The sequence below is a fragment of the Streptopelia decaocto genome (assembly GCF_964273445.1).
Source record: "Streptopelia decaocto genome assembly, chromosome: 2".
Lineage (NCBI taxonomy): Eukaryota > Metazoa > Chordata > Aves > Columbiformes > Columbidae > Streptopelia > Streptopelia decaocto.
In genome coordinates, this window is record NC_138655.1 from 132,521,467 (window position 1) to 132,643,362 (window position 121,896).

Genomic DNA, 121,896 nt, shown 5'->3' on the forward strand with positions numbered 1-121,896 from the left:
AGCCAGCACTCAATGGTTGGCTCTAATGAACCCGCATAATACTATTTGTGGTTCTTTTTGAGGGCAGACCAGTTTGTCTTAGCCCGCAAGCCTTATTTTAAATAATCAGAAGCCCCATTTTTAAGTGCAAATGTGATTTTAAAAGTAGTTATTCTTGCCCGTGAACATGATGGGAACTTAACGCTGAGCCTTTGCTTGCCAGAGGAAGCACGTTACAATTACCAGGCAGTTTACTAGTGCCACAGTAAGGGCGTGTTTGAGAGTGACGGGTTTTGTTCTTTTCCATGTGCTGTTCAGACAAACCCAGCAAGGCTGAATTATCACGTGCCCAATGTCTGTCACCACTCCAGGGCTGAACCTGCTGGTTCAAAAAGTTCACCTTTGGAGCAAACAGAAACCAGAGTTCAGCAGCCCCACAGCAACCCCCTTACATCGCTCAGAGTAAGGGATGGGGCCACATTTTCTTGCTGTCTTTGCTCCTCTCAAAGTGCTGCTCTGTCACTGCTCAAGTGCACAAGCTGTCCTGAAATAAAATTGTGCTGCTCAAATACAAGAAGCTAATACACTTGCTTCATGCTGTGCACACACACACATTTGAGATCTTGTTTAATGCTGCCTCATGCCTTTAAATGGATTGGTGCGGGGAAGTTTTTAAAAACTTGAGGAAATGTCACTTGAACCCTTGATGGGGGAACCAGCTGATGATGCAAGAAGCAAAAGGATTTTGGTGTTTTCAGACAAAATATTTTATAATTGTATGGTATTTAAGAAAAACAAATACATAGGTTTTGTGAAAATGACAAAAACCATGGGAGCTAGCTAATATGAATCCAGGGGAGTGGGAAAAGCTGAACTTCTGTATTGTCAAGGACTGTATGTGGCTTAGAGATGCTATAGTGAGTGCTGCCTGTGTAGTACTGAGAGGCTGGAGAGGTTCTGTTGTAGCACTGTTTAGCATAGTTCATGCTTTTTGTATTTTACCACTTCCCTGTATTTGTACTGAAGCCTGTTAACCCCTTCGGCCTGCTCTCAGGAGTTGGAAAATGATGAGGCAAGTTCCTTACCTGTTGCTGTTCATGTGCCCAACTCTCCATTTTGTGCCAAACAACAGGTATGAAGTGTTTGGTACCTGAAAGTCCTACCCAAGAGTGTGGCAAGGTGGGTCACAGGAGAACCCACTACCTTGTATCTCATAAGGAAGACTAGGAGCCCTTCTGGAGGGTGCTTCTCATGCCCCAAAAAGAAGTGGTAAAAGTAGAAGCTTCTCCTGTACACATGTGCATCCATATGGCAGGGTTTGCCCTGGGCCATGACTGGCTTTCCAAGGCATTCCCACCTTATAAAGTTGTTAAGAAAATGGATGTCTTGAGTTAGGCTTGAGATTAGATTTGACCTTTTCAGAGATTTTTTTTAAGAGACTTTGCATCTCTTAGTGCAAAAAGCTGCAGAAGTAAAGCAATGCATAGCTTAGAGGTATTAAAGGAATCTACAATCAGTTTTAATAGGTAGATGATTGTGTGTGTTTTCTTAAAGCAGTTGCCCAGACATTACGTACAGCACAGGAAGGAGAAGGCTGAATCACTGGTTTGTCTGTTTGTCGCCTCAGGTACGAGGTACCGAGTAGGGTAAATTCCAGGTAAGTGATTGCATTTCAGGCTAAAAGCATCTATAAAAAAATTCTTCAGAATCCCAGTGTTTCATATTTTCTGAATATTTTTATTAAAAATAAACTTATTGTGTAAAGCAACTAATACTTGCAATGAAACTAAAATATATTCCAAAAGTTTTGAAGTTAGAAATTAGATTATTCACTTAGAAAGAACTCTTGTGGACTGAAACTGAGTTGTAGTCAAAATATTCTGTGTCTAATTGTGTTCCCTTTAGTATTGCTTGAATCGCATCCCTAGAGGTGTTTAAAAGACACGTAGATGAGGTTCTTAGGGACATGGTTTAGTGCCAGTGTTCTTGGCTGGACTTGATCTTGAGGATCTCTTCCAACCAAAATGATTCTATGATTCTATTACACACATCTTGTAGTAGTGCAGTAACTTTCTCACATGTGAACATTTTAAACAGCTTTATTCAAGAATAATTTTACATTTAATAGAATTTTATTTATGTATTTAAATATATTTAAATGTCACATGATTCTAAATGTTTTGCAATATTATGTTATTTATATTAAGTATACTATAGTAAGCATCTTAATATATTATTTAGAATTAAAACTAATGTTCAAAAATAGTTTTTCATTTTTAAATCTGTTTTGACATCAGCATGAATGGACAGGGCCCTAATTAGAAAGAAGTCATTACTAGAGCTCAGGGTTCTTTGTTGAGTGAACACATCCATCGGTTCACCCATATCTCCTGTGTTCTGAAATTTTTAAATGTTAAGAGTAACTAGCCCCCCTTTCCATGAGGCCCTACAGGCTTAGACACACCGGCAATGCAGTTATCCAGTAGATGCAGCAAGAAATGGGGACTGTAGCAACAGCTTTCAGATTTCTAACCAGTGCTTTAACTGAGGGGCCTGGAAATCCAAACTCACTGCTGCATGCCAAGAATCATGCGATCCCTCTCATAGAGAGCACCTACATGCCAGAAGAATGTTTTATAGCAATATAAATGGGGGTCAGTTAATACCTCTGCTTCATTTCAGGAGGGAAGAGTCACCTTCGAATTCAGTAATTCCCATTTTAAAGTGCATTCTATTGCAATTTATTGTTCAGTAAGAGATACATGTACAGTTCTGACATTTAGATTCCACTGATGGAATATATTATGTGAAGCATATTTTCTATGAAGTATTTTTTTATAACACAATTGACTCCAGATTTGAAGAATATATTTAGCATTGACTGTAACTTTCATTTCTCTGGCAGAGAAACACTATTTCAAGGGTTGTGTTAAAGAAATGCTTTGGGCTGGGGATGTTTTTAACTGAAATGAAGATGGTATGAAGGCTTCCAGGGAAGGGTACTTCACCTGAAGAGACTCACATCAAAAGCACTGCCCAGCTTTTAAACCACAGGCTTATTGCAAAGCTTGAGCATTACATGCATTTGTACTGAAATTCAGTCTGATGCAGACCAGGTCTCTGTGTATTCATACTGCTACCTAGTTCAGTTTCTGGCATATATTCAGAATACCAGATGAAAATACACAGGTGCATGAGAAGTCTCCATCTGAATGGATCTCAAAGGAAAATTCCTGAAAACCAGAATCAGAAACACTTACTGCCTCAGAAAAATACCAGGTTCTTTTGCTGGGTAAGGGCAAGCAGAGGGGGGTTTCCAGGAGCTAAACATGAGACATGATACAAACACAGAAGATGTTGGGCTTTGGGAGTTGCCTGACTGAAAACTGGACAACTCCTGTCAGTCCAGAATGCGACTCCTCACCCTGCTCCGAATCACAGGTCTCAGCGTCACCAGGAGCGCCATCCTAAAAACACCTGTTTCTCTTGAACACAACAAGTATAAAGAGAGCCTGGGACAACTGCATGAGCGATGGGCACCTGGCCTGTAGGTACCTGAGCTTCAGTGAAGTGGTCCCCAAGAGAGCACTTTGCTCGTACCCACTGCATGCCAAGGGCATAGCTGCAGCCGGCATCCCGGACTCGCTGCCTTTTGCCACCACGTGCCAGCTGCTGCCAGTGGTGGCAGCCAGCTCCAGCAGTCTCACCACAGGTACATCTCGTGGTGTCCTCTGCACGTTATTCTAGATTGGCACCTTTGAAATCAGTCCAAGTTTTAGATTATATGGAAAAGTAGTTTTACATGCATCCAACTGAATATTCATTAGTACCTTAGAAAAGCATGATTTTGAATTTTAAATGTTTCTAGTGATAGTGGCTCCGTATCAGTAACGACTCACTGATGCAGAGTTTGCGATCAGAGGGCCCCAGATCAGTAGTGCCTGAAAAGATGTGTTTTCTGTAGTAAGAAACACTGAAATGGAAAGCATGCAGTTAATGCACCAATTGTGCTTTTTAATATGACTGTCTTACTGTCTCCAAGTTACTGGAAATATCCACATTACATATTTCCCCTTTCAAGGATCAATACCTGTTACAAAAATAAATGCTGTTATGGATGGAGAGCTAGAAATCAACAGCACTTGATTTTCACTTGTTCTTTGCTGTTGTCAGTAAAGCTAGATACTGAGACGAGACTTGTATAACCATATGATGTGTGGTTTGCATGAAGTGTTGACTTTTCCATAGAAAAATCTATAATATCCGTTAGCTTATTGGTTCTTAGTGACAAAATACACCATTAGTTAATTATGCTCTTTCATGCTTTTTCTCCTGTAAGGATACAAGCCTCTCTTTTCTAAACCTTACTAATCCAACTACTCAGTTATCATGTGGCTTTAACTCTGTTTAAAGGGAAGGATGCAGAGCATTAAGTAACACATTCTTAAAGAGAAGATTGTTAAAAAGAAGACTCTGGGCTTGGGTTTGAGCCTTGTGTACATGTACAAACCTTTGCATCGTGTCCGTGCAACATCCTGACCAGGTCCCAGGCGATGGAATTGTAAGTGGCACCAATCAAGGCACAAGGTGAATTTTAAATTACGTAGGATGGGTCTTGAAAAGTTTGTATATTAATTTACGTATTTCAGTCAAATATCTGTTTGTAACATCACGCCAATGTAAATAAATTTCAGATTTCACATGTAATGACTTCTAGTCATGTATGTTTTGAAGCCAGTATTTCTAAAATGAGATGCTCCTTCTTGCAATATTTAGCCATCACCAATAACTGAGTGGCCTGAACTGAGAACAGTGTATTACTCTACTTCTCATTTGCATAAATTTTGTACCTGCAAAATTAGGACTGTGCAGAGTTTTCTTTGAATTAATTAATGGAATGAATCAATATTTGCTATGGAATCTGTCCAAAGTTATGTGAAAATACAGGAATAAAGATTAGACAGTGATCCCAATTAGCTGTGGATGCTGAGTTTGTGACAAGTATGAAAACAGACTCTTGACATTCTTGTAGATTTTAACTTGAAGAATCATAAAAACTTTGGCAAGCCCAATTTAGAAAACATACTCACTAACACCAGAAAACTAAGATATAAAAGCCATTTATTCAAAAAAATGTGGTGGTGTCAAATCACATACACAAGCCAATATTGAGCTACAAACACAGACCAAACAGTTCTAAAAACAGAAACTGGAGTGTTCATATACCATAGTACCTGAAAAAGACCGTTAATAAAAAGGAGTCCATAAGTATTTCATTTCACTTTTTCTATATGGCTCCTTGCTGAATGTCTTTGCCTAAGTTAGTGTACAATGAGCCAGAGGTAGAGTCCCAAGTAAAGTATCTAATGCCTCAGGGCTCCATTAAAAACCTTTATTCTTCTAAACAAAAGGAAAGCCTAGCCTATAGTTTTCTGTATGACACTGAAGTAAAGCCTCTTTGCTTGAACAGTACGGCATTCCCAAGCGCATTTGGCATTAACCTAGATTGAGACTGTGCTTTGTTGAACCGTCTCAGTTCTCCTCCCCTTCAGACTCCGACTCTAGAAGAGAACAAAGTAAAACACTTCACGTAGGTTGCACAAGGACAGTGATGTAATTCAATACAAATGAGAAGATATCCTTCCAAAATTCAAATGAAAATTCTCTTCACACCTAGTACTTCCTAGGAAAGGTTGACAGATTAAACAGATTAAGCCAGAAAGAAACGCGCAGCTGCAGAAGACGCACATCTGCTCTGGGCCCTCCGCGGTGGAGATCTTCGTTTACAGATCTGTCACTAGAGTTTTAACCAGACCACTGTGAATTATTCTGGTCCTCATCTGCAGAGCCATGCAATGCCTATCTGACCCGAGTTTAATAAAGGATCAGCGTTATTTGCTCGCTTTTCTAATCTCTATGAGTAGGCGATGCTATCATCCAGGAAGCACCCTGTAAACTCTTTGCTCTGCAAATATCGATCAGCATCACCATCCAGCCTATCTAGGATGGTATATGTGGTGTTACCTTACAGCAGGTATTAAATATCTATAAACAACATTTTTTTATCATTTGTATAGAATAAGACAGAAGTAATTAAGAAGTAGAAACACGAGAAGTACAAGAAATTTAGAAGTAGGAACATACACAGTGCCTTTTATCATGTAAAGCTACTTTGCATCATGCTGTATTTGTGTGTGTTCACCTGACAGGAAAGGGCTTGCTGCCAACAAATATTACACATTAGGTCAGCTTTCTCAGAGCAAACATGGTCTGTGTGTTCTTACAGCAACATTTGGTCTCCATTTGTACTGGACTTTGTAATCAAGGACATCTGGCAGAGGGGAGATGTGGGAAAAGGATAAAAGTACAGAGCAGCAGAAAGGCATACAAGCAGAAGATTAAAAGGTGAAAAAATGCTTAATTAGACCAAGATTGCTAGTCTGAAGTCTTACGTGTGAAAGGATCTACCACTTTATACTGCCACATGCACATGTGAATTGCTGGAAAGTCTTATCTTGTAATTACTACTAGGTATTCCCTCCAAGTTTCTAAAACTAATTCCATTAAATGTATGCAAATGAGCACTAATAATTATATTCCTTTCTATTACACATGGATTGATCTTCTCAATTGATGTGGAATTCCTTTTCCATGCAAAAAATGTAACTTAATGATTCAGGACAAACTGATGTGTTTTTCTATGCAGAATAGGAAACCAGTACTCCTCCACAATAACCATTTTAAAGCAGCAAACACAGAGCACGTATCTCAGCCTGCCCATTCAGTTCACAGCGATTTCAGCTGCAGTGGCACAGGCAGGTTTACGCTGTGTTCACGTCGCCAGTGCAGATGGTATAAGCAGAAAAGGCAGCAATACAGAAAATGTTGGGCTGCCATGCTAATACCAAGGTACATCATGTCATCATCGGTGCTGCGTTCCTCCTACAGAAGCTTAAAGAATTTACCTCCAAAGAAGTGGTACCTGATGACTTCAGGACTTCACAAGGACATCATAAACATTAAAAAGCAGCAAGTGTTTTTTGCTCAGGCATGACTAGAAACAATATGGAGCAGTCACGCCTGCTGTCTTCTAAGCCTGTGTACTTCATATGCTGTGCAACTAAAATCTGAAAAAAGAAATTCTCTTTGCCAAGAGACTACCATATTTCTTTAAATGAATCCGTACCTTCTTCAGCGTTTTGCAGCCACTCCACAAATTTCTTCATCTGGTCAAGAAAAACACTTTTGCCTTTAGCAACGTGTGCTTCTTTATACCACTTGAGGATAGCTTCTTCACTCAGAACATCAGCTGAAATACAGATCAGAGGTTAGAAGATTTTGAACATCTGTGTAGAGAGATTTTTTTTTCTTCAAAAAGGCAGCCTAAAATAAGTTAATATAATCATTGTGGAACAAGCTTTGCATGAACTATTTTAGGTTACGACTACAGAATATCTGATGCATATAAGGGATTCCAGATGCAACAAAGCGTGTAATGTATTAGGGCTTAAAATGAAGTACCAAATATTGCGCTTCTGTAAAGGACAGTTCTCTATTCATCTGCTTTAAATACACTATGTAAGAGAGTTGGATTAAAAAAAAATTTAGTCTGCACATCTTAGAAGAAATACCATGCCTTTTCTTGCTGTTGAATCACAGAACTGTGCATGGTTCTAGAAATCTGAAGTGACAGACACCTCCTGACTGAACAGTGAAAAGACAGCCAGGAGGGATTTTTTGCAATCATCGCCCCCTAAAGGCTTTATATTGTTTTAGCTGATAAGTTTTAAGGCCACTATTCAGACCACCCATTCTAAGGGACCAAATCAGATAGCCCAGCTGACATTTTTCTGTCAAGCATTGAGAACAAAATAGCTGTCGGTGAGGGAATGCGAGGCTGAGTGAGATTCAGAATACAGAAATCCTAATAAGCAGCAACAACACTTATTGTTTCCAACAGATGCAAAGGTAGGGCTAGCAACAGACCTCTAGGCCCAGGAAAAAAGCTCCCACAATCCAGCCAAGCCAAATATCTCAGTAACTGATGGCTGCGGAAGCAAAATCTGGGATCCAGAATGGCATTTTGGCAGTTATGTAATGCAAGAGGCAAGAACAAACAAACAAAAAAATACCAAACTGTACTCGTTCTATAAAAAGACCCAAGACAGCTTTCTACATCTCATTAAAATTTCCGTTCTTTTTTTCTTTGAACAAACAACCCTCCCGTGCTCTACAAAACCAACACATTTCAGTGAAGTTCTTCATGGCTTCCTTGAGCTCCTTGGTGCCATCCCACCCACTGGATATTTGGCTGCCAAAGCACCGACCCCAACCATCACCTTCTGCCTAAAGGTTTTATTATAGTAGATGTGGCAGGCAGGAAGAAGGCAAATTCAGATAAATGACACCCAAACCGCAAAGCATCTGATAAAATGAGACAGAGAAGACATATTTCACATATGCTGTTGAATAATAAACCGATGGAAGCAACCAGAGATACATTTGAACTTAACCAAGACTATCCCAAGACATCCAATAGTAAATGATTATAAAGTCTCCCTGAAAATTTGGAATTTCGTGAGTGCATGTGACTAGAAGTTACCTTGTCTCAGACACTCTCCAAAACAAAACCTCTTCTGCAGTTTGCTGCAGCTGACAGTAAGCCAAAAACGGGGAAAACGGGAGGATGCTGGCTCTGGGCTTTTCCCAGTACATACAAATTTGTGTTTAGTGAATCCTACAAGTGGCATATAAAGCTGCATCTTCCTGAAATCACAGCCCACCACAATGGACTTTTTCTCCAATGCAAGAGAAACACTGGAGCTAAGAAAAAGGTTTCAAGCATGTTGCATTGAATACTTGCCAGTAGTCTTTAGCAGCAGCTCAAAGACATTACAGCATTTAACAAATCAGGATTTTAATTTAGCAAACCTGAAAATATTTCACATGGACTCCCATGAAACTGCACGTAAAAGCTTATGTATACCACAGAGTCCTACAGTTCACACAACCACATCTGCAGAATTACTGAAGGTGTGACACCTATTATGATCCTTAGGGAGAAGCAAAGAAAATCAGGAGAGATTTCAGGAAAGGAAAAATAGAACAACCCCCTCCCAGGGCTCAAGCTAGAGCTCTTGGGTGTTGTGGACATTTAAAAACATGAAGTTGCTGTATAGAATAAGCTGCAGAAGCCCATTGCTGCATTACAGTCCATATTACAATACTGTACAAGGACACGCCTCCAAGTAGGCACATATCTCAGTCCAGGAGTAATAGGATTTAAGTTCATTTATTTTATTGGCAGACTGTCGGCTTGATGCTTTTGTTGCCAAAGAGGAAGGGGAGAATCTCTCCCCTCCCTCCCCAAAACCTGAAACCTGATAACAGCAGCATGTAATCTCACTGTGTGCCTAGAAGATTAAAACATTCTCGAGTCAGGTGGATGGAAAATTTGCCTGTATATAACTCCATAGCAATAAGCCTCCTACACTAATAGGAAGAACAAGATGCATTGAACTACAAAAAAGACAACTGCAACTCTCCTTTCATTTCTGAGAAATATTATCTGTAATACATTCATGCCTCCAGTGCTCCTAAGAGATGATACTCTTCTGTCAGCACAGAGATGCTCAATTAAACAATCATGCAGAACAGGCTGTAGTTAATCATACCTCGAGGTTGCTTTGAAGCAATGGGAACACTCGGGGATATGGGAGGAGGAAGAGAATGATTCATTTTATATATATATATAGTTATTCGTTATTAAAGTTGATTTTATATATATATATATATTTTTTAATGGCTGAGGCTGAACATCGTGGTTTGTGGGGGTGTGCACATCATTTTCACTGCAGTCCCAGGTTCTGTCAGCCCCAGAGAGCTGGTTTTCCTACAGGTACAACCCAAACTACCCACAGCCAGAGCCTCCAGGGACAACCCTCATGGAAGGAAGGAGCTGCAGAGCAGAGGCTGAGGAACCCAGTGCCTTTACTGCAGGGTTAACTGGAAAGTTGCTTGAAGTTCAGGTCTCAGCTTTGTATTGAATCACCCAGTTCAAATGAATTTCTGCTTTCAACTCAAACTGCAAAGCCGTTGGCGATAAAGGGAAAAGCAAACCCTGTCAGCTGCCAACACGGTCAATCAATCTCCTAAATTCAACTCTATTGCAGCTAACTCAGCTGCGAGGACAAAGCCTTAAGGCAAGGGTTCTTTCAATGCCAGGAATGTCTCTCACAGTACAGTCAGGGTCTTTATGGTATATTTCTTTTGCTGGGAAAATTTTGCATCCAGTACCAAAAGGAAATACTTGAATAATGATGATATTTAAAGATAATCATGTCCCACTGAATAACAAAACCTGTGAATTGAGTGGAATTTGAAGATTCAGTTCTTGTAAGCAGAGGATTCCTGCAGCATTTGAGAAGCCAGTCTGCATCTTTTGGTTACAAGATCTCTGTGCTGCAGAAGAGTATCTCTGAGGCCTAACGACAACGATAAGTGCTACTACACATGTACTTGTGTTCTGTTCCCCCTCCATATTTTGTAAATGTTGTCTTGAATTCTAATGCAAGAGTACACAGACACTTTGTGCCTGCTAAGGGTGTTTGCTGTTCAAAGGTTGAAATTCCTCATGAAAGGAATGGTTATTAATTTCAATTGCATCAGTATTTCACATTTGAAATTTCCAGGTTGGACACAAACTAAAGGAGATTCTGCAACTGAATACAATTTATAGAGTGTAATTCAGTGCTTATTTTACCCACAATTAAGGGACACACCGAAACACGGAATGGACTAAAAAACAATATACATAACTAGCAAGAAGGCTGGCAAACTTAGCAGATGTCACTCAGGAGAATTCAGTCATTCTTATTCTGCAACTGGCTTTTAAATTATTGGTCAAAATGCAGTAGGCATGTTTATAATTGCACTGGCTTTAAGTAATAACCAGAGAAGCAACATCATAGCCAAGGATCAGTACAGAACTGGACAGCTTGTTTTCCTCTATAGTATACCAGGAACCTAAAGATATCATAATAACAATAATGTCAACAAGCTTCAACTGACTATAGAACTGCTTTTGCAGATTATACCTACAAGCTGGTAAGAAGCTGCTACCACATAAGGAAAAACAGGGATTGGACTTTCACTGGGGGAAAAGTGGATATTCCTCCTTGTTAGAGACAGAATTAAAAAACAAACAAACAAATACCACAGGCTTTCAGGCCTTCTAGATGCTAATGAACCCAACCATTCCCATCATGTTTGGTGTTTCCATGTAACTCCCAGGAAAGTAATCCAAGGGCTATTTTATGATGGAAACATGGGAAAGATTTAAATGCAAGATGTTGGACATGCTGATGAGAGTAGTCATGCAACTAAATTTGTCAAAGTCATCAGTGATGACAGGCACCAAATGCCACCCAGGCTATCTTCATGCCCAGGAAGCACTCCCTCATAATGAGTAACAAGCAAATAAGCTGTCCACATTCATCCTGGTAGACAGCTGAATTTCTCGCTGCACATCCACAGATACTTCAGATGTCTATATTTGTCACCAGAAAAAGTTCATTAGGTCCCCTGAAACCTCTCCAGTTCCTGTGCAGGTTCCAATTGAAGCACAACAGAAAGGGGCTGCTCCCATCTGCTGCTCCCTCACCACCAGCATAACCAGTAATCACTTTTGGGGACTGTTCTCCTTGACTAGGAAAGAGAAGATATGCTGTTTTCAGCAACTTATCTACAATAAAGTGTATGTCTCTAAATAAAGACCTTATGGCTTGTTTTCAGTGGATATGTATGAGCTGGGGAGAGGAAGAGAGTGAGATCCACCAGCATGGAAATGAAGCAGAGGCAGGCAGCACTCGGTCCCGGCTTTAGGCCATCAACTTCCTCACGGCTCTGGACAAGCCAGAGCCATGGGTGGTTAAAGCACAATAACATCACATGGGAGAAACAGGAACGGGAGGACTAGCACTCCCGGAACTTTCCCTGGTTAACGCCATAGCATGTCCTCACCTAATGGACACTGTTTGATTCCAAAGCTGCTTTAAATAGACTTCCTTACTGTGCCCAGCGCTCAGAAGGGCCCTACGGCTTGTGGCCATACAGTCAGGCCAGCATTTGCCAGCAGGCAGCAGTCAGTCTGCCAAACGGGGCAGATCAAACTTCAGCCTGCCCGGGGCTGGGAAGGGCCGGCAGCCGTGCCGTGGCACGGCCACAGACAGCAGAGAGGCCAGGGCTCTGGCGTGCTTACCCCAGGTATGCCCGGTATGAATACAGTATCGCGTGTGCTGGACATGCTGAACTTATGGCTTCCACTGACAGGCCATGCGGTTGCTCTTGCAGGCTAATACAGTCATGAATTTACAAAAATTCTGAAGGAAGTCCTACACAGAACTGTTTCTGCTTTAACCATCACTTGTTGTCTGAGCGCACAGCAGTTAGAGCAATCACTGAATGTGTCTGGAGTGAATTTTCTTTTTCCAAGAAAACTGAAAAAAGTGTTTGCTGCAGGTTGCAGTTTGAAGTTTGTCCTCAGTCACTAGCAGTCTTTACAAGTTGCATAATTTGCAGGCAGAAGAACAAGGTGTATCATTTTTTCATTTGATCACTGAAGCCATGCTATACTGACACAAGTAGAAAATAAATCCATCTGATTCACTTCTGCCTTCTGTAGCCATTATTTTAACAGTCTGAACTTGTTTGCCTTGAATATGTACCTGGACACAACAGGGTGACCAAAGATCAATATTGGGTTTCTACTCCTGCTGATTTTTCTCCTTAAACCATTTATAGCAAAAAGTCAGAACAAACTGGCACCCACCTATCACACGCTGTGCAAGACCATTAGTCTCTATGACAACTCGATCTGAGTTAACTTGCAAAGAAGTCAACTTCACAATAAAAATTAAATCCCTCAAACTATGGCACCTGCAAGAAACCAGTGGGGAAAGTAAAAGGGAAAGAATAATCAGGAAAGCTCCTCTGGCAGGGAAGAAGTAACAAAATCTTCCTGCCAAAAAGGTTTGCACTTTCAAGGTTTCTTAAAACCAAGCTCTAATTTACCTTTTTAAACCTGCCAGGAATTTACAGAAATGTCTTCCTAGAACTGGTTTTATACAAGGATTAAACTGCACTTGACCAGACTGTGGATGGTGCTTGGATCCTGCACATGCTTCTGGACTACAGGATAAATGCAACAAAGACACAAAAGCTTGTTTCAGCTTTTCCTGTTGCCACACGCTCCTTTGAACTATCAAAGCGTAAGTTATTCCAGAGTTCAACCTCCTCATATGCAACACCTGGAGAACATCCGACTCCTATGGCATCATAGGTGAGTGACTGGCACAGAGAATCCATGCACAGTATACAAGAGTAGATATAGACTTTTACCTTTATAAAAGAGTACCACTATCTTCTGAAAGGCTTTCATGAAGTGGATGTTGTCATAACAATATTCCTGCACCTTCTGGAGAAGAATCAGCTCTGACTGGCCTTGAGTGCTGAACACAGCAAGCAGGGGGGCATATTGCTGAAAGGAAGACAGGGTAGGAAACAAAATGCATGTCAGTATACTGAGAATAAAAATAAATAAAAACTTTTAATGTCTGTATCATGAATTTCATCCTTGGAAATCTGTTCCACTGAAACTTTAGATTTACTTGCCAATTGCATTTGCTTAAACACATATACATAAATATCAATGAGCTTTTGTAAGATTTGCTGCATGCTGCGAGTTAAAATTCAGTACCAGTTTTAGATACTGAATTTTGTAAAATCAATTTATAAAGTCCACATCTCAGAGCACTGCTGTTCGTACACTTCACAAGGCAGGATGATGCCGATTCAGGAGTGATGATGCTTTATTGATGTTCATAACGTAAGGCATCCAAGGATGAAGGCTGTGAAAATACAAAACTCTAGTTTCACAGGGGTTTCAGAAGTCCCAGGAAATTGAACTAATTTAAGTTATTTGAGATAACTGTGATCAAGTGTCATTATTTTTTCTTATTATCACCACCAGAGTATCATGATAACCTTTGCCTTGGTAAACAGCAATGTTTTCAAAGCACAGAATTAACTGCTAATGTTATTCGGACAAGAGAGTAGCAGTAAAAACTTTTCTGTTATGCATTTTTTCCTCTTATTTCAGATTTTAAAATTAGAAATTATGTTAAAGGACCATATCCTGTTCACTCTTTCCTTAAAACCTGCAGTGTTTATATCCATCTCTCCAGTCTCCCCTCCTCTTTGCCTGTGACAAGTCCAGGTAAGACTGCAATCTTAAATGAAAGGTAATATTAAAAGCATTTTTCAGAGCTGAAGGGAAGACCTTGATCTTCAGAGCCCCCAGCCAAATATATGTTAAGTTTACCATTTAAATTGTTTTTGTACTGCTCAGTTCAGCCTTTCTTCATCATTTTCAGTAACACTGTCAGTTTGGCATTTTTCAGATGGATTTGCAATGGCCTAATGCAGCAGAGTTCTGGTCTGTGCGACCGGGGCTGTCGATGGACACGGTCAGGTACCAAACCACCCGTCACCAGCAGCACTGATGGGCACTTTCAGAAGAACATACATTTCAGGACTTCTTTACAAGAGGGTAAATTCTGAGCGTTTTACTCAACATGATCCATGAAAAAAAAATATTAAAATGCATGAAAATCGACTAAAGTTTGAAAGTCTTTTGCAAAATGATTATCAGCTATTAATTTAAAGAAAGAGAGAGCAAAAGATCACAGTGCAGCTGTAACAAGAGCAGCTAGGCAGGCAGACAGTACTATTACTTGTGGAAGAAAACCCCTTACAAAGTAACTAGGAGAAATTACTAAATGTAGCCAACACCAGAGGCTGAGTCTTCCACTTCTGGCAGGTATAGCCACATCTCTAGAAAAAACGACTCTGTTTTATAAAAGCATTGCAAAACTTGTGCAGGCTTTAGGTAGCAGACTCGCTCTTTTCCCCCTTTTGGCCCTGGAAGCATCCAGCTGGTATCTAGGTAAGCTGCAGGGAGGCAGGGCAATATATACAGCTATTAAATAAATAAAATGCACCAGCAGAACCCACTCCCATCCACAGGTTTCTGAAGTGCTGCTGTCTCTAAGTGTTAAGCAATTTATAATAAAAATCCTACCTTTAGGATTTGCCACATCTGACCGATTCCCTTTGCTTTCCTCTCGCTCCTCAACTGGCACAGACTTACAATTACAAGTTTCACAAGTGTCTAACTGACTAAGAAACCATAAAATTAGTGTTCTCTCATTGCTGGCTGAGTTAAGTGGCGTTATTTTCCATTTGCCTCAGGTTAGGTAGCAGCAGGCCAGCAGCTGCAGCGTCACGAATCTCACACCACAGGCTTGCCGGCAGCGCAAATTGTCTGGAGGATTTTCCCCACCCATGGGGAACGTCTCTCTCCTGCACTGGAGGTGGCCTAGGGGCTAACCCCCAGTGTCATGGCGAGGTTACTGGGGCGATGAAGAGCTTATCCTGTAAGATTCTGGGTTTAACAGCTTGCCCCGTCTCCCCCTGAGTTCAGCTCCTGCCGTGTGCATGGCACATGTGGCGTTTACTGCTTCATGGCTGCCCACCACCTCCATTAGGAAGCCACCCATCCAAGAACAGCTTGTTAAGAACTGTAAACTAGGTTAATGTTCTGTGCCTTGATATGTCTTTTCAGGGGCCCCTTGCATATAGTTTACTAAAAGAAATCTAATAAATTCAAGAGACTGGTACCCACATGTCCAAGCTTTGGGAGCTGTGCTTTGTGAAAGTTACATGTCAGGTACAGCCATACAAGAATAAATCCCACCACCTGGCATGTCCCATGTCAAGTACGTATTTAAACACATCCTGACTTGCACCACCAGGGCAAAACAACTCTATGATTGTTTCAGGGCACGTTGACACACAGGAGGGCACAGAACCAGGCTGTGTGTCACACTAACAGTGTTAATCTGATTTCTGGAGGAGGCTGACACATTGCGTCAGCCGAGAGTCCAAAGAGAGGAATCCGAGATCTGTCTCTACCTATCTATAGACGGAGGATGTGAAACAAATGCTGTTCATTTTTGAAAAATTGAATGTAAAGAAGCAGCTAGCAAAGTCTAAATCTCTATTACTACTGTTTCTGTTAAAATCCTACCTGTAGCTGCAAATAGTAAATACCTCATACAAAGTTGTCCTGTGTTTTCAGACAGTGCTAACTAGAAAGACGCCTGTCTCATATAGGCAAAATGCCTTACCTAATTTAGTGGGGTTACATACATAGCTGATGGCTTGGGACAGTGAGATTCATATGACTAAGCATCCAGTCAACAATATTTGCACAAAGCCAGCTATGTTTCTATTTTTCCCATGTTCAAATACTCAAAAAAATATTTGTTAATTTGCCCTGCAGTACCAGACAGTAAATCACAATGAATACTGTTACAACTCAAAGAGATATGATCAATTTTTACATCAAAAGAACAAGAAAAACAATGTCTCTCCTCCTTCTGGAAACTATCTCATCCCTCTAATGCTGTTTGGGTCACTTGAGAAGACTTCAAGGCATTCAATTTTACCATCAAAGACTACAAAAGATCGCAAGCCACTGCATTTCTAGGATGGCTGATGTTGCTCTTGGGAAACCAAATTCAGATGAAAGGACAGCAGTAGTAGGAGCTAAACCAATGTGGGAACTCCAATAGAGGCATCCAATATGAAGAAGAAAGGAATTCAGATCAAGCTTAAGATCCATTTTACCATAAAGAATGAAGTACAGATTGCTTCTAGCCTAGGGCAAATCTTTGCAGCCCTGGCTGTGAGGGAGTATTCTCTTGCTCATGGTTTACTAGCTTAAAAGGACTAATTCTGCTGAAAAGCCTTTTTGCCTCTGTTCTCAGTTCAAGTGTCTTGCACCACACAGTTCCTTCAGACTTAGATGAGGAACACCAACCACTGCAATGGCTCCAATGCCTCTGCATTGTTTTCAGGTTTTGGGTTTTTCTTCCGCTTCAGGGTCATAAGAGTTTTTCTATCACCATAAAACAGTGACACTGCGATCTGTCATCACTTAGCAAGCTACAGCCCGTCTCTCTATGCATTCAGTTCTCTTAGCCATAAGGACAGTACCTGGATCAGAGAGTAACCACCCTACACAGTGCACACACTCTCAAGCCAGCTCCTGGCTTACTAGTTGACAAGTCGCCGAGTATCCAGCTCCCACAGTCAACATCAGTGAGACTGTTTCACAGATTCTGAGCTCAGCAGCCTTGCCTGGATCTAACCAAGCTCTGTGCAAAGCCAGCACAGGTGCCACCTCACCAAGCTCCCAAAACTTCTTTGCTTCTGGCAAAGACATTGCAAAGGCAGTTCCTGCAGGCTTCCTAGTCAGGTCGCAGCACAGCTGAGCCTCAGCACTTGCTCAGTGCTGTCCCCAAGGCAAGGAGTCTCTTGGGATCCGGCATGCCGAGAAAGTGCAGTTGCAGAGGTGCTCAGGCTGTGACCACCTCAGTTTGCCCTGGTTCTCTGCACTGTGTCTCAGGGCATTCGATAATCTGAACTACCTCAGTTTTGCATTAATTTGACTACAGGACTAGACACAAGACACTCCAATGCTTAGTGTGCTCAGCGTCAGCCCTCAAGACTCTCAGTCTCCTGGATTTAAGCAGGCAAAAACTTGACAGATGTACAAAGTATTCTCTTAGTTCACTGCAGCCCTTCCCCTCTTCACCCACACATGCACCTTTAGGTGTTTGAGGGCTTGCTCTGCAACCAGCTCTTCCTTCTTGTTCCATTCCACAGCATTCATGACACAGGTCCACAGGAGACCGATCACTGCTGGCTCTGGCAGCTCATTTCTCTTCATTTCCTCTTTTACGTAAAGCACTACCTGCAGCAGGAAATAAACCAGGAATGGTGCTGCCTTACCAAATACTTGCAGTCATTTACAAATAACACCACAGCACAGAAGAAGAAACAGAACAAGAATAACAAAAAGGAAGCATTTAGCATTAGCAACATTACTACTACTTGACTACAAGTTTTGTCCTTCCCCTCCAACCTAACAGTTAATACAGTTAAATGAGACAGATTCTCATCAAGCATAACTGAAAAAAGCAAACAAAACAAGAACAACCAAAAAACATCACAGTAAGTTGCACTTGTAAATCCAGAGGATGTTTTGTTGCTTTATTCTTAAGGACAGGGTGAACTGATGAATAAATTAAAATAATTTTAAGAAAAGCAGGAAAACTATGAGGTGCTCATATCTGTTCCTCTGTACCTACTGTTGATTCAAGTCTTTCACTATATTCATATAAACAGAAGTTGTAAAAAAACCCACTCTTTACCTCTTTAATTGGGCATTCCTGAGAGAGACGTTCTTGTAGCTCTTTCTGAAGTTCTTTACGAGTCCCCAGTGACTGCTGAACTCTAAGGAAATCTGAGAGCTCTTTTAGACCTGCTTCAGTAAAATACTTGGCAAAATGGTCCACATTCTGCCGGTTGGCTGGAAATAGTTCCTAAAAAGACAGAAATGCTCACTGTTAAATAAATAACCAACTGTGACTCTTGACAGAATGGAAGGAACATTTTTTAAGAATGAACAATGGGAATCACCTGGTACTGCACTTAAACAATTCAATGCTTCTGTTAACACTGGAAAAGTCAACACTTTGTTCATAATGTTGTTTCATTAAAGTGGAAGGCAAAACGATGGTCAGTTATGAAAAAAGCCTAACACCCTCTCCACATGAAATGCATGTACTTATGAAGACCTGTGACCCTAAGATGTCGCTCAAAACAGAGAAAATACACCTTTTCCAGATTCCAAGAGTTTTGCAGGGAAAGTACAAAAGAATAGATCGTAAAGCCATTATACGCAAAGCACACTTACCAAGCCCTCCCAGTGTGTCCTTAAGAAAAATACGCTTAGCAATACACATATGGCACCCTGGCCTGATGTCGCTACTCTGCTGAGCAACCATTACCACTAATGCATCATTCAACAAACATCTCAAAAGCCACTATGTACTGTTAACATTAACTCCTGTAGGCATTTCTGACTCAAAGACACCATCAACCTATGATTTATGAAAGTCCAGCTACTTAGAAAAGTTATAATGATTCTTAAAAATTGCTACAGCAAATGCCCCATCTTGGTAATGAATCCACAGCACTTGCCTACCATCCAGTTCTTGCTGTCTAACAATGACTTGTGGGATAGATAACACTTTTTTTACAAAGAAGCCAGAGATCCTCAATCTGTTTCCTTACTGAAAATGAGATTAAGAAGAAACTTTCACGAAGACAGCTATGCTAGGCAACATTATCTGATACATTATAGTTGTTTAATATAGCAGCATAATGAAAGCCAACAGCTGAAAGTTTAAGTCAGTCAAGTTTGAAACAGAAATAAGACGCAGTTTGCTTTTCTTCCCCCTCTCTAATAAACAGTGTAATTAGCCCATTTCACAGCTTTATCGCAAATTACTTATGACTTGGACTCTTCGAATCAAATACAAATTGAAGAGATGAAGGGGTGGCGAGGTTGCTTCACTTCTGAAAGATTCTTGCCGAATCATAAATTATAGAGGTAGAAACAGGAAATGCTGCTGAAATTCTCCAGGCAGCGCTACACAGGATGTAGCACACTTGACTGGATTATCACAGCAGCAATCTTTTTGAGGATTAAAAAAAAAAAGCCCTATTGATCTTCAGAAAGACACTGTGAGAGAACGGCACACAACACTGCTGCATATTCATATATCCTCTAAACAGCTCAGGCCACTGCTACAAACCCAGAACACAGGTTTCGAGTCCAAAGGCTGACAGCCTTCCTGCATTGCTGCTACCAGGTCTGCTGGCACCACTGCAGGACCAGTTATGCTGCCCAGATGGCTATTGCTGCAGAAAATGAGCTTACTGTGCTTTTGCTATACTATTTAAACACTGTCGCTTTGGAACGTATATTATAATCACAACCCTTTATACTTTATTATTTACAAAAGTAAAACATGTCTCAAAAGAACCACAAGTCCTCATAGACAGTTGCAAGTGGTGTGTGTTTTGTTAGCAGTGGTTAGAAAAAATCCTATTTAATTAACTCCCAATCCCTATATATGTAGTCTCTCAGAAGGCATTTAGCTATAGAAAAAATAGAGACAGAATGTAAAAACATGTGGTATTTAATATTCCTGAACCTGTATCAATGCTACAGCCATAACAATACTGCTGTGATTCAAAATATTTTAAAAATTTAAGTCAGTCTGATGGGGAGTTAACAGGCTTACAGCAGACTACCATCTGCATTTTATTTCCTTCTTGTTGAAAATACGTTGTACTTACTAGCAATCTCTTATCGAGGTTGGCTTTTCTTAAAGCAGAGGTAACAGAATTGGCATCTTTCTCTGCCATCCATGCTTTAAAAAGCTTTACAGCAAAAGAGGCTGCAATCCCTGTTTGAGAAAAAACACAAAACCATGCTTCAGCACTTTTCAACATGAATTAGAGATGGTTATAAGAAGTATAAGGTTACAAAATGGTTACAAGAACAAGGAATGGAAATACATTTATGACAACAGGACCAAACACGGAGAGATGAAATGCTATTTTTTTTTCTTTAATCCAGTATTATTTTTCTGAAGTATGCTAGATTGTTTGAAAAATCTTTTCATCCTGGATTGCCCACCACTATTCAACTGCTCAAAGATTTTCTTTGCAGTTGTTTTTCCTACCCTCCCCAATTTACAGACTAAGTCCAATGCAAAAGGAAAAATTGTGTTAAATCAGGAAATGAAGGCACAAAATAACAAAGAATAATCAGAAATAAGAACTGAAAAAAAAACCCCATATATTCAAACAGCATTTAGGAAGCCCTGGAATAGGGTTAAATAACTTTGCAGCTTCAAGGTAACTGATTGTACCCTGTCCTCCTAGTAGCTGGTAGAACCAGGCGCAAATGCTATTTTAAATTAAAAATTCCTTCCTCAAGGCACAACTTAATATTTTCTGCATTGGATCGAAAGAACTCTTCTTCCCCTAGCTGTAGCTTTCCCGGGGGAGCTAACACGCCATTAGCCCCACACCTCCTGTTTCCCCCCGGCTCATGTTCCTGGAGCAGCAATGGTTCCTGGAGCTCTGCTCCGGCATCTCAGCTGCAAGTGGCGACTGTGGAGAGCTGGAGGAACCTGCAAGGTCTGGGAGACCCAGCTCACCCTTGAGGAAGGTCCCCTCTAGGCCAGCTACACTTCTCCATACTACACTCATCTCAAGATTTACAGTGACACTGAGGGTGAGGATAATGATACCGGTATACCATACTACACTACAGCCGGTCATCATAATTTTCTGCTTCACTCCCAAACAGTCCTGAAGCTGCAAGAGCTAGATGAGACCTACTGGTAGGAAGCAGCTTTGTCATTCTTAGCCACTTTATAGATAGAGATCCATTCTTCTTATTTCTAGGATACACTGGCTAAATGAGTCATCAAACAAGAACAGAAAAGACTGTTCACAGAGCAGCGTTAAGCTTCATTAACATTCATTACAGATCTTGACTGTTACGACAGTTTTGGCAACCTTATTGCAAGAGCTTAGTCATAAGGCACAGCTCTTACAGAAGCACCATATGGAACTATAGGTGCACAATGCCATGCAAGAGAGGTCTACAAATATTACTTTGGGCTTTTTTCACATGTTGTACAGCAGGTTCCAAGTGCAACCAGCAGGATGCAGCCATCAGAAGTAGTGTTGGCTGACTAGTCAAGACTGACAAAGACTGGTCTACCAACAGCAGACCTAGGTGTAATGCCCACCTGTAACTGCTAAACCTGCAAGAACAGGTCAGCATATCCGACATGCTCATAAATTCAATACCAAAACTGAGTGGAACACTCTGGTCTCTGTCACCAAGCACTGTCCCCAATAGCCATATCCTAAACCCTTTTTCAAGTTTTAGCTTAAAACAAAACAAATTTTATGCCTGTACAAAGAGGGAGGTTGTTCTACAGCTTCCCTACCCACACGTTTTCAAACTTCTAATTTACAGTCCAAATTTATCGTCAGCCACTTCTTACGCTCTACTCATGTGCTGCCACTGCCTTTTCCTTTAAGCAGCTCTTATATTTTTCCGTTTTTTTTTTTTTTTTCTTTTCCCCCTATTTGCAGAAAGCTGCTTCAGCCATTCATTTTATTGATTAACCCCATTAACCGTTCTTTGCATTTGCACTAGTTTTTCAGCATGGGTGACAATAAGGGCACACATAACCCTGCTGAGGTTTCACCGCTGCCTAGACCTTTCTGTGTCTCTGGTAGAAATACGTCAGCTATCCCCAAAAGACATTTTTTTCCCATCTATACATCACAATAAAAGTAATGGCAACACTGAAAAAAGGGTAATCCTAAAATAAATTAGGTATTTGTCCCCAAACTTGATGGATCTCCTATTAGCACTATCTGTCCTCTCTCTCTTTCAACCAGTTCTTTGCCAACGTTACAATTGCCATGCTGATCAACTGTTCCTTCAGATAATTTTTTCCTTGTGTATTTTAACCTCACTTGCCTGCAGTATTGATTTTTGTAAATCAAAGTATAAAGCTTATTTTTATATGATCTACCTGTTTTAAGCCTTAATCTTTTTTCCGTTTTTCATTTATCTTTGCATCTTTAATTATTCTTCCATAAAAGATCTATTCCAGAACACTGATTGAACAATCTTTTCCTGAAATGTGACACAGGTACATTTTAGTATAGATAAACCCAGAATCAACAGTATATGTAAGCTCCTGACAAAGGTTTAGAGCGCCTAGAAACATAAGTGTATAATGCAAATACAATTTGTTCTAGGATCTGTATATAACAATTGTGTTCTTTTAATGTTAAACTTAAAATATAACAAATTACGTGCGTTTTAAAATTTTGAGGTAACAGATGCCTCTTGTCTTCCCATAACCAGACCCATAATAGACTCTGATTTAAAAACACTGCAGGCCATCACCCTAAGACATGGATTAGTGCTTTTGTTTGAATTTTCTCCCAGTTAAATTCTGATTCCGAAAGCTGTGGGTGATGACAGAGCAAAGCTGCAGCTGTGGCTTTTCTTTCTGCAGCATTTAGAAAACAAATGTAATGGTTAGCATGCTGCAAATGACAATATGAAGTTAGAACACTTCTTTTCTTAAATGAAAGTTAGAATACATTTTAGCTAATATATAGCTCTTTAACAAAATCAAAAAGATTTCATGAAAACCTGTTCGACAGTGACGGTGCATTTGCAATTATCCCAGGTAGTCAGTAACTAGTGGAGAAAGACACTGGAAAAATCAGGACTCCAAGGTAGCTATAACTAACTAACTAAAGAAAAACCCTCAAAAAAAAAAATCATCTCAAAAAAGCATTATACCGTAAGACTGAAAGAACAGTTACTCATTATGTGGTAAATACAAATCCATGGGAAAGTGTATCAAACACTGATCACTACTGGTATGAAGGCAAAATGGGGGCTTGAATCCTTTTTTACCTTCTGCAATACCCAGCTGGCCTGCATGTGCTCTCTGTCCCTCTTCACACTCAAATGCACAAGATATTTGCAACACTTGAAAAAACGCTAGTAGGCATATATCAGGAACAGATGTTACAGTTCACACTTTTGTAGTACCACTATAATGCATATATTTTACAATTCTGCACACATGCGTATAACTTCCAGAAAACACAAATCCTTTAGGATTTACTTTTGGTTTTGTTGCTTTTTTTCCTATGTTTGACTGCCCTCTTATTAGAGTTCACAAAGTATGTTGGTTGTTGCTGTCTGTATAGGCTTCTGCTTTAAAATACTGATTTCTGTTGCACAGTTGAAGGCTTCCAATGTACAAAATATGTTGCAATAAAATACAAGATAAAGTAAGAAAAAAAAAGATTGTATAGAACATTACCTTCTTTGACTATGTTGTCAGTGAAGAGGCTTGTTAAAATTGTAGCAGGAAGAGTCCCGTTGGCTAACAGGATGCCAGAAAGCATTGCCAGCTTTGTCTGTTCTGTCTCAGTGAAGGCTTTAAGAAACAGCAGAAGCTGTGGATCAGACAAGAAAGAAAAAAAAAAAAAGATATATTTGAGCCATAGGCAATAATAACAGGTAGAGATGAATATTAGCAGACAGTTTAATTTCTTATTTCTCAACAAGTCCCACTATAATTAATAGCAATCACGTCAAAATCTGTCCTGAAGCATGGCAGTGCCATTTCACTGATCACTTAAAATTTCACTTTGCATAAGGATGCAAGCATGTGCAATACAGCCTTACTCAGGGAGACGAGGCCTGTCTTCTCCAAATATACAGATATATGTCTAAAAATAAAAGTGCTCGCTAAAGGCTTGAGACCCACAGAAATTACAGGATCACAGACCTGCTGATTTCAACAGGCCGACAGGCGCCTGCACATCTTCAGACCAGACTAAGCCCCACACAGTCACAGTTCCTTTTCTAGCGTGCAAAAACTATTACTCATGTGAACAATAAAAGGATGAGAAAGTTTCCTGTTTTCCTTTTGGGGAAGGGAACAGAGTGCAATTACAACAGATTTTCTATTGGCTAAAATAAGAAATATATTTCAAGTTCAGACATTCTTGATGCAGCTGGCAAAGGACAGACAGGAACAAAAGCTGCTCTAAGACCTTTGCCATTGCCACTACTAATTACAAGAGGAAACAACCAGCCTGAGAAAAAATTACAAACCTCTCCATCTTAAGCACTAGAAAATCTGAACTACGCATTTACCTCTTCAAGTCTGAAACCAGCAACTGAGTCTATTTATATATCTTAATTTCATGTTAAAATAAAACAAATGACTTGAAAGTGTATTGATGCAGCACAATACATCTCTTTTCCTTTACATCGGGAAAGAAGTTCCGCGAAAACAAGATTTTGTTGATAGCATTACTGTTAACAGTAACATTTTCTTAACGTGTTGTTAGCAATCACAGTATGGCTGATGGGAAAAAGGAGGTTAGAGAGCAAAGGGCGGCTTCATTCATTGCAAAAAGCTGCTGACTCCATCAGAAGCTGGCTTACAAACTGACCATCAGGGAAAAAAAAAAATCTGCAGACATCCATGTCTGAGTTGAAAAGGAATTCTCATTTCCTTCAGCTACCAGAGCGTTATTCAGCTACCTTCTGCTGTCATGACACCCTTTTTCCTTCTCCAAATGAGCAATAGATGCAATCAAAGCAGAGCAGCCCATTCTGATGGAAAATTCCCACCCAGTCTCCAAATTAAGGGTATTTTTTAATTACCAAAACCTACTTGTAGAAAGGGACAGAATATCAGACATGTCCCTGTGCTTGTTCATTACCAAAGACAGTGAGAGCTCCTCTCCAAGACATCTAAGCAGCTTACCACTAACTGTAAATCGCTCTGAATGCAGTGACATTTTTAAAATCCGGATAACTAATGAAGTAAATTATTAAAACTCATGCAGTGTTTTATGAATAGCTCTGCTCTGTATCAGTGAACAGAACTGAAAAAACCCCTCATTCATATGGTAGTACTTACATAATAACATCAGCTTTAAATTACAGCTTACACAGGCCTGAATGATTCAACCACAGTCAAATCATTTAGTGATTTTTAAGTGAGCTTCAGCCAAATGATTGCAACATGCAGTTTTAGCTTAAAATAAAAAAATGTAAGATCTCCAGGTGCAATTTTATTTCAACAAACTGTGACTCACAACCAAAAATGTAAGGAAATTTGGGATGCAGATTAATGGAGTTATTATTTCTAAACATATGGCTGAGAAACAAGTGGTGTACTGTACTTCCAAATGCAGCAATTAGCTGGTATATATAATGGTGCAAGTAAAGGAACTCCAGGGCCACATTTAATAGGAAGACTGAAAACATTTTTACAGTATTTCGGTATAAGCCTAGCATAAAATGGAGGCCTGGGGAATTAAAGCTTTCTCTATACAAGCCTTATCAACAACACTGTATCAAAATGAGATCTGCACAAGAAAAGAGAAAACAGCTTTAGGTTTCTGTGTAGCCTCCTTGACTCTTTTTCCTTCTGCTCCCATATAAGCAACAGATGAGCATTTTGATTAGAAAGTGGTCCCACTGACTACCGTAACGTGACAAACCAGGTTTTTGGCATACTTCTGAGCTGCAACCTCCCTAGGGTTTTGTCAGTAATTAATAAATCATGAACAGTTATACCCATTTATGTCAGACTTGAGTCATGAAAGCAACAACAGCAGTAAATGCAGCTGCAAGACCAGGGTAATGCAGTTCAAGGTAGAGAAGGATCCTAAGACAACATCCAAACATTTATTGACTCTTGTTTCAAGAAATCTGTTTTTGTCCAAATGTTTTGCAAGGTTTGAGACGATGTGTCTGTGAAGTTCACAGTCTCGTCCTCTTCCCTTTCCTTTGAAATGTGCTTCTTGCAGGTCTCTTGGAATGAATCTGAACTAGGGTGTTCTTGAACAGTACACCACTGCAGTATGTTTTGAGCAAGAACCTGGTCTTCTACCCATCTCCTACTGCTTAAAGTGCTGATAGTGTTACTGCATAATTTTACTAATATTTTTAAAAAAAACTCTCCAATAAACTTAAATATATCATTTTATGCTCTTCAAGGGTATTATTCTATATTTCAAGCAACTGTGAAACATAGGCTAATTTAGGGGGAGACTGAATGATAGGAAAAAGACAAAACCTCTAATAAACCCATTTAGAAACCATCAAAAAGAACAAAATGTTCAGTTCGAAGCTGTCGCTTCAGATTTTTATTGGCGATTACTTTAAGAGCTCTTCTTTTACCGTCACAATTACAAACCTCAGCAGGGAAGTAACAAAATGTTCAAGTCACTTCAGAATAGTACCAAACCACCCACAGAAAGTTCTCCCAGCCGATGCTTCCCTGCTGTGAGCCAAGCGCTGCCATTACTGCTTTTGTTACAGATACAAGCTGATTCCAGGCATAAAATGCGCAGTTCTGGCTCACAATTTTGTATTTCTATCATAGCTATAAGAGCCCCCAAGTATTTAAGTGGGAGTTCAGAATGCCTAATAAGCACAAGACCAGACTTAATGTGCTGTTCCATGCTATTTTTGTCTTTAAAAGAAAAGTCTTTTAGGCACAAATTCTGGGCATAAAAGATAGGCCCAAGTAAAGACATGCATGCAACATTAAAAAGCATACTAGAAAAACAAGTGCTTCTGCTCTCCCTCTTGCAATCTGGAAGCCTTAAGAGTGAATATTAAGGAATTTCATCTACACAGGGAGTGTGGTGCCTTTTTATATCTTGATTATCTGAAGTGGTCTGTTGCTTTAGCATCTGACAGTCTGTCACATCTGTAGACAGCACTGAACTGTCAGCACTGGAGAAAGCAGTAGAAATAACAGATACCCACTGACTGATTCTTGCCTTTCATTTAGCTGACTTAAAGCATCGCTGTTTACTCCCCATTTGATCTCAGAATGTTAGGCTCCTCTTATTTCATAATTTTCAGCTTTAGAGTTCTTCCATTAGGAAAACAGGAATATGAACAAAGGATCTCATGACATCTCCCAGTACTTCACATGCCCTCATATGACTCAGTAATATTTACTACTGTTAAGACCAAAAACATACTTATCTGCACTTTATCCCAATTTTTTAAATAAAAAACCTATACAGAATGCTCCTTAGGCTCACAAAAATACTACACAGACAAATAATGCTGCATGGTTCACCCACTGACCTGGGCAGAAATAGGCATGTAAGAAAGATGAACAAAAATTTGGAACTGAGAATTTTACTCAAATGATTGCAAAATGTTGTCATCGGTCTATGCAGGCACGCTGCTGTGCTGGTTTCACTGAAAATGAGTTAATTTTCTTCATGCAGTTAGAAACCTTTCTTTTTCATAGCTAGCACACTCATTATTTGGACTTAGTTTGAGAACAAGAGATAACACCCCAGTACAGAGTTAATGTTTTTATTGTTCTGGTCTGAGAGCCAGGGACACTCTGAGTGCTCTGCGCACAGGTGTGAGGCATTGAGGAAGAGGGACATGGATCATGGATGGGGCAGAGCTTGACTGACATCCTGACTGATCAATAAGAGGATTCCATCCCATTAGCGTCTTGCTTCCTATTTAAGGAGAGTTGGGATCTTTGAGTCGCTCTCTTGTTTCTTCACCTTCTTCAGTCTCTTTTGTCAGAGCCAGGACGTTTTGGGAGGGTTCTGTTCAAGGCGTTTAGTTTGGCCTTTCCTGCCTTTTTTCCTCTTTCCTCTCTCCGGGATCAGTTGTTGAGACCAGGTGCTGCTTCCTGGAACTGGCTGCTCAGTGTGGATGGAGTTTGTGACGAGATACATTGAGTATCTTTTATTTTATAGTCTATTTCTATTTTATATATACATATATATTTACTAGTAGTGTATTAGTATTTCGTTATTTTATTAAACTGTGTTTATCTAAACCCAAATTTCTCCCTTCCCTTTCAATTCGCTCCCCTGTCTGGGGCATAGGGGGGTGAGTAGCAGCTATCATGGTTGTATTGCTAGCTCGGGTTAAACCATGACAACTGGGCAGCACTCATGCAAACGTAAACTGCCTATATTAAAAAACAGTAGGTGAGTAATGCACTTAAAAATCCTTGTCTTCTATCAAAATTGCGTGCATGAAACAATTTAGATGTAAAAATGTAGATGTAAGGTTTGCGTATGTCACTAGAAGAATAATTTGCAATCTTGTGGGGAGAGAATTAAGAAATAAAACATTTGAAAGCTGGAAGCACACACGAAAGGGAAAGATTCTGGGAAATAATAACAACAAAATATAATCATGACAAAATGACAAAATTATGAGCTAGAAGATATAAAGCAAATACTTGTACAAATACTGCCATCTAAGACAGTCTTTCTTTAAAGAGAAGTCCCACTGGTTCCCATCTGGTTCTTTAGAATGAAAAGGCTGGTATGGCCTTGTTTTTTTTAGTGTGACACTCCAGAAGATGAGTTAATTTTCCCCCAAGTGCTCTAGCTGCCTAATGAATCTACCAGAAAAACCACGATTGCTGGGACAATGACCCATGAAACAACATCGAGGAGTTGTTCTCTGGCTTTTCTAACCATCACCTAACTGCAGTAGTCTTTGAACGATTAAATCGTGCAGAAACACCTTCTAGAAACATTAATGTATCTATGTTGTGACCCTTTTCATGGGCAGCTGCTCTCACACGCATTACTGCACACAGTGATTAAAGTATTAAATAGTTAAAAACCCAGCAGCCTCATCAGTGAGAAGACAGCCACCTGAAGTACAGGCCCACACACAGAGAGGGAAGCAGAATCACAGAATGTCAGGGATTGGAAGGGACCTCGAAAGTTCATCTAGTTCAACCCCCCTGCTGGAGCAGGAACACCCAGATGAGGTTACACAGGAATGTGTCTAGGTGGGTTTTGGATGTCTCCAGTGTAGGAGACTCCATACCCACCCTGGGCAGCCTGTTCCAGGGCTCTGTCACCCTCACTGTGAAGAAGTTTCTTCTCCTATTTAAGTGGAACCTCCTGTGTTCCAGTTTGCACCCATTGCCCCTTGTCTTATCATTGTTTGTCACCGAGAAGAGCCTGGCTCCATCCTTGTGACACTCACCCTTTATATATTTATAAACATTAATGAGGTCACCCCTCAGTCTCCTCCAAGGTAAAGAAACCCAGCTCCCTCAGCCTCAAGCACAAGGCAACTACGACCAGTCCTCAAGGGTTTTTGAGGCAATGACAGCACAGGTGCAACACACAGGCCCAAACTTTCACAACCACCTTCCTAACTTCTAAATTTTCAAATAAACTGCATTAGCCAAGGAATAGAGTGCACCTGGCACCCACACCGCAAGTCCAGGCCAAGACTGGCACCGGCACTAAGGGTGACGATGGAAGAGCAGATGGAAAAGTTACCCCCCAGCCTAGGACCACGATGCAAACCTCATCTTGTGATTTCTCATACCAGATGTTATCTGACACTGAAAACTATACAAAAAGCCTCTACATAAAATTGAGATTTGCAGTCTGCAGGGTGAACAAGCCCTCTCTGGCCCCATGCTACCAGGGCTAGGATGCTTCCAATGGCTTTACATGAGCAGCATGACTCCAGTCACGCTGTACCTCAAACTATTGCTTCTTCTGAAGCTACCATATAGTTAATCTTCACATCAGAGGCACTTGTTCCTCAGCTGAAGAGTCAAATTATTATATATTAATCATAGTCTCATCTTGTCACTGAGTGTGCCAAGAGAATTCTTAGAAACTTAGAGGATTCAAACCAAGCAAGTCAGAGAAGAGAGAAGAGGCGGCTTGAACTGACACGGTATTTGCTTAATATGCTGAACACTCTCTGCAACTTGAATGCTATGAGTCAGTGCTTCTCATGTCAATGATTATAGTAATTAACAGCAAGAACACTAGATTTGGGGGAGCGACAGAGGTAAATTTAGGTCTTTAGAATGATGTACTGAGCAATCAGCACCAGTTAATAGGCATGCTGGCCACAAGCACAAAAATAATTTCCTATATGAGCAAGAATGTATAAATCAGAGCCAAATTTACTCAGCCACTAGAGGTGGTGGTGAGGCATCACACTCCAGACTTATCCTCACTTGACCCTCGCAGCAATCTTTCAAACATTTAAATAATATAGAAATACACATTTATTCTTTTAACAAAAATGGCATTTTAGTCACAGGACAGGTTTTGCCATTATCAGCATGCCTGTTAACTTAGAGTGCAGCAGTGTTTATTATGTACTCAGACCATTAGAAAAATATATTTACATCTGTTACTAGGAGCTCAAAATAGACAAAATAAATCTGTGTTTTGTTTTTCAAAAACTTCTACCCATGTTTCTCCTGTCTCCTTAGAAGTCAGCATCACAAAACAAAACAGTATCCACAAATATCCACTACAGTCTAACGGGCAAATCCTGAGCACTCTGCCAGTGGTGATGACTTTTTCTTGCACATATCTATGGCCTCAAATACAAAAACTTGTGGCTAGGACTCATTCCACAATGCAGGAGCAGTTTAATACTAATACATTGAGTTACACTCTGCAGAGCAGATTTGCATTTATTCTGTGGGAAAAACCCACAGTGAGCGGTTCTATACCAGGACAGTAATATCTTCCCTCATTAAGAACTATATCCCTCCAAAGCACATTGAAGTTCTGCACAGAAAAGCGTGGGATAGGAAGGTGAGTTTGGTCAAAGCCATCAAAGGAAGCATTAATTCAGAAGTACTTTACATCAAGTGCTGCCAGCAGTATTTCCACAGAGCTAAATTTGCAGACTACAGCTGCCACCTGTAGATTCCATCATCTTTTCCAGCAGAGCTAAATAAAATACACGAAAGTGCAGCATTTGTACATATGCAATTATATTAGACACAGGATTAAAACTATTAATGTTTAAAAGGAGACTGCCACCAACTTTACCTTTTTGATTTCATCTTCAAATGCTTTCTCCAGATATTTGTATCTCCTGATGAGTTTATTGAAGACCTAAAGATAAACACAGATTAACAGAAAAGGCAAAGGGAAACATGACTGCCACTACTGAATCTGTAAATAACATCTTTGATTAATCCATAAGACAACTTATCCTTTTTATTATCTCCACAGCAGGAAAGAAAAAAGAAATAGGAAGCACTGATGGCTTCTCACACTGTAGTTTTAGACAATGTTTCTAGGAAATAAGCGGCCAGCAGTATGATATTTCTGCAGTCATCTGCTGCGTTGTCTCTCTCAGGACAGACCATGAAACATCCCTCTATTAGTTTATTTACAAGTGTAGCAATTCTTGCTTTATAAAGCAATGTTTGAAACAGAGAATTGACTGCAGTTTGAGAGTTTTCCATACTTCTCAAAATGTTATTCCTACTCTACTTTTCACCCTGTCCATGGACCAAAAGCAGGGGAAAGGAGGAAGAGATTAACTCTGCACCCTTTCCCCTGGCAACGCAGCTCTCAGGTGTAACTCAACAGAGTGAGGCCATCAGATAACACTGCTGGGCATCTTCAGGAGATGGAGGATCTTCGTCAAATCCACCAACACGAACACTTATAACAAAACACGCTACCACCAGGGAAAGAGGAAAAACATTTGATAAAGCTTTTTACAACAAGTATGTTCTTGGAAACACTTGTTCTCCAGTTTTCACCATTTGTTTCCCATCATGCGGCTACAGATTGTGAAAGCAGAAGCAGCGCAGGTGCAGGCTGCGTTCAGATGGAAGAAGAAATTACACAGACAAAAATCACTGCTCTCGCTACTGTACAAAGGGCACAAAACATATAACTCACTGTTACAGGTAAAAAGGCTTATACAGGGAACAAACGACACTATTGTCAGGCTGGATGGGGCGGGAGGAGGAAGAAATTAAGTTTAGAAAGTTTCAACTTGCTTTCAGAGAATGTAGAATACATCCAGACATCCTAAATGGTATTATTTTGGCTCACAACAGGAGAAAAATTGACTTGTGCCCATGCTGAGAGGCACAGCAACACAGAATTTTAATAAAATAAGGCATAAAATAGAAGGAAGATGAAAATGTAAGCTAGCACCTTGTTCATATTTCCAAAGAAAATTTTGCATATTTTTAAGTCCCTGTAAATGACAGAAGTACAGTTTATAGGCAAATCATTTGCCAAAATATCAACGGTAGCTTTAGTCTTTTTTCTTGAAGACTTTTCACTCTTTGAATTGTTTCCATGATTAAAACCACAAAAAGTAGCCACATTACCAGTTCATTTGGGACTCAAAGTAATAAACTACCTAGAAGATAAAGAAGCTCTAAATGTTATTTTAGCTTAACTCCACTTTTTCATAATACAATATGCATTAAAAACCTAGCGAAGTCAATAAAAGGATACATCTCTTCATTCAGGCATTAACTACAAAATGTTCACTTATTTGGTGGCTTTTGGTTTGAAATGCAGCTAATACATTGAAAATTCCACTGCTTCAAATCCTGAAGCCTTCTTTTCCATTTTCCAACACGCAACCTTTTATTTTAAAATTAATTTTCTCCTTGGAGGACTGGTACTGCCAATTTTTTATTATTAAAGTATTAACATTCCAGAAGGCAGAATCAATGCTTTTACTAATAACAGAGATTTCCCTACGGTAGAATACCTTGTTTTAAGATAATATACAGCTGATACACAAGATGAATTGATTCTCTTTCCAGAAAAAAAAAAAAGTATAATTCACTTATTGAGCTTATCAAATAGACGTGTTTAAAGGAACTTGCTGCTATTTAGCAAAAATTTGTTACCGATGCAGATTCTGATCCCAGCTCCTTTTAAATCAACCGGGCACCTTTTCAGCAACTTACCACCCTCAACACCTTAGCAGGGACAGTGGCTTTTATGTTTTCAATTACTGTCCCCAGCACCCTAATAATAGCTAGTTATTTAAAAATATAAATAAGCTACTTAATTAACAATAAACTTTTGACATATGGGAGTCTCAGTAGTATTGCATTCTTATGCAATCCTACTTGTATCCAGAATTGTCTGGTGGCTTTGAACTTTCAATAGAATTCTTACTGTATTTTCTCATTTAATCATTATCTTCCATTAAAGAGTTATGCCATGTTAGCTTCTCTTCAATAATGTTTTAGGTTTCATTGCTTTTTGTGTTAACTTCCCATAGGCCCATTTGTGCCTTATTCCTGCAAAAGGAATTATATATCACATATGTAATAGAAATGAAAGCTCTTGGAATATATGCCCAATTCCTAACTAGTTATACAACTAAAGGTCGTAGGCGTGAATTTTATATTTTTTGTCATTCATACACTTCACGTATTTCTAAAAATGTGTTCACACAAATCTTTCAGGCTGCATACAGAAAAGGTCAACAAAAATAATAGGATGGTGTCTAAAAATATACTGAACCAACAGCAGCCTGAAATAAGTATGAACGCTTTCTGTAAAATAAAGCATTGCTAGCTGTGATCAGATTATCTTAGACATCCTATTTTCTTACCTAAAATTTAGAGGTTAGGGCAGATCACTGGTTAACTGGATTTTCAATTGCCCTGTAACCAGCCTACTGCCACCTAGACAGTCTGCAGATGTTCCATTGTAGTCCTTCCATAAATGGAAAACAGTAATCAACCATGCCTTTACTGACCTGAGCATAATTTCGGATGGCATCATGATCTTCATCTGCAAAAAATACACAGTGGTTGGTCATCTTGGTCTTGTCATTGTCATCAATACGTGTGCCTCCAGGAGCTAAAAGAAAGAAAGAAAGAAAAAAAAAAAAGCAAGAAACGATTTCTCTCTTTAGAATATATTCTATAATTGTAACATTTAATAAATCTTGTGTTAGTATCACTGAGGCAGAAGGCAAGGGTAAGAGCTAGCAGGGGAGAGGGGGGAACAGAGAGCCCGAGCTGTGCGAGGCTGTGGTGTTATCTGACAAAAGGGACAGGCTGGCTGATATGCTGCTCCTTAGATCACATAGACCTCACAGGACTGAGAGATTTTGAATATCAGCTGGTTTTGAGAGCACTGAGTGTGATCAAATAAGTATGGGTTGAACCATAACCCTCACACATATTTTAATTACTGCTTTAAGCACCACAATAAAATAAATCCTTTCCAAAGAGAAGAGTATTAGCACTCTCTTACTAATTTGAGGACTTCCCCTCTAATGCTTACCAGGCCTGTGTAAACATTCCGAACACTGCTGCCAAAGTTTTCTCCTGGCTTATTTTGTTGAGAGCTTTTTTCCTAGATATTTCCACTGGCTTCTGCTTCCTGCATTACCTCAAGTTTTACAAAAACATATTTTCTTCTTACATACTAAAGAGCAGGAAGCAGGAATCAAACCAATGTGATCCGTAAAAAAAAGCCAACTTATTCAAAACACAGAGGAAGGTGAAAGGTATGTTTTTGCTCAAGCAACAGCACATGAACATGCACAAAGCACTCCTTGTTATCCTTCACTTCTCTCTAGCTAACCTTTGTTGCAACATATAGAAAGCAAGCTTTGCAACAGCTAATAACCTGGAGAGTTATATTATACTTTTTTATGCTAACAAATTCCTGTTTCCCCAAGTTAGTGTGTCTCATTTTTTGTTTGCTGTTGCATTTATATGCTATTTCAGCTCAGACTGAAGGCTTCTCAGAGCAGTATCCATTTGTTGTGATATTTGCAAAACACCTCACACAACCAAGCCCCCAGGTATTACTGCACTACAAACAATAAACAACACGATGATATGAGATGCAAGAAGCATCTAGATAAGTGAAATTGTAATACAGTTTAGAATTTCCACTTTCCAAAGGAAGACAGTATCTAAAAAGAAGCAAGGCTGATCATCAAAATTCTGGATCAGGTACACTGCAGGTTACCTAGCATGCTGCCAGCTACCAAAATATCAAAGAGTGTGTCGGCATAGCGGCGATAATCAAGCCGGGAGCCTGTTGCATCCAGAAACTTGGCTATAGCCTCCAGGTCACTCCCAGCTTCATTGAGGCCTTGGACAATCGTATCCCTGAAGACTGTGGGTTCAAATTTCTCCTTTTCATCTGAAACAGAGATAAAGGAGAAGGAAAAGGAGAGAGAGTCCATTTTTAAATTTCCTGTTAAAATCTTGTACCAGCCAGCAACTGAAATGACCATGGCACATAAACATATTCTTACCATTCACACCCAAAGTTTTTTTGTTTGGCTTGTATTGTCTCTGTCAATTTTGCAGTGTTTACCCTCGCCTCCTCTCCTCCTCACCCCCCCCCCCCCAATACCAAAACACACACAAACATATGGGAATAAATAAAGGGGAGGAAAAGCAACTATTGAAATTGTTTTCAAATTTCATACTCTTACTTTTCTTGTTAAACGTATTATTGAATGTGTGTATCATCATGCATTGCTAAATCTGATAGCAGAATAAAGGGAATGTCAGTTATGTGCACATAATCCCACTGTAGGAACACTCCATTTTTCATTTATTGATATTTTTCTTTTCTAAAATGTTTTTAAAAAGGCAAGACTTCAGGAGAAGATGAGATCAGGGTAGCCGTAAAGATAGTTTTTGCATAAACATTTAGGACCAGGCAAGATAGTGTAACCAAGAATTTATCTTTCATATTCACAGACCTAAGCAGCACAAAGAACGCAAATACAGCAGTCACACTGCATTTTCTACAGCTGTCCCTGGCTGAACTCAATCAAGGCACAGTCTGACCCCCAGACAACATCCCTATGTCAAGGCCTTTAGTCACAACAGATGTATAATAACTGCAACCTCCAGATAAATCTGGGCAGATTTACCCCCACCTCCTGCTGCTGCTCCTTCTAGGCTCTTAACAGCTCACCACAGACACTTGAAGTTTCTTAACAAGTCCTGGCTTTATATAAGGACACATATGAAAGCTTGTTAGCATCAAAATAACTTTCAACTTCAGAAACAGAACTGTGAGTTGTTCCGTGACACTTGAAAACCAAAACTAGTTTGTTATCACCTGCTAACACAAATGTTGACACAAGTTCTTAAAAACCTGCACATACTATTATCCAGAAGACAAATGCAGAGATTTTGAGTTACTAAGACGAATGAGGATTGGTAAAATTCCTCTCTAAACATGTGCGAATGCAGTCTGAAACGCACCAGCTGCCCCAGGCTTTTTGGGAGAAGACGTTCTGGCTGCAGGTTTCCTTTTCCTGCAACTCACAGGACAGCTTTTTATCACAAACGTTAACCAAAAGCAACCCCCAAATGACTTTGTTGTCTCCTAGCCTTTCTCCTCCCAATCTCTTTTCTCCTGCCACAATAGCCTTAAGGCAATTGAACAATTATTTTACACACAATGCCAAATTTTATCAGTTTTATTATTTCTAATATAGACACATTTCTCTCTTGTTGTTCTTGGGCGTACCTGGAGTGCACTCATTCTACCTTCTTCAGAGCATCACTTGCCCATTCTCTCCTTCTTCCAACACAACCCCTTACTCCACAACCATTTTATCTGGAAAGCACAAGCAGTGCCTCCCCACTCAGTGTCCAGGCCACTCAATGGACTAGTTAACTGGTGATTCCAAGGAGCCAACAGCAGCTCCACGGCTGTCAAGCACTCAGAGATACCGGAAAAATGAGGCATCACCTTATTTTCCAGAAATTCCCTGCTATGCCTAGTTGTTAGTGCCTTGTTGACTCTATCACTCGTCTCCAAGCAGCTTGCTGACCCATCCCCTGAAGCTGACCTCCTCAGACCAAAGCTGAGGATTACTCAACAACGTGGGTACCCAGGTACACACTGAGGAAAGCACTGGTTCCCAAACACAGCTCGCCCCAAAGTGATGCACACCATCACAGTGCCAACCCAGCTTCTCCCGCCATGCTCAGCTCCTCTCTCAGCTCACTACAACAACCTGAAACAAGCAACAAACCAACTAACCTCCAAAAAAACAAGTATGTGCACTTCAGGCAGTTTTATTTGCAAACCAGAAACACAGCTCCACCCATAAACAAGTATCTGAGCGTAATTATTCTCTTTTGGGTTACCAAAAAAATACGTATTATTTGCAGGATAAAAAAATAAAAGCCTGATGACTCATTAACTAGTAAGAAGACAGAGTTCTGTCTTAAAAAACTAATCCTATTTTACTTTTTCAACTATATTTTGTCTAAAAATGTACAATGCCCACATCTAAACTGAAAAGTGTTATATGCTTGGTATCATGGGTACACAGTGCTTAATACAAACAAACACCATGATTAATATTTCTTAGCTATTTTAAACAGCTTCTTCTCGCGCCCCAGAAATTCTCCTCTCATCTGGAGTACCCTACTATTTTCTTGTCTATCACAATCTAAAAATTTACACAGGAAGAGGAGGTAAACTCATTGCATGAAAAATGGTTTATAATTTCACTGGAACATTTTCCTACCAAGCTAATGTACTGAAGAGGAATATGCTGATGTAGTACAACGGGGTGAGTAAGAAGCCATCATCAGAAGTGGTGACAGTATGTTGAGCTGTCAAGTACATAATTACTGAACAAGCACAGTTTCAATCACAGGCTAACGGAGGCAGGTGTACCTTGCAGATGCGACTCATACAATATCCAATGCAGCAGTGCTATACACAGCTTTTCATTTTCATCATGTTCCCAGATCTTTATTTCCTTTCTTTTGCGTCTAAGGAAATCACAAAGTACATTTATACACCCCTCCTTACAAATAAACATTAACTCCTCAGCAGGAGGCCCACAACTATATTTCCGTGGAATAAAAATGAGATGCCCTTTTTGGCCCCTCTTCTTACTTCAAGTTAATGTAGAGGTGTTAATATTGACTTCTTACTAGATAATTTTCTTCCTGAAAGTAACATGCCTCATTTTGCTTAGCTTCTTTTTTAAACTGACATTTACTTTTCAGCACCAGTTTTTTAGCGAATATTAACTGTATGTTATCTATACCATGGGAACAAACTGGGTCTCGGCTATTGCCTGTCAGCTTACTTTAAACAATATGCACTGTTTGTTCCTGTTAATGCTTCGGGAAGCTTTTTGCCCTGCAGGTATTTGTCAGCTGTCTGGATACATACATTTTCCTTATTATCTACTGGCATTTCTGCTGTTCTATTTCAGAAGACACAAGGACATCAACTTGCATGCATGCAAGTACAGCGCAGTCAATACAATCCACATTCCACGTATCTGCACCATAAGCACAAATCCCAGCCAGATGCAAACTACCGCTGATCCTCAGCAAAACGTAGTATTCAACAGGTACAGAGACTATACTAAGAATGAACAAAACTATTTTCTTTGCCCAGATCGCTAAAAACTCGACATGGAACTGTGAGATGTCTCCTTCCCTTGGAAGGTGCTTCCCTTTACAACATCATTTTTCTTCCTTCAAATCTTTTAAAAGCCATTTTAATGCCTGATGCTATATATGCTGGAGGCAAGGTTTGTACCTTTTATTAGGTCAATTAATGAAGCTGGAAAGAGTAGGAATTACAAGCTTCTCCTTCATAGTTCTCTCCAAAAATTATTTTAGACACTAAGTACACTGCCAAACTTTAAATAATAATAATAATAATAATAAAAAAATCTCTATTTCCTTTTTTTGCTCTCTGAAAGCTCAAAAATTGTTCAAATTCAGAGATTAGTTGCAGCTAGCTGACCAGTGACAGAGTTCATATAGAGAATTATTTTTCTTAGACTCCCCACAGATCTGCAAATTTCAGATCCTGCTCTCTACCTGGTACACACAACAAAACAGTCTCCGAGGACTGAAATGTCATGGCCAGACCACAGCCACTGCCCTCCATTCTACCTGCGTGACGTTTTGTGACTCCTTGATGTACAAAAACTAGCAGTATCTTCTAGTTTAAGTCCGTGACACTGCTACGATACAAAAAGAAAATACATATACACACAGAAGGGAATGAACATTCTAGGAAGCCATTTCTCTTCCTCAAGCCCTCTGCCTCTAGAAAGATAACAGGTATCTACAATATTTCTAAGCAGGATCCTCAAACGTTAAGGCAACCAGAATTCTGCAATTTTTGAAGAAGAGATTTTATGCTTTAAGCACATAAAGAAATGCCTTCACGTTAAAATTTCTATACTAAAGCCATTTAATATCCCCAACCTCATTGAAGTAATCTCTCTCAAAAAAAAGAAAACAACACCCCACTGAGTCTTTTCCTTTTTCCATGTAGTCAAAGAGCATCTAGTGTCACTTCCCATCACTGTGACAGAAATTCATAGACAGGCACAGAATTACAAATACAAGCTCTTTATTTATTCTAACTATTACTTTTATTAAATAGGGAGCCAAAGACCAAATCAGTATTAGGACCCATTATGCCAAATACATTGCAATACATGGTCTGAAAAGGAAATCTTTATGAGAGAATATTTTCTAGGATAATTTTAGCAAAAAGTATGTACCATAACTGATCAACATAGATTGAATCACACATTGGATCAATCCAGCAGGATGTATATCCGATTGCTTTTACTGGTTGATCTGACAGAGGTTTCTCTTTAGGGATCATTAATTCTACTCCTCTAGTTCCATCTGTGCTGTTGCTAGTTAATGCAGCACACAGCTCCTACTGCACAATGTTCTGGACCATGCCAACACAAAGTTAATCCCACTAATTACTGGAGCATTGCGACAATTAATTACAAACAATATAGGTTAATTTTTTTAATTAGTTATACCTGCAAATGTTGTATGTGATTCATGGAAAGCACGTTTGCAATTCAAGAGACCACATCAGTCAAACAGAGGAAGCGATGTGTGCAAGGGAGGAAAGGTGGAAGAAAGCTGGCACTGGTTTTTAATATGGCTGAAAACAAACTATTTTGCAATTCTCATCCAAACTTCGTGACCATTCTAGATTTCAAGACATGCACTCAGCTGCTTAGACTCGTGACAGAATTCATAATTTTCTGGGAAAGGCTGTGAAGTCTTTTTGTTTCATCCACACTGAGAAAATGCTCAAATTTCTTTTACAGCAAGTTAAGACCAGGTGTTAGATTTTCATCAGAAAGTCAAGATGGAAAAAGTTTGTTACATGACAGACAGAAACCCCATTTATTTGTGCTCTAATCATCTGCTGTTGAAACAGCAAAATATCTAAGCCTTCTTTCCACAAACCAGGCAATCATTTATTAAAAATATTTTTTGCTCTCTAAACCATGACAAAAGCACGCTGTGTACAGTATGAACAAACATCTGAGAATGATACTCACTGTACAGAATATGTGAATGATTGATATAATTAGCACTACTTTGCTTTCTTTAAAAATTGACACAATATTGTACATAGAGTGTTGTCCATGTTTACAGAAAAATAAATATCGCAATTAATAAAATTGGACTTATGCAATGGTAATTGTTTTATTTTAACAACAAAGAAAAAACCTACACTAACGAAGCAGAAATGATATTTACGAAAAAGAAGCCTTCTGACCTCTATTGTTACAGAAAGCAGGGCCAGTGAGATGATCTGTCTATCTCACGGAGACAGAAGGTGAGAGCATTCCTTTTTACATGTGAAAAGTTCATTTATAGATATGGCATAGATTTGAGTCAAAGTAATAAAAACCAAAAATTTTAAAAAAAGAAGGCCAGATATTTTTCTTTATGCAACCTTTAAATAGAAGTTCCTATTTTGCTTTTTTTTAGTTGAAAGGAACATTTTACAAAACATCCGAAACAAACATCTTACAAGTTTTCTTCCTCATGTGTAGATATACTATAAACTCTGTTAGAATCTGATTTTTAACTGAGGTTTCTACAAGACTTAATATCTAATAAACTCAAATTTTATGAAAGTCCTAAGATACCTAGAAAAAATAACAAAATTCATAGCATAGTTAAAATTATCATCTGTACTCTTAACATGGCTGAAGAGGAGATAAACCTTAATCCTATTGAACTTTCAGTTATTCCACCTGCCCTGTTGCTAGTACTTTTAACAAAGAGGAAAATAAAGTAAAAAATGTAACATAACCTACCCCTCTTCCTAGTTTTGAACCGCTGGCCTGTTAGCACCGGCTTCTGATTCTTATTCATAAAATTTCTGGAGAGGGAAAGAAAAATAAAAAGAGAAAAGTATATTTTTACTATGGCATTTACAGACAACAGTTTAACTTAAAGGCAAAATAAACATTCAGTGTAGTAAAATCCCAACACATGAAAATTCTTGATGTATACTCAAAGAATAAATCACATTCTCTTACAAGACGAAGAGCACTATGATCCCAAGAATAACTGTGATGAGATGTGCTTCTCTCAAAACCTGGCTCTTAGCCTCCCTGTACAAAATCCTGAAGGCTCAAACTGGGGCAGGAACGTGAAGGCGCTTCTGTCCTTTCTGCTGGGCAGGGGTACAGCAGAGATGCAGCAGCATCTCATGGGGATGCTCGGGGGCACAGAAGCCCCCAGGACACAGGACTGGCACCATCCTGGTGGGGCTGGGCACAGCACGGGTCTCACCATCATCAGACAGACCCTCAGGGCTACAGGCCATCCTGCTGAAGACATTAACTACTAGGGTCTAACCACAATGTTTTCACCATCAAATCCCAATCAAATGTTTCTTCCGAGCATTACTATATCATAGTAACTTCTAGTTCTTAAAAACATGTACGTGTTGTAAAAATAACAAATGATAACCATACCTCCCCACATCAATTTTGTGTATAAATACACAGTTGAAGACATACACAGCACATCATGTAACAAAAACAGTAAAAAATGCTGGGCTTATATTACTTCAGATCTTAACAGTGAATCTCAACATGCAACATTAAAAAATTTGGGAAGTTATCACATATTAATGCCATTTTATCTAAAGAAAACAAAACTATTTTTCAGCTTTGCATATAATCAGTTTAATCACACGAGACGCAGCTTGTGCAATGAGCAGCTAAGCAAACAGCTGAATGCAAACAGCAGCGAATACAAGAAGCTTTGCAGCACGTGGGAATCATCACGGGTCATTCCCTGTCCTGCCAACAGCAAGTGCCAGTGCTGGGACTTGCAGGCCACCTATTTCACAACCTGAAGGTCTTTAGGTCACTGTTACATACAATTTGCTCATCCAGAATAGTCTTACCATGGAAGAAGCTTTGTCCTTTGGGCACGTTCTTCTAATAACTTTAGTTTTGCAAAAATGTGTATTATTTGTATTTCTTCACTGCGGACTCGGAAGGTCTAGTTTAAAAGTACACACATTTACCAACACTTCTTCCTAGCATAAGGGAAACTCAAGCTCTGTGGCTAGAAAGATGCCGACCACACATTACTATCCAAGTTAATGCTCTCTCTGGCCCTGCAAGTTCATTTAACAACCCTGTTAACAATGCTCTAGCTACCCAGTATGTTCCCATCCAGCAGAATACCTCTTCTAGCTGCAGCATCACTATCCAGCCACTTTTGCAGCATTTCAAATGTTTAACTTGGCAAACCACTGCTTTCTAGTCAAGGTCTACTATTTATCTGCAATCAGAAACTGCCCACATGCACTGGAAATAGCCACTAAAGTTCAAGAGTCAAGACCGGTTTTGCTTCCTGCAAGTCATCAAAAATAGAAAGATGCAACAAGCAGTTAAACTGAGATTTAAAGCTATGGTTTTAACAGACCAAGAAGCGTTTAAAAAAAAACGCAACACTAAATAGCCTTCTGGAAAAATGGTTTGTCCATCTGCAAAGAGAGTTAAAAATGGCAAGCCAAGCGCTGTAGGATCCAAGCCTCCCATCCGAGCAGAGCTCAAAAGCCTCCTTCCCCCACTGAGCTGTCTCAGTGGCAGAGGAACAGGAGGTGCTTTTAAAATTAATTAGGCAGATAATTTAGCAGTCAACAGGGATAAGCAACAGCCCAGCCTCTAGCCAGTGACCAGCTAGATGTGACATATTTATCTGGTTTGTCTTTCTGGCCTTCGGTTATTTGTAAGAGACTGATCTATAAAATATAACATTCGCCGAGGTTTTTCTGACTGTATTTACACCTGATGCTGATACCTTACTCCTTGTTCTGGGTTTAAAAAATGTTAATTTCAATAGATTGCAGAAGGAGCCCCTAAGGTTCAAAAACAAAGTGTCAAGCAAGCCACACAGCAGGTAAGAATTAACCCTCTTGTCACAGCTCTTTCAGAGCACAAACATGCCATCGGGCTGGGATCAACACTGCCCATCTCCTTCATGGGAGGAAGACAACAAAATGAATGACACCTGACACTCAACTCAGTCATACTGGTACAGTTTCATAGTTGCTATGAAATATATAAATGCATATGCTAGATTTCTAGTGCTAGACTTCTACTTTCCTTTGATACAGTGTCTTTTTAAACTGCGAGAAGTGTTGCACACACATGAAGCTTGACTATCAGATTTTACAACTGTTCCCTGTGAATATGCCCTCTAAAACAGCTGGGAACAAGATTAAAAAAAAAAAAAAAAAAGCAAGCAGTTACAGCAAGACTCATCACTACTGGCAGATTTAATGACTACACAGGTTCAGGAAAACAGAAGAGACTTTTGAATAGTTAATTACTGGGAACACAGGATCTGCCGCCTTCTATATTTAACTTTAATGCACCGTGCTCTAATCTGCTGGAGAGAGAGTCAGGCTTTATGAGGAGCTCCCTCAAGCACTGGCCCAGGGAGAGCACCGGCACTTTCATCACGAAACCGCAGCGCGAGCCTGCGCAAAACCAACCCAGTGATCTGTACGACAGCCCAGGATGCACCTATACTGCAAATGACACCAGGTACTGTAAATCAGATTTTGAAGTGCTGTTGCCACCACAACAGGTGTCTGTGGTTTAAAATCTACAAAAGTGAATGCAATTTAAAAAGTTTTGTTTGTTTGTTTGTTTTTTAAAGCAAAAACACACCACCAACAGCACAGAAATGATGGCTGAAAATCGTAAATTTAAGGTGGCAGCATATAAACTTGCACAGTACATTTGATTGTATTGCTGTGCAGCCTGCCTCTCAGGTGTCACGTAGCCAGAAAGCCTTGAAATCATAAAAGACCTTGAACTATTACATATATTCTCCATTTTGAAAGGTACAGGATCTGGGTAGGTCAAAGGCAAATTTTGAAATGCCGGCTAGAGAAGTAATACTGGTTTCAGAGAAGTAAACATCCTAAGGATGGGTAAGAAGGAAATAGCCTCAAAAAGAAAAGCTAAACCACCAGTCAAACTTAGATCTTGCAGCCCAACATCCTACACGATTTGTAGGAATAGCCAGCGGGAAAGAAAGCAAGAGGTGTGGAAATGATAGCTCCTCAGCACACTCCGTTCGCAGATTCCACCATTCTACAGAAGATGGGAGAGGCTCGGCAATAGATACTTCACTCTTGAGTCTCCTTTGGGATCCAGAAAACCTCTTGTAAACAACTCGTGTTCAAATATCCATACCTGAATACCTTTTATTTTATAAGCAGGGTGACCCAAGCGGGAGATGTCAGACAGCAGTACAGAACCAGGCAACACACTCCAGAACAGGCTCATTTTCCACACAAACCTGAAAATGTCTAAGCCTGACGGTAACAAACTCGTATCTACAAAATTCATCAGAAAAATAAAAAAATGCATGACAGAACAGTTTCCCAAATTTCATTCCCACTCTTGTCAACGGGCTTCTACAAAACAGATTCATACTTAAAAAATATGAGGTTGTTGATTTGGTACATTCTCCTGAAACTGCTTGAAGTCCACAAGTTCAGTTTTCTCTACAGTTGCTTCTCATTTACATGCTAAAGACCCTAAACAGCTAAAATAAAACTAGGGGTCTTCTACACTTGTAGATTAGATCTAGACATATATGATATAGCAGTTTCTATAATTGACCAATACTTCTCACACAACTAATTCAAATGGTAACAGTATTAATTAATAAAATTAATTTACAAAACAAGCAACAGATGAAGTAACAGTTACTTCAGAGCTTTGCCGAGCTTGAGCTTGCTTAACAAGTCAGAAAAACGTAGCCTTTTATCTATACCACAGGGAAGTTCTCAAAATGATCAACTCCTAAATTATTGAAAGCCTTGGTAAGGCTGAAGTTTCTAGCAAGCTAAAATACTGGAAACATTTGTTCTTGGAAATGTATTGCTCAAATTGAAACAAAACAACACAACAAAAAAACACTGAAACCTTTATCCAAACCAACACGATTTTTCTAAGCATCATTTTACACTTCTTTTAACTGAAGTCTCAGAATCATCTAAGATTCTTCAAACATTAACACATTCACAAATTCAAGAACAGTTGCTTCACAGCAGTGAAACCTCACTGTCCTAGTTATTTATGGAGAGAGGGAAATCAATGCCAGACAACATTAAAAAGAAAAAACATAAACAAAAAACTGTTCACTACAATTCTCTGCCAAGATTTTAATGGCTCTCTGTCCACAGGGCACTGTAAGAATGGGCAGGCAGAGACCCTGTGTGCAGCCCACCAGTGGGCTCCAGCATCACTGCTCCACGGGATGCTGCTGCTGCTGCTGCAGGGACTCGCCGATGGCATTTGATTGACAAGGTGCTGGAGAGAGCTGCCAGAGCACCACCAACACAGCACCACCAGCTTTCACAGGAACAGATGCTTGGCAGGATTTATTTCCATCTCTTTCCCTTGCTCAGACATCATGCAAGACAGGAACACTCATCACAAAGTCAAATACAATAAAGCATGATGGGGAGACTTTCTTTGAAGGAAAAATCCCAACCCACATATAAGATCAATATTTTTTCCCTGAAGAAGTGGGATATCCAGGACATTAAAAGGCTTTATTGGGTCTTTTTCATTCAGCAATGTTACTAGGCATTTTCATCCTCTCACTGTTACAGTTCCAGGCTTCGGATGCAAACCTAAAGAGGGTTTTCCTCTTCTTTCAGCAACAAGCCAAGGAGTCATGCTAAAAGCATATTACCGGATTTGAACAACACGGAGGAAGAGCTGCCCTTGAGCTTCTGCTGGAGAGGAAACATGTCAGCACACAGCCAGCAGCACTCTGCTCCCTGGGAAGTCAGCAGGCAGCTAGACTGCGAGCTAACAAAACCTTTAGGTGGAAAACTCCGATATCATTACTGGTATAGATTAACAGAGTGATGTAAGAGGACGACAGGCCGGAGCGGACGCAATGCAGCCACCAGTTCTCACCCAATTCTCGCCAGGCTTCCTGCTTTCCACCCGGACTTGGGTCCCCCATGGGGACTCTGGCAGCTCCCGTGTTTGCACAGGCGCTTCCCAAGGCCTGGCAACACACATCGGTCACGCAGCCCACACGGCTCCTGCAGTGGTCACCACAACAGCTGTGAAGTATCTTCTGCTTTAAAACAGTTTTAGTGCTCTCATAAAGCTACAGAACCCACCCCAGCTGCTGACATTTCCCAGGTCCAGTCAGTGTGAAGGAAAAGCACTTTATTTTACACACCCAAGGCAGTACTTTGGCTAGCCCACAACGTGAAGAGCGGTAGCAACACTCCCTACGTTCTGCTAAAGCTCACTTTGATACTGCTGAAAAATAAGGTGATAAAAAGCTCTGTTTGCTGCTTCGCAGGGTCCCAAGTGCTGAGGACGAGACCAGAGCAGCACTAAGAAGCCGCCTCTCTCCTCTGTACATCTGGGGAGCCAGCAAAACCAAGCCCTTACACTTAGTGAGACTCACCGGGTTTTCTTTATGCAGGTTGACTTGTGCTATTTCATCACCATTTTCCAACTCTTACCCTCTGTTCCTAAAACACAGGGTTTTTTTTTTTAAGAAGTGACTAATAATCTGGAGGTCTGTAACTTCAGACGTGGTACAAATCAGCAGGAAGGGCAGCACTGGCAGCCGGAAGGTTTATCTTGCCATTTTGCCCACAGAGGCCACCAGCAGAGTTAAATGTTTATGAAACCTTTACCCCAAAGGTTTCACTCATTACAAACAGTAAAGCCAGAGCCAGGCTCTTACCACATTAAAATCACCTCACTGATTTTATTGCACAAACAACCTCAACGGCAACATGCATGGACTAAGCAGCCACATAATGATGCGCAGGGTAAATACAATCAAGCTTTTAGTATTTACATGAAAAAAAGGATACTGCTAATCCACATGTTTATTACTGAAAAATACATCTTCTGTTAGGAGTTAATTTTGCCTATGACATTACAGCACACGAAGCAACTAGATATCGACCTTTGATTTCGTACTTGGAAGCATGCCCTAGTACCCGTGGCTATCATGTGTAGTATCTCAAGATAGTGTTGGAGCAGGTTTTCAGCACACACCAAATGCCCTGTCTTTCCCAAAAGAGCCTTCCAGAAGCTCTTCAGGCACCTAATATTGATTTATTTATTTTTAAAATCACAGGACAGTGCTTTTCCACAGTAAAAAGTAAGTGTCCACTCTAATAAAAGTAATTGTCCTTTATTAGCATGCCTTGTGGGAGAAAGAAGACAAAAAGATTCATCAAGTGGAATTGGTTTAATTCTGCAGCAAGTACAAACAAATACCAAAAGAGAAAGAAACTTGCCACACATTAAGTAAAAAACTGTGCTCATGCAAGATTCTCCATCCAAGAATTGTGTAACCTGTGAGTAGTTATACAGCTGAGAAATAAGTAAAACCAACTAAAAATGAGAAGACAAACACACTGAAATTTGTACCATAAATCTTGTCACCTAACTGCTAAACTGAGATGCACGGGAAGATGTTTCTTGAAAAAAACTCAAAAAACACTAACAAACAAATCATCAAACCCCAACACTGCCACCAATTAAAGTACAATCACACACTGCATCACAGATCTAGCCCACTACATGTATTTCAGGACAGCAGATATTTCTTAGGTCCCTCACCAAGAATTGCTACAGAAGTGCCTCAGCTGAATAACAAGGTAAAAACAAGACAGAAATCTCCCATGACCAAAGCACTCCAGATGCACTTCACCAGGTCAAGAGATCTGTAAATTGAACAACCAAGGCAATGAATTTCTGTGTCTTGCAATCACCAACCATATGAAATAGGCATGAGTCAAGTCACAGTCAGTGGGGGAAAAAATCTTAATTATTGACAGATAAAAATACAAGTCAAGAAAATGAAATCATACCTAGGGTTGACACACACAAAATCTTATCTTTCAGTAACAAGGTTTCTTTCCACAACTAAGAGGAGAAATTAGATATAGTTCTTCAAGGGCAAGGTGTTAGTAGGAGCTTTTCTCAGACTGCTGAGAGCTCTCTTAGGCTGCTGTGCTCCTCACTGAAGTACCTGAGATAATGGAGATGGTGTATTGCTACAGATAGTTCATACCCAATTAACATTCATTTTAAGGTGATGGCCAGCCATCTAATTCCAAGCTTGCATGCCCTGCCAGCAGGAAAACCTCTTAGAAAAAGAAGGGGATAAAAAGGATCTGCAGAGATCAAGGTCAGGTTAACTTGAAAAACAAGCAGAAGACCGTACTCTTCCAGCGTTTACAAGATTTTTTTTTTTTTCCTTATGCAATATACCACTTTCAATGGACTGTGCAGATGTTAGAACAGGATTCTTGAATCCAGAGGGACAGTGGATGTGCTGTTTATCCTGAAAAAATATAACTATCTCACCAATTACTGTAAGAGATGGTGTTCCTATAGGAAAAACAATGCAGCTGAAACTCTGCAAAAACATGATTATAAAGGTACTGCTGCAGTTTAGCTAAATTCTTCACTAATGTTTGGCAGAGAGAGTAGTACCAGATACCATTCACGGTGCACTAGCAAGAAATCATTAATGGAGGTACTTTATAGGGGTCCCCTGAGACAGGTCTCCAATAAACCAAAAAAAAAAAAAGCAAGTATTTGGAAGAAAGCATGTTAAAAAAAGGTTCCAGGCAATGAAGTCTGTGAGACACAAGACAATAGAAGAACAGCTCAGTAATGACAGCCAGTGGCAAGAAGAGCAGCTTTCTTATGCAGGGTACCACTCCCCTGCTTCTCTTTTTTAATGTACCAGCCCACTGAAAGTTGTATTTTTACATTATCGACCCTAGTCGATATCAAATATCAAAACAACAAAATCAGAGGTGTGTTGCTTCCATTTTTCTTGCTGCCTCAAAGCTCTGAGCAGCAAAAGCAGACGAAATCACTGGTGTCTCCAGGATACAGCACTGCAGCGTTTGAAAACCCGTAAGTTGTCTTCAAAGTTACACGGGCTAAGCTTAAAAATGAAAAAACCCCAAACCCTAAGTGTGCATTCTCCAGAAAGTAATGCCTCCCAGTTGCTAACAGTTTATTATTACACGAACTAAATACAGTAATCAGAGGAGGGATGTATTAATAGCCAGCACCTCTTATACACTTGCAAGTAGTGAAGGCCATGGCTTTAATAAAATGACAACTGCTGTAAACAGACAAGCAAATTTTAACTCAGAATTCCTTACTTATTTTTTCAAAGCACATGCAAGAGAAAGGAGTTCACTGAGTTAACACATGGCTTTTTACCCGCAGGATAGTTAATCAGCTTCTAGATACTTGGATTTTGATATTTCTGGCTAAAAAGAGATGGCACAAAGAGCCAGCAGTGGAAACGCACAACGCTTTGCACCATGTCAAGTATTCTAAACACACCAGCTAATGCTGATTATGCTGTTAGCAGCATTCACTTGGCCAGAAAAAGAGTCCATAAATGACCCGCATGGAAGCCTGAAAGCTCTTAGATGGATTCACGGAACAAGAGTCTATCAAGGGCTATTAAACACAGGGATGATACAACCTTCTGAGCTGAAAATTGCTGTATGACAAGAGCATGAAAGAAACAAATGTAGCATTCCCATCTACCTACCTATATTTTTACAACATCCTTCCCCGCACACACTTTTTTACACCTACACAACTCTACAGACCACTTTGAGAGACCAGGCTCTGGATCAAAGGCCAATTTCTCCCAGTAAGTCAAGCTTTGGTCTGAGATCAGGTAACTTAGAGGCATCATGTATCCCACACAGCTCCTTCTCACTCTGTGCTTTGAGAAAGGCTCTCTTAAGTCCATAAACACATCAGGCAAGCTTTACTCACCCACAAGAACACTCTCCACTGCGGAGTATATGACAACGGCACTGAGAGCTGGGTGGGAATTCAGGACGGGCAGGTGAGGAGGAAAAGTAAACAAAAATCCCAAGGGGGCTGACCCAGGTCAGCCTATTGTGTTACTAATTTTGTAGGAAGACTTTAGATTGCTTCTTTTTGAGATGACAGCAGACATTCAAACTAGTTGTTTTCAGTGTGTATACATACATACATACATATATATATATACACACACACACATTTAAATACACAGTTGACCAGAATGTCAGAATTAAGAAACATTGCCATGAAAGGAAATAAAATAAAGTAACAATATAAATCACCCGAGCTAGAAGAAAACACAGTAATTAGCCTGTTGCCTCACGAATTTGTATCAATTTTCCAGTATTAGTGTCATGTGCTAACAGCATAATCACATTACAAAAAGCTAGTAGGAGTTATTGAGTGAGAGACATCTGCCTCACCCAGATGTAGCCCAGAGCAGATATATAATATTTTACCCCACTCCACTGCAGAGGCAGCAAATCCCACCCGTGGTCAGTACCTTTTACACTGCAGCAGTTCCTGAAGCGCTTTGTGTCCACACACTGGGAATGGACGTATGGACAGCTGTCAGTCAGCTCAGGGCAAAAAAACGACAGTTTAATGGATGCTATTAGTTGTAAGGACCACTGCCTATTTCACTGTCGATCATTTTAGGAGGCAATTAGCAAAGCCAAAACCGGTATCCACTTCTCCTGACCAAACACCCAACTGTCAGAACCCAAAAATGGGGAATGTTTGACTTAACTTTAGACATGAATTGACGGCAGACACCTAAGTCTGTGAAAAGAGCCAAAAATTGCAGGGGCAATCAATGGAGAAAAGTAAACATTTCCAGAAAATAGCTTATCTAAAATATTCTGCTTGCCCATCTCCGGGTGGGATCTTAAGGGAGTCTCTTGTGAACAGTTTCACTGCTTCAGGCACTTTTTAGATATTTGAACCAGATCAAAACTTCCTCCAACAGTTTCTACAACACTACAACAGAAATTCACACCTGGAGATTGGCAATCTGTGTGAGAGCCTATAGTGGCAATCTGTGTGAGAGTCTATAGCTCAGTGACACCTAAAAAGAGTTTAATCACACAGCCAAAATTAACAACAGAAGGATTACTAGTGGTATATTGTTCAGTTCTATAGCTAATTCAGTAGACCTGCTTGCTTATCTTTCTGAGATGTTTCACAGAGTCTCCATTGTTGGGCAAGAAGTTTCAAAATCCAGCGTACCACAAATATGCTGAAAGAACAGGCTCAGCGTTAGACCATAACCACCCACCCGTGCCCAACCCAGTTTCTGAAGCCAAGCGTTACTGCTGGAGTTACAGATTTCTAACCAGAAGAGGTTTAAGATCTTTTTTAATGGGCATAAAACCTCACTATGCCAGCCAGTCTGGCTTCCTTCGGCAGAAAGAGCACACAGCCGCTTTTTGTGACTGTTTGGGCTGGATCAATGTCAGCTCCGCACAATGATATTTGACACTGTTAATAGGGAAACCTATTTTCCTGTTCACAGCGTTATTGTTCATGCACTGGAAAGACCGATGTCAGCAACCTACTTTTGTGGATAACCTAATAAAGGTTCCAGGGGATGTATGTCTGTCTGTAGGTGTATGCACACAAAAGTACATGTAAGAGAGTAAGAATGCCAATAAAAGCTATGTTAGATTTCTACAGCTCACCTCCAACAAGGATGCAAGAGGTGAATAAATTAAAAGGTTTATCAACAAGACAGCTAAAGATGTTTTTTTTTCTGGACTGAAAAAACACAATGAAAGGCTTGGCTGGTTTCTCTGAGGACTTCAGAAAGATATGCCAGTTAACCTAGGGCTTTTGAACCTCAATCTAGAAAAGGATTCTACAAAATACATTAACTTTCAGTGAAAAAAGGGCAAATACCTTTCACTGATATACCTCCTGTCCTTTTGAAAGAAACAAGCCTTTCAAAAGCCAAAATATCATTAACAGCTACTGCATCTATTGTACAATTAGGAAAACAAAACAACAAAAAAATTTCTAATTTTAAGAAGTGAACTGATGCTAAATCCCAAAATGTAGATCTGTTCTGTCATGGATACATACAGTCAAACTCTCAAAGTCAATGAACTGACTGTTAAAACCCATTCAGACCAATGCATTTGCATCCCACATAGAATTGATACACTCTGTGGCATTGAAAAACTAGAAAACCTAGCATATGTTCTCTGCTAATGGAAGATAAAATGTAAAGGTAGAAGTGCCAAGCTAAAATTATTTTTTAAAAATCTAAAATGAAACAGCAGATGTTTAACCTGACTCTCAACCAAGGGCTTTGCAACAGGTGGTAATTTTCCTTTAATCTTGACAATGCTGCAAAAACAGAGTTGGTATTTCAGATTAAGAGTATGTTGATATGAACCTTTATTAACCAATTCTTGAGAACACTGATTTTGGTAGCTATTCAGTAATCTAATTTCACCTGTGAAATGCTCTGTCTTGACGCATTTGGCTTCAGAGACCCGTGGACCACTGCTTGCAGGTGACAGTTAAAGAATCCCACAACTTCATCACAGGAGAGACCAGATAGTCTGATGCCTCAATGATTTAGCAACGTAGGTCACTAAACAACCAGTCCACTGTCACAACACAGGATCTTGGAGGCACAACAGTAACACAAACTGACACACTGATGACAGGGCACACTGGGAAGAAGGCACTTTTCAGACCAATAGAGACTTTAACAGGAATAAAACAATTTAAAATATAAAGCCCTTCCTTTGTCTCCTTTGCAAGAGTAGATTATTTTTTCCTTCCTCTAATCCAAGGAAAAATCTTGTAATAGAGTTACACAAAACAAAATAGCCCAACTCAAAACCCGGCAAAAGACCTCATCCAGGTGTTTGAGCAGAGGTGAAGCACGTTCTTCCCTGTGCTGGGAAGTGACCCAAGACTGACACGCAGGATAATGGACTTCAAGGGCAGAGCCAAGGATTCAGACAGCCCTGGGGACATGCTGACTGGGGCCTCTTTTTTGCTGCAAAACGTAGGGAAAAAAATAAAACACCATCTTGGACAGAATATGGGATTTAACAGCACAACATGGGGCTTCAAAAGCACTAGCTGATGGTTTGGGGATCCTTAGGTCTCAGTCACAAGAAACTATGCATTAAGATAATAGAGTCAAAGCAGACCTAAACAGAAGGGAAACTACCAGCCCAGGTATCAGGAGCAATCTCAGAGAGGTGCAGAGACATGGGACAAATCCAGCAACAAGACTCTGATCAAACTCATCAATACTGGCTCATACACAGAAGGTTGCAGATCAAGAAGAAGCTTGCTATCTGCTCTTCTTTTGGAAGGGTTGACTTCTCATTGAGGGTTTATTATTGGGTATTATTATTGAGTAATATTATGAAACAAATAATATACTTTGTTTTCCTAATTTCATATTACTTTAGGCATGAATGGTAGTGAAAATACATGACTAGCCCTGTATCTGCTAATGCTCAGTAACACATTCCCAAGATTTCACCTCCTGTGCCTTATCGGAAGAAAAATGACTAATGTATAACTTGAATGCACTGAATGAATATTCCCTCTTTGGAAAAAAAAAAAAAAATCTAGACAAGTAGGAGATTTTATCTAAGGAAACAACCTAAAATGAAAGGATCACTTAGGCTTGCACATTACAAACTGTCAAGCTGCTTAGACTTCTTTTTCTGCATGAAAACACATTTAAGGAAAACACATGAAACAGTGGTTATTACAATGAAGTACAACCCCAAAGGCATATTTAATTGTTCTTCCTGAAGTAGCTGAAGGAGCTGTAGATGGGTGTAACTCGTTGGGATTCAAGACATCACAGGAGGTGCTTCCATCTTGTGTTCCTGACCGACCTCTCTGTCCCAGACTGTGTCTAGCATTTTCCTTGCCTGACCTGTCTGTCCTCAATTCTAGTTCCCACCAGAAGTAATTCATCCTTCTTACAGGCTGACTAAAAGCAATAATCCTTGTCCACTACTATGAGTCTGCAATAACTGCAAGCAATTTCTATACAAAACTTCTCCATCTGACCTAAGAATAACTCGGATTTTGCAGAGCAAATTGTTATACGGGACTCTAAAACATGGCTATGTATGAAGTACTCAATGGATTTAAAAATTCCTATTAAAAACTCTATGCAAATTCTACTGCAAAACCACATTTCTAATTTCAAAATCTCTTAGATGCATAGCAACAAACAGCTCTTTTAGACAAAGTCCCTATTATGGTAGGAATTACTACTGATTTACTTCCTGGAAGTATTTTCATAACTTCTGGGAATTTAAAAACCAAAATACATAACTTGACAAAAGATTATTTGTTTTATATGGCACATGTAAGGAAGTTTTTTTACTATATTAAAACATACTTAGTGTTAAAGGCGTATCTAAAGATGGAGTGGGAACAAGAATGAACAATAGGAAAAAAAACCTCTTGTCATGTTAACAGCCATTACCCAGGTTTCATCTTCTGTACAGACTCACGACTGGCTCACCTCTTAACTATAACACTTTCTCTTTGCCTAGGAAGTATGCACCAGGCATGTCCCAGTCTTCCAGTCTGACCTACACAAGCTGCCACTTGCACTGACCCAACCCAACTGCAAAACTGAGCCAAGATGGAAGGTTTACCAGAAATATGTTACAATTATACCATTTCCCTTTATGGTGTTTGCACTATGCAACCTCACTTTCCACAAGAACAAAGCTGTACAATCCTGAAACTCAAGCGTTTTGTTCTGCTCTCAGCTTTACAGCATGTGAGAACCTCAAGGAGCCCATGCTGCTGTAAATAAGGCCATCACAGCATTGTACCCTCCCTTTGGTCAGTGGACTGTCTCGACTTTGCTTTTTGTTTTGACTTTTGCAGTTTCTTACAAGACCTACAGCTAGATTTAAGAAGTACAGTATGGCAAGTTGAAAAGGGTTTTCAGGTGTGGCAGAATATTATTGCACTCCACAGACTTCTCTCTTGAGGGATAAGCAATAGATTTTTTTTTTTTTCACTTGTTGATTTTCCTCTCACACACCAACATTACCTCTGAGTGATCCCTGCGTATTCTAGTTATCTTTGAACGGATAATTACTCCTTTAAATTAACAAGTAAGTACCGCTGCAGTTGAGAGGAGCACTCGTATTTAATCAACAACAGATCACATGGAGAAAGAAATCAAATCCACAGGACAGCCATGGCAGTGCACAAGTGAAATTTATTGCATGTGACGTATCAGAATGGAATTACTTTTCCTGCAGGTTCAGGCAGTGAGATATAGGTGACGGCCTATTGCCTTATGTGCAACACAGACATAAGAGTTCTTTAATTTGAACAGGAGGAATAAGGACAGAAAATAAGCTACGTAAAAAATGATGTCTCTTAAACTGAACTTAATAGCACATATCCATTCAACACATAATCTTATTCCTCTGTCCTAAACAATTCCCTTAGGCGCACAAACAGATACATATATCTGTAGATGACTGCATTATGTAAGCAGCATTTAAATAATCTTATCATGCATTGAAAAATTACTCATGGATTAGACCTAATTAGGTATGTTTAACCCAACTGCCTCTGCCATTCTTCACCAGATAAAAGGTTTGTCACTAACTGCTGACACATACGCTCTCAGAGACTTAATTTTTCCCAGCATCACACTCACGATTTCCAGAAGGTGGAGTGGGGTCTGTATGTGCTGTTAAGTTTCTCAACATCCTTCTACATGGAGATATATTTGCTTTACAGCTTTATGTAATTTTATTTACTTTACATCTCTTAAGTTTTTAATTTATTTTAGCAACACTCCTCTGAAAAGCCACTGCACATCAACTCTTGCAGAAGCCGTGCTAATGCATGCTTGGGTTATTGCCACCACTGGCAAAGCTTAAGTGGGGAAGAACTTAGTTTTGCAAAGGTGCTCAGCTGAGCCTCTGATACTTATCGCTCTGCAGTCACTAAACACATCTCAGTCCTTCACCAGCAAAGAGCTGCTTGTTCTATTACACTTACAAAAAAATTAAAGTACCTCCCTTCATGGAATTCATCTGTGTGAAACAATTTGTTTAAAGCTTGGATTTTTCTTATCAAAAAGAAACAAAACGATTCAAAGTCTCATATGAAAAACCAAGTAGATGTATTGTCTGAGCAAGTGGTTCATATCAGGACCATTTAGAACAAACAATTAAGAGAATATGAAATCAAACTGGAAAAGAGCATTTTTTTTCCTAAATTACAGATCCAATGTTGAGTATATAAATGGAGCAAGGCTTACACATTTCTGGTTTTGTTACGGAAGCAATGCTGATTTTTTTTTTCTTTTTAGTTTTTAATCAGGTAGAACAAATGCACATTTATCTAAGGCACTCGCATTGCTCTCATCATCACAATACCCGAGCACCCGAAAATTCCTTCTTTGCACTGTTAACCCTCATCATTTGTAGGATGATTATGTGGGTTGGCCTTGCATGATTAGCAGCTGAAGATATAGCGAAAAAAAGCGCATATACTCAAAAATTTACTTTGCAGCCTATACAAATAAACTTGCGAGCAGTTTTCTCTACAAAAACATCTATAGAGATGGTTGCTACGCTGGTGATATTCTGGGTGTAAAACATGAAAGCTTGCTCAGCTCAGACAGATCAGGTCTAGGAGCAAACTATGAACACTTGTGCTAAATCAGACTAATAAACCCTGTGAGGAGGACTATACCATTACCTGAACCTTCAAGCCCCAAACTGGTACTTTCGTACTGCTCTGTCCTGTAGTTCCTGCTGGAGAACACTGCTCACCTCTAGTCTGCTCACCCAACAGTCTCGACCCAACAATCTTTTGGGAGATGCTTTGGTGTTCTTCTGTCCCATAAGCCTGAGAATCCTTCAAGTCAGTGTTCAAGAGAAGATGGAGTGAGTACAGGTCTCACTTTGCCAGACTCTGGATATGGCTGGAGTCAAGTGTTGGGATTTGCTCCTGAATTTGGAAGTGTAGAGAAAGCCTAACTTGGCGCAAGGTCAACAGGGAAATGGTAGCAGATGTAGATCTATACCCATGTCTCATATGAGCACCCTGACTATAGGAACACACTGGCATTCAAAGAAAACACCTATTGTGTTCAAACATGTATCATGCTCACCAGCCTCTGTCTGCCTTCAGTTATTCTTTTGCAGTCTTTTTATAACCTACCTTTGGGTATAAAACAAGACTTAGCGACACTGACAGATCATATCACAGATTCAGTGATTATCCTGAGATCCAAGATGAAACTTAAAAAAAAGCCCCAACACAGTAACATAAAAGTGCTTAAGGAAGTCAAAGAGGTATACGACGCAAATTAATAAGGTGGAGGGGAAAGTAATCTATCCACAGATCAGTATCTGTGAGATCTGAGAGGAAAAAACAGAGGATGTTTCTAGCAATAAAAGCCTTGAACTTGCATGAACTTGAACTGATCTAAATGAATAATCCTATTAAACACTCCTCACTTTGGCCAGGATATAACTATCAGGACTGGAGAGAGCAGGATGAAAACCCAGTGAAGGTCTTTATTAAAGGCTCAGCTCCACGTGAAGGAGATTCTCATAGCCCAGGCCATGCAGATCACAGAACCATTTTACAAAAATGCACTTGAGAGCCACCTGAAATGGCTTTCATATAGAAACTATTAAACAGACTTAAGACTTCAGCTTGGCAAAAAGGCAGTGGTGGGGGATAATACAGGTCTGGCAAGCCATAATTGCATGTCAGGGGTGAACAAGGAACAATTCTTCATCACCTCCCAAAACAGGAACTGGGGGCTGAGGGTGACGAATCAAATGAAACTGTGAAGTAGCAGGTTCAAAACCAAAAAGAGGTCTTTTTCAAGCAGCTGTGGCAGTTATAACCACAGGATGCTGCAGACAGTTTACCTAAATTAAAAAAATCCACTGCAGGTAATCCAATACAAAGGGAAGTCCTCAGCTGTGAACCAGTGGGATGGGAGATAGGAGAATAAGTAATAGGAATATCAGTACTTGTTTGATCTGTTATTTTTCCCCAGAGAAAATGCAGTGGGTCAGACCAAGTATCTGATCATACTAAGCCCTGGCATAGAAAGAGGCTACAGGATCTTTGACCCCCGCTACCATGAGCAGAGCAGCCGAGTACAGGGCTGTAATTCAAGCAGCCTCCAAGACACACATGAAGCTTAGTCATTTGACAGAAAACAGCCTGAAACCAGTGAAACCAGCTCAGCATCTCCTTTGTGTCTCTTCCACATCCAAAGACTGAGAGTTTCGTGGTACAGTTTCCAAGGAATAAGGCAGTCCCTTCTCCCCTAGCTAGACTCAAGAAAAGGCATTTATTGTATTGTATATTGTATTACTAATACTCAATGAAAGAAATCCTTGTTATTTTCTTGCATGGACCTTGCTCTCGACAGCTGCAGAAAACATCAGGTGTTTAGGATCACCTACACATGGATTGCAACAGCCATGGTAAATTCCCAGGAACAGAATTGCACACAATAGAAACAGCAAACTGGAGAGGAAAAAATGTCACCCCAAAATTTGCTTCACAAATCAAAAGTATCAGACGTATAATCTGATGAGGAAATAAGGAATATTTTATATGTAATACTTATCATTTGAAACATAAACAATATTGAGTCGCAGTGAGGTTAACGCATCTTTTTCCCTCTGCAATAACCACAACTTAAATTATTCATTACCACACAGTCATACCCATAACTAAAATAAGTATAACAACCAGATACAGCAGATAAAATATATTAAAGGGCAAGGCACAACAGTACAGAACCTACATTTTCAGGTTCCAGTTCCACACCCTGACAGAGACTCCATACTTCACCTTGGAAAAACAATTTGCTGCCTCCATGCTTCAAATTCAACACATAAAATGGAGGCAACGCCACTTTATTACCTCATCACGATCCTGCAACAATAAACCGAAGATTGTGAAATGTCTGCAAACTACCAGACTGAAGGTCACACAGAAGCCTTCCATAGGTAAGAGCAAGAAACATTTTTAACTTGTGTTAAAGTCTTATCACTCTTACAGATAGAGCACTCCTGCAGCCTTAAGTCAGCAAGTGAGCTCTATTGAGGCTGGCAAGGAAAAACTGTGTGTGTTCCTTTACTCTATGAACTAGGGTGCAGTGAACGTATTGCCATTCTCACATTTAAAAAAGGAATGTAATATGCTTACTTTTGTACACTGAATGCCTGACAGTTGTGGGCTGTTTTTTTTTTAAATATCACAAAATTTGTTCACAGTGGGTAAAATTCACACCCTGCGATGAACCAACAAAAGCCCACTTAGCCCCTGATTTCAGCCTTCATGGTTGAGCTGGTGACAGACTCCCATTAGCACGACATGGGGATATCTTTCTGGACCAGAATATACAAAGCACTTTTGTCTTGAGGGAATTTCCTTCCAGGCATTTTTGGTTTCCCACAAAAAAAGTCAAGGGAATCTGTTAGAATCTGAAGTCCAAAGCAATCTTTCTTATTTACACTTGTTGATTCAAATAAAACTAGATAGTGGTACACCCCTGTATTTCTGTGATTTCTAAAATCAGGAAAACATACAGAATTTGACTGTTTTGTTAAAATAAAATTGCATCACATTTTGGTTTTCTACCCAAAAAGTTATAAAGATATACTAGACTCGGAGAGCGTGCTTTTCTATGAACCAGAAAGCGAACAACAGGACTTCAACATTTCCGAAAGTCAGTTAAGCAGTTAACAAATGTAAAAATCGAAAATAAAATTCGAATTCAAAAGATAGATTCCAATAAATAAGCAGCCATGAGATGGCCTGCAAGTATTAATGAAAGAAAAAAAAAATCAGTTTGCTGATAAAGCTATGCCTTCAAAAACTAGCTACAGGAAAAAAAGGGATTCCTTAAAATAAAGGATACAAAAATTACACACTGAAGAGTAAAACAAAGGAGGGTTCAAAGTGCCACCAAGTACCGGGGTTCTGCTTTTCTCTCTCGTACAAACACATGCAAAAATCGAGGATGTTAAATCTCAGTCCCTGTGCCTTGCTGGGGATCTGTAGATAATCCCTGCGCCTCCCAAGCTGCAGCTGGAGGAGTGGAAAGTTGGATCCGTAACAAAGATCTTTTTTCCACCGACGGTTTAATTTTAGAAAGGCGCTAACAAAGGCACGGCTCTAAACAACCCTAAACGCGTTATTTCCCTTCCCAATTCATCAGAGTCCACTTCCTTTAGCAGACACGATGTCGCGACACAACCAGGGCTTTATTCGGCCGCTTTAGCCGAACAAACAGCGTTTCCTGCCTAGAAAAAAAAAACAAACAAGCAAACAAACAAACAAAAAAACCATCGCACAAACCGATGCCACAAAAAGGCAGGAAAGCCACCTATGAGGAACGACTGCCGGGCACTGGGGCTGCCCAGCCGCAGGTGCCAGCCCGCACCGCCGCCAGCGGACCCAGCACCGCCCGATCCGGGCCCCCGGGGCTTCCAGCGGGTTCCCCTGCTCCGCAGCAGCGCCCGGGCCGCGCAAAAGCCGCGCACGGCGGCGCTTCCGAGCGCGCGTTTCCTCCGCGGGCCCCCGCTCGTCCCGCCGCGGCGCCCGCCCGGACCCGCGATGGCCGCCGCGCACAGGCCCCGCGACTCGCCCGCCCGCCCGGCGCTGCCCCGCCGCCGACCGCCCGGGCAGCACAGCCGCGGAGCTGCGCGACGTGATCGCCGCGGGGAGGCCCACTCGTGGGGGCGCCTTCCCGCCCGCCGCACCTGTCGGGTGGTTGCGCGGTCCGGGGAGGAGAGGGCAAGCGCGAAGGCGACAGCAGCAGCAGCAGACAATGGAGGAGCGAAGGACAGACACATTGATACACGGGCGCCCCTGCGCCCGCCCCCTCCGCCCGGCCGCACCACTCACTGCACCCCTCCGGGGGAGAACGGCGGAGGAGCCAGAACGCAGCCAGAAGGTGGGGAGCAAAAGAAAAGAAAAACTCGTTTCTTAACTTTAAAATGATGGACAAGAGAGGAACGGTCTCCTTCTCTCCGGTAGAGCCGGGCTGGGAAGGCGGTGGAAGGGGACAGCCGGAACCCAATCTCTCCCACGCCGTGGCGGGAATGGTTTACCCCGCGGCCCGCCCCTGGCGGGGCGGGGCTGTGGGAGGAAGTCGCCATGAGGAGCGGGGCGGGCGCTGCCGGGTTCGCCGCAGGGCGGGGGTGGTTGGGGGCGCTACCGGGCCCAGGCTGCTGGCGCGGCCGGGCTGAGTTCACCTCGCCGGGCGGCGCCGTCTCGGGTCCACCTTACCGTTTGCGGGAGCCACGGAGGCGCGATGGCCCCCCCCAGGAAAGGTGACCTGAGCCCTGAGGAAAAGGACTTGCTGGGAGTGATTGCCACAGGTGAGCCCGGCCTGGCTCTGGCCCCTCTGCGGCGGCGGGCGCTGGTGCTGCCTCCGCCGGCCTGGCTCCGGCGCCTTCACCTCGCCGCGGGCTGGCAGGGCCGGCGCCCCTTCTCCGCCGCGTCGGTTGTGCCCGAGGAGGGCTTGGAGGGCCGGGCCGCGGCGGGGGTGCTGCAGCCGTTACTGGTCGCGCTGCCGCCTCCCGCGGGCTCCTCTCAGCCCCGGGCCGTCGGCACTGCGGGGCTCCCCAGGGGCCTGACACGGGCCTGCTGGCCTTCCAGACCCTCTGTGGGCCGCGTCCTCCTCCTAGTGGGAGAGCGCTCGCCGAGCGTGGGGCAGGCCTGTGCCGTCCAGGGAATGCCGGGGGGCGGCTTGCCAGGCGCGGAGGGGGCGTGTGTGGCTGTGCAGCACAGCCGGGGCAAGCCCAGCTGTGAAGGTCTGACTCTGCCAAGGAAAGTTTACATCTTTCTTATGTGTATTCATACTTGTAAAGTACATTGGCGTTTATCTAACGACTTGTATTAATGTGCTCTGCGAAGTCATGTTTTCTTGGGGATAACCCAGTTCTTTAGCCTGTTATAGTTTTCCCTTTATGCTGTTGCCAGAGCAGGATGTCCTTGCAGACAGGGTGTTCTTAAATTAACATATTTTGAGCTTGTCCAAGGTATTGTGCACCTGTTATCCCTTGGACTGTTTTAGTTTGCATTTCATGTAACTGTCACAGTTTCACCATTTTATGTGACACATATGCTTACTGCTGGGGGGCTTTCTGTCCCTCTTGCTGTAACAGTTTGATTTCATGGTCTAGCAACGTGAATTTCACTGCCCTGTCTAAATAGTTATACTCTAAATGGTATCTTTAAAGTTATGGGCGATGTTTGTTAGCTGGAGGTAAATTAAAAACATGTATTGCACTACATACATTTCCACATGTAGTTTTGAGGCAATTTGAACCTATAAGAAATTATAGTTTTGGAACTTCACTCTCAATTATATTAAAATGTTGCTTTGTGTCAGAGACACAGGCCATTAATTTATTGTAGATGAGAGTCAGTTTGATTGACTCACTTTAATCAGAGTTTTAGGTCTTCAGTTTGTAGACACTTCTGTCTAACTTACCTGATTGGGGTCACGGGATAGCTCACTTTAGAAGGGACCTCAGGAGGTCTCTAGGCCAACCTCCTGCTCTAAACAGGTCAGCTGTGAGGTCAGATGAGATTGCTCAGGGCTTTAGCCTGTCTGGCCTTGAAAACCTCCAAGGATGGAGACTGCAGTGTCCCTGGGCAACCCGTTCTGCTGCCTTACTGGGCTCATAGTGAAAATGTTTCTCCTTGTATCCACTCTGAAGCTTCTTTTCCTTTCAACTTCTGCCTGTTGTCTCTTGGTTTCCTACCATGCACCACTATGAACAGCCTTGCTCCAACTTTAAGTTCTAGCTAAATCTAGAAGTTTGACTTCTGTCAGTTTAGTGTCTTGTTTGGAAATCCTTCAATGTTTTGTCATATGGAACCTGAACTTGTAAATGCAACTTCACTTGCATTAAAATTTACTTGGAAGAGTTGAAGACTTGCTGTTTCTGATGTTCTTCTGTAAACTACTCCAGGTCCTAAGAAGCTTCACATGTTTTACATCTATATATATATGTGTGTATGTATATATGTAGGTGTTTGGGGTGACATTTTGACATGTATTTGGTGACAGTGCTCTGTCAGTCACTATATTTTACTGCGTCTTTATCAAGTGTGTGAGATGATTCAGGTGACTGGCTTCTTTCCCTAAAATAATTATTTTTTAGAAAAAATGGGTAGAGAAACCAAAAGCTTTATGAAAATAAATTATTTCTAGTATTTGTAATTTATTTTTGAAAGAAAATGAGACAAAACTGAATTTGCAAGAGCCGCTTTGCTGAAAATTTCCTGGAAGAGCCCCTCCTTGTGATACAATGAAGATAAACATGAAGTCTGTCATTAAAATAAGGAATGTAATGCTTATTGTTATTAAGCACATACCTGCTGGAAGAGCTTTGCTTGTCATTGAATCAATGATCAGAAATTGTTAATTTGCAATAAATTTAATTCCCCAAATTTAGACTCTTTGAATGTTCTTTTATTTCTATTTGTTTGAATGTCTGTTGAAGTTGCATTGACATTACTGAATAGGCCAAGGGCTTTAAATCACATTCTTAGATCTGTGGCTTAACTGAAAGGATTCTTTTAGCAAATATAAATACTGTGATAATAATATAAATAAATATAAAAATACAAAGTCATGACCTACTTTTCCTCATACTTTTTTTTTTTTTCCCCCCAGAGTTCAGTCTACTTGTGCATTTGGCAATTTTTAGAAATGTCACTGATCAAGCTATCTCAGTCCTTGTCCTTTCCACCTCTATTTTCTATTACCAAAAGCAAATTCCTTCCACATTTGTGGACCTGGGAGGTGGAATGTTGCAAATTTCAAATTTAAACAGGAAATGGGATTTGAGTAAATTATAAAGCATGTTCCATTCTGAACAGAAAAGACTTTGAGTAGGATAATTCCCTTTTTTGAGAATCTAGGTAGTTCTTTTAGACATAAGGTGTTCCAAAGGAGTACAGAATGTGTTAAAATGCTCCATATCATTTACTCATTCAGAATTGTTCTGATGCAGTTTATGAAGAGACATATGAGTGCCTTGTTCTTTTGTGTGTGTGTAGATCAGTTACTTCACAAAAAATGGATGTTTACTTCTAGTGCATGCTCGCAAACTGCTCTTTGATGTTATGACTTCTTTCTCAGCTTTTAGCTTCTAGAACAGAACACTGGTTATACCTAAACCTTTTCACTAAGTGCCATTGCTTTATTGGTGGTTAATCTATATCTCAAGTGGTTAATCTGCAAAGATTTCGATTCTAATCAGGAAGGGAACTGATATTTTTTCCTCTTGATTCACAGTTTATTCCTCTTCTCACCCCCATTTCTCTCTTTGTCTTTTTTTTTTTCTTTTTCTTTCGCATTAAAGGAAACACTGAGGAGGCTGGAAGGCTACTGGGCAGCAAGAATGTCCGTGTCAATTGCTTGGATGAGGTACAGTGAAACTACAAGAATAATACTGGGTTTAGCAAGGAAAATACGAAGTCTGAAGACCTTTTTGTTGTCAAATAACATTGCTATACAGGCTCCTGGATATCAGTTATTCTGAAGCTATTTCTAACCTGTAGCTGAATAATGGAACTTTGAAGAGCTTTTTTTTTTTTTTTTTTTTAAGGGAATTTAAAGATTAATGTTACTTGAAGTACTACACTGTTTGTATTTTCTCTCAAGTTCCAGCATGATCTGGGGTGTCTGTAAGGTAAAATCAACACTGCAGCAGGACACATGGAGGTGCTCCCTGGTTTCTTGTCACCTCCACCAAACTGTAGTCCCTCTGCTTAGATATCAGCAGATTGTGTGGGCAGGGAATACCTGTCCCCATCTCACACTTGCATCTCATCACCTAATGCCTTTTCTTTGCAGAACCATAAACATACGCAGTTAGTAACTAGGTCAGAAGTGGAAAACACTGTCTTTTGCAGAGGCAGATGTGATGGACATGTAGAAGGTAAAATCCTTAAGTGCTGTCTGAAACTGGGAGGAAGTTTGTGGAGAAAGGAACCTAATATAATGTCTCTATCTATTTCCTCCTCTTCTTCTTACAATGTGTTTTCTAAAGCAGATAACATTAATATGGAGTGGAAGAAAAAGTGCAGTCAGCCAGATTGCATGTTTGATCAGTGTGCAGTTTATCAATTTAAATGTCAGGTTGTGTTTTTCCTAACTTCCATAGGATCCCTGGGAAATTCAGGCTAGCAGGGACCTCAGAAGGTCAGAACCCTCAGGTCAGGATCTTCAGAAAGTTCAGCCTCCCACTCAAAGTAGCTTCAGCTCCAAGGTCAGATGAGATTGCTCTGAGCTTTATCCTGTCTGACCTTATAAACCTTCAAGGATGGGGACTGCACAATATTTCTGGGCAATTTGTTCCACTGCCTTACTGTGTTTATGATGAAAATGTTTTTCCCTTATATCTGAACGTCTATTTCCATTTAGGCTCATTGTCTCGCCCTCCTGCCACCTTAACTGAAGAGTTTGTCCCTGTCTTCCTGATGATCTTCCTGTAGGCGCTGGCTGCTGTTGGGTTCACAGAATCACAGAATGTTAGGGACTGGAAGGGACCTCAAAAGATCACCTAGTCCAATCCCCCTGCTGGAGCAGGAATACCTACATGAGGTTACGCAGGAATGTGTCCAGGCAGGTTTTGAATGTCTCCAGAGTAGGAGACTCCACAACCCCCCGGGACAGCCTGTTCCAGTGTCCTGTCACCCTCACTGTGAAGAAGCTTCTTCTCATATTTAAGTGGAACCTCTTGTGTTCCTGTTTGCACCCATTGCCCCATGTCTTATCATTGTTTGTCACTGAGAAGAGCCTGGCTCCGTCCTCGTGACACTCACCCTTTATGTATTTATAAACATTAATGAGGTCACCCCTCAATCTCCTCAAAGCTAGAGAGACCCAGCTCCCTCAGCCTTTCCTTGTAAGGGAGAAGCTCCACTCCCTTAGTCATCTTTGTTACCCTGTGCTGGACTCTCTCCAGCAGTTCCCTGTCCTTCTTGAACTGAGGGGCCTAGAACTGGACACTATATTCCAGATGTGGTCTCACCAGGGCAGAGTAGAGGGGAAGGAGAACCTCTCTGGACCTACTAACCACCTGCCTTCTAATACATCCCAGGATGCCATTGGCCTTCTTGGCCACAAGGGCACGGTGCTGGCTCATGGTCATCCTGCTGTCCACCAGGACCCCCAGGTCCCTTTACCGTATGCTGCTCTCTAACAGGTCATTCCCCAATTTATACTGGAAACTGAGGTTGTCCCTGCCCATATGCAAGACTCTACACTTTCCCTTGTTATAGTTCATTAAATTTTTCCCCGCCCAACTCTCCAGCCTGTCCAGGTCTTGCTGGATGGCAGCACAGCCTTCTGGCGTGTCAACCACTCCTCCCAGTTTGGTGTCATCAGCAAACTTGCTGACAGTGCCCTCTGTTCCCTTATCCAAGTAATTGAGGAATATATTGAATAGTACCAGTCCCAGTACTGAGCCTTGAGGGATTCCACTGGATGCAGCCAAAGCCATCTCTTCTTCAGGCTGAACAAGCCCAGTTCCTGCAGCCTTTCTTCACTGCACAAGTGCTCAAGTTCCTACCATGTCTTGGTGGTACCCTGCTGAACTCACTGCAGTTTATCCATGTCTTTGTTGTACTGAAAGGCCCAACATTGGACAGAGTGTTATAGCTGTGGTCTCATGAATGTAGGAAAATTATCGCTTCATCTACTGGTTATCTTCCTGGAGCATTGTTAGCCTTTTTTTTGTGCTGCCAACAGATCAATTTTCTGATTGTTCTTAAATACAATTAATATTTAAACCTTAATTTCTAATGTATGAATTTCAACAAGCTTCTGACAAACTAACCTTTACAGTAAACTTTAGGAACACAAAATACAGTATTATTATATTTGCAAATGTCCGTTATTGTTTGTACTTTAAAAGCTTTTCTTGAATGTAATTGCTGAGCTAGTGCTGAATGACTGCACTCTTGATGCAGTATTAGAGCAACATGCAGGATTACTGTTGAGAGGATATGGTTTATTAATGGAAACCGTAACAAGTTATGCCTCAGGCTATTGTTAAAGAATAGTATTAACAATACTTGCCTAATGCTCACATCTGACTAAATACACCCAAGGCACATAAGGCTTAAAAAGTTCATGCAATGGACTTCTTGCAGTGTCTGTTTTATCCCCAAGAGTGGTGTGTGATGATGCATATTTAAATAGAAGGGGTTCAGATTTGTTTAGGATTCTCAATCCATCAAGCATCTCACATCAACTTTTAGAGTTCTTCTGTTATAAACCATTTTCCCTCTCTGTTATTCTAATATCTATACATAAATAGAGTGTGTGAAACCCCAGTTAAACATTAGCTTCCTCTGTTATTCAGCATTGCTATAACTGGAGTCTGCTTGAATGCATCAGGTCGTATTTTCTTATGCTGCTGACTTAGCTGTTTATCCTGAAATTCAAATTATCGTACTACTGTTACTTATTTTATTGATGTTAAGAAATGAGGAAACAGCCCTGAAAATGCTTAGATATTGAAAAGGGAGCACAATTCAGTTGGGAACTAAGAACTCGTTTCCTTCCTTAAAGTCCTTTTTACCTGAGAGAATCCATGAAATGAGCACAGGTTTAATATAATTCCTCTGTGCTACAGCACGCATGCAGTCACAATTTAATAATTTCCACAGGCTAGAGAATCCAGAAGCAGACTGTTAAATATTGCACTTCCTGATTTAAAAAAAAAAAAAAACAAAACACATAAGATGTCCCTTTAATTTTTGGTTTGACCATATATTCTAACTGCTTAGGTCTGTTTTTTTTCTAGATTTAAAAACTACTGACAACACGCAGTCTATTCTCTATGTACTTTTAGACAAGGACCAAGTCACATCTCAAACAATTTCCAAATGCATTTACTTCTAAAGTTTCTTTACTAGAGTTTTGTAGCTTTGTTTCTTCAGTAACTGAGCTGTAATCATGGTTCTTTCCTGAATCCTTTCCAGTTATTTCAGCTTCTTCCTTCAAAAATGGAGGCATGAGCTGGACACACAGTTTCAGCTTTGCTGCTGCTGCTGCTGCTGTTGTTACATGTATTTAAAAAAATTTAAAAAAAAACAAAAAAAATCTCTATTTGCCTTTCTTGCCCATGTGCCAAGACTCGCTCACCCTTCACCTCCTCTGATCTGCAGTGCTCCACTGGGAGCAGTAGGTCACTTGAAAGCAGAGTAAAACCCCTTTATTCAACTTAGTTTCACAGATGCCACCTTCCAGAAGGTTGTAATGTCCCGCAGATACAGTCCTGTTTTTTCCCAGCATCTTTTCAGACCAAATAATTGTTGTTGTTGTTTGTCAAAGAAAGGAAAGGTATTTTGGCTGTTTATGAAAACAAATAAATAGATAGCTTTTCCACAAAACTTGTCTTTAAAAGTTTGACTCTGGCACCTTTAAAACTTCAGAGGCATTTAAGTTCAGATGTCCCAAGATATTAGGACAAATAGATGAGCAATGGAAATGGATGCAAAATAAACACAAATATATTTCATTTAATGCACGCTGCTTAGTCATTTTTTGTCCTATTTTATGTGGAGTGGTTGCTAATTTGGAAACGTAGTGTGGAAGAAAGCGTTCAGGATTTTTCTTTCCCCTGGGAGTACAGAGGTTGTAAATAGTGTTGATGCTTCATGTTGGCAGTTTGCTGACTTTTAACTCCATCCATTTGCAGGGTGTGGCTAAGATCTTTCAGATTATTATGGAAAGGCAGTCTAGAGGAAGCACATGGCATTTCTAGCCATGGTCACATTGGCAGTTCAGGCTGCAAAGAAGCACTGTAGTACCACAATCCCACAGCTTCTGCACATCAAGTAGAGAGACTTGACCTGAAAAGGCTTCACAGTTTTGTGTATTTAAAATAATTTGTAGGTCATTCATAATCTTCTTATATATAGAACTATCATTTGGCATTAGCAGCATTACTTTTTTTCTCTAGTTTGGTAATTCAGCTGTTCTCTTCTGTAATAGAATACATCTTTCTGGAAACAGTCCACTTCTAGATGCTAATTACAGAACTGAATACTTTCTGGGAATCACAGCAGCAGCCAGCTTACTAGTGTATGAGACGTGTAGCTTTGCTCATACTGATAATGTTCTGTGGAGAGCTCTTCAGTTAATCTATCTTGCTATTCCAGTATGAACTTCCTATGCTAGCAGAAAATACCCAGATCCTTGGCCTTTATTGAGGAGAAAGAGTTTTGTCTTTTGATGTTTTTTAAGTAGTATTTCAAAATACACAAATGGAAGAAAATTTGACTGCTACTAAGAACTGTCTGTTTTCAGTTCAGGTCACTGACTGATATAGACTTTAACTTTTCATCACTGCAGATGAACAGAAAGATCATCAGAGAAATCTAATGTGTTATATATGTGAAACCAACAGCTCAGCAGGGTCGCTAAAAAGGAGAACTATAGCTATGATCGACATATCTACACTCACTAACAGTATTTCTTATTCTAATTAGTTCATACTTGGTGATAGCTAAAATTTTCATGCATGTGTCTATTGACTAGCCTCCAAAACCAGCTTGTAGTAAGTTTGAGATAGGTAAGGGCAATCAACGGCAAGCAAAAGCTTTAAAGATGAAATTTCTAAAGGCTTTCATGCAATTAAAATTCAAGTAAAGTATTTTTAAACTAGTAGCATCCAGAACCATTTCTGTTAAAAATCAGAGACGTTTTTACAATCCAGTTCCAAATACCTATTTGAATTAGTCATAATTACTTGGTTTGATTTCAGTAGTGCTCTTCATTTTTATTTAGGAAAGTTGATTTTTAAGACATTACTCAACGAGTATTTCTGTGTTCTTTTTGACACCAGCTCTTTTGGAATAATTTTTTTCCTTTTTAGTAACTTTCCAAATACTGTCTCAAATAAAAGCCAAATCTCCAGTCTATGTGTTTAGTTTGTAATTTTCTGAATGAATAGGACTGTTATAGTTGCCTGAATCAAAATAATAAAATAAGGCACTTTTTCCATGTTAATGTGGGGCTGGGTTCCTCATTGCAAAATGAGCTGGGAAAGGAGGAGGTGGATGCTCTAACATACACATCAGCATAGAAGTGTCTACAACAGTGTCTCAGCTGGAGTTTTTACTGTCTCTTTTTAAAATTTTATTTTCTAGTTCCACTTACCCAAATCCCCTCTGACTTAAACTGCAGTTAAGTAGCTGGTATTCACACATTCAGTGCCACAGTGCATGCCAATACCTGCCGAGGGAGCTGCTCCAGTGTGATCCAGGCTACGTGTGCCACATCTTGGCCACGTTTCCACAATTGAGAAGAAGGATCAAGTGACGATGAGAAGTGTGAAACACTGGGAATCTGGGGACTGCCAGGATTCCTCTTTTCTCTTGAATGACACAGGTCTATGTGGCTACTTCAGTAGTGCATCATCAACAGGTTCTCCACAAAACAATGGCTTTTAAAAATATACATGTATCATGTCTGTGTTCTTACGCGGTCAGTGTGAGTGTTTAAATGCTGACAACGTGGTCAGTTTTTCTGCCAAATAAGCCCAGGTGACAGGGATGAGATATGGTCTTGTTCCCTGGTCTCCTCTCACTCACCACCAAGATGGGAGATGTTAATTTTGCTCCCTGTAAACCATGTAACGTCCCTGCAAAGTAAACAAGAAACTGGGAGAGATTAATTTTTGTCCTAGGCAATGAGGGTAAAAGACTGGATTTTTGGTCAGAAGAACATCACATAATAGCTGCTAGAAAATGGATTCTTCATCCTTTGTTCCATCCTGGAACAATAAAGTCATCTCTGTGCTTAATAAACTGTCTGTTAGTTTAGTCTTTTAAGTATGTTGTATTGACAATCCAAATGTCATCTGTCAGAAAACACGCTGTTGCTGGACCTGTCTTTGAGAGTCAGCCTGACGAGAATATTTGCAGTCATCTCATTTTCTGCATAGGGGCATAACACAAGATACCGAGCTTGTGTCTAGCCTGTAACTTTTTTGTTTGCTGTGAATATGAAAGGCTGATACTCGTGTGACTTTAAATCCATTTTTCTAACAACTGTACATGTTTTCTGCTTGGTATGTTTTTCTGATCCACACCACAGCCTGACACTTTAGAAATGTAATCAAAGGCTTTTAAAAAAGGTTCCCAGGAAGAGGGAGGGACCAAAAAAAGCTCTACCACCAAAAACCAAAACAACAACAAAGAACAAACAAATCAAACCACGCCCAAACCAGCCCTTTATTTTCTCCTATAATCAGACTTTTTTTTTTTTTTAATTGAGGCAATTGACATTCAAGATATAACCAAACTTAAAATTGTTTTCTTAAAGTTCCTTTTCCAGTCAAAAACCTTATTGTATTCATACCCTTACAGCAGTACTTTTCTGTGCTGCTAAAGGAGGTGAATCCATACTATGACTACAGACTGGGATTAGCCCATAAAAATTGCTGTCAACATAGCATAACACATAACACAACATACTTATATATTAGGATAGAAAGCCTTTGTAAGTCCACAGCTGAAACCTAACAGAAACAATCACAAATTTGTTTCATGCTTGCGAAGTGATGTCTTCACATCTTTTGTTTTTTTAACAACAGTGTTTATTGCAGTTTACCAAAATATTTTGGGTTACTAAAATATAATGCCTCAAGTAATCATTTGTTATTGTTTTCAGTTAGATGGAGAATAAAGAAAATATAATGCTTTAAAATTGTTATTATAATTTTAACTTTCCCAATTTCCCTCACCTTTAGGAGTTTTTTGAAAATTATACTGACAAATTTAACTCAATTGGGTTTTATTCTATCATAAGTTGAACCAAGAAATATATTAAGGCTCAAACTGACAGTTTATTTCAGAGTATCACATTACCATGCATTTACAGAGCCGCAGTAATGGTGTATGTGAGTGTATTCACACATACAGCCTTAACCTGAAAAAAAAAGGAAGAAAATCCCATTTTGATTTCCTTCAGGGACAGACTAAAGCACACTCCCTTTTATTCAGTGTTGGAGAATGTTCTCGGGCAATTACTATGTGTTGGCTGATAACATGAATCCTGACTTGCTGTTAAGTGAAAATAAACAGCATATTGGAAAAAAGCGCATTGAATTCTAAAAATGGAATGTCACGCAATTTTCTCAAGCAGAAATGTGCTTCTCCGTGCCCTTTGAGAGGGAGAGTGCCTGCACTGTCAATTCACCCTAATTCTGTAAACTGCCCCTAGGGTTTGCCCACATTTGTGTTTAGAACTACACCAGTGCAACTCTAATAAAAACTCAGCGCCTCCCTCACCAAAGCTGATCCTTTCCCTGCGAGCGCAGTCTATCAAAAGGCAAGGTGTGAGACGGTGCAGTTGTTAAAGTCTAGTTAGGGCTGTGTGTCTGAGCAAGGGCTTTCAGAGCACTGGCCGATGGAAGAGCACAGACACAATACAAAAAGGTGGAAAAATGGGGGAGAGGAGGGCAGCACAATTACCAGTAATCACGACTGAAAATGAGCAAGATGGGTTTCAGGAACTGCAATCTCTGTAATGGCAAAAGCAACAAGAGCCTATTCCTAATTTTCTTGTTGCTCATCATATCATGTGGGGGAGGAAAGAAATAACTTAGGAACCTAACAAATTTTCTAAAACAAGCTTTTGCCACTGACAGAAACATTGTCTTCAGCACTAATGTCTTACACAAAATGCCAATGACAAATCGGTGGTACAGGGTTTTCTTTTATCAGTTCTGGTCTGTTTTCAAATATATAGCAAAGCATAATCAGAAAAGTGACGTGGAAATGGCAAACTTACTGTATGTTAGTAAACACATTTTTTCATCAAGGTTTTGTGAGCTTTTTTGTTGTTGCTAACTTAAATATTGTGAGGCCTAGGCAGATACACTCAATATGTATATACAAGTAAAAATTATCGATGTTATGGAGATCAAGAGATAAAACTATTTATTTTTTGTATGCTACTTCTTTTTTGTGTTGTTAGCATGGCATGACCCCTCTAATGCATGCAGCGTACAAAGGGAAAATAGACATGTGCAGGTTGCTGTTGCGACACGGGGCTGATGTTAACTGCAACGAACACGAGCATGGATACACTGCCTTGATGTTTGCTGGACTTTCAGGTAACTTCTTACTGAACTTAGCTCACTAATTTTTATGACATTGATGGGTACAATTTGCTATAAATTAATTATTTAAAGGAAAATGGCATCTTTTGGTTATTCAGATTTACTGTTACTTATATGAACCAGGCATATATGTCAAGACCAGTAGAATCATCAGGACAGTGGAATAAGATAGCTACTGTTCAGGCTTGTTTCATATAAAAATCGACTTTGTTCAGAACTTTGAGACATATACTCCATTTTGTCTTGTTTATCAGATCTCAAAATTCAGTCTCCTGTGACTATTTTCACCTGAAGTAGGATACATTCTGTATAATTATACTGTGTTACACTGGAAAAGATGCTGCACCAAACTGCTTTTTTTTAGGACTACGAATCAGTAGCCTTTACTAACATTTGCGGCTTGTCAGAACAATCTAGTATTTTTCAAATTTTGCCTTTTTCCTATGTTATTTTTGCAATTATCTTGTGGGCTTTTAAACATGTATTTAGTAAGTTTTTAAAAAAATGTTTTCTCACATTAATACTCACTCTTTTACATTTTTTACTTGAGGGTGCTTATAGCTGTATGTATCTTCTCCTGTCTCAAGTGGTGGTTTGCAGGTTTCCACTTGCTATTCTTTTTCCCTGATGAAAGGAACAATTATTTCCTCGAGTAAGAAAAATACATTACATAAAAAACATAGTTCCATCTGGAGAAAAGATTAGATTTGGGAATATTAAGTTATTTTAAATATCTTCTTTACTAGGCCACTTACGTATTCCCAAAAAGGAGATTCTAGAGAAGTAAGATTTCTTAGCAGGCAGAGTTTAAACTCTGCTTTCTTTCATCTTAAGTATAAAAAAAGAAGGGCATAGGTGTGTATATGAACTTTAACTGGATCATCAGATTGCTTTTCTGCTAAAACTTTGGTAAAAAGATTGGGGAAATTTCAGTGTTCTGTGGCATTGAGCAACATCAGAGCTGCAGCAGATAGATGGGAACAAACTCTCAGAGGTTCTTAAATGGCTGCAGCTTTATGGAAAATGGTGGATTTTTACCATTTTCTCACAGCTGAGCTTTTAACCTGTCATCCTGGGTTTGAATGCTTCTGAATGTTGACTTTAAGGTCTGTTATCTGTGAGTGCAAAAGGTACATAAGCACTACTGACGCATTGCCTTTGTTTTAAGATCAGAAATACTCTTTTCCGTCCACAACCCCCTTCTTTGTTTAAGTTCACTTTTCTGTACTTAGCATGTGCACAAAACCTGATACTGTAAGAACACCTTTGAAAGCAGAACCAGCACGAGTGGTGACAAGTGTCCTTATTAGTCTCTGAAGGGCACCAATTAAGTCATCTAATCTTCCCATCAAATTTTAGCTTCATTTTACTTGGTATTTAGCCCAGTCTGAACACCCAGTTCCTGCTGCGGAGAAAGGAACAATCTGTTCTCTTCTCTATGCTCCTGCTACATAATAGTACTGGATTTGTTTTTCTTCTTAGAATAGCAAATGTTGTAGTTGAACTGTCAAACTAGATTACTAGAATTTGCTTCTATACTGCTATCCAGAGGGACCATGCTCTAGTGTATGCATAAGATTCCTATAAGCTTCAAATAATGACATTAAGAACACTTATTTCCCTCAGTGTTACTCCTGCTCTTCAAGACATTCACCCCATGTTTTTCTACAACATAAAGAATTACAAGTTCTTTTATTTTACTTTTTTTTTCTCTCTCATTCCCTGTATCTTCCTTCTGAATTCAGGAAACAAAGAAATCACCTGGATGATGTTAGAGGCTGGAGCAGAAACTGATGTTGTCAACTCTGTGGGAAGGACAGCAGCTCAGATGGCTGCTTTTGTGGGTAAGGTGGAAGTCTGTTGTGATCTCCTAAATTCCTAAAGAAGTAAAATGATAGATAGAAGTCTCAGACCCTGTTCTAAGGTAGTCACTATTCATGGACCTGAACTTGACAAGAACAAGAGAAAAGATTTGTGATTCCAGTATGATGTGTGATCCTGGGCAAAACATGGAACCAGGCTTTTTTCCATTGTTATGTTTCTTTTTCTTGTCTTTTTTTTTTTTTTTTCTAAAGCCTTTTTACTTTTTTACCCATCTTGACAATGCTGGGAGTTTCCTGAATGAACGTTCCCAAATATACAACTTTTTCTCTATTTCTAGCAAGGGTGTGTGATAAAACATTACCAGCTATTGCTGTCCAAGTGACCTTCCCAACAACCAAAAATGAGACCTGTATTTTTACTTCAACACAACCTTCTTGTTTAAGTGCCTGAAAACTCTGTTGCAAGTCTGTTAGGTGTTCTGGATTCAAGAACCTGCCTTGCCTTTTAGAGCTACTTCCTTGAATAGTGAGTTAGTGCAGTTTCAGTTTCAATGATATCTCATTCTTGTCTTTTAAAGAGGAAAAGATTGACATTACTCACTTGAAGTTCAAGCAGCAAAGCCTTAACTATTCACTTAATATGTCAGACAAGTTCACTCCTATTAATTATGCTTTGGATTTGGAGAGTCTTTTCCAATGTGATGCTGAATTATTAGCTAATGGGGAATATTGTCTCCAACGTAATTTTGGAGAATTCTTGTTTAAAATCTCATCATGTCACCAAGATAAAATATTTCGAGGCATACTGAGATATGCTGCTCTGCAGAAGTCTGAGTGTTGGAATCCATTCCTGTTCTTTTTTGTTCTCTGTCCAATCAACATTAATTCATCTGTCTGTGTGTGGGAAGTGAGGATACTTCTTACCCTGTCATTTGTCTTACACTGTGCTCTATTAGCTTAGAACAGTCCCTTCTGAAACAGTGGAGAGTTTTAAATGCTGGAATTTGCTTGGCTATGTCATCTTCTACTGATTAATAGGATTAGTGCCAAGATAAATCATTTTAAAGAATGTGATCCTGAACTGGAGAAGCGAAGTTTACTTTCCCTTTAGCCAAGTAATCCATCATGTTGTCAGATGTAGAAAACAAGAAGGGGGTGTTACTTCCATCACGGTCCCTTTTTTTTTGTTAAATTTTAAGCATGTTCTGTTCTTATAATTTCTCCTACTTTAGGTGCTTTAGCACCTAAATCTTTAGCACTATCTGTTTCAGGTCTGAAAACTTACAAGTCTCGATGCAAATGTCATTAATTCTTGAAAGTGCAAAGTGGAGAGAACCTCTCTTGGCAAATTTTAACACCAGCATTTCACTATTAGTATAGTATAACTTTGGGGAGAAATACCTGTTCTCTTGGTTCTGGCTTACCAGGGAGGGAGGGTGCAGGAACAGGACAGTATTCTCAAAATGAATTTTCGTGAAGTCCTTCCCTGCTGGGAGTCAATAGGTTACACTTACTGAGCAGAAAAGTTGCGCTTATCGAATGCCTGTTACCACTGCAAAGCGTATCCTGCTGAGCTCCTTTGTGGGTCGTTCTCACCTACATGGCTTGTATTAGATACAGATTTAGGTCTTTTTTTTGGTTATGTCATTTCATTGGTGATTTTTTTTCATGTGTGCCTTTAGGTCAACATGACTGTGTGACTGTCATCAACAACTTCTTCCCGCGTGAAAGGCTGGACTACTATACTAAACCACAAGGCTTAGATAAAGAACCGAAACTGCCAGTAAAATTAGCTGGGCCTCTACATAAAATTATTACGACTACTAATATGCACCCTGTTAAGGTGGAGTAATATGCAAATTCTATGTGTTTGTTGGCATGGGAACTGTTTCTTTACATCAGAAAGCATTCAGCTCTTCAGAGACCAGTTGAGATCAAAAGTATTATCCACTAATTCAGATGCTTCTGAAAATGAGAAAGAATTGGGCTCAACATTTAGACATGATTAAAAAGTGAAGCTATTTCAGCATCTATATACACCATAATCTCAAACTAAGATCTTCAAGTGGAGATATTCATGTTTTTTAGATCAATAGCCATAAATAGCTTTCTTTTTGGCTTGCTTTTTTTATTAGACCCACTTGAAGTGGAAACATAAAACAATTTCCTGTCTTAACAAAATCTCATTGTTCTCTCAATGCTTGTCTCAGCATGTATCTTTCTACCTTCATCACTGGTTCACCATAGTAACATCTGCTGCTGTTGTTTCTGAAAGTATGGGCAAGTGATATTTATTTTTACTGCCCAGTGTATTTGCTGAAAATAATGTTTACTCCTCCAGTGTAGTTCAGAGAAATTAATACACCTAAATTCAAAGACAAGGTCCTTGGGTTTGCCATTCAAAGTCAGGAATTTGTCAACAGTTGCCAAGCAGGTATCTGCAACACATGCAAACATTAATGCATCTGTGGCAACTACTTCAGCGAGTAAAGAGTCTCTTAAAATGGTGAGTTCAGTGCTTTCCTAGTCCACCTGAAGTACTCCGAGATTATGTGAGGTTCATGTCTTCTGTGAAACTGCTTAAATCATGCAAGTCCAGTTTACTTTAGGTCAGGGGTGTCAAACTCATTTGTAGAAGTAGTTACATTTACACAGTCCTAAAATTACATTCAGCCCTTTTAAGGCGACCACAAGGCTGATGTGGCCCCAGGTGAAAATGAGTTTGACACCCTTGCCTTAGGTGTTTAAAAGGAAAGAGATTTTGCAACAGTGACCAGTAGTTTCTGTAACTCTTTGTTTTTAAATAGTTTTTACTCTTCAGGTTCTTCTTCTGGGAAAATCCTTATTATTTTTAATACCAGACTTAATTTTGAATACTACTTTTACGGGAATTGTGAATTACCATACACTGAACAGTAGTACCAGATAATGACTGAAAAAAGAAGAGGAAGACTGCATAAGATAGAATTAGAGGAATATTAGAAACTCCACTGAAATTTAGCTACGATGAGCTGTATAACCTTGAATGCTGATGCACAAGTTCAAAAACATTAGTTCCTAATTGGATTACATTTTCCTCAATCTTTCTCATAGATCGTATTGCTGGTAAAAGAGAACCCTCTATTGGCCGAAGCAGAAGCACTGCAGAAATGTTACAGGGTTCTGGATCTAATTTGTGAGAAATGTATGAAGCAGAAAGATATGAATGAGGTACTTGCTATGAAAATGCACTACATCAGTTGCATCTTCCAGAAATGTCTTACGTTCTTAAAAGAGCGAGAGGATAAACTAGATGGACTTATCAAAAGGTACGTATTTCTACCTAGAGGTCTGAAGGCTTGTGCATGAACCAGCTTTAGATACGCAACAAAGACAACTGTAATAATTGATCGGATTGTCTTGGATAAAGCCTATGCCAAGTACATTTTTAAATAATCCCGGTTACAGTCACTTCAGGGTGGCATTGACTCCCTTTTTTCTGTCTGAAGTGACATTGTCTTTTCTGGGGTACAAAGGAAACATTCCTAGTGCTTCAGTTCCTTGCTGGAACTGGTCAGAGCTTGGCAGTCACACACCAGGAAACAGCAGAGAGCGACGTGGGGTGGAGACAAAGGGGAGTGACAGGCTTGAAAAAAGAATTTCTCAGCGTCTGATATGGATCATCTGGGAGCGTTTCTCTTGCTCTCCAGAAGTCATACAGGATGAGAGTATTTTCAAAAACACTTAAGCAACCGAGAAGTGCAAATCCCACTGGCTTGGGATGAGACTTACAGGGATCTTCAGAACATACTCAGAGTTACAAAACCAGCTGCTTGTTCTTAAGTATCAAAGTAAATGTCCTGCCTTTTGGATGGATCACATTCCCCATAGACCTCCTTGGATTTCTGTGTGATGCTGAAAATAAATTATGAAGTCAGCTTTCACATACTGAAATCAAATAGTTCATTGGTGGTCCATATAAAAAAGTAGAAGCCAACCAGATAAATATAGAAACACTAGGACTGTGACACATTATTAAACATTAAGTAAAGCAGAATTTGCATCTTAAAGTATTATGTATTCTTCTGTGTTTATTTTTACAACACTCATTTTTAAACACAACAAAGCATTTTGCTGCTTCAGTCTGATGTAGATACTAGTCTACCAGTAGATTATTATGTTTCTCTGTGTGGCTCAATTAGTAAGTAGTGGTTTCAGAGCATACATTTAGTTATTTTATATTTCATAATGATTATCCATTAGAATAAAAATAATTTCATTTGCATTTTAAACACTGTTACGTTTGAAGTTGTCAAAATATTTTGAATTATAATTCTTCTCTGAAAGAGGACAGAGTCAGGAGGACAGAGCACAGCATGCTGGATATTTGTTCTTGAACATTTACTATGTGATTTCTTATTTGACTTTGGTTTTTAAAAATTTAGTCTCTTGAAAGGGAGAGATAAAGATGGTTTTCCTGTATATCAAGAGAAGCTAATTCGAGAAAGTATCCGAAAGTTTCCTTACTGTGAAGCTACATTGCTCCAGCAGCTTGTGAGAAGTATTGCTCCTGTTGAAATAGTAAGTTTTGCCTATCAAGAAAATACTTTCCAAGCAACTTGCGTAGTAAATTCAGTTTAAACCAAGCCACCTTTCTGTTTTTCAGCTTCTGCAATGTATTATATTAAGCAAAGGTTTTTGATGTCCCTGAACTCTCTGGCAAACTGGCATTTTATTTTACATATTGCAGGAAAATGCTCTAAAATACTTCAACTAGTAGTTTGTTTTCCCGTGTCTATAATGAATGCTTAAAAACTTCAGCTTTTAAAGAAAATTATAACTATGTCTATGTCGGAGCTTTCTTTTCCTACTGTGAGATGTCTATTCAATTTTTCTTTGCCAATTTGCTTTTACAAATTGTAGGGTTTGCAATCGTTTTTTCACAATGTCTAAATTCAATTTTAAGATCAAATCATTTCCTAGATTTAATGCATTTCTAGTGTACACATAAAGTTCATAATACATGATGGTAGAAACAGAGAAAATGTTCTGTGAAGCTCCTTTTGTAACAGGGAGAGTAAAATGTGTAGCTAAATTAGGAAATCAAAATTACAAATTAAAAAATCTCACTTCAGTTTTCCTCATGTACCTTGGCTGACACACTTATCACAGTACTGTTAATTAGTTCATAATAAATCTTACACAAGAGTTGTTATTCTTTTTAAAAATGCTCTCTCTGGCCTCCGACAGCTACATGTTATATGCACCAACACTGGGGAAGTGGAACAATTTTGTGATGTGTTTAGATTATGCTGAGTGAATTAAAAATAGCCTCCCTCTTAAGTGGCTCCAGTCTACTGAAATGTCCTGAGGCTTAATGCAATCCCTACTGTTTGTCTAGGCCAGAAAAATAAACACCATGTGGAAACATAAGCCATCATGGTGCATTAAGACTTGCTTTAGAGTAAACATTTTCCTTCCTGTCCCTTTTTTCTTACAAGAGCTTGTAGCCTTTTGTGCCTTCTCCCTTTAAAGAAATACGGTTTATTGCATTGGATTTCTGTCCATTTGCAACACTGGGAAGGAGAAGATGCTATACATTTTTAATTGTCTGGAAGGCCTTGACCTTTGGCTTGCACAATTACTTTGGATTCAGCCTGGGCATCTCAGTGCTGTCGTAGTTATTATGATCGTGTATATTCCATGGTAGCCCGACAGTTCAAGGATTTACTGAGAGATGGGGCAACTTGGTGGTTTTTTTTTTCCTCTAGTGTTTACATCATTGCCTGAAAGAAAAGTCGTAACTTACGGTTACCAGCATAATATACTAAATCTTACTGCTTGTATTGCATGGGAAAGATACTGCAAATAATATCAAAATAATAATATGCAAATAATTGTTTTGAAGATTCTGATTTCTGACCATTTGGTCTGTAGTATCTGAGTGCACTGAGCACAATGGTGTAGCAGTGACAAGCAAAATATCTTTGTGTGTGTCAGCACAGAGACTAATTTGCAAAAACCTGCTACAATCAGATGACAGCATGTAAAGAACAGAATTCATTAATAGTATTATTAACAATTTACAGAGTAAAAAAATATAATTTTAATCCTCCTTTCTACAGAAGCTAAGGACTGAGTTAAGTTTATATACAAAAATGTAGCTAACTGTAGAAATGTTGGGTTGTGCATGTGAGTTGCGACTTAGTTCTGTGTTCTTGCTGCTGTGGCATCTTGAGTGAGACCGCAGCCGGTTGCCTGGAAACTCGCATTCCTTGTTTTGTTTTCTTGTTGTGTGTCCCTCTTGATGGGAGTGCTGGTTTTTCACCTCCTGACCACCTCTTGTCTTACCTTTCAGGGTTCTGATCCTACAGCTTTTTCCGTACTTACACAAGCTATTACTGGCCAAGTGGGTTTTGTGGATGCCGAATTCTGTACAACTTGTGGGGGAAAGGGAGCGGACAAAAGATGTTCAGTGTGTAAAATGGTAAGAATCCATGAATAGTTGTAATGAATCACAAAATATAGCGCCACTGAGGTGCTGAGGATTTTGAATGCTTGACTATTTACTGTGTAGATTTACGAGTGGCACGTATGCCTACAATGAAAATGTGCAAGCCAGCTACCTCTGGGAGAGGTGCCTGAAATTCACGAGTAAGAGCACTTGGATTTCCAAGTGTGTATGTTTAAGAATTAAGAAAGAGTAAAATTTCTGTATGTTTACAGTTAACAAAGTAAACTATTCTTTATAGAGCTTCATATAGCTTAGAATCACTCCATATGACCTTAAAAACTGCTTTAAAATACCATTAAGTAATATACATAGGGAGATTTAATTTGGCACATTAAGAAATACAAGAATATTGTATTTTTTTTTTAATACATAAAGATGAATTGATAGCTCTGGTAACTTTCAGGTGATGTACTGTGACCAGAACTGCCAGAAAATGCACTGGTTTACCCATAAAAAAGTCTGCAAGACCCTGAAGGAAATTCATGAGAAACAAGAACTAGAAGCTGCCAAAGAAAAAAGGAAACAAGAAAAAAAGGAAAAAAAAGGTTAGAATCTGTAGTTTGCTTGCTGAAACTAATGCTGCATTAACTGCACCCCAAGGAGGAACAGTAAGAGATCTTAAAATCTGTAACAGCCACGCTTGAAAGAAACACCTTTGTTGTAGCATAGTAGCATACATGCATTTGTGGAATTCGGGTCTTTCAAATTACAACTTCTGTGTACTTTCTAAAATCTGGTTTTTAATGCTAGAGTTACACAGATTTCTGCAACTAAAGCACTGTGAAGTACACTGCACTGTTTCAAAATCCAAATCTTTAACCAAAATCATGCTGAAGTTTCATGCTACTTTGCCTTTCGTTGGAGGCATTAGGACAAGTTGGATAACAAGAAAGCAGCCCATTCCTTCCAGTTGCAAAGGTTAATGCAGCAGTTAATTATCCTGTAATACTTTCTTCAGGATCAGAGTATCAAGCTGTGTTGTGTATTTGAATGTGAAGAAAGCAAGCATTACTCTGAACTGTTAATGGTGTTTTTCTCCCTTCACAAAGCAGATGATTAATACATAATGACCTACATGTTAATCTTCACTAACTTCTTCACCTGCCTGGCCAACACACTATAGACCATATCAGATTATGCTTTGTTAGCAAGACAGTGAATTGCTCTTAGCTTGACGTTAGCTTCTGAATGGTGCTGCATCAACGGTCTTCTCACCAACAGCAATTTTTAACTAATAATACCCCCTACAAATCCTATACATTGGGAGTGGGAAGTAAAAAAACCCAGCAGCTGCAACTACAAGCAAAACAAAGAGTTTAAGAGTTTCTGCTGTGCAAGGGTGAGTGTTAAGTCAGTGTGTGTTTCAGCTTGTGCCTAAGGCAGTTGGCTGCAGAGCCAAGTGAGACCTTGGCAGGGCTCTGGCAGTGTTGTGGCTGGATGTGACAGGGTTTTCAGCTGGCTGTCAATCATAACAGAGAAAAAGAAACCGAGATAGACTCCTTCCAAAGGTGCCAGGGCCCCCAACTAGGCTTCGCCCTCTTCTCAGAATTGCTAGCACACAATCCCTACTTAGCAGAATCAAGGCAAAAAGTTAGTTGACTTTTTTTTTTTTCTCTGAAGACATTGCTTTTAAAGTAAAGGTGCAGTGGGTGATTCTGTTCCATGCAGTAAGCTTATAAATTTTAGGATGACGCACATCAATCAAAGTTCATTGTGGTCAGCTGTTCATTAGAAATTAATTTCTTCAGTCTGTAACATGCAAAAATGCTTCCTACATAATAATGTGAATGCTTTTTTTTTCCCTAAAAAAAAAACGCAACAACAAACCAGCCAACAAAACCCAACCAAGCGACCAAAAAAAACCCAAACCACACACATAACAAACTAACCTGTACTCTATGTTTAACCAGCCTACAGCCATTCTTTGTAAAGCTAACTGTAAGAATAGTGTCAATAAAGCAAGTTTGAATAGAAAGCTAAAAGAACTGTAGTGTCCTACTTTGCTCTTCTTAGCATTAAAAAGAAGTTTGGCAAAATTGAAAATTAATTAGTGAGAACTTCGTGCAGGGTTGTTTCAGAGTAATATTACATCAACTTAAGCAGAGCTGTAGTGCCTTAGGGTTTTTTTGATGAACCTTGCTGAAGTTAATAATTTTTGTAATTGATGCAAAGTCTCCTAGTGTTTGTTACTCTTCAACAAAAAAAAATGTTTGTTTGCAGATGGGTTCGTTGTTTACTAATGATGCAATTTCTCTTTTGCTTAGATGCTATGCAACTAGTAGAGGGTAGTTCTACAAGTGAAGAACAGTCGGATCCTGGTCCAGATGCTACCAAAGAAGTGAATCCAAATCATGCTACTGAGGGAACGGAAGAACCTGAATTTACCAAAGAGACGGAGGCACAAGCCCTGCACCCTGACAGTCCACTACAAAGTGAGACTGGCTTATCTGACATTGCTCTTCAAAAAATTCAAGATTCTGAAGAGTAAGAGGAGGGTAGGAGGGGACTAAGTGTTCTGGCTACGTCCCTGTACCTAGAGAACTTTTTATGCTGACCATGTCCGAGTTCTTTTGGCATGGCTTCTGCAAGTGTCCCTCTGAAAGACAGCATGTCTCTGCTTATCTTGAGATGAAATGCTGGCTCATTTGTCTATAAATTCTTAAGGTTCTGTTGTAGATTGTCAACATAGATATTTCTTATCTGATAAAAATTAGAGTGGCATAGATCCATCTGCATGTATACCACCAGTAAGCATAGTAAAGATCTATGACTGTGGTTAATCAGCCACTTGGTGAAAAATAAAAAGCATTTGATTTGGATTATTCATGTTTTCAGAACCTAAAATCTATTTTAATTGTTATTTTTGGGTTTTTTGCAAGTACACAGAACTGTAGTTAAAAGTGTTTGGAAGCCAACTGTTAAACTGTTTTTTGACACCATTTTATGAAGCTTTATCTGAAAGAATTCAGTAGCAGTTAAGTTTCTGAAGATGCTCATCTGTACTGTAAATATTTTCGACTAGTGAGTGCACAAAAATAGTGTCTATTTTGTGGCAATTTTATTAAATGATACTGCTGTTTCAGATGTCATAAGCTGACTGTGAAATATGTGTTGCAACAGAATTATTTCACTATTGGTCTGGTCAAAAATATTCCAAGTTTGTTAAACTCTAATGAAGGGAAGACCAGAATGATTTAAAATATTTTGATTGACAATAATAATGGTTTCTAAGTCGTAGCTTTCAGGTAAAGATGTCTTAGAGCACACTGGGATGGATGTCACTGGTCGCAGTGAATTAAATGGGAAAATTCATGTGTGCATTGACACAACCGGGATTTCACTTAGGCTTTCAACTGAATACTGTATCTAGAAAATAGCTGCCCTTAACTGTGCTGTTTTCACTCAGATTTACTGCTGTGTCTCGTAAAATCAATGGGAACGCCAGAACTGAAAATACCACTTGCTGCATAAGGATGGCAAAAATTGAGATATGTAACTGTTGGATGTTTTGAACATGGCAATATCCTTCAACTTAGAGGAATAAGGACCATCCTCAGAGGAAAGAGAGGAAAAATACTATTAATTTTTTACTATTTAATATATTGAAAGTTTTTGTTTAATATTTTGAAAACTGTAAGAGCGAGGATACATAAATGCACCTGTGCAGGGAATGTACCCATGTTTTAATTTCAAGGATTATTAAATTGTAAAGAATAAAGGGAAGTTTTTCAAAAGAAGGAGCTGCGTGGCAATTTTCTTTACTGCATCTGTAACACTATTGGGACATACAGTGACATTCTTGTTTTACATGCGTGGGTCTCCTCTAGCTTGGGTGTACGAGTTTAATTTCCTGACCGTTGGCAAGCAAGAGATGTCTGTCTGGAACTGAAATATGGAGTCACAATGTGGTCACTGGCCACTCTTGGATCTGGGAATGCAGAAGTACTGCCGGTTCCCTGTTCTACACGTAGCATTCGGGGCTCATGGGGGTGTGTTGCTCTTCAAGGTTTCTCTGAAAATGCAAACCCTTTGGCAGAAATGCTTCAGGATTTTAGAACTGTGTTAAAATCCACAGCGTAAGTCTTGCTTTCAGTCTGCCAGCCAGCACTCCTTGATGAGGAAGAAAAGCCTAAGCAATAGGAGCAAGTATGAACATTGGTAGTAGATGTGAAGCATGGGATTGTTGATGCAGATTCTGCAGTTGTGTTTTTTTCCCATTCTAACTTGAAAAGGCCTCAAAGGCACTATGAGCAGACGCTGCACAGCGAGTCTGAGGAGAGCAACTGCAACCCAAGTTTGGGTCCCAGTGCGCACTGACGCTCCAGAGCTACCTCTGCCTTCCTCAGCTTGAGCTGGAAACAGCTCTTCTGTTGGAAGATCATGGTCGATATGTCCATAATCATGAATTGGAAGAAGCATCTCATGTGACATGTTACTCGGAAGACAAGTCAGAGGCTAAATAAGGGCTTTTGATATGTCAGATAGCATTGACTTTAGGCCTTTGGCAGAATGGTGAGAGGAGGAGGGGAGGAACTGTATTATTTTCCATCTATGTGCACATCTCCCACCAGCTGCCTTATCGTAACAGGCTGTAGAAGCCAACAATGTAGGGTGTGAAGCCACAGCATCACACAACCCACGTGGTTATAGAAGAGAGTGTGTTAAAACCAGTCAGCAGCCTTGGGCTGGTGCACAGTGTATGGCAAGTCCTGGCTCTCCAAAAGGACCAGTAAGCAGCGGCCTGTGTCGTGGGAGAACATGAGCAGCCACAGCTGGGAGCTGGCAGTCAGCAGGCAGAACTCACGGTTCCACTGTAGTGAGACCAAATGAGTATTCACATAGAACTAAGAGTTCTCAGTGCATTCGTGCAGCACACGAATCAGCACATTGAAACTTGAATCCCTCTCAGAAATGAGAAAAGCTTAATGGTTGCTCTCTCATACCTGTATTTTGAGGGATGAAGACAAATTACTGCTAGTTAACACAGTAAGTCTAATTCTCCAGTAGAAACTATATGGAATTAAATTATTTATTCTTAGTTTCTTAAAAATTAACTTGCTGTTTAGCTTTAATAATTTCTGATAACAGAAGTATGGTAAGAATTGCATTCCAATCAACTTTTATTGTGACACTTCCCCTATTTATAATTTGTTTTCTTAATTTATTCACTCTCCATATGACATATCTGATGATAAAAGGAATGTTACACTACTACTTCTTTTTTGCTGAAAGTTCATTTAACTAGATGCATGTTTTCGTGTACTGGTTTTATAGAGATATTAACTTACAAAGAGGCTTGCCTTCACACTGCAGAGAAGAAGATTTTTTTTCTTACGGAAGAAAGTCCTCATCTGAATTGGATTGTCATCTTCTTAAGAGGTTCTTCCACTTTGTTTTCAAGCCGTCTTTCTTGACAGGTGGCTACTTTGTTCCAGTCAACACAGGAAAATTCCATCACAGATCTCGTAATTGCCCGCACTAAAACAGCATCTTCGGGGTTCTCAAACGGTACTCTGCAAAAAGAGCAAACCAATCCGCATTATCAGATGTTTCCAAACTACTTTGGAGGTAATTCACTAGACCCGCTCTGTGGTTAGTGGTTAGAAGAAAGTGGTTAGAAGTCATAATGACACTAAGAGAGGGGATTTGAAAATCTTAAATAATTGGAAGACTTCCTTCTGTTTACCAATTTAAGAAAGCAAAACAAAATGAGAAAAGGTCAGAATCACAGGATTCTAATAAAAAAAAAAAGCCTATGAATTATTTAAAACAAATTTACAGTAGACTTTTAAATGTTACTTTGTTTTCACTGCTTTTTTTTTCCCCACAAAAATTATAAGTGTTGTATACTTTTAATACTCCGATTCAATGGAAATCGTAAAGCTAATTTTATGATTTCATAGTGGCATGATACCCATTAACGCAAATGCACATCTATTTCAATATATTTCAATATTTTATTTTAACTAGCCACCATGCAAATAGCCCTTCTCCAAGCTCTGAATGCAGACCACTGTGAACTTGAGTTGTTCATGTGTCCTGCCCCAGCTGCAGTCTGGGAGAGAAAAGTGGCAGGCGCACAACATCGACAGAATTGACAAGGGCTTCATGTTGAACCAAAACCTTCTCACTCTGATACAATATTAAAATCTGATCTTATAAGAACTTATTTCATAAAGATGTATTTGTAGCAACACACACCTAATGTAAATCTAATGTTTCCACTGAGTATAAGCCACTGTGTCATGACAAGGTACCTTGCGAAGCCTCAGCATCTGCATAAGCTGGAGGAACCTTATCAATAAGAATAGCAAACTCCACTGAAAGCAGCTAAAAATTCGTTTTTAAGCATAAATTAGTTTGATTGTAAAGAGCTGTACTCAAAGTGAGCAGCTGTATAAAATCAGACTGTTCAAGGATATCATCATATATAGGCTTTTATTATTTCCTTTAATAAATTTTTCTAATATTTTCACATGAAAAGCTAGAAACTAAAACCAAGCCTGATATCTAAAGTTTGTAAATTTACCCTTATAAAGACAGCATCTAAAAATGTCATCACATTAAAATGCAACCTTTATACTGCCTTTATAACCTTTGTACAGAGATAAGTTTTACATTTACTTCTATGATTTTGAAACCAAACAGAATAAAAGTAACAACAAGTGCAGACTAAAAAAGTTTCATTCTACAAGTCATAATATTTTCCGGAGTATGTATATCTGAAAAGCCCGTCAGGAGAAAGTTTTCTGGGGCATAATGAGGAACAGCTATTCTGATGCCCTAATATTTAAAGCATGTTTTTTCTAGTGATCAGTATTTGATCTTATAAATAAATAGCATTTTTATATACCCATTTCCAAATGTGGAATCCCTTTCAAAATTAAATTTCAGACAGCAGCGGGTAAGTTGTCTCATAAGAATCGTATAGAGTTGCAACTATGTTAAATACAAAGACCAGAAATGTTTTCAAAAGCTCATTTTTACTGGATGTTTTACGTACAAGAAGAGGACCTTAAGTAAATACTTCAGAGATGCAAAAGAAAGAAAATTTAAAACTTACTTACTTTTTGGTGTGATTTCCAGATTTCCAACCTATAACAAAAAGTTCAAATTAAGATATTAATGGCTGTACAGCCTTTTGATGAGCTGATCCTGATCCTAAATTACTTGTTCAAATGAACTGAAAACTAGCAGATGATTTGAAATGTTCAAGATCATATTTTATTAAATCACTGGGGAAATGAGTATCTGTTGTTTCTGGGGGACTTTTGGTGGGTTGTTTTGTTGTTGTTTGGGGGGGGGGGGTTGTGTTGTTTTGTTTTGTTTTTTGGTTTTGGTTTGGTTTTGGTTTGGGGGGTTTTTTGTTTGCTTTTTTTGGGTTTGTTTTGTTTTGTTTTTTCTTTGGGTTTATGCAGTTCTTGTGTTTTATTTCCTGTAGGTATACATTTCCATGCATTTTTTTTTCTTTAACAGAAAAATGATGCACACTGTCTATATATGTGAATGCGCGGTAGATATAAAGACAATTATATGCCTACTTTGACAGTTATCAGCAAAACAAATGTATTAAATGTGATTAAACTATCTTTTTTTTCCCCCAACCTTTTCAAAATTACACTACTTTCAGGTTTACTATTGTGATATATACATAAAAAAACAAATTCAGGTACTTTATTGCTGTTCTAAACTTTATCTACACTACCATTTAAAATGCTACCATTTCAGTCATCTATGCACAATATTGTTTTTCTTATCTTTAAAACATACAAAAAGCAGACAAGATTGTGTGGGATTTCAAGGTTTGTTCTGGATTGTGCTCCAAGGCACAAGGCTCCAGGTGGTATTCGCTGTGTTTCTTGTGCTAGGATCATGCTGTCTTCCAGATCTGTCTAAGAACTCTTTAAAAATTACTTTATATGCTATTATAAGGCACCATTAAAATATTCTCAGCCTGGAAAGCATAAAAAAGAAACTGCTTCCAAAACTAGGCAAGGTACGTGAAATTTAAAACGTTATTTAGAAGAAAATACTTCCTTTGATAAATTATTTTATAAAAGCACTAGAGGGCATCAAAACTCTATGATGCTGATCACTGAGTGAGACAGCCTGGAAGTGTTTTGAGAGGTTTTTAATTAATAAAAGTAAAACCAAACACTCACAAGACACATATTGAAAAAAAAAAAAGAAATTTTTTTTGTTCAACTACCTTCACAGACAATTCTGTAACTACAGAGAGTGACTGGAACTTACTTGCCACAATACCCTTAGTAGAAGGACTCATTGCCTGTTGCTGCTACTACTCCTTACTTTATGAAGCAACTTCATTGAGTTCCCGATGCATTTATACTTTATTACTAAAACCAATAACTTTTTATCAGATGAATGAAAATAATTTTTCCTAATTCAAATCATGTAAAAATGAATGCTTTTCCTTACATTATTATAAATACCTGAGAGCACTGTCAGGCTCCTGTCTGGTTGAGCGCTGGCTCTGCGGGATCCCAACGGAGGCCCCAGGACTGTACTCACTCTCTTTCCAAAAGCTATTGGCTGCACCACACAAGACCTTTCACGGTTATAAAGGTAAAGCGCTGACTCCCTTTCTCTTTGTGTAACTGCTGTTAAAAGGAATATAAAAAAATTGATTTTTTTTTTCTACTAATTTAAAGGTCTGCTATTATCTATCCACATGCAGAAGGTGATTCACTCTTTGTTGTTGTTGTTGTGCAGTTTCATAACAATAGCGGTGTAAATCTGTGTAATTTCACAACTATTCAAAATGGGAACATGGAGTGATACTTTCTAAGACTTTAGCATGAAGCCCTGTCCAATAAAATAGTTTTTTCTTTTGAATGCCATAGGATCAGAAGTTTCAAACCAAGAAACTAGAAAGCAAGACTTTTCATGCCCCTTAAATGGGATCTACTGCACAACTCAGTAAAGATTGGGAAGTTTCTTTACGAATAGCAAAAAACAAGTCCCGGATCAAGGCCAGTTCCATTCCCACTGCTCAATTACAGTGAAAACTGTAGGAGTGCAATCAAAAGAAAAGCTTAAAATTTTCCTGTTTTGCACTTTAAGTCAAAAATAACTTCAAATTTTAAACAAAGAATTTGAGAATATTAAGTCTCCAGTGGAAAAAAAAGGAAAAATTATGCCACTGTCTATATATGTTAATGACTGCATAGTAGAGATAAAGACAGTTGTATGCCTACTTTGATAATTATCAGCGAAACAAACAAACTATCAAATATGATCAACCTATCAAATAGCGGATTTTAACTTCAACGACATGAACTGCATACTAATTTAGTACTTCAGCTGTGGAATAGAAGTGAGCTAAAGGTTTAGAACACATAACTAACTCTGGCAGAAGCATATTTCATTCAGGGAAGTTTTAAAGTCATGGTATCTAGGGGGCCAATTAGGAAGGAACTGCTGTCGTCATGCCTGGAGGTAACAGGAGTGCGGGCACATGTCTTGTGTAAAGGCGACAGCCAGGACTATGCTGTGGTAATGTCCCACAGATGGTGAAGAAGCTTTGCAATGTTAGAGAAACAGTTCACTAAATAGAAAGTCCAGGGTACAGCTTGATAACAAGTTAATGCCTCAAGTCTTAATCCAGGACTGATTACAGTATAACTGTATTTAGGAGATTTAAGTCTAGGAAGTTTTATGGAAGTGTTTCTAGAGCTGTAAATGCAACACATATTTTCCAGCACATTAAGCTTGAGTCACAGCTCCCTAGTCAAAGACAATCATTAGTAAAACAGCCTGACAGATGTGCTAAGCACATGTAACACGAGATCAAATATCCAACAGACTGGAGGTACCAGTGCAAAACGAATGTGTAAGTGAAGGGCTGTGCAGTCAGATCCAGCAGCTCCTCACCAAGCCCTGACACGTGATGTGGCCCTTCCACCAGCTTTCCTGTGTGACAGAGCCACAGGGTTTGCCCACCCCTGCATCTGTCCTGCGGCTGCCTCGCTCAGGTCCTGCATCCTCATTCTCCTCAAGAGCGAATTTTCAAGATTCCATTATTTCTCCTTGCTACTTTCTTATGAGGTAAAGCTGGGGTAGGAATCGACACCTTCCTCAGTGCTTTCCAGTAATTTTCAGTCCTCCTTCCAATCACATAGCTCTCCAAAGACAGAAATCACCAAAGTTGATTTTCTGGGTCCACTGTGGCATATTTATAGATTGATTGGTTTATGACCTGGCTATTCTTAAGACTTTTTTGTCCCCTGCAGAATTTACAGTAGACAAGCTGTGAAAGATCTCCTGATGATTTACAAAGACTTATATTTCAAAGTTTGGTCACCATGTACCTCATCAAGAAATGTGCATACACCTATTTAAACTGTACAGAAACAGGTAGGCAGCTGAGGATATTATCCATATCTAAGTAAAGACGCTCACTTATGTCAATATACCAGTTTGGAATATTATGTCCAGTTCTGGGCCCCTCAGTTCAAGAAGGACAGGGAACTGCTGGAGAGAGTCCAGCGCAGGGTAACAAAGATGATGGAGTGGAGCATCTCCCTTATGAGGAAAGGCTGAGGGAGCTGGGTGTCTTTAGTTTGGAGAAGAGGAGACTGAGGGGTGACCTTATTAATGCTTACAAATATATAAAAGGTGAGTGTCACGAGGATGGAGCCAGGCTCTTCTCGGTGACAACCAACAGTAAGACAAGGGGTAATGGCTTCAAACTGGAACACAAGAGGTTCCACTTAAATCTGAGAAGAAACTTCTTCTCAAGGAGGCTAACAGACACAACAGACACTGGAACAGGCTGCCCAGAGGGGTTGTGGAGTCTCCTACTCTGGAGACATTCAAAACCTGCCTGGGCACCTTCCTGTGTAACCTCATCTAGGTGTTCCTGCTCCGGCAGGGGGATTGGACTAGATGATCTTTTGAGGTCCCTTCCAATCCCTAACATTCTGTGATTCTGTGAATGCAGAAATGTAGGTACATGTTTCTAAGGACAGGCTTTTAGCTATCTCACCCTTAAATATATAGACCAAGATAAACATGCACAATTTAAATAGAAAAAGACAGAGATCAAAAGCATTTGACAAAGGAAACACTTTATGCCATGCAAACTCTATTTGCTTGACAAATCTTGCAAAAAATGGTATGTGTTCATTAGACCTCTTGCTATATCAACAAATGCATACAAAAGAACGGGCAAGATTAAATCACCTATTTTTCCAAACTGATTAAAATCAAAAGCAACTGTCAATGCCTTGTTAGAAGGGGAAAGCAATCCTTACCCTTCCTGTCAAGGAGCTGCACTGAAGGGAGGGCATGTATCACATACAGCCGGTAGTCTGCATCTTGTGCCAGAGGGTTATGGAATAGGTCTGCAAAATGTATACAGAAAAAAAAAAACAAACATCATAAAAATCAAACCTTGAATTACTAAACTCAAGTTGTTCTTATGCTGGGTAAACCAAGCACAGGCTCTTTACACATGCAAAATTATCCAACTAAACACAGACTGCAAGAATTGGCTTCTTGCAGAGTATGCAAAACACCACATGCAAGAACTGAGTAAAGGTGCCATTGTGTGCTCCAAACCTTTGAAGTTTTTTTTCTATTTTTTATGATATACAGACAAAACCACTAAGTGTTTGCTGTTAGTTTTCTTATGTATTGTTAGATGATGCTTATTTTAAATAATAGCAGTCTTTTAGGTATGACAGCTTAAAGACACAAACTTTGTAGGGAGAGCGAGTTATTAAAAGCAGATGAGATTTAGGACATCTGAGGCTTTATCACAGTTGATATGAAGTTTTTATCCCATAGTCACAATATAAAATGTAAATACCCTGTTTTCTGGTGTTTTGACAGATGATGAGTTTGAAAACTCAAGAAACATAAAATGTTTAAAAGCACCTACGTTTCTGAGTACCTGGGTCCTACTAACTTATGTTGAGACTTGAGGTACTAAGACCCAAAAGCCCATTAGCAACTTAACTAAAATACTTCCATTCAGGCTCACATTACCTGAATAACGAAACCTTTGCACCACAGAGACAGGTATCAATGCTGTGTTGATGCTTGGCCAGATGTGGAACATCTGCCTAGCTGACATGCCACATCAGTGTGTTTCATGACAGTGATATCTGAGGTTGATTAAAATAGAAATGGGCCCATTCCCAGATCAGTTAACAAACAAATGTTGTTGAGCATTGTTGTGTTTTGTTTTGTTTTTAAAATGAAAATATAATAATGCTATTTTTCTACTCATACAAATGCTATTCTTCTGACACAGTAAAAATAATTAGGAGGCTGATACCCTGAGATCAGAGCAGAGAAAAAGAAATTGTAAATTAATAATTTTGACAACTTCTACCGAGATCTACACTGGTCAGGTTTTCTCTTTTTGAGGAGAGGCTGTGGCTAATATTCACTCTAGGGTAAAAATCCTGTTATATGTAATTTTAGCAGTTTAGGGAAGGAAAAGATGGTATTATAGAAGCAAAAAAGAGATACTAGAAGAAGAAAAAAGTCTGGAAATATTCAATACAGACTTGTAAACTACAAGATGCCATTTCATGTTTTTCAGGATAAGTATGACTGCCAAAGAAAGCTCAGTGCTTGATGGCATTTCACAGTTATTTTGAGGGTGCAGTAAGGCTGGAATGGGCATTTAGTATCTCCTACACAGAAAAAAAGCCTTTTCACATATTCAGAGGAGAACTTAAAATATTTTTATTCTTAAAAAAAAAAATTAAAAATCACTGTACTTTGAAAGTAGCAAGAGACCCACATGGTGGCAGCAAAAGAAAGATAAATTTTCACCAAACAATATAGTGTATAGCAATTTTTTCTAGAAAGTGTTGATCAGAAAGAATATTACATATATATCGGTCAGTTCTTGAGTCAACAAAATATGTGATAGCATTCCAGAAAGAAAAATGTTTTGGAAAGGTCTCTAAAAGCAGGTACATTTGGTAGTGGAATGGAATGAAGACGAAGAGAGATTTTTCCAAGGTACACATCAGGGTCAATACTAAGTGCTTTTGGTTCTGGATGCTACTTGGAGCATGTCCCCTCTCATCAAGACTGATTTGTAGGTTTATTTTTGAGTATATGATTTTTTTCTACTGCTCATTCTTACAATAAATCCAACCACTGTATGGATCAAGAGGGTCTTACTTCACAAAACATCTGGGATCAATTCTTGGCTCTGCTATCTACTTTCTTGTCAATATCATGCAATTTTGTGTCTACAAATTAGGGATAATGCTTTCTCCCTCCACAGCTTTGTCTGTTTTCTCTATTTGGAGTGCAGGAAAACAGTGTGCCTAACCCACATGGGGCAGAAAGGAATCTAATGTGGTAGAAACATATGGAAGAACAAAAGCAGTTTTCTGAGTTCTAGCAGCAAGATGTTATCAGTTGTGGATAATAAATCAGTTGAGGCAATTTACAGAGTACATAACAAAACTCTTGGATTCCAAAAAGAAGATGTGAGCACAAGGTGAGCCCACAAAGAAACCCTCCATATCTCCCAAAAGGCAGCAGTTGTGAGCAACCCGCTCAGTAAATCTTTAGAAGCTGAGTGTCTTCCTTACACACTTGCTGAAGAATGGTGGTGTGCTACAAATTCAGTGCAGGGCAGTGACTAAATATCACAAGACAGTCTTAAGGAAGATAAATGCAACGTTTTGGCAGCTGCACGCTACTTCTGAAGTGAACAATAATAGTGTATTAGACTGCTCCATTTCAATAGTTCTAATGTCCCCAAGAGCTGCAAAATAATAAAATGTTATGCATCCAAAAGTTCTGTTGAAAGCTAGCAAGTGTATTTTTTTTCAAATCGGATTGTCCAGCAATAAAAAAGATCTATGTCATAACACTGAGAACTCTCCCATTCCCAAAAGAGTTTTTCTTTGATAAAGGTTAATTATGAGCACAGCCCTTTTCAAAGCGACAGTGCGCAAATTCAGTACCCATTTCCCATGTCTGAATATTGCAAGTAGGCAAATAAATTATACAGTAATATGGTACAATAGATAGGATATGACTTTGAAATTTTATTTTGTTCACTTATTGCTGTCATTTACTTCAAATAGGACAATGCCTTTTATTGAATGAATTGAGTCCTGTTAATTTAAAATTCATTATTATGAAATCTCTTTGAAACAAACACATTGACAATTTTTTCATTACTGCAAAGGTCAAAAAAGAATTCCTATGAAGTTAAGGTTATTAAGGTTATTAAGTTTCTTCCACTGATTAGCATTTACTTTCATATCTTTGAACTAAAGAACAATTTTTTTCATTAGCATAGATTAGTAGATCTATATATTGTTTGATAGTTCTCTTAAACACTTGTGTTCCTATGGTGGTGGCTAGTCCAGTATACACCCAGTTTTCACTATGTCTTTGTGACTGCCGTTCATAATAACTCAGCAGCACTTTAACTATCTGCTGTTTGCCTTTATTTCCCACAGATGGCTGCAACACGTACAACAAACTCCCGGTGCCTGTTGAAGCCCCCTATTAATTGGTAGGGCTATAACATTAGACTCAAGTGACTGCACCATTCATACACAGGATGTCTGTCCAGACTTTGCCTAATCACTTCCAACAACTGCATTCTTAAGCAGACAATTTTTTTCAATCCTGCATATAATGAAAAAAAATTACAATAATTTGGCTGCATGTTCTCTTCCTAAACACTTGATTTGTTTTTTAATTTTTGTCCCAGTGTCAAGTTCAATTAAAAGTGTACTTTTCAAGCCATATTTTCCTTTCCTGCAATCAGGCATTCCATTTTTTGATTGCATAAGGAGGTAATGGCTTGATGACATTCACCTCCACTGATTGTGTCACTAAGACGCGTAACTTGTTTCCTGTTTTTTCAAAGTACTGAGCGTTTGGCATGACCTATGGTGACATTCTTTGAGGAACCATGGAAAAAGACACTTTCAATTTCAGTAGGTTAATAGCATATAATCCTACTTTCCCTGGAGGCTAATTCTTACACCATAACTTAGTGGCGCCAACACTGTCTTGTATAATTTCATTTGAAATTTCAGAGTCTAAACTACTTTCATTTCCAGAGAGTATATCAGAAAGCATGCTACTTAACAGATATTATTATATTTAATATCTAAAGTATATTTATTCTTAGGCTCTAGAAATCCACACAGTATGCCAAAAAGATGCAGAAAGTTGTATGAACAGCAGAATCAATAAGTCAGGACTTTACGTTCTATAACCTATCACTCACACTCTCAAACAGCAATAACACCCATTTTTCAGTTCCCTTCACCTCTGTGATAATCTTGCTCTACTCCCACGTTCCCTTACAAAAAGGTAGCAGTAAACTGCTTTGAGTGCCTCCAAGCTACTCCTCCAGGAGATGGGCCAGCCAGCAGCCAAAAAGAGTGAATTTCTGAAGGCATTTGGCAGCTTTTTCTTAGCTGAGGTACTCTCTATGGAATTTTCATGAGTTAGAGATCTCTTTCTTCTGTCAAATTTGGTTGAAACCGATATTTAGTTTCAAAAGCTACCAGCAAATGATGTGGAAACAGACAAGAAACATCCTGATAAGAAACACTAAAAAACTACTGCTCAGTGTTCTGCAAAATAAAATAAGGTATTACTTAGGGTATGCAAGCTTATCTTTCCTTTCAGTTCCTTCACTGTTTCGACAAGTTTTTGTAACTGGTTGTTGTGAAGAAACACAATCTGTAACGCACATAAATGTTTCAGAGCACCTGAAATAAAATGAAAAGCAATTAATTATTCTCACCATACCTGACTGCCTCTATTTGATAATTACTTTGTTATGCTGCACACTGAATTTGATATTCTAGTTATACATCTCTGCCTTTTGGTAACACCTTGCATGAGATTAGTAAACCAAAAAGAAATTATCAGAGATTGCAATATGCCTTTTGTCTTCCTAGTAACGTCCTTTGAACATATGCCTAACTTTTTTCATCTCAGTTCCTTCCATTTGTCCCCATCACCCTTGCTTCAACGAATCAACATCAACTGTATCCTCTCTTCTTCCTCCCTTCCTTCTTCCTATATCACAGTAAACTTTGATTAATTCATCTTCACTTCCTTTTACCCTTGCCTAATACTACCTTTGTCTCACAAGCAATAGTATATCCCTAATACCACCTTTGCCTCACAAGCAATAAATAGTGATTTCCTTAGAAAATAGTTCCAGTTCAAATAATTATTAATGTATTTAAAAGTTATTACAAAATATTGTTGTGGCTGACCCAGACTACGTGTTCACATCCTCATACCACACCAGGCATAGATATCTCATTTTCCAAATTCTGCACAGTATTTCTCATCTACATTTCTCTACTAATGATACTTGGCCCTTCTGGTTGCCCAGATCTTATCTTCGGTATTATCACTTGTGCCCATGTGTTTGTTTCTTTCAAACATTCTTTTTTTCTCAAAATCTGACAGGAACTAATCAACATCATTTCTCATCCCAACATTTTATAGGGACAGAGAAAAGTAAAATAGTAACATTTAAAATATTTAGAATATATACAAATTTATTATGCTTTGGCTTCTTCATTCACAAATTCACTAGTCTGGTGCAGCCACTTTAATATACAAGAGCAAGAAAAACTGAAATAGAAGTGTAAGAGAAAGGTAAGTTTACACCAAAATTTTTGAGTAACTTTGCAAAATACTGCTGATTATAAAAATAACTATATCTTGAAGAAACTGCACAACCTTAGTGACTACCTTACAAGTGGGACAACTTATTAATCTATTACCCTTTTATTTTCATGTTAGGTCTGTCAGCACTGCCCTCAGCTTTTCATCATATAAAAATAAATGGATATCAAAAGGTTCTTCTATCAGCTTACAGAGTACCTGGTCAGCAAGAGAACTACAAATCATTATGTAAAAAGGGCTTTGCATGTTTATTTTCAGTACGAAATACAGTAATGTAAGATCAAAAATATTTTACAATTGCTTGACGTTGAAGTGAATGACATCTCATCCTTTAGACCAGGATAAATATATCACGTTATTGCCACTCAAGCATGCTGGAACAATTAAATATCTAAGAAAATAATTAACATGTATTGTTATTCATACATAGGAGCTTTCAACCATTAAATTACTTGCTGTTATCCACTTTTATAAATCTGAATGCCAATGGACAGTATAGACCTCTGCTCAACAGTCTAAAAAGGGAAGGTTGGTACCTGATATATCTGTCAGTTCGTTATGGTTGAGATAGAGTTCAGTCAAGCAGTAGTTTTTGACCAAGAAAGTTAAATCTTGGATCTGAAATTAAAGTTAGGAAAACTGTTATATGCCAGTATAAATTTGACTTTGCAGAATATAAACATGGTCTCTTGAAAACTGTTTAACTATAGGTAGTTTCTTATATTTCTGTTTAAGGCTTTTGGTTTAAGGATTCTCTTGACAGCTAAACAATCTACAAATTAAAACATCCTGTTAATGATTATTGTAATTGCAATGTTTATTGTACCTTGTGTAGTGAAAAGACCCGCCCACACCTACTGTGCATAGCAGTGTTTCTCTATCTTTGACATGTTTGGAGTGTTTTAGGATATTCTGGAATTTATTTTTTGTGATAGAATTATCGTGATGCATTTTTACGGAAAGAAAAAATATCTCAAATCTTCTGAGTTCAGAAAAATATGCTCCCCCTATTAGAGCATTTAGCTAAGATCTCTCCTAAGGAAAGCCACTGAGCAGCTTGTTCACACAAGTTATATAGACCCACTGAAGAATGCTCTTTGTTACTGCTTAGGTAGGAAGGTAGAGATCTGTGCAAAAATCAGATTAATTTATCTTTTATGGTCAGCAAGATTAGTTCTGCTTAGTCATTATGCCATTTCCTCTTATTCTTTAGTGTCCTTTAGAAGTAATAGGGAAAGCCTTATAATACCTGTGATTTTAGTTCAAGCTTTTAATGCATCCATATTTTTGCCCTTTTTTTTTAATCGTTGGACAACCACAGGACTTTCACAGAAGTCAACATAAGATAGTCTATAATTGATGTTAGCCTGGGGCAGCAGATACACATACACTCCTAAGTGACACAGAATGTAAATTTATTTTTTTCTGTTGCTCACAGAGCTATTTATTTACAAGCAATTCTGGTGTTTAAGAACTTGAGCCCATTGTGAAAGTAATGTAAATTACTGTACAGTAAGATATTTAAAAGCAGGTTATAAATTCGTGGTTATTATCACTTTTCTTGCATTTTAATTACCAGTGGTTCATGGTGAAGGTTTGGATTCAATTCAACCATTTAATAATGGTTGGCTATGTATTTGGAGATTTCCAAATAAGCTAATTCTACTGTCAAGAAAATTATTTTATGTAAGGTGTAATGTGCTTAGACTTGGCTAGAAGCTGTAGTGTTTGGAGATTTTGACAGAGCACTGTCTTAAAAGTCCTACAGTATATAATAACTATGATAATCTGGTTTTGCACAGATGCCGAAAGAAAGGCACATGGTTTGTGTGACTGATTTAGGACCACACAGTGCATTGGAAGCAAAAGAAATTAATGTGGCCCAATGTCATACTCTAACCACTTGCTTGTGAATCTCTCTGAAGTCAAACATGTTTAGGTGACACAACAGGCTGCATTGACAGAAGACACCCCATCAACCCCAGCATTTCAGTGACTCTTTTTGTGCACAGGGAGAAGCACATTTGAAGGAGTTACATGTCACTTGCATGTGCATGAGGGAAAAAAAGAGCCTCACTTCATCCTCCAGCCTGCCAGGAAATAAAACTCAGCATGTCTGCAAGGGTATAAAAAAAAGAGCTACACATTTTCTGGGGTCCACTCCTTTCCTGGAAAACCAGGCCAGAAGTTGTTATAAGAACACCCCGCAGCTGTATCACCCCTCAGTCTGTTCCAAGAGCTGCCCACTCATGGGCAGGGTATTCTTGCTACGAGTTACACTGGAAACTGCTGTCCCAGACCCCAGGTACTGGTATGTGATCAGGCAATTTTGCCAGTAACTTAGTTTTAAATATGCTCAATCTTTAATTGCTAAGGTGTTAGCACAACACCTCAGCTTCTTAAATACACAAAATTTACAAATGTGATGTGAATCCAAAGGAAAATATATCAGCTTATACTCTGCAATGTAAAACAAAATACTGTTTCTTCAAAACTGTCATATTTAAATCAGTTGAATTTGCCTGGAAATTTAAAATAATTTATTATCTTGACAATTACATAATACTTCATGTTAGAAAAATCATGAAATAATAGTCAAGGAGTATAGATGAATTGTTCTGCTCTTTAAAGGAATACCTTATTACCTTATTGTTGTTAATCCACAAATACCTTAACCTATGAAACCGTGAAAGACTTGGGATACTTCTTAGTCCTCTGGTGGAAGAAAAACAACAAATTTCTTAACATTAATGGTGCTTAATCACTTTACACAGTTGAACTTCTTACAAATAATATTACCCAAGCATTAAAAAGCCACACTTCTGTAGAAATCATAGCAGAGAAAGACACAAAGAAGATGGCGAAGACAGTGTAAGCATTCTACACACCTGAAAGCATAACAAAGCAGCAGGTGGTAAAGAAATGAGAACAAACTAAGTGATAGATTATTTTTGTTTCCATAACGGCATTTATTTGCCCATGGAGTAGGAGTCCTGTGTATTTTTCCGTTTCTAGAAACTGCTCAGAACACAGGTTTGGTATCCTGGGGACATAAATCTAAAAGGAAAATTGCACAGCAATGTACATTTCTCGTTATTTTTCATAGCAGTGCATATTGTGAAATCTCTTGCTCTATTTTCACCCCTCCTCTCTCCTGTCCTGACATAAACTTGGTATGTACTCATATTCATTAACAGTCTTGTTTTAAGTCAAACTGCACATCCACTGAAGCTGGAACTATCTCCTGTGTGCTGGTAAGGTTTTTTTTTTAATTGCGTATCTAGCACTTGGAGATTGCTAATGCACTATAAATAAAAAATCACCTACTACCCAGGGAATATTAGTGAGCTGCCAAGTAATTTTCACTAATTGGTCCTCCTTATTTTTCATTGCTTTAAAGAAATGTTCTTGATTTCCTCTAGAATAATTATAGATGACCTTTACATGATGAATTTTAATTGACTTAATAAAACTTTCCTTGTGGATTTTAACATGTTGCAAGACTAGGGCCAGTGTTTCAGAAAGAACTAACACGATTGATAAAAATTAAATTCACATCATGAGCCTAAAATGATCTGCTTGTTTTCCAACTGTGAAGCCTAGTGTCTAGATTCCCATGTTTTTGAACTGTTTATTTGGCTTTCTCAAATAATCCATAAAAATGAATCCTGCAAATACATACATATGTGTTTATTGTCACAAGTAACCAGAATATACATTACTGCAAGTAGTAAAGCCAAGCAGATGAGGGCTGACAGGACATAAAAGAGCTACCATCTAATTCTTCTGTATAGGTGTACCTGTACACTCCTGAACTATTTTTCAGGTAGCAAAATTTCCTCATATTCTTTGTCACTGCCATTCTACACCTAGTTTACAGGTTTACATTTTAATTGTCTTTACTCCCTCTCTAGTAACAGCTTCAACTTTACTACCTCCAAGACTTCCAAGCCTTGATCTGTTGTGGTGTGTGTTGTTTTTGTTTGTTTGTTGGTTTGTTTTTCCCTGGTATTAAGGCATTTAATTTGCCTCAGGTAGAGCTTAATTCCTCTAACATTTTAAAAGAGCCTGTCCCTTTCTGCATGCCTTCCAGACTTTGGGTGTCTCTTACAAACTGATCTTTTCTGGCCTGCAGTGCTTTTTTCCTACCTACTGCTAAGTTAATCAGTTTTCCTAGGATGACAACTCTCAGTGTCCAGAACTATATATTTTCATGTCCATTTATTAGTAGTAGTTTAAAAATAGAATCTCATTCTCTCTAATTTGATTGACCTATTATTTTTTCATTTTCTTATTTTAGCCAGCAGAAAATTATGTCAAACCAACAGTTAAGGAGGCATGATCTGATAGTGAGATTGGCTGAGATTCAAGGCTTATATACACTGATATAGAATAAAAGGAATTCACTTCTCTCCAATCATCAAAGAAGCCAGCTTGCATCATCATTCTCAAATGGTTTCATGGGAAGACAGATCACTTCTCTATCTGCCATCTGAACATTTCTTTTTATTCCATACCAAAAAAAAAGAGTCAAAGCCAGTGAGTACACTTAAGTATTTAAAATCAGAACATACGCCTATTAGGACTGTATACACAGTCTTAATTCTTTTATACATATGCATTACAATAATTTTCTTGTATTGTTTAGAAAAATATATACGCATCTTGTAGTTTTCTCTTTATTTAAACTTCTCCTTTAGATTGTGATTTCTTCTTTCTAAAACGCATATTTTAATAATTTTGACAGTAATTCTGTTTTACAGTTTCTTTTCACAAAGCATCAAATACTTTGAGTGTAAATCAGGAGATAGGGAAGGAAATTAAAGATACCAGTGGACACACTTAGACTTTCAAGATGACTTGATTTCTATAATATTAAACACAGGCTAGACAACACTGAAATCCTTTAACACCTCTCTTTTGCACTCCTAAGACCTAGAGACCTTGAAAACCTTGTCCCTGAATTATCAGACTACATTAGTTCTTTATATATTATATCAACCGTACAAACACGAGACACAGTTGCGAGGCTGCAGACAGGTATGCAACACTTGGAATTATGCCCTGGCCAGAAATTCAAAGTATGCTTTTCAAAAACTTTGAAGTATGCCCTGTCACGTCTCCATCTTTCTATGGTAGCCTCTCAGCATGTTCGTTCTCCAGTTTACAGCCCTATCAACCTAGATCACCCACAGGCTCATGAAAGCTTTGCCTTCCTTCATTTACCATTGTTTCTTCTTCTCATCTGCCCTACATCTTAAGCTGTTTCATAAAGCTCTAAGAGGAGATCAGGTCTCTGATCAGTACTGCCAGACCCAAACAAGTGTTCTTGTGCTCACTTCATATTGCCCTGCCCTCCCTTCAATTCTTAATGGTAGAGATGCAGGTAATTTCAAAGGTGCTACCAATGAGTTTTACTGTTGCAATAACAGATTTCTTCAGGGAGGTCAGAAATTTGGCAGTTTTTAAGACTGGGCAGGTCCTGTGTTTTTTCATTTGCGTTCTTGAGACTCTTTTCCACCCAGCCTTAGGAGCCAGTTACAACAGGCAGAGATCAGCCCATTAAGTCTCACTCCTCTGCTCCCTGTGGTAGAAGTTCATGCACAACTCTCTGAACTTACAGACCCTCGAGCAATCCTGGATTGCTGGAGAAGGATTGTGTGTCTGGGGCTGAGGCAGTTAACTATTAATACTTCACTGTGAGTGTAGCTCTGCTCTGTATGACAGCGTATCTTCACCATTTCTTCCTACACAACATATATGGACTAGGTATAAGCATGATTTACCGATGTTTCACATATAAATGATGTTCAGAGAGCATCTAATACGGAAAGCACTATGACAGGCTAGCATTAACTCTGTGCTCTACTTTTAGTAAAAGCCAAACAGAAAAACATATATTACTTACTGTCCAGCCAGATATAATATTGAGACATCTATGTTCCTCTTAATGCCGCAGATCTTCAGCTGTTTTTCTACTGCCTGACAACATACAGTACATTTGTCAGTATAGCATACTGCATAATCATAGATTCATTACAACGTATGCATATTGTGTCTAAATTAATATGTGCACCAAAATTAATATATGCGTCACAGCATCTTGCAAACGATAATGTAGTCTAAGAGAGATAAAGAGATATTAAATTAGCAGTCTTTATTTTAAACTGATAAAAATACCCCAACAATTATGTTACACTTGCATTAATTTTCTTTTCCTGTGGAGAACCATAGCTCATAGAAATGAAGTAAAAAAGTAATGTCTGTTGACTGGAGAATGAGCTTCTCACTCAGGTCAGTACATGTGATCAACAAGAAAACTGCTAACCTCACTATACAGTTGCAACTTTATTTTATGCAACTTTATGTACACAGCGTTTTAAAATTATGCATCCAGAAAACTCTGCTTGTACATTTAACGTTGAAAAACGTAGACAGAATTTTATTTTCAGAGTATATTACTGATGTCCTATAATTTGTAAAAGCAATGAATGCTGGTAGCATAAGGATTATGGATCTCGGTTACTAGTGGTTGATAAAAAGTAAAATGTCTGTCAGAAAAAAAAAAAGTTTTACTACACAAGTTATCATGTCAGACATTGTTAAGATCACTATTGTTTGAAAGACAAAATTGGTACAATTTTGCAAATACATAATGGCTTGGAAGCACTGATGGGCATGTCTAGAATGGTCTCTATCGGCTGCACAATAACTCCGGCGTGTTCTGGATGTATTGAACATACATAAAATAACCGTGGGTGCACTTGCAGATGTGCTGGACCTGCGGCACTTTCTGAACAGAAGCAGGAAGGAACTCGGGACACCCACACCAGCCACTTACTCCACAAGCTGATGTTGGGACAGGGGCCACTTGCCCAGGAACTCGGTGCAGCCAGCAGCCTGGTGGCAGCTGTCACACAGGGAAAAAAATCTATGACAAACAGCCGTTATTTTTCTTTCTACACAGACAAAACCTGCAGACAGAACCAGAGGTGCTGTCTGGAGAACAGCAGCTGTGCCACAGCCCCGGCGGGTCAGTGTCTGTCCCCACCAGAAGGTGGCCTCAAGTTGCGCCAGGGTAGGTTTAGATGGGATATCAGGAAAAAATTCTTCATGGAAAGGGTTGTCAGGCATTGGAACAGGCTGCCCAGGGAAGTGGTGGAGTCACCATCCCTGGAGGTGCTTAAAAGGCGTTTAGACGAAGTTCTTAGGGACATGGTTTAGCGCTGGAGTTAGGTTATGGTTGGAGTTGATGATCCTGAGGGTCTCTTCCAACTGAAATGATTCTATGACTCCATAAGGTGTGGGCAGCCAGCCGTGCCCATAGGAGCACATCCGCCACAGGAACACGGACCCCAGACGCTGCGTCCGACAGTCACACCTGAAAAGGCTGCGTCTCAAGAGCTGCACTTGTCAAACCCCATTATCTGAGACCGCCTCATTGCCCCCCGCCCCGGGAGCCTCCTTCCCAGCCAGCCCCGGCTCTCCCCCCGCCGCTCCCGGGGAGCTCAGGAGTGCGGCTGCTCGCGGCCAAGTCCTTCCCACCGAGGGCAGCTGCCTCGGGGAAGCCGAGCCGCCCGCTGCCGCCCCAGGCCAGCCGGGGGTGCCAGGCCGGGCGCGGGAGGTGAGCTCCTTCCGCCGCCGCGGGACGACCCGAGCAGGCCCCCGTTCGGCCTGCAGCACCGAGCTCGCAACGCGCCTCCGCGCCCCCGGCCCGCCAGAGCGAGGGGGCGAGGCCGGCGCCGCCCGCTTGCGGAGCCGGGCCGGGGGCGCTGCGGGGGCGGGCTGGCTGCGAGGGGCCGCGCCAGGGGCGGCCGCAGCGCAGGGCGGGTAGGTGGGGAGCGGCGCGGACCCCTGCGGGGCGGCGGGGCGCGGCGCGGTGAGGGGAGAGGCCGCTGCGCTCACCTGCACACCGGCCCTGCCGTCCGCCGCCATTTTAGAGGCCGTTTGCAGGCGGCCGGGGAAGGAGCGCGAGCCGCGGCGGTGACAGGGGCGGCGGTGGCGGGGCCGGCCCGGCCCCAGCGCTCCCTTTAACACCGAAATGGAGCCTGAGCCTCCGCTGGGCAGCCCGCACCTGGGCGTTAATGCGCACAGCGCTTCGTCCTGCGGGAGAGCCGGGACGGCTGAGGGCGATGGGACAGACCCGCGCTACCGCTGGGGCCTGTTCGCTCACGATCCTGGAAGATTATGCTGCCCTGTTTTTAAAGCTACATTTTTTGTGTGGGTTTGTGGGTTGTTCTAAAGCACAAATCCCATGTGTGTGTATGTATATATGTTACTTGCAAATTAAAGTCACAAGTGTTTTCCCAGTAACTAATGTACACCGTCTGTGTTGCTGGTGTGTACCTTGCACATGAGCTCGGTGCCGGGCATGTGCCCGCAGCGGGGCCGTGCCGCACGGCGCTGGGCCTGCTTGAAGAGTACCGCAACATGTTTATGGCATCCACATGTGCAAGCAACTGTTGCCATGTTGTTATTTTTATAACCATTTTACTGCATAGCACAAGCTGGAGAATACAAAAAGCTGTTTTCCAGGGACTCTGTGTGTGTGTGTGTGAGCGCTTATGTGCGTGCAGGACAATAGAAAATACTTGAGCAAGCTACAACAAAAATACGTCTGAAAACTCGGAGCTTTATTTAGAATTTAATTTACACAGAGCACTCAAGTTAGCAGAAACAGGCATTCTAAATTATGTGCAACTGATACACAAAGAGTTGTGTGTGCAAATATATGAATATGCTGTCCCTCATGGAATAAATTACGTGCATGCCTTTGCTTGTTCAGACCACTGAAACTAGACATAGTGTGTGTGATGGAGGAATGGAACTACAGTACAAGTATTACATTGCCAATATCTAATTTTCATAGAAAAATTGTGTGGGTGGCTTCCGTTTCAGCTAGGTAGCTTTAAAGAAATAGAAAAATAAGAAGGAACAGGCATCTTAAAAGTATAAAACTGACAACAGAAATGTCTTTATTCACTTATTTTAGCTTCTAAAAATATTCCTAGGGTATTCCTCTGGTACATATTGTACCAGAGAAGAAGAAACTGGCACACAGATCCATATTTTTTTCATTTTACATTTGAGTTCTGTGTTTTAAGCCAACACTTTCGAATTGTGAACAGTGACATAGTGATGAAAGAAAAAGTCACCTTTAATAATAACATTGTCTTACCAAGTAGTCGAATTAACAAGATATGACAAGCAAATTCAGTAAAGTATGGAGAGGGAACCTCTAGAAGATGCTTTGTTGCATTCCAGCCCAGAGGTGACATACATGGGTTGAGATTTGTTTTGATATGTTTTCGTGTTTTGAGGTGCTTGTCTCTGTTGATAACTGGTAGCTACAGACTTAGTCTGGGTGCCTAAACAGAGACTGTTAAAAATTAAATAAAGTTAATATCTTTTTCTTTCTCCATCCATGAGGTGATACTTAAAAACCCCACTAAGTATAAAGGAACTTGGGCAGAAAATGAATATTTTTGTATTCAGACTGAACTGTCACCACATTTTGTATTGACTAGGTGTTGTCCTTTTCCAAAATATGTAACTTATCACCTGTTTAACCCTTTTCCCAGATTGCTGTGCATAAATGAATACATGGTCATTTGTCCTTTGGAATATTCAGAATACAGACTTGCTATCCATGTTTTTTGAAAAATTTCTCATTATACTTCTGTGCTAAAAACACTCAATTTGTATATACATGAATACATAGAACACGAAAGTGTGATCTTACAGTGATAACAGAACATGAAAATAGGGGAAAGCACAGACTTTCTGTTTTTACTGACAAAAGTGGTAGGACAGAACAGGAGATGATTCATTTTGTAAACCATCAACACTGGAGATGCCCAGAAGAGTTCATCTGACCCAGATTAACGCCTTTGTTCCCTGAAGTATTTCATACACTCACAGAATCATAGAGTTGTTCTGGTTGGAAAAGACCTTTAAGATCAAGTCCAACTGTTGACCTAACGTTGCCAAGTCCACCTCTAAACTATGTCCCTAAGAACCTAATCTATGTGTCTTTTAAATCTCAGGGACGGGGACTCAACCACTGTTCCAATACTGACAACCCTTTCAGTGAAAAAATGTTTCCTAATATCCAATCGAAACCTCCTAGTGCAACTTGAGGCCATTTCTTCTTGCTGCTTGGCAGAAGAGACCAACACCGTCCATGCTACAACCTCCTTTCAGGTAGTTGTAGACAGCGATAAGGTCTCTCCTCAGCCTCCTTTTCTCCAGGCTAAACAGCCCCAGTTCCCTCAGCTGCTCCTCATCAGACTTGTGCTCCAGACCCCTCAACAGCCTCGTTGCTCCTCTTTGGACACACTCCAATGCCTCCTGGTGCATTTGAGTGTGTCCATGCTTCAACCCCACACCACCATTCGAGGGGATTTGTTGCTATATCACTGCAGAGACCGCATTATAGAAACAGAGGTTTGCTTGGGATAATAAAAGTTCAGATTAAAGCTGGATTAAAACGTAACCTGGCTCTGTCCACACTGCTGAGCCCCTGTGTATGGGGTTGGCTGCTCTCTAGTCCTGTCTCTCATGTTCTCTGTCCTCTCTGGGGAAATATGGTGGGAAGAGTTTTATCACAGTCTAGCAAGTGACACTTGGATAATGATTAGGTGATGAGCTAAATCATTCTACCTTTTTTTGTTTGTTTTTTGACTTTGCAATGATTTCGATAGGGCTTTACTGAAAATTTGATAGCACAATGGCTCTCTGTAACTTACCTTATTGCTCAATAGCTGTGAAAGATGCAACATGGTAAAACTCGTGTCTAATATGTGCTATTTTTAATCACTGAAGTTTACAATCTTCAGAATTCAGTTGTTCTTTGCCTACAATATTCTAATTAAGTTTTTCAGGGTCTATATCTGATTTATGTTTTTCAAGTCCTATATAATTTCTAAAAATTACCATTTTGAAGGTCTCCATTACCATTACCATTACCATTACCATTACCATTACCATTATCATTATCATTTTGAAGGTCTCTATTTCTTTGTATATTATACCAGTAAGATTTTTGTTTCATGCAATGTACCAAATATTTTAAGTAAAATGTATTTCATTTCCTACAGATAATTTAAACTACTTGCACATTAGTCTCACCTTTGTAGCCTAATTGACCCTTGATTGAATGTTGTGTTTCAGTGCATCTCCCTGACAAGGCCTGTGTTCTTACAGCACATTTATATAGTGTAAAAAGAAAAATATTTAACAATGAAAAAATAGCAAGATTGCATTAACCACTTTTTTGAATAAACAGATACAATACACACCATTACAGTAAGGTTCTTGCACAGTTCTTTACTGTCTTCTATAATTAAGTACTTCTCAAAGGTACTGTGCTGTATGGCTTTTTCACAAAAGGAGTTTTTAAAAACTGCATCTTCATTTTATTGAATCAACTAATTTATGTTGAAAGGGATCTCTGGAGTCATCTAGTCCGACTCTCCAAAGAAAGCAGATCCTACAACAGAATTATTTTCCATCTCACATGTTTGTATGGCTCTGCATACCTAAAGAACATCCATCAAAAAATAAGAGAATTATCTGGGACAAAATTCATATTGCCCGTGTTATAAAAATGCTACATAGAAACTAGCACAATTAACTTGCTTTTGACCTTGTAAATAAATATCACTTGGAAAAGTGTGAAGTAAATGTGAAATATTGTAGATAAATGCATATTACCTTTTTTTCTTCTTGTTACCGGAAATATTTTATCAGTGTTTATCAGGTGAAACCCAGAAGCCTGAGGAAATATCCACAGGATGTCCCACCTGCATTCCAGCTACTGCTCTGCAGGAGTGCAGGTCTCCCCTCGGTCCAGTAGCTGCAAGCCCTGTGCAGATGTTTCAAATACTCTACGCTGTGTAAAGCACTGAGGCATTTGAATGACTTCTCTCCCTCATACTATTAATCTTGCTGAGGACTCTGACAGCATCGCAGTAACCCTAACAAGTTTAGGAGCAGAATTTTGGGAGAATTTTTTTTGTTTTTCCCTAATAAATAATACAAGCTTGACCCTGTATTTAAACAGTTTAGACTATTTTCAGTTTGAAGCTAGTGATTAATTTGAATGGTTAGAACACTGCCTGGGAAACAGGAGATTTGGGTTTTCTAGTTTTTTCTACTATTATGTGTAATACAAATCGATATATGTTACACAATGGTAGATGTAAGGGAAGAGGGCAAAATAGTCTACGTGCAGCATATGGTGAAATTGTCCCAGCAGACTGCATCATATGGGTGAACTAACTCATTCAAATCCAGCTTCAGTCTGACTTGACGTGTGAATACAACTCTGGAGAATAAAGCACCAGCACCACAAACGTGACAGGCCTGATGGAGAAGTGTTTCAGCAATAAAGGCTCAGTCTTATTTTTCTATCAATCAGGACCATTTGGATATATGATTCATTTCAACATAACCAACTCTTACCTTTGTTCTCTGGCTATTCTGCGTTCTGGAGTGTTCCCGCAGTTCAGCTTTCAAGTCTGTTTGACATTCAGAAGTGAAACTCTCGTCTGCTGCAACTCTTTTATGGGAATGCAAACAATATTATGTCCAATGATCTTATCACTCCAGTATCAGAAATTTACATCCTAATGTTTCAAAATGTTGAATGTGCATTTCCATGTTTTTTATCTCTCCTAACATAAATACATACATATGTATAAATCTCCATTGCTATGATCACACATGCTTTGCAGAACATGGTAACTGGAAATGTTGGTCTTCTATAATGTGCAAGCTTGGAATGCCTGAGCCTTCATGGGAAGATATTTTAATCGAGAAGTTATTATAAAAGTGTCGCTGTTAGTCATGTAAGTAAAACTTCCATATTCGGTACTTGAAATCAATCAACTATGTTAGTATTTTTCATAAAAACATATTATGTATGTTTAAAACTTTAAATACTGCTTCCTAACAAAATTGACCACCTTAGCCTTTAAGTAATAACTGCTTCTAAAAGGATAATGTCTGCAGAGCTCTCTACATGTAGAAGTCAATACTGTTCTTACTGATGTCTGATGGCAGCGTGCCTTTTAATTCAGAGAATTCTTTGTCACTGGGCTGGTTTCATAACCTACATATATTGAAAAAAGCCCTTTTCATTTTCAACTAATTTTTTCATTGTGATGGCTGCCAAAGTAATTTTCAGATGTAAATGTCTGGTACTCTGTCTTTTTAATATGTTGGCAGTGAGGCTAAGTGTACATGGTGCAGGACTGTGTCATGCAGAGATGCGCCCAAGCAGTTCTGGGTGAATTGCCTGGGGTGTTGGAAGGTCTGTGCCCATTGCTGGCCCCTCAGCACTATCTGTGGAACCATGAGGGTTCAGAGAACGTGTTCAGGGCGTGTAGGCATTCTCAGTAACAACAGCCACAAAAGCGTAAGAACTTAATTGTTCAGTTAATGTCATGAAGATATAACATGGCAAATGTATGTCCTGTGGTGTATTCATACTGTAATATGAAATACATGCAAATGATTATATGCAAATATAACAAAAAAACTAAAGTCTGAAGAAGAGTTTGAGTTTATAAATGTAGGAGCTTGCATGTACATTGATTCAAGGGAAAAGGAATGCAATCACAATACCAGAACTCTTGAAATTACTATCTTAATCTTACAAAAAATTTTGATTTATATAATACTGATCATGTATCTTAAACTAAATATGGGATAAATTATGTTTATTGGCTACCTGGCACTGAAACTGGTTCTTCATGCCTTCCGCCCTGGGGAAAACCCGGACTCATCTGTCTCAGATTTGATATTTTGGGATACCGTAACTTGTGTTTAGTCTGTCAAAGCTGTACTGATGTATGCTGTGTGAATGAATTACTTATACACTACATTACTACTTCTATTCTTATTCTCTAATGATTGCCATATACTCAGTACTGTACCTAAGCTAAAGTTACTAAAAAGTAGCTAAAACTATTAGAAGAGTTAGGATCAAATGACATCTGGACACTGTAGCAGTGTATCAAACGCAATTAATGGATAAATTCTCAGTTGTCTCTTGAATCTGTGTACATGGTGAAAGCCACTGGTATAATGCTGTCCTGCACAGAAAATAGGATCTAGGCCTGGAATGGACCTTCTAGATCAAGTCCACTATTTTCGTCTTGCATTCATATAATCACATTCATAAATTTTAATGTTATTGCCAATTAGCAGCAGAATGAAAATAGTGTAATTGTGTTTCACAAATGTTTCTGATTCTATTTCTTCTTTCTTGCTGTCTTGCTTGAGAAAAAGGGAGCAGGTAACATTGAATGATGAAGGGGTGGAGAATATGCTTGAAGACATCGTAATGAACTGCAAGATTCTCACAAACTACATTGTGTTGATTGACTTTTGAGGTTTTTCTACAGCTGGTGGGCATGATGATCTCACTGACATGTAAGAAGAGTTTAATAATTTCAGATTAAAGTTTTCTTAGGCCCGTGCTCTCATTTTTCATATTATTATCTTGCAAAGATACGTAGAGGCATGGTATGTATACCGATATGTATTGTCATTGTTTAGGCCCATGACTAACAAAGATATCTGTTCAACTTTTCAAAACTGTACTGGGGAGATAAATACTTGAGAGTATGTTTGTAGAAGTGGTGGGGAACTTGAACAAGTGACAGTCATAGCAGAGCACAATTTGAATCCAGTATAGACTTTTTGGATCTGTCAAATGCAAAGCAATTACTCATACTATGTGAATTATGAAGAGTTTTAAGATCACTACTTGTACTTCTAGGTACATTGGTACCTTTCAGAATCTGGCTTTTGTGCCTGTCAGGCTAAGTTTGTGATTTGTTTTTAGAAAGACATGTACATTTGTAAAATCACATACGGGTAGAACCCACTTCCACTTTTACAGAAATATCTGTGTTTTTAAAAGAAAGTGATAGATGTGTTCTGTAAAGTGTACCAGCAGACCTTAAAAGCAATTGTCATCTTAGAAAGCGTCATATAGTTTGGTGTATAAACTGCTTTAATCCATAATACAGCTTTCTCCTAAGTATATTTGGTAATTGCTCCAACACCCACAGTAAGCTAACTTTTGCTTTTTTATTAGCGAAGTGTAGTACTTCATGACTGTAAAATTTCTAAGTGGCAGCTGAAGTATTTTCAATACATTTCCTGTATTTATATTTCCCCAGGCTCCCACTAGTTTGATTCCTTCTCAGACAAATGTTTCCAGTAGCTGCAGGTGTCAGAGCTACCTGGTTGTTTGCCTTGAGGAAACAGAAGATTTGCTGTTAGTTAAAGGTTATGGATACAAGGAAGCTCCCTATTTTCTGTGTATGCTTATTGATGAGCAGGAATAACTTGTGATTAAAAAGTGTATGTCTGGTGAGACAAAAAAATTCTAGTCACACACACACACATTCATCCATAGCATTGGCTTATGTTATTTTAGCTCATTCAAGGTGATAAGAAGATTGTAATATAAAAAATATTACTCAAATACACGGTTTTGTTAAAGCCAAAGATTTTTAAGAAGTTCTAGTGATCCAGGAAAATTATGTAGCGTCAGAATGGAAAGGAGAATTTTAAGAGCTGAACTTTTTGATTTAAAAAGAAGGACTTTGAAACAAAGCATTTCATATAAATGTTTAAAATATTCAATTGAACAAGGTCATTGTTCAGAATTTTGAAATACTTTTGAAAAATGGAGTGGATGCCTTCTAATTATTTCTTCGTTTCCTTACTATTAGTAGTGACATAAGTTTGATCTTCCTTTTGTCATTCTGTTTTCCAGGACCATCACCATTTTGTCAGACAGTTCAGAATAGAGCTGGGGTTTATTTGCCTTCAAATTACTCTGTCTCAAAAATATTTTCACTGGTTACAACAAAGAAAATCAGAGATTAAATGTAAGGTGTAATGCTGTACTATTTTGTATTGATTCAGTGTAACTGTGTAAGATACATAAAAACCACCCTGGCTAAACTAGTCCACAAAATCAAGAAGAAAATAGTGTATCTAGAAGGATAACTTTAATTCTCGCTTTCCCCAATTTTTTAAATCTAAGCAAAGAACATATATTTCATGAAATTCATGCCACACTATCTATCACTATATTTCCCCAGTTTGGTTCCCAATTTGATGCGCTTTTTCGGATTTTCAGAAAGCAACAAACATCCATCCTTTCAAAACTGTCTAGTCCTTGTTACTTTAATTCATTCTTTATGCCCAAGAATTTAGCTTTTACACCCTGTTCCAGACTCCTCTATCTGAACTGCAAACATACCCAAGTGGGATGAAAGAAAGAGTCAAATTTCTAAACTGCAAGTGTCAATCCAAAATTAATAAATTCTATTAATTCTGTGACCTTAGTAACTGACATTCGTAAGACAAAAATATAGTAGCTTGGGATAAAACTAGGGATCTCTCAAAAAATTCTCTAGTATTGCAGCTTCCCTTTGGTGCTCTGGGACTAGTTCTAGTAAGTTTTTAAAAAATCCTAAAAATTAATGTTCAGCAGTCTGATTGACTAAGAAAACTGATTTATGCTAGGCATTTGGGAAGGTGGCATTAGACAGTTGCTTGTAACTCTAGCCATCTGAATAGCTTTCAAACCTAGTTCTTGGTTCCACCTTGGAAGACAACAAAAAATGTACACATTTTCCAAAACTATGTACACTTTATGTTTACATGTAAATGCCTTGATCGAAATATTCTGTAGGTCCAGGAATAAAATATTGTCTAATCGGCAGTGGGATAGTTTTCTACAAAATTTCCTGTGTCTCACAGTGCATTGTTGGAATTTACTTGAGTTGGATTTTTATCTGCAAGCTTTTTATGCAGCACTATCTTAACTCTCAGTATGTGTCTAAAACACATACTATTAGAACATTAATATATGCCAGTAAATCTTATGTTTTTTAATGCTAATGCTAGGTCACTGGTTAGCAGTGCTGAATATTTAACAACTCCTTGGTAGATGGAATTGTAGTTAAATGCTGTTTTTTCCCAAATTATCACTAGCAAAAAAAACCTACCACAAATAAGAACAAGCTAAACTTCCATTCATTGCAACTGGCTTTCTGTTTGGTTTTTTGTTTGTTTGTTTGGTTGGTTTGTTTTGCGTTTCCCCCCCTCTCTATTGCTATGCTAACCACATATATAAACAGCTTTGGCATCCAATGTGTGTGCTAAAATTAAACAGCACATCCTGAACAGTTTTCGCTGATCTTCTCCCATACCGCCTAAAAGAACCAAAGAAGTCCCAATTAATGTTGTAGAAATAGCTTCAACAAAGGTACAAAGCAGCTTCTCATTATGCTCTGACTCTCAGCAGATGCATTTCCAGCAGTGGTCCAGTGTCACTTATGCTATTTTGTGTCAAAAGGATAGTGAAGGAACAGCAGAGAAGGAGAAAGAAAAAAATTTATGAAGTTGTGGAATCATAGAGACATAAAGTTAAGATAAAAACAAAACAAACCCAACCAAAAAACCAGAAATAACTGTCCCTATCTTAACAATCCCATTATGAAATGTAATGGTGAAAATTAGGGGAGAACAGTGGTTCCCTTTGGTGACATTCTTTACACAGGAAGGATTATCTTCTTTTTATCTGATGCTCAAAAGCAGAAGACCTTTATCTAGATTTAAAAGGGAGATACATGAGTTATAAAACTTAGTATTGCTGTGTCTGATTAGTGGAAACCCTCTCACTCACAGAAATTCAGAACTTTGAGTGAACTTGCCATGCTCAATGCCCTGGAAAAAGACAGATGCCCTGGATAGAAGGGGATTAATTGAAATCAGTTTGCGGGGCAGACTGTAATCTGAGCTAGACAACAGAAAATGCAATTTGCAGCTGTGACTTCTGCAGGAGTTAGGTGCCCACAGCAGCCCAGTACACTCTTCTTCTGCCTGTGAAGAATGAAGAGAACATTCAAGGGTAATTTTTGGGCAGGGGCACTGTACCCAAAGGGACTCTCCTTGTCCCAGAGACTGTTGAGCATGACATGCCAGTTGTACTTTCTTCTGAGGTCTCCTGTGCCCTGAATCCAATGAGTACAGAGGGCCCCAAATTACTCCTCTGCCAGATTTACAGCAGGAATTTATTACAAATCTAAACCTTCCATGAGCAAAGTGTAACTGGTGTCCATTGATACACTATTTGTTTGTTTTGCTTAAGGTTTGTTGACAACAAAAACTTCCCTTGAGAAAAGATAAATGTGGCTGGTGCCGTCTTTGCCTTGGCCTGGGACAGCGTGTTTGCCCTGTTCCCTTAAAGAAAGATCAAACATTTTGAGTCTCAAAATTGTTCTAGGTTATCTAGATACCTTACAGCTTTTGTCTAAACCCCAGCAACCAAAATTAATCTCATAGGTTTGTGTGAAGAGGTACTTTCATCAATAAATCCTGAAGCTTTATATCAACAAAATTATTTTCATCCATGTTTTGATCATGGAGAATTAAATGCACAGAATTCTAAAAGCACAGAATGGCAGTGATGGAAAGAATTAAGATCTACTGACTATCAAATCTATGCGCAAATAGCAAGGCAGTTAGAAAAAAAAAATAAAGGAAAAAAAGGAAGTGGATTTAAAGATATTTGAATAAAATAGTTTTTAAAGCTTTAAAAATACTTAAATGCACACAGTGAACTTTGAGTCTGAGTTTTCTGAAGTGCCTGAAAAATGATGTGTTAAAAGTGATCCTACATTCTTGCTTCACTGGGATATGCACAGAATATAGCGATTGTTTCCATGTTCCATCAGAAATTTTGAAATAACTTCTAATTTCAAATTTTAGATGAAAACTGGATTTTTTCAGGCAGAGAACATACTCTCCTTCAGCCTGTGCTTTGTCAAAGTGAATCTGGTCAGTCTTCTTGAAAAACGTCTCCATATTTAATACTAACTTTTTGAGGCAAACAATTTTTAAATGGCAACATTGTTTTATTTTCTCACCCTCACAAACTAAGAACTTCCTTTATATCTCATTTTAAGAGGGCAGATATAGACTATAAGAACATACAAGAAAAACTGGAATTAGAATTGAATCCAAGTCCATACTGTGAGAATGTATTTTCGTATTTATATGATGAAGACACGACTTATACAAATAAGCAATTTTAATTGAAAAATGCTGACAAAATCCTAACTATTTGGACTGTGCAATCTGGTTTTGATTTCATACATAAAGGAGTCTTAATTTTATAGAAAAGACATGATGAGACTATGTATTATTCAAAGTTCTCAATTGTCGATATAAATATTATGATCTCGTTCAACAGTGAGGGGATTGTATTCATTTTGGCAATATTCAAAATGTAATCAACCATAGCTTATGAATGCCTTTAGACACTGTGCAATGGTGCATGAAGCCAATCATTATCCTTTTTGGCTGGGCTTATCTGGCACCGACACTGGAAACCTGGTCTATTGTGAATTGTATGCACCTCGAAAATACATACACACTATTTTCTTGTTTCTATTTGCTTAATTAGTATACATGACATTCCTAGTGGTACTGGGCATGGGAATCTTCACCATCCAATTTTCACATGTGTCCTACTTGTATTAAAATTATCTAGGAATTAAATAAACCCAGTTTATCACTCTTTAGAACCTTGTTGTATGTATCTTCTTGTCTCAGTCTTGTGTGATACCTCACCACATTATTAATCAACATGTGCATCCTGGAACTCACAATTGTGTGGCATACTGTGAGATTTTTGCAGCATTTTGAACTCCACGTGAAAGTAAAGGACTAAATGTGTTTGCATTATGGTTCCCTGAACAATTACTCAAATTATTCTGCCAGTATAGGTCAGTTTGGATCTTTGCCACCTCTGCTATTTGTAGTCCTGATCAGAAATAGACAATTGTGCCAAACTGTGCATCCTGTCAATCTGCTCATATGAAACTCAGCAGCATCAAGGAATTTCCTTGACTGCTCTACAGTGGCCTCCCACAGAGCAACAAAGGAGCCAGAGAAAGATATTATATTCTCTGAGCTTCCTGCACATCACTCTGCTTTATTCAAAATGTCAAAACCTCTCTCTTCTTGGCTAAATAAGCCATTCATTTAAGACTTCATTCCAATCAGTAATCCAGTTCACCATTACATTAAAAATGCCATATCCTATTTTATCACAACTGTAACGCATGCAAGTTTTCTCCACATTCCTTAGTATATGTTGCATTTAGAGGATGCTCTCTTCAATCATGCTATTACTGTCTTGACAGTTTAGTCATTGTTATTCATGAGGACTTCTTGATGCTTATCTGCAAGTTGTTCAAACTTGTCAAGAAGATCACATAGCGATGACCTTGAAATGAGAATGAATGAGGCCTTTGTGTTCTATAAATCAGTAACAGTCAGCACATGGCTCGTTTTTTTTCTCCTGGGAGAAAAGAAGATAGCTACCTGTGACCATAAGCTTCTGTACTTGTACATAATACTTGTTACTAATGCAAAATGAAACCTCTAACATACAAGGTGGAAAAAAACACCCTCAAATGAAAGCAAAAAGTTTTCAAAACCCGTGTTCAGCCTAGGTTGCTAGAGCAAGAGAAATACTGAGTGTCAGAGAATGCAATGAATATATATGATTCAGAGTCTTTGAGGAAAACTTTAAAGACATTCCAGAAGAGCCTAACATAATTAAAAGAGCTGTAGATAGATAAATGCATTAAAGGAATAACCAAATATCACATTAGAGGGAAGTCTAAGTATTACTGAAGCACAGCTAAATATACTGGCCTGCTATAGCAAAAATAAGGTACTCCTCAACATTTCTAATTTGAAATTAATGAAGAGCATTATGGATAAAATAGTAGGTTGAAATTAATAAGGAGGAAGATCAAACTATATTCTCCAGAATTATTTTTTTAACCCTTAGGAATAAGCAATAAGGAAAAGTATCCTGTTTAACTAGAAAAGCAGCTGTTACATTGATAATATGAAAACCTTCAGTTTTCTTTTCACCAATAAGGCAATTGGATCCCAGAATTTGCTGAGAAGCTCTCAAAATCTTTAAAAATGTCTTGGCATTCTGTTTTACATCATGTAGCTCTAAGGGCAACTGAAATGAATAAGGGATTGAGTTTATGAGGACAGACTAAAAAGGTTGGGAGTCTTCGGCAGTGAAAGGAGAAGGCTAGAGAGAAACATGATGAAGTGTTATGAAGTCATGAATACAGTGGATAAGGTGAAGGCAGAACTTCTGTTCATTCTATGCTATAATAGAAGAACTTAATAAAAATAGTAGAACACCAGCTTAAAACAGACAAAACAAAGCCAGTGGACTTCTGGCACTCGCTATCACATGAGATGGTAGAGGCAAACTGGGTCAACAGGTTCAGAAAGGGGTTAGACCAATAGATGGACAATATCGCCATAGGGTGGGGATGTACCTCTGGCATCCCTAACATAGCAATGGGGTATCGCAGGAAGTGAAAGAGGAGCGGACGTCTGAAAACAGCTGGGCTTGTTATTCTCTGTGAACAGCCTCTCCTATTGCCATTGCTGAAGACAGAAACCCGGGCTGGATAGACCATTGGTCTGACCCGGTAAAGCCTTTCTTACATTCTTAAAATAAAATTAAGAGTTCTACTTAAATGTAAGCATCAATTTGACAGGCATTACTAATCCTAAAAGTGCATGTGAGGCTTGAATAATTAACGTTTGTTGTTAAAATTACTTAACAAACCAGTGTTACTTATCTTGGACTTATAAAAGTAAAAATTGGTTGTGCCTAGTGAAAAGAATTTGAGCCAATCATGTATTTTCTTCACAGGAATACTGCTGCTTTTTGAATTGTAAGAATTTGTGGTTACTTCATTTTAAATATACAGCTTGTATATTTTAAGATTCTATATTGTATCATATAAAGTGAAAGTACTACATGGGTGTATGTGCTTACAAATTTACAGCCAGGCTTAACCTAGAAACCAGCATATAGCAATGTATTATAGCTCATTAGAAATATAGTGGTGCCAATAATATTTCCCAAGACACTGGTTTTATTTTTACATTTATGATGTAGAAAAGTCCAGGTTGTAAAACTCACTCTGTTGGCATAAAAAGGGGATGATTGTGTGAGGTTTTGTTAAGGAAGAGCTAACAAAAGATCTGTAAATTTTCAGCACATTGTCTATAATTATACACAGATGTGATTCTCTGTCTCCACTTTTTTTTTTTTTTTATTTTAAAAAGGACACCCTATCTCTCCATTTGCTTGCTTCATGAGAAATATAAAAGCAGCAGACAAAATGTATATGAGTAATGCTGTCTTCAAAATGCTAAGAAATTCAGTAGAATACCCTACTTCGAAGGAAATCTCTCAAAAAAAAATCTTATCATATCAGGAAAAAAGAAAAAAAAAAAAACAAAACTTAAAAAAGACAAACAAAAACTAACAACAACAACAAAGCAAAACATGTTCTGAAAATGAATTGTTCTGGACTCTGCTTGACTAAGGAGAAAAGTTTTGGTCCAGGGCTTTTTCTTTAGTGGCTACAGCATACCTTAGATCAATGTAACAAATCTTGAGACGCACAGGAGCCTGTCCCACCTGTGTTTCCATTTTGAAGTTCACTTTGCTGGAAGGACTGAAGTTTCCAGTCAGATTCACAAAGCCCATCTAGGTAAGCTTCTTCTCTGCACGTAGATTCAGGTGAGCCACATGGATGATGTCTGCATTAGTAAGTAGCGCAGGATAATAGGAAAGGATTTGTGGCACGGAAGAGTTAGTGCTGAGAGCTTAACATCCACACCACACATTTCAGGAAAGTTTGCCTAGGGGTATTTGTAGCCTGATCCCGTGGCTGAAGAGCATTAGGTGTGCTTTTGGAGCATGTCTTCTAATTTGATCTCATCCAAAAGCAACCTAGTTCCTATGCTTTGAGATTGCTTCATGATGTGAATAAAAGCACAATGTACCCTCCAGAAGCACATACTAAAATGTTAATGGTGAAATGTAGTCGTGGGGAGCATCAACCTTCAAAATTTGTTCCATTCCTTAATCACAAAGGTCTTTCATGGTCTGGCTTACTTCAAGGCCATGCTTGTAAAGGATTTGCATCAGAACAGTACTTCTAATCTTCCATTAGTATGAGACTAGATAAGGCTAAG

General features: G+C 39.2%; 3 protein-coding genes across 3 annotated transcripts; 1 reads left to right on the forward strand and 2 right to left on the reverse strand.

Moving 5' to 3' along the window:
• Positions 1-5,083: 5,083 nt before the first annotated feature.
• BZW2 (basic leucine zipper and W2 domains 2) lies at positions 5,084-61,484 on the reverse strand. The gene is made up of 12 exons (XM_082044245.1): positions 61,369-61,484; positions 41,504-41,568; positions 35,371-35,547; positions 34,142-34,245; positions 31,438-31,503; positions 23,901-24,036; positions 20,314-20,423; positions 18,318-18,488; positions 17,711-17,857; positions 13,378-13,516; positions 7,166-7,288; positions 5,084-5,540 (listed from the first exon to the last, which is right to left on the reverse strand). Exons 2-12 carry the CDS (start codon positions 41,559-41,561, stop codon positions 5,512-5,514), a joined length of 1,260 nt encoding a protein of 419 aa, XP_081900371.1. The 5' UTR covers positions 41,562-41,568; positions 61,369-61,484; the 3' UTR covers positions 5,084-5,511.
• A 301-nt stretch (positions 61,485-61,785) lies between these two features.
• Positions 61,786-85,823, forward strand: ANKMY2 (ankyrin repeat and MYND domain containing 2). The gene is made up of 10 exons (XM_082046970.1): positions 61,786-61,989; positions 64,990-65,054; positions 73,626-73,764; positions 75,516-75,614; positions 77,276-77,436; positions 78,687-78,901; positions 80,018-80,153; positions 81,931-82,059; positions 82,490-82,631; positions 84,351-85,823. Exons 1-10 carry the CDS (start codon positions 61,923-61,925, stop codon positions 84,572-84,574), a joined length of 1,377 nt encoding a protein of 458 aa, XP_081903096.1. The 5' UTR covers positions 61,786-61,922; the 3' UTR covers positions 84,575-85,823.
• Positions 85,824-87,255: 1,432 nt separating this feature from the next.
• Positions 87,256-106,741, reverse strand: LRRC72 (leucine rich repeat containing 72). Its single transcript, XM_082045280.1, has 9 exons — positions 106,669-106,741; positions 104,672-104,745; positions 101,409-101,478; positions 99,300-99,381; positions 97,713-97,826; positions 93,363-93,452; positions 90,540-90,707; positions 89,154-89,181; positions 87,256-87,599 (listed from the first exon to the last, which is right to left on the reverse strand). The coding sequence occupies exons 1-9, from the start codon at positions 106,696-106,698 to the stop codon at positions 87,434-87,436; spliced, it is 822 nt and encodes a 273-aa protein (XP_081901406.1). The 5' UTR covers positions 106,699-106,741; the 3' UTR covers positions 87,256-87,433.
• Between the last annotated feature and the right edge of the window lie 15,155 nt (positions 106,742-121,896).

Excerpts from the sequence above, each read along its gene's own strand:
- LRRC72 (XM_082045280.1), bottom strand. The coding sequence starts at position 106,698 with ATGGCGGCGGACGGCAGGGCCGGTGTGCAG. Across the intron at positions 101,479-104,671 it reads ATATTATATCTGGCTGGACA|AGGACTAAGAAGTATCCCAA; the intron begins GTAAGTAATATA and ends TTCTTCCACCAG. Across the intron at positions 89,182-90,539 it reads GAGCCTGACAGTGCTCTCAG|GTTGGAAATCTGGAAATCAC; the intron begins GTATTTATAATA and ends TTTTTGTTATAG.
- ANKMY2 (XM_082046970.1), top strand. The coding sequence starts at position 61,923 with ATGGCCCCCCCCAGGAAAGGTGACCTGAGCCCTGAGGAAAAGGACTTG. Across the intron at positions 65,055-73,625 it reads GTGTCAATTGCTTGGATGAG|CATGGCATGACCCCTCTAAT; the intron begins GTACAGTGAAAC and ends TTGTGTTGTTAG. Across the intron at positions 82,632-84,350 it reads AGAAAAAAAGGAAAAAAAAG|ATGCTATGCAACTAGTAGAG; the intron begins GTTAGAATCTGT and ends TCTTTTGCTTAG.
- BZW2 (XM_082044245.1), bottom strand. The coding sequence starts at position 41,561 with ATGAATAAGAATCAGAAGCCGGTGCTAACAGGCCAGCGGTTCAAAACT. Across the intron at positions 18,489-20,313 it reads ACCTCGATAAGAGATTGCTA|GAACTATTTCCAGCCAACCG; the intron begins GTAAGTACAACG and ends CTGTCTTTTTAG. Across the intron at positions 7,289-13,377 it reads AGTGGTACTCTTTTATAAAG|CTGATGTTCTGAGTGAAGAA; the intron begins GTAAAAGTCTAT and ends TCTGTATTTCAG.